The sequence below is a fragment of the Cryptomeria japonica genome, chromosome 5 (assembly GCF_030272615.1).
Source record: "Cryptomeria japonica chromosome 5, Sugi_1.0, whole genome shotgun sequence".
Classification (NCBI taxonomy): Eukaryota; Viridiplantae; Streptophyta; class Pinopsida; order Cupressales; family Cupressaceae; genus Cryptomeria; species Cryptomeria japonica.
Window position 1 is genome coordinate 304,053,583 of NC_081409.1, and position 144,179 is coordinate 304,197,761.

At 35.0% G+C, this 144,179-nt stretch overlaps 1 protein-coding gene across 4 annotated transcripts; it reads right to left on the minus strand.

Moving 5' to 3' along the window:
* Positions 1-11,568: 11,568 nt before the first annotated feature.
* LOC131066554 (indole-3-pyruvate monooxygenase YUCCA2) lies at positions 11,569-67,850 on the minus strand. Of its 4 annotated transcripts, none has more exons than XR_009111688.2 (5): positions 66,633-67,848; positions 65,730-65,978; positions 65,438-65,560; positions 64,370-64,777; positions 11,569-11,700 (listed from the first exon to the last, which is right to left on the minus strand). XR_009111688.2 is itself a non-coding variant. In XM_058001344.2 (5 exons), the coding sequence occupies exons 1-4, from the start codon at positions 67,308-67,310 to the stop codon at positions 64,565-64,567; spliced, it is 1,263 nt and encodes a 420-aa protein (XP_057857327.1). In that variant the 5' UTR covers positions 67,311-67,848; the 3' UTR covers positions 64,282-64,441; positions 64,559-64,564. The 4 variants fall into 4 exon arrangements, 3 of the variants coding, with proteins under 3 accessions (XP_057857327.1, XP_057857325.1, XP_057857328.2); XM_058001344.2 differs by lacking the exon at positions 11,569-11,700 and having other exon boundaries at positions 64,282-64,441; positions 64,559-64,777; XM_058001345.2 differs by lacking the exon at positions 11,569-11,700 and adding an exon at positions 64,939-65,002 and having other exon boundaries at positions 64,691-64,777; positions 66,633-67,850.
* Between the last annotated feature and the right edge of the window lie 76,329 nt (positions 67,851-144,179).

Consider the following 144,179-nt stretch of genomic DNA (forward strand, 5'->3'; position numbering starts at 1 on the left):
TTATCTCCAATTATCTATTCAGGACTATGATTCAGTCTCACATATCTAGGAATAACATGATCATTCTTCAGGTTCAGCTTCATCATTATCATCTTATTCTGAATTTGTTTGTTTCAGTTAAATAAGTATATGAGGATTTGCTTTACCAGTTTCTAATTTAACAGTTTCAGGTTCCAAAAGCAAAATGCAAGGATCTTCATCCTTCTTCTCAGAACTAGTTCCATCTGGAACTTCAGGACATTCATATACACAAACATCAACACTCTCAACAATTTTCTGTGTCTAGTTGTTGAAGCATTTATAGGCCTTACTCTTGGTGGAATAGCCTAGAAATATGCCTTCATCACTCTTAGCTTCAAACTTTCTTATGTATTCACCTCTTTTAATAAAACATTTGCTTCGAAATATCTTAAAATAGCTAACATTAGGTGATCTCCCATACCAGTATTCATATGGGGTCTTGTCCTTACCTCTTTTCACCAAAACTCGGTTCATTGTATAGACAATTGTACTCACAATTTCTTTCTAAAATATTTTTGCTACACCTCCTTGTACCAACATAGTCCTAGTAGAACCACTGACCGGTTGTTTCTCTCTTCTATACCATTCTATTGTGGTGTCCTTGGTGCAGAAAGTTGTTGCTTGATACCATTATCATCACAATACTTAGTGAACTCCACAGAAGTGAATTCACCACCTTGATCTGTTCTTAGACATTTTATCTTTTTGCCACTCTCTTTCTCAGCTAAGGCTCTAAATGCCTTGAATTTACCAAAAGCTTCATTCTTATCCTTCAAGAATGTGACCCACATCATCCTTGAACAATCATTAGTGAAGATCATGAAATATCTGTCACCTTGAATGCTTCTTGTTCTTATTGGTCCACATAGATTTGTATGAACCAAATCTAGCAAGTACTCTATTGAGAAGGACTTGCTCTTGAAAGTTGAAGAAGTCATCTTTCCTAGCTGACATTCTTTACAAAGAGCATTAACCAGTTTGTCTATCTGAGGCATACCTCTTACTATCTTAGACTTGCTTACTTTAACAATATTGTCAAAATTTATATGATAAAATCTCCTATGCCAAAGCCAGCTATCATCTAATTTTCCAATCAAACAAATGCTAACTTTAGGATTGAGATGAAATAGATTACCTCTAGTTTGTTTCCTGGTTGCAATCAATTCACCTTTGTTGTCAAAGATTTTGCACATTCCATTTCTAAACTCCAGTGGGTATCCTCTGTCATTAAGTTGTGCCACACTTAAAAGATTGTTCTTTAGGCCTTCAACCCAATAGACATCGTCAGCATTTCTCTTTCCATTAAGAGAAATAAGTCCCTTACCTTTAACCATACACGGTGAGTCATTGCCAAATCTGACAACACTGCCATCAAATTCCTTCAAGGAAAGAAATTTGCTCCGATCATCGGTCAAGTGATGTGAACAACCACTATCAATGCTCCAATCATCAGAGTTATCTATTCTAGATACTAGTGCCTTTTGATCTAATATTTCTTCCTTAATAGCTAGAAACACAATATCTTCACTAGCATCATCATCAGATTCTTCATCAGTAATACCAGTATCAATAACTACAAGACAATCTCTCTTTCCTTTACCCTTATACTTCTTAAATTTGTCTCTCTTGTATTCATTTTCATCATTAGGGCAATTAGCTGCTATATGACCAATCTTGTTGCATGCAAAACATTTTAAAGGTTGCTTACCTCTATATTTATCAGTGCCTATAGGGAGTCATTTTGCCAACAATGCTTCAAGTTCCACTAAGGTATCTTCATCATCAACATCTCTACTAGATCTAGATTCATAGCTATGGTTGGTATCTCTACTTCTTCTCATAGATGGGTTAGAGATAGAAGCTCTGAATGCAAATTCTAATTTTTGTACACTACCATCATAGTCATTTAGTTCAAAAGTAGTAAGTTTGCCAATAATAGAGTCAAGAGTTAGCTTTGTCTTGTCAATGGATTTCAGCTCTTGAATAGCTACAACTTGGATAGCATAGACTAGTAGTAGGGTTCTCAGTGCCTTATAGATTACTGTGGCATCTTCCACTTTCCTTCCTGCACTCTTTATCTCGCCAAATGTCTCTTTAATCCTTTGACCATACTACTGGATATTCTCACCTTTAGAAATTATCATGTCATCAAACTTTCCTCTTAAACTCTCCTCTTTGGCAATCCTAACATGTTCATCACCGCTATAAATCTCTTCAATTTTTTGCCCATGTGCACTTTCAAGACCATGAACATCTACATATTCAAAGTCGGACAGAGAACTGATAATAGCCTCTAATCCTTGGTGATTTTATTTTTGTTTTTCTTTTGATCATCAGTCAGGATTCCAGTAGGTGTAATATACTTAGTTCCTCTATGATCCCAATACTGACTACCAAGACTCTTAATGTAAATCTTCATTCTGTCACTCCATATTCTATAGTTATCTTTGTTGAACTTCAGACCTTCTTTCTTCATCATGATCCACAAGATATTTTCCTCAAGCTGTTTGGCTTTTAGATTAAGAGGACCTAAGATGCTCTGATACCAATCGATGGTATGATGACAAAATAAGTATCTAGTAGAATACTAAGAGGGGGGGTGAATTAGTAAATTGAAAAATTGATACAAAGTTCCCAAACTCAAATTTAATCACACAAAGTAAACATATCTCAGTCAAGATCAATATTCATACGAATACTTGACATCAATCGGTTTGATTGTTATGACAACTTAACAGTAAACAACTTTAATCTTGTAAACATCAACAATGCTTAATCATAACTCAACATATTCATCTCTCAATGCTTCTAGTTATCATACCTTATCAAGAGTTAACCGAATCAACAAATAAGATCATAACCACAAAAAAATTCACCACTTGACACAAATGTTTATATGTGGAAAAAGCAAATAGGTAAAAACCATGGTGAGATGAGAATCACAAGGATAGCTATCTAAACTCTTTTGAAGTTCACCCTTTTAGGAGACAAGCCTATTAAAGCTTTACAATAAGTCCTATTAGGAACTAATTCTAGTTAGGAATCACCTGGTTAAGGGATTTACAAATATGCCTTGATGAAAAGCACAATACCCTGTTAGGAGTAACCTCGATGGAGGATTTAAGAATCCAAGCTAATGGACCACCTTGTTAGAGGGTTTAATGAGTAACCAAGCTTTTTAGAGCTTACCTGGTTAAGGGATTTCACTTCTGTTGTAATTGTTAGAAAACAACATGTTTTCTTGATCTGTTTGACTAGCACTACATTTGTTTGATCAGATCCTTTTAAGCTTCAATTTGCCTTCACTCAAAGTGTAGATCCATTCACTAGTTAGGAAACTACACACTCAACAGGTTTCTATCAATCTTGCCAATAACCTTTACAAACAACTTCATCGACCTTAAATACAAATCAATTAGGTCAGTAACACAACAAAAACCTAATTCTCATCATTGATATTACAAACAAGTCGGTACAATCTTGACCGTTAGAAATCATGACAATCTCTTCACATTCTTCAAGAAAATTCCAACCGCTCCATGATCACCGCTTCATTAGACTTTGTAACTCATCACGCATTGTGCATTAGATGTAATCCACTTTTCTCCTTCCCTAGACAAAACAAATGCACCAAAATAATTTGAACTTATCCTCATACAATGATCACACGCGTCTCCATCAATACTGCTCATCAGAGAATAAACCAACAAACTTGATCGGTTAGGATTTACGAGTTACATTGCATAGAAAGTTTTAACCCTTTACACCAGTTCAACTTAAAAACTTTACATAACGGTTTAAAACATCTTCCACAAAGCTCTACTTACTGGTTACTAGCCAATATCAAAAACAACAATAACAACAATAACATGAATACCATTACCGGTTCAATTGACATCAATGACAACATATCATCCATCAAGAAAAGAACCTTGAAGTTCTTTAAGGAAGGTGTTAGTTCATCGAACAATAACACCTTTAACAATGAAAATAATAACAACTCAAACAAGTCCATATTTTAGAGAAGGAACAAAAACATTGTTAATGATGGGGTAATCGATGCCAACAATGTAAAGTCTAAACAACCGGTGTTGACTTTATTAGGCAAACCACCATCCAATAATGATCAAAGAAGTGGTAACGAAGGCACTAAAACTTATCAACGAAATACCAACCAAGGATCTTCAACATCAAACAACAACAAAAGTCACCAAGGTAACAATAACAACAACAATCAGGGGAACAACACAAACCAAAAAGGCAACACTAATACTTTCCTATATCGACAAATATACACACCATTAAGACAAACCTTGGATTAAGCATTTCAAGAATTATTGGCAAATAAGATCATCACATAATATTTAAAAAATTCTCTTCCCAATTATAACAAGGAGAATCAATGCCAAACAAACCAAAGGGGCTCGTATTAATCACATATACGAAAACACTATCAATCACATATCGACATATGACAATAAAGTGAATGTCATAAAAATCAAAGACAAACAAGAACATGCATCGATAAATGTAACAACAACAATGTAAAAGTATGTCTTGAAGGGGATCACATCAACATCAACAACTCTCCCAAGACTCAATATAACTTGGTCGACCAAGTACGGAGAACACCCGCTCAGATATCTATACTTGAGTTGCTCAAACTTTCACCAAATAATAAGGATATCTTGCTCTTATCAAAACAGCTATCCCAAATGATCGAGATATTGATTGATTCCAAGCCATGGTGGCCCATCTGACGGTTCCACATAACATATCTTTTTTCAGAATATGATGATGTCTCCTTGAATCATCCGCATAACACCCCACTACATATTGAGGTCTTAGTCTATAAACATTGGGTAAAAATAGTATTAATAGATGGAGGAGCTGGTCTCAATATATATACTCTAAACCTTATCTATGCATTGGGTTTCTCTAAGCAATCTATTGATCCCAAAAACAAAATCATTGTCAAAGCCTATGATGATGAAGAGATCATTCGAAGGAACTGTGGTACTACCCATTCAGGTAGGTCCTATACAAAGAGACACCATGTGCCAAGTATTGGACATAGAACTGGCATACAATATACTATTGGGTCATCCATGGATCCATGAAAAGCAAGCAATACCTTCCACGTACCATCAATGTATCAAGTTCCCCTACAATGGATAAGAAATTTCAATATCTGCAGATACTAACCCTTTTCAGTACTGCAATGCTATGGGGGCAGCTCAAGATAGTCTGGTTCCACACAATAGGGTGGCCCAAGCTTCCTCATCATCTAACCATCAAGAAGAACTCAAGTGACTATCCATGAACTTCAAGAAAAAGATGAAAATAACAGACCAAGGCATGGGGGAGTACTCTTTTGAACCCTTGTTGCCAACTACACCAAGGTCTTATGGACAACCTTCCACATCAAGACATCAAGAAGAACAACCCATCAAAAATTTTGATGGTAAGTTTATCCAAATGGGCACACTAGTTGAAGAATCAAAAGATAAAGACATCCTTAGCTAGCTATACACGAATGAAGAAGAAATCAGAGCTGCTACCCTAGAAGTAGCCATACCAGCAAAAACGTATGGCAGTGGGTTCCATATCATGCAATGAATGAGATACAAAGGAAAAGGACCTATTGGCAAGTGCCAAGAAGGCATCATAGAACCCATACAAACTCATTCAAAATTTCCAAAAGACAAAACAAGACTTGGGTATGGCCTACATGTTCTGCTTGTACCAAAGAGAGATCATCAACAAAAAACTCAATGGAAAGAAAAGAAAAAACATAATGAAGACTCATGGCAAGAAGCACTGAACCAAGCAACAAAAAAGACAAGGAAGAATAAAAAGCATGAAGAAAATGAGACAATAAGAAGAACTCACTATTCAAAGGGAGGAAGCTTCTTATAAGAAAGTGCATTATGTACAAGAACCCGATCAAACCAAGGCTGGGCCACAACCTAAGGAAATTATTTCTCACAGAAAGGAAATGGTGTATGAACAAATTCAAAAAGTATAAGCAAGCACTGATCCTGAATCAGAACAAGCTACTAAACTTGTGTCAATTATCAGTGATCTTTTCTCACCATACAATATACCTATCAGATTCAGCGATGTAACCTGGGACAGTATTTCTGAAACCGATTCCAATGAGTATGAGTGGGATAGTTATTTTGATATTACTAAAGATATTGAGGTGGATACAATCCACATATACACACCCATTTCTCATGAGGAACAAGACTCAAGATCTCGACCGTTTGAATTTGGACCACAACATATCTATGAGGCTAGTGAGAACGAGCAGCGACAATAAAAACAAGGCAATGTTGAGGAGAGCAACATCGAAAACCTTGAGAATATCATAGACATCACCAATATCCCAAACAACTATGATGATGTCTCCATCATGACACTTACAACAACTGATCTTAACCCACCAAATGACTCCTTACCACTCATATATCCTAACCTCATAGACTAGGAAGAACCCGAATATCATGATATACCAATATTCCCAAACAATGAATCAATTGTCCAATACCTATGCTCAGTCAACCCAAAAATATGCTCCACTAGTGAAAAACATAACGATATCTACAATCAGGGGAGTGCCAAGTCTCTCAGTCACAAAAATAAAATAAACAATGGATCTAATGGTGAAAACCATTTAATGGCACTATTAGATCCCAAAAACAAAAAAAATAAAAAATAAAGGACGTATCTGAAGGTGAAAACCTTTTTGAGGCACCTAAAGATGGGAGACTTGAAACTCTTCCTGAACACTACCAGGAGAGGTCACCAATATTGGTTGAGCCAAGTCTATCAATAAATATCGACACTGAAGTAGCGGTCAAAACCATACATTTGGCAGAATCACTCACAGAAAAAGAACAACCAAATTTTGTCAAATTCTTCAAAGAGAAGAAAATCAATTTTGCTTGGTCTTATGCTAACATGCCAGGAGTGGATCTGAATCTAATCATGCATCACTTGTCCATTTCTCCTGGAGCTAAACCTATCAAAAAAAATTAAGAAATATGAATCCACATGTGGCATTATTAGTCAAAGAAGAACTGAAGAAGTTATTAGATGTCAGATTCATCTGACCTATAGAATATGCCAAATGGATCTCAAAAATTGTACCAGTGTCCAAACTAGGTAAAAGCATAAGGATTTGCATAGACTTAAGAGACCTAAATAAGGCATGTCCAAAGGATGACTTTCCTTTGCCAAGAATCGACACCGTTGTTGTTCTAACATCAAGACATGCAATGCTATCTCTCATGGAAGGTTTTTCAGGATACAACCAAATTAAGATAGCTCTAGAGGATCAAGATAAAACTACATTCACATAACCATGGGGAACATATTGCTGGAACGTCATGCCTTTTGCCTTGAAAAATGTTGGTGCAACTTATCAACGAGCCATGACAACAATCTTCTATGACATGATGCATACTTTCATGGAGGATTACATGGATGATTTTCTAGCTAAATCATTCACAAGAGCTGAACACCTAGACATCCTCGATAAAATCTTTCAATGATTGGAGTAATTCAATGTCAGATGAAACCCTAAGAAGTGTTTCTTTGGTGTCACATCTGACAAACTTATAAGCTACATTGTATTAGAAAAAGGCATCGAAGTGGATCCAACAAAGGTACATGTTATCATGGAGATGCCACCTCCTAAAAACATCAGCCAACTACGATATCTATAGGGAAGGCTACAATCCATTAGATGATTCATTACTCAGTTAGTAGATAAATGTCTTCCATTCAATCATCTGCTTCATAGGAATATACCTTTTAGGTGGGAAGACAAATGTGCAGAATCATTGTACCAGCTCAAACAATATCTAATGTATCCACCAGTTTTGGTACCGCCAATAGTAGGCAAGCCACTCATCCTCTATATATCAACAACACAAGTATCATTGGGGGCACTTCTAGCACAAGAAAATCCAGCAGGCAAAGAAAGGGATATCTATTACATCAACATGACTTTGAATGGATATGAACTCAATTATACATTCATCAAAAAGGCTTTCATAGTAGTGGTGTTTGCTTCTCAAAAATTCTGCCACTATATGTTAGCCCACACAATCAATTTAGTAGCAAAGATTGATCCTCTCAAGTATCTACTTAACAAGGTCGCTCTCACAGGGAGATTAGCTAAATGGGTCATGATCCTAAATGGTTTTGATATTCAATACATAGAACAACAAGCTATCAAAGGATAGACAATTGCAGGTCAACTAGTAGAAGCACCACTACTAGAACAACACCCACTACAGGTGGAATTTCTAGATATGGATGTACTCACTATCACACCCAAGTGATGGACCCTATACTTTGATGGATGCTATACACAACATGGATTGGGTATCAACATCTTGTTTGTGACTCTAGAGGAGCACACAATTCCAAGATCTTACAAACTAATGTTTCCATACACCAACAACATTGTTGAATATGAAGCCTTGGTAACCAAAATCAAAGTAGCTATAGAATAGAGTATCACAAAATTAAGAGTCTATGGGGATTCTCAATCAGTTATCAATCAAGTCAATGATGACTATCAAATAAAATATGATAAGCTAATGCCTTACAAGAGAATGGTGGATGACTTCAAAAAGTACTTTGTGCACATCACCTTTGACTAGATCCCAAGATTGGAAAATAGAACTGTCGATGCAATGGCCACTATGGCCTCACTTCTAGAAATTCCAGATAAATAGAATCGTTACGAATTTCTAGTGGAGCAATTGTTTTTCCCATCCTATGACAATTCCACATCCCAAGTAATTTGTGCCCTGACTAGTTCCGATTCCCCTCTATATGGGAAGATCAATGACTATCTCAAAAACAATAATCTCCCACCTGACCTATCTCGCAACCAAAAATGAAGCTTCATTCGACAAACCACCCACTATACCTTAACTGTTGACACACTTTACTGTTGAGGTCTAGATGGTACTCTTCTTCAATGCCTCGATTGTAATGAATCTGACTCTACCTTATAGGAGCTTCACAAAGGTATTTTTGGTATGCATTCAAGTGGTCCTACTCTCGCCAAGAAACTTCTGAGAATGGGGTATTACTGGCTGACAATGGAAAGAGAATCCTATCAATTTTCTAGGAAATATCCTAAATGTCAAATTCATGGTAACCTCATACATGCATCAACATAGGAGCTGCAACCATTCACCACATCTTAGCCTTTCTGTCAATGGGGACTTGATCTAGTAGGAAAGATTCATCCTTCCTCTTAAAAAGGACATAAGTTCATTATCATCGCCACAAAGTGCTTCACCAAGTGGATCGAAGTAGTCCCAATGACCACCATGACTGGAAAGCAGATCTCATCATTCATCCTCAACTATCTCATTTACAAATATGGCATTCCTAGTTCCATCATCATAGATAACAAATGTCCTTTCAAGAATCAAGATCCAACATCACTTTTCCACACCATACTACCCACAAGAGAATGGCCAAGCAGAAGCATCAAACAAAACAATCTTAAAAATCCTCCAAAAAAACAATGAATGATGCTGGCAAGGATTGGAATGTACAACTCAATTCGGTGCTTTGGGCCTACAGAATGAGCATCCACACATCTACAGGAGCTACACTATGTTCATTGGTATATGGTTAAGAAGAAATTCTACCTCTTGAGGTAGAAATCCCATCTCTCCGAGTATCTTTGAAGGGCCTCAGACCAGATGAGGAATATCGAGTGAACAGGTTGCAGGAAATAGAGCTTCTTAATGAAAAATGATAAAGTTCCTATGATCATCTCAAGGCATATCAGAACGAATGTGAAGAAGCCATAATCACAAATTTTTCCCAAGGGCTTTCAAAATTGGTGATGTCCTAAAATAAAATCCCAAAAATCAGCAAGATCAAGAAAAGAAGGGAAAATTTGGGCCCAATTGGTTGGGACCATTTGCCATCATATCATCCTATGGATCAGGAGCGCATCAATTGTGAACTTTAGAAGGGGACGTGCTCGACAAACCAACCAACAACATCCATCTGAAGAAGCTCTACACTTGATTCGTCCAATGCACAAATCAAGCAAAAAAATAAAAAAATGAAAAAAAGTATCAAAAATCGTCACTAAGGTGAAAAATTGGAAAACAGGCACCTTGTGAAATAAAAACAAAATTAAAAAATTATAAAAATACCCAAAAAATGAAAAACAAATCAAAAAGTGCAATAAAAACAAGTGGTGAAAACTTGGCAACAAATGCCACTTGTGAGAGATCGACTCCTCCATCTAACAATACTTATATCATATATTTTAATCCATCTAATCTAAGCCCATGGTCACCCCCAAACACTTATACACACCACATCATCCTTGACATACTTATTATAGTCACTATCCTTGATTAATCTGAATCATATCCCACCATGGCTTGGTGGTCAATGTACATATCCATATCGAATACTGTCTAGAGTAGGAACAAAATCCTGACCTCACTGGGGGCATTTCACCTTGAAGGTTTTAGACATTAGACCAAACATGTAGCAAGACAAAAAGTATCAGAACAACTAACAATGACAACAACGATACAAGAAGACTAGACATCATGGAATTGAACTAATTGGAACTGAACAAAAGATCTATTTGCAAGATGTTTTATTTGACAAGAATAAATTTCCAATAGCATGCATGCTTACTTATGGTTGTTAATTTTTGCTTATCATATCTCCTAAGTGACTCAAGGATGTCTCAAGGACTAGAGGAGCAAGGAAGGAATGTGATGTTTTTTTGGTCTATTGTATGGGAGTGAAGCCTTCTATTATGCAAATTTGTCTTATGACGTGATCGAGTAACATATTACTAAAGACATTTTGGATTTGTATAGGACAAAGGTTAACTCTTGTTTGTTTTATGCAAGCAACACTCAAGTTGTCTTGGTTCAATTATACCTCGACACTTGTGCTATCTTGCAATATCAAAATCCATGTAAGTTATACTCAGGTCATTATGGTTCAATTATACTATGATGCTTGTATCAACTTTCAACAAATCAAGGCTCCATGATGAAAACAACAAAAGCACTGACACTTTGATCAAAATAGATGACAATGTTGAGAAGAAAAAAATGCATATTAAGCTTTGTATTAGTTTCATATCATTTCATTAGTATCACATCATTATCATTTTAATATTGCATTAGTTGCATATCATTTCATTAGTATTATATCATTATCAGCTTAATCTTTCATTAGCTTGCATATCATTCTAAGATCATTAATAGCATAATATGTTAATCTTGCATTAGATTGCATATCATCATTATTTTTCATTTTTCATATGGTTCCATATAAATCATTAGGTGCATTCTCATAATCATATTAGGTTTACATTATCATTATCATTTAGACCATGTTAGAATCTTGCATATAGTTACATTCATTGCATTAGTTAACATTATCATTTCATACATCTCATTTTTAGGATAGATCTCACATTATCATTATCATTTCATTCATCTCATTTTCAAGATAGATATCACATTATCATTTTCATTTCATACATCTCATTTTCAAGATACATTCACAAATCAAAATCTTATCATTATTGCAATGCATCCCATACATGAGCATCATCATATCAAGCATATGTACCATTCTAGATTGCATTATTCCCTGCACACAAAAGCACAAAACAAGTTAGCAACATTTGCACAAATCTTAAGCATCTACAATCATTAAATCCAATCATCATTTGCATATCACCTTCCAACCATATAGCACATTACAATCATCATCTAAAGCATATAAATCACCCACAACACACACATCACATCATCTGCATCAGCATTTGCAAAAATCATCTAGATCAAAATCATATCATATAGCTCATCAAAATCTAAGTAGTTGCATCCATAACATATCATCATATATATGTGTGACCACATGTTGATCCAAAGGAAAAACAAAGGATATCTGTCAAAAATATATCACCAGTGAGGTAATCAAATGACCAAAGTCTCTAGATATATATCAATAACAAATGTTCATCACATCACGTAACATTAGTATCAAGGTAATAAATGAAGATCATTAAAACATCATATGAGAACATCGCTGACTAGCATATCAATAAGATCAAAGTACAACAAAGTATCATATCAGGAGGTCATCAAAATATGAAGATATATGTACATCAAGGTACAAATACAGAATCTATGATCATGATCACGATGCAGGATCAGCCTGACAACCACCAAGACCTACCTGCCAAGAGATCAAGCTATCTGCACTTGTGCTACTACTAGGAGCATCCCTCCTGGGACCCACAACTCCCTCTCTACCCCTCTGTCTTTGAGAACCTTCATGCCAAGAACTAGCAGCATAGGTAGGAGCACGTCGGTCTGATGGCACAACCTAGAAGTATAGAGTATTGTAATACTCTGCCTGCCCTGTCTGCTCAAAGAGACTCTAGATGGTGTCCCCTATCACACCTTGTGTGGCTGCCTACTACAATGATTGCATTGTCTCCTCTGCCTAGTTGCATCACTCTATCTCTATGTCCCGCTCTAGAAACATTGTCACTACTTGTCTCTACTCTATCTCTGTGTTCCTGAGACTGTGTAAGATGACCCTATACCCTATGCAGTAAGGACTGCAATGCTGCTACCTATGCCTGCTGTTGATGAGGAGGCACTCTAATCTGCAAACCTTGTGGCTACAAAGGCTATGGATCCTATATACCAACCTATCAAGAGGTAGGAGGGGGAATATCAATCCTCCTTCATTAGGCCAATGGTTGCACATCCTCCTCCTCGGATTCCTCCTCTATTGCTATGCTTGCCAATCCCATCAAACCTACTCCTCCACTAACTACCTCAAAATCTGTATCCTTATTAGAAGAGTCACCACTCTCCTCCTCAGATCTGTCACTGTTTGATCACTCTTTAGCCTCCACAGAAGCAACATCCTTCGCCTTAGATTACTATAACCACCTTGAACCACAAAAAGATTCTTGCTAAGAGGTTGAGAATTTGAAAAAGGACTAGCACCTTGAACTATGAAGATGGATTTGTTAGGTGTTTCATTCCCATGTATCATATTGATTGAAGATGGTTTGGGAACATGTCAGGAAGGTCTAGTGGAGTTGAAAGCATTAGGTGGCTCATAAAGAGGATTATCAACCTTAAATGTTTCTTCATGAGTAGGAATTTCTTTGGATTGAGTGAAAGGGATATCCTCATAGAGGGGATTATTAATGATAGTAAATCCTTGTAATCAAAGAAAATTCTCTTGTTCCAAAGTATCCTTACAAGGTGTATGCATTTTAGGAGAATGATCAACATCATTCATATGATAAGAATTATTGAAAGAAGTGTTGATAGTCTCTTCTTACACAAAAATGTTATCATGAATAAGTTTAATGTTGGGAGAGGGATTACCATAGTCATTAATGTTCCATCACTAGAAGGAAGAGTATTCAAAGAAGGTGCAGTATTGGTAGGAAAGATCATATCATCCTCTATCACCAAAGGATCTACATGGGAGAGGTACTCTCTAGGAGAAGGATCAACATCACTATTCAAAGCTTCATCCTTGGGAGGGAGATCTTTAGAAGAAATATTAGGAGTCTTTTCTTGAACTAGGGTATCCTCATGGGTAGAGACAATTTTGGGAGAGGGAATACCATTATTCTTTAATGCTTCATCTTTGGAAGGGAGAGCATTAATAGTTGTGTTATTGAAATCATCCTCTTACCTCAAAATTTCCTTAGTAGGATCTTTAGGAGAGGAGTGAAGACTCATAAGAAGGTCTAAGAAACTATCATGGTGCAAAGACAAGTCGGTCGAAGGCCGATGTAGGTAAAATGGGGTCCGGGGAAGCAGACCAAAAAAAAAATTTGGCATGAAAATATTTGAAAATATCCTTTTGTTTTACAAAACATAATGAAAGAAACAATGCAAGAAAAGAAAGTAAATTAACTGTCTAAGCAATTAAGTAGTTATGTGATTAACTATGTGAAAAACATAAAAGTGCATGAGCTATATGCTTAAAAAATAAACACATAATGCATATACCAATATTATTTGAGTTTTTTATGTTTTTTATAGAAAAGAAAAATTAAATAACAAGATCTAATTAGAAAATGCAGATCTAAGAAGGTTGGATTCACTTTGGGTTTACAAAAATGTGGTGTCAAAAAAGGGGATCGTGTAGTTTAGGACCTAACCCCACTTTCCTCCACACATTGGAATATGAAAGAACCTAAGAGATAATTCACTTTGAGTACTCCTTGTAAGAGAGATAGAGGGTCAGGGAATGTTTTAGGGTTTCTATTACTTTTATTCTATGAAGAGGATATGTGCAAAATGTGATGCAATGATTAACTATGCTAGGAGATGAACAAAGGTGCAAATATGAACTGAAAATATAGAAACTTGCAGATCTAAAACTACAGGACTGAGTACAGAACTAGAAAAAGAACTCATATGTGCACTTGCCACTAGAATTTGATGTCGACTGTGCATGACTAAGATTCCATGCCTTGGTCCTTGATACCAAAAGAAGCTGAACATTTAGAATCCAGGTCTTGAGAGTCTGAAATGTTGAACTACCAAAAAGTGTTGCAAATAAAAAAGGACCGGGGTGCCATGCCTTGGTCCTAGAAAATTGAGATCTAGATTTGAGATTGAGTCTATACCTATGTGTTCCACTAGTTTTGAATGTCGTGCGCTTGTCAGATTCCTATACTTACACTTGCAACTTGAAAAATGGCGTCTAGGTGGCTATATAGGGTTTTGCCTTAGTCAAACCCCTTGTTTTGGTGATTTCCACCTCCACTAATATCTGATGATGTATTTAAAATGTGTGTGCAAGAATATTGTATGCATGTAAGATCCTAAATGAGCAAGAAAGTAGATCTAGAGTTCTACTCTATACTTTGGAGAGTAAAACCTAATTGATTGTAAATGTAAATGTAAATGCTTCAAATCACATATGAAATAATGGATCCAAAGCATGAATGTTATGAAGCTCATACAAAGACATGAAAATAACATGAAATCATACCAAACCCTAAGGGAGAGGTACAAGCCAATCAACAATCGATGATCTCCTATTATTCTTTAATGTCTTCAAAGCTCCTAATTGATGTTGAATATGATTGATAAAGGATTGATAAATGCTTGATGAATACTTGATTTGCTGATTATAGATTCCACATAACCTACACTTTCACTTCATAAGAGGCTCCTTGAATTGCTTGTAAATTGATCCTTCAAATGAGGAAAGAGAAGGCTATATGTATGAAACCCTATCTTTGTTTTTGATCATAGGATGTCCTAGAATCAATTAAAATTTCACAATTCTCTGGATTCAAATATTAAAACACTACCAAAACATGCTCCCAAAATTCAGGGAGAAAATGTCAGGACCAAGAGGCTGCCTCTTGGTCCGACCAAATTTTTGCCAAATTTTTTGGGAAGCAAGATATTGTGATTCTAAAATCAATTCTAGGAGTATGTGGAGATTTGAGGTGTGTAGATATGCGAAATCGGGACTTGAAGATCAAAATAGGACATAAATAGGGTTTTTGATTAAATAATTAATTCCAAGAGTAAAATAAAAAGGGCAACACTTAGGGTTAAGGGCCCAATTCTATGATATGTAGAGTGATGAAAGATGACTTTAGATTTAATTAAATTAATTAATTAAATTCTTAAAGGGAAATTGAAATACAAGATTCAAACACACTAAGGTGGGTGCTAACCTAAGCATGGAATTGTACCACCCAATTAAGGGTGTACAAATTACGATGCTACATAAAATAATAATAATAATAATAATAATAATGTTAAAATGAATAAGAATTTGTATACATTTAATAGAACCTATGCTTATCATTTTTTTGGCCAATCTAATTTATGTATCTAATTTATGTTTGCAATGAAGAAGATGGTATGTATAGAAGATCAATATGGAGTTGTGATGTGAGTGTATAAATCAAAATATGCGCGAGTGTGCTTTCATGATCATATGATTTGCAGAAATTTGTGATGCAAAGATAGTGAAAGTGTGGTGATGATTGTTGTTAGAGTTGGCTACTTGGGACATTGGTTCAAGGGCGGATTCATATTTGGAGAAGACTTAATCTTGTTGATTCAAATTTTGGGATATTGTATCTTCCCTAAAGAAGTGATCTTCATTCTACAAGTCTTTGTATATTATCCTAGAGCAATGAGATTCAACCTACAAGTCCTTATGTATTTTTCTTTTGAGTAGTGAGCTTCAGCCTGCAAGTTTTGATGTACCTTTCCCTTAAATAGTGCATCTTAGCCTACAAGTCATTTTAGGTGGTAGTGTTCTTCCTTGGCAACGAGATTAAAATAGATTTCCAATCATTTCATATATTATGAGTTGACACTCACTATTATTTTTTCTTGTTTGGATTTTCCACATAAATCTAATCTTCTCATGTGTATGATATTTTATCTTTCATTATTGTTGATAAGGTTAAGATTAATCTAACAATGTTTTGGTAAAATAAAGTTTAAGTGTTTAATGTTTGGACTAATTCACCTGCCCCTCTCATTATGAAGTTGTGTTCAACAATTGGTATCAGAGAATAGTTCCTTTAGAAGAAGCTTAACCACTTGAGGTAGATTATGGATGTTGCAAGAAAAATCTTACAATATTCCCAAGTTTGATGGCACAAATTATTCTTTTTGGAAAATGATGATGGAATTATATAGGGACTCTATGGATTTTGGAATTTGGAAGTCAATTGTAGATTTTTTACACTTCTTCCTCTACTCTTCTCACTACTTCAAATGAGATCAGGGTACATGTGAAAAATGGAAAGGAAAGGAATGTAATTATAAGTGGATAGTCTAATAATGAACACTTGAAGGTGATGGGCTATAAATATTCCAAGGATGTATGGGAGAAACTTAGAAACATTTATGAAGGAGACAAGAAGATAAAGCAAGTCAAGTTGTGAAATATCAAGAATAGATTTGATAGCTTAAGAATGTTAGATTTTGAAAGTATTGATAGCTCTATACATTCAATAACAAAAGTTGTGTCTAGATTCACTCATGTTGGAGGAGAAATGAAAGAATATGAAGTTGTGAGGAAGTCACTTAGGAATATTACTAAATATTTAGTTCCTAAGGTGTTTGTCATTGTTCATAAAGTAGATATTTGGATACTTATACTATAGATCAACTATATGGATCCCACGTTGCCTTACAGATGAGAAACATTGAACTGAATAAACTAAAAAGGGAAGCTACATTTAAAGAAAGTAAGAAAGAAGAAGATGATGCTAACCTGAATAACAACCTTGATGATGCAAAAGTAAACTTTGTGAGAAGACTAAAGAAGGGGTTCAATAAATACAAATGTAAGTTATGTCTAATGTTTTTCAATCATGGAAGGGTTGGTCATTTTGTAGCTAGATGTCCTTATAGAGAAAAAAAAAAATAGAAGAAGGAATGATAAAAACATGAGGATAGATGATAGAGACAAAGGAGGAAAGCCTAAAAGAACTTTTTACTCCAAAGCAAGTAGCAAGATGAGGATTATGATGATTCCAGTGTTGAAACTTTTTTTATGGTTGTGAAAGTTGATGATGATGAGGAAATCAATATCTGATAGTTTAATGAGAACAATGAAAGATCATTAATTGTGTGTTCTACGCATGCAAAAGAGGAGTTCAATGTAAGGGTGATTGATAATGGTTTCTCAACCCACATGACATGTGATAGAAGATAATTTATTAGTTTTGAAAAGATAAATGGTCAATCAATCAAGTATGATGGTGTAGAATTTTCTCAAGTTTTTTCGTAAAGGGACAATATCCATTGATGGGAAGATCAAGACAAAGGGTGTTTTATATGTTAAGGGTTTCAGGTACAATCTTCTCAATGTTAGTTAGATGTGCAGTAAAGGATATAGGCTTGCATTTCATGATAAGGGTTATGAGATCTGAAAAGATAACTCTAGAAGACTGGTTGCAAAAGCAACATGAACTGATAGAAATATGTATTACTTGAAGGAAGCTATAAATGGCAATTGTTTAATTTATCAGAGTAGTGAGTGTTGTATTTGTCACAAGAGGATGGGACACACAAACTTTGATAACTTGGTGAAGATTAGTTCTACACATGTTGTTAGAGACATGCCAAATATTACCAAGCTTGCAAACACATTATACAAGGAATGCCAAATGGTAAAATGGACAAAGATAAAATTTAAGAACAATGATTTTTCTACTTCAAAACCTTTGGAGCTAATACATACCAATCTATGTAGACCTACTATGAAAAGGGCACTTAATGGTGAAAGGTACTTTGTGATATTTGATGATTATTATAAAATGACATGGGTTACTTTAATAAAAGAGAAATCAAAATATTTAGATATATTTAAGATTTTAAAATCTATGGTTGAAAATGAAATTCATTCTAAGACCAAATGCTTAAGCTCAGATAGAGCAGATGAATTTACATCAAATGAGTTTGAAAGGTTTTGTGAAGAGCATGGTATTACGAGACATGTGTTTTCTCCTAGGACACCACAACAAAATGGAATTTTGAAAGGGTAAATAGGATTGTTCATGAGATCACTATAACAATATTGAAAGATGTTAATCTATTGGGTGTTTATTGGAAGGAAGATGTGCATACTATAGTATATATTATTAATAGATTGAAGGTGAGAGTTAATAATTCCAAGACCCCTTGTGAGATTAGGTATAACATACCTACTACTATCAAGAATTTCAAAATATTTAGAAACAAATGTTCTATCAGAAGATATGGAGATGATCTTAGGAAGTTTGATTCAAGAGTTGATGAAGAATATTTCTTGGTTACTGAGAAACAAAAAGAAAGGTATACAAATGTTTTAACAAAAGACTCAAGAAGATAGTTGAAAATGTTGGCATTAGACTATCATTGATGTCAATGGTTTAGAAGATGTAGTGGATAGAGATGTAGAGATAATAAGTGCCATAGAGAGCTAGTGCAACTTGACAAGGAATATGCAAAGTGATAGCTTCACACCCACTAGTTAGAGATGCAAAGGCATTTAATCACAAGCCACAGAGAAGAAAAAGAACACAATTGGAAGTTTGCTTGGTCTTGTAATTGCAAAAAGAAGACATAGGCCATTGATTTGATAAGACATCGAGAAAACTGGTTTGACTCAAAAAGTGCAGTTGTAGTTATGCTAACACACTATGTTAGTAGCATGTAGTTATAGGGAGTGTCAGTCGCACATTGTTATAGGAAGCACATAACACATCATGTTATCACTATCACTATTTTGTGGTCAACTCTCTATGTTGACCAAAGGCGGCTAGGAAACTATGACAGGGAATGTCAATAACACGATGGGTTTGTTGCCCCATCATCCCGCAACAAGGAAGACTTGAGATAAAAATCTACTTGGGGTAGTTTCTAGGGATATCAATAAAATGATGGACTTATTGCCCCTCCATCCCACAATAAGGTAGGATGAAGACAAAAATCTTTGCGGGGTAGTTTCTACTATAAAGAAATGGTAGCGCCACCATCCCGCAACAAGAAGGAATGGGAAAAAATGTAATGCTTGCCAAAATACCCTAGAGAAAATAACCAAACTAAATAACAAATATATATATATATATATACATTTAACGCAAGCAGAATTATCATCTTAATTATTAACATATGTAAATATCCATTGATTCTTTCCCTAGGGTATCTCAACGTCACTACTTACTAGAAACATCTCAATAACATATCTTCATCATGAAATCAATAACAATCAATGCATTTAAATTCTACTCATTTCTTCTTATGATGAGATTATGAATTATCAATATATCTCCATAACCCCATAGTTATCCATGTTCATTTTAAGGCACCAACTCAAATGTTCCTAATCCCTATAATTTCATATCATGAAACTTAATACATCTTTCTCCTAATGGAACTAGATTATTCCTTACTCAATGCATCAAGATTACTATCCATACACATGTATAAGATCATGTCAGAAACAACTAGTCTACTTTCCAATTAGAAATTCATGTTTATAAACCAAATAAGAAGCAGACGTTATAACAAGAATGCCCCAAGTCTAATTATCTGATTCTCTAAACCATCATAAGATCACATACCTAATGTAACAAACATTTCTACAACATGAACCATTTGATAAAACATCATCTTATTTCATTACAAGATCATATTTTTTACATCAATATCATATCCTATTACAAAGAGTACATGATACAAGTACATAGTCTTCTTTACATTTACAATACCATCATGAGTACATTATTCAATCTCAATACATAGAAATCAGTTGCACATCTGCTACATAATGAATCATCATATAATCCATAACCACACACATTAGCATCAATGAGGAACATCCCAATGCAAGAAGGCATCAAATCACTCGACCATGTGGAACCAAATAGGAACCACCCCCTATGCTAGGAGATGACATGGGGTTCCAAATCACACTCAAGACCTAGGATGACACCTAACAATCAAGGGACTCAACATGACAACCACAAGATAACAACCAATACCAATGAAACCAATCATATCATAAAGCTAATCATAAATCAATAAACTCCCAGAGGCTTAATCAACAACAAAAGGGAATAAGGATAATGGACACATGTAGGGAAGAGTGTTATCACATGCTAGCCTCATGCAGAATCTGCCTCAACCCTTGGAGCCAAATTACAAGGAAGGTCGGTCTATCGCACCAATGGTCTTCCCAATCATAGATTCCAAAACCATCTCCCTGGAATCTGCCATCCCAAAATATCTTGTTGGGACCCATAATTGGGGCACACAACTCAAATTCATTATCTTGATTATGTGAATTCCTATTTGTAGTACCCCTACTCGTTTAAACTCATTGGACTCATATTTTATTGGTTTTTTTCAGTGGATACATTACCATGATTTGTTATTCAGACTTATATGACATTATTTCATGCTTTATATGGATATGAGATGCATAATTTATTTGCAGTATTTCAGTACTTGTGATTTATGGCATTTTATGGATCATTGCTATGTATTGACACTTTACTTTATCTATGCAATGTGGAATTATATCTTGTGTGTTTGCCAGTGTATTGGATGCAAGGGGAGGATTTTCCTTCACTCATTTCAGTGAGACAGAAAAAGTCGCGAATCTCCTTCATCGGTGTGTATATCGTGTTTTCTATATTGTATATATGCATGTGTGGTTCGGTGATGCAGGATAATTGTAGGTACAAGTACCGGGTAGGTATGGGGTATCATCTCCACCTGGCTTCACAGGTCTGAGCATGCCTTATATTTTTTGATGGAAGTGGAGGAGATAGTAGTTGACCCTATTTTATTTAGTTACACTCATGTGAGTGTTGTTGGTTGGTCGTCCTGTCAGTTTGTTTGGCCTTCGTATTTTGTTGTTTGATCTTTTATGAGTATTTTCTTGAGGTTTGCTTAGTTTGTGTGTTTAGTGATTTTAATTATTGCATGTTACATTTTATTTGTCTTGGAAGGGTCAAAAATTGTTAATAATGTGAATTAAATGGTGACTCTATGATTTAACATCCTTCATGTAGAAGTAGGTGAATTATCGAAACTATATTCTATGTTTGGTTTTCAAAATTATACTATATTTGTACGTATTTTAAATATTAGGAATCGATTATAAACTTATATATATTCGAAGGTGAATATAGTTTATGACTAATTATATTGATTATTTACTATGATTTATGATAAGTTGAAATATTTTAATTCTACGACCTAGCATATAGAATGATTAATCGTTTGTTATATAGATGTAAGTTAAATGGTAGACAACTTGATTTTATCAATCACACATAATCACATATATATAAATTAGTATTATTTATTATTATTTATACATTTAAAGTTTATTATTTACATTGCAAATTACTATATAGTTGCATGTACTTACATTTTGAGAAAGGTGGCGGGTTAGTATAAGCGACTATGTCGTATGGCAGATTGGGAGGTTGATTAGTCTTCCATTTAACTCAGAGCTAAGAACAATGACCACTATAAGTTGACATGTGGCATAGGACCAACACGTAGGCATAGACCATTAGTTAGATGTAGAAATCTAGAGGTTTTATCGTAGATACGTGTGTAATTATTGAATATGTAAATAGATTTGCAGAATTTAATTACTTTATGAAAATCCATAATATATTTAAATATATATTTATGAAAAATGGTTATTAAAGAATTTGTTGACAAGTTTAATGTTTAATATATATATTAATGAAAAATCATTAAATATATATATAAATATAAATAAATTAAAAACTAAAAATTTGAAATAATGATAAGGTGGTGGGTTAAAGAAAGTTATTAAAACAATAACTAGGGTGGCCGATAGTAATATCGACCACCCCCCTTAATTAAAGGGAGGGGTCGGTATTACCAATGACCACCCCTCCTCCCATTTAAATAAAAACTATGCCACATGGAGTTAAACACCGACCACTTCTTTTTCTACGTACACCAACCACATTGCAACTTAGGAATCGTGGAGTTTAATGCTAAGTAAGCCACATTTCAAGACACATAAACCACATGCAGCCACTTAAACTTTATGGTTGGAAAGTTAACGTGGAAAGTATAGTAATGGAGGGAGTCAACACCACCGATTACCCCCCAAACCACGGTGAAATGGCAGAGAAGTTGATTAAATCACTAGACTGGTATCCCACGATTGCAGTGAACAACGAGTTAAGAGAAGGATGTTGTTAGGTTGGTATCAAGTATACATGCAAACAAACACATAGAGTTTAAAGATAATCGGACCTCGCAACCACGTCTTTCATGTTATATGATCAAAGGGATTAATGTAGGGATTAATTTGGGAAGTAGCATGGTTCACCAGCTCACGTAAACCACTGATATCCACCGTGATCAACATGTTTAAGATAGTTATTTAACTTGCATGTTTTTAGGAAGTTATTTTTAGTAAAGACAACTTATTATTGGATTTAAAATCCACATGGATAATCTATAATTATGGACTTAACAACTATGGTGGTTGGTGTCACATAAGAAGTTAATGGATAACTTTGCATGTGAACACATAAGAATTCAAAACCATTTAGGACTATTATGTTGCAATAAAACCTTGAGTGGTGTCATTTAGAATCAATCCACCACTAAGAGAGATATCCCAAAAGTAGGAAAGAGGGTAGATGACAACACTATATATAGACCATTGAGTTGGAAGAGAAGGGGGAGGTGAGATGCAATGAAGGATTAGAGAATAGAATGAAGAAGAGAAGGTAGGAAAAGATATAGAGGAAGATAGCAAATAGCAAGTTGGAGCAGAGAGAAAATAAGAAAAAGAGAGCAAGATAGAGGAGAGAAAGAACGTACAAGAGTGACAAGAGATTAGGGAGAATGGAATAGTGGAGATTTTGATGTGTTTATGATCAAGTTGTAAAAGATCAACGATGATCATCTCTGATTTAGTGTCGAACTTAGGGGTTATGCTCTTGAATGAGTGTTAATTACTTTATTATTATCAGAGAAATTCTTAAAATATAGAAAGGGTAAGGACTCAAAATAGAGATCTCGTGAGATAGAAGAGCGCTGAGGTGGAAAGTATTGGAACCCAGATGTATTGCAGACAATTTGAAGTTATCAAGGATCATAATAGCCATGGATCGCGTTTCTTAAGGTAGGCTCAAATCTAGTATGTTTTGTTTAAAGGATTTAATAGATTAAGAATGATCTAGATTTATATTTATGAAATAGTTAGAGTCACAATATCAATCAATTTATTACAATCATGCAAGTATAGATGCATTAATGATATATTTTATAAAAGTTGGTAGATTAAACTTAGTGAAACTCTTAGAAAATTAGATCACCCAACCCTTTAGAAAATAGAGCTAGAGGATAGAGAGAGAACCTCTGAAATTGAACTACGAAAAAGATGAAACATTAGGTTTATGACTTATTAAATAGTGTATTAATATAGTTGTAATTATTATTTTCTGGAAGTTTTAATTTGAAATATATTTATGCATTTTGTTGTTTTAAGAAAAGATTACCTATATTAGGATCTTGTGTAAATGGTGTTTTCAGTCAAGTTTAAATTTCGTTGCAATTCTGGTTGAGTTGTCATTGTGTCCTATGTTATTATATTTCCTTGGTTAGGTGTTGATGTGTAACCTTATTGATGTGAGCCATTGTATGTTTTGTCCAAATGGTCAATCTTTGGTTAGTGATTGTGTATCCTTCACTTGTGGTTTGTCAGGATTAGGTATGGTTGTCTATTTCGCCATAGAGTTCTCATAGAGAGACCTTTCCTATAGTGTCCTATGAGAGAGAGTGGTTTTCGAGTGGGGGTCGTGCCTGAAGTGGATGATAGGATAACCCATCGGAAGTCAGATAAAAAGTGATAACCTAATAATTGATTAGGGGGTGGTTAGAATAAATATTAATTAAGATAATGTGCCTCATGCATAGGTGTAGTGCTTGTACAGGGCTCATAATGTTACGAGAAGGCCTGGAATGGAAAACTTACCACCTTGTCTTCATGAAAGGATTGGTAGGGTCCGCATGAGACTTAGTTGGAGCCAGAAGCTGGGAGAGGTTACCAAGACAGAGAGCCGAGACCTAGGAGGTTGTACCATGGTATCCATCTTAAGCTATGTGATGACACTCTCTCCTTAGAGTCACTAGTGTTTGGGTGTTGAGTCACATGGATGTTGCGGAGTCTTGTAGTTCTTTTGTACTTGTCTTACTTTGCTTGCTTGAGGGTTTTCTACTATATCCTAGCACAGTGGGGTGGTTCCATTTCGGGATCACATGGTCAAGTGGTAGTGCCACTTCCCATTCGATGTTCTGGAATGTATCTTCAGGTGAGGAAGGGCTTTGCTAGTGTTATTGGTTCGTGGTTCATGTACCAACTCATGTCTGTGGTCATGGTATCAAACTTTTATGTAACCTTGATATTGTCACTTTGTAATCCGCGATATTTGTGGTAACCATATATTTATGGATATTGTAAAAGGGAATCATTGAAATGTTTTTTATTTTAGTTGCCTTAATCTTTTATATATATGATCTATTAGAAATGAATGCATTGGAGTACTTTGATTCTTTCATTGTGGAATATGAATGTATGTGTGGTTTTTGTCTTAAGCATTTGATTTTCCTATTTAGATGAATAGTTGGATTAACCATGGTGTTAACATAATTTGCGAATTAATCTTCGTTGGTAACCCTTAGGAAATCATGTGTTAGTCTTCCGCTATGTTATTAGACATGGAATGGTTATAATTAGTGCACTTGTTCTTTAAAAAAAAATTATTATACCCTTTTAGTTTCCTAGTTGTATTGTTTTCCTTTAGGATTTTTGGCGGGGCATTACACTATTACCCAAACCCACTAATCAATTAATTATGGTATCACTTGCAATTATCCATAAACTCTTCATGTGGTTCCATGATAGGTCTAGACCCTTTCTTAGCAGTCTATTGCTCATGACCCTAGTCCTACAGATGCAATAGTCCACTCTCCCAACCATGGACCATAACCTTAGGGAAAATACTCATCAAAATAACATCAAAATAATGCCATGAAAGCTCACAAATGACATAAACATAGTCACAATCTCATTGATACAATCTGAAGTATAAAATAGTTTATAAAGCCAAATTGCAAACAAGAGCCTCCACTATAAAAAACATAACAATAAGCAAGAGTAAGACACATATACATGTTACTCAACCATAAAAAAATACAATCCTCAATAGCAGATCACATGCCTCACGTTGGAGCATACATAAATCATCCTCAACAACAAGGTGTTCTCCTTCTTGCTAGAGATATGACAACATATATGCACAATCGTCAATGATGAGGCAATATCCCTCTTACTAGAGCCCAAATAAAAATGAAACATTCAAATCTGGGAAATACACAAAGCCAAGAACCTCAAGGACATCACAACATGCCTCTAGTAAAAATCCAAAATCATAAAAAAATGATCACAACTGACAAAATTATCAAAAACCTACTAAAAAGGCAGAATCGCGCATTTGACCAATTTTTTAATGCATATGAAAAATCTTTTAGCGTATTTGCAAAATCTTTTAGGGAATTTGTTAAATATATTAGAGCATTCGTTAAATCTCTTAGAGCATCTGTTAAATCTTTTAGAGCATTCCTATTATGTGTGATAATACTAGTGCAATAAATATTTCAAAGAATCTGGTGATGCATTCAAGAACCAAACACATTTCTATTTGGCATCACTTCTTAAGGGATAATTGCAGAGAAGTGTAGACACCTAAAAATGTCTCATTGATCATGCATTGATTATTCGTCTTAATAATTAAATAATTTTTTAATTATTTAATTAAACTGATTAAATTCTTCTAAATTAATTTTAATCATCATTTTAATGTTACCAATTATTCTATTTCTATCTCCTTAATCAATTAATTATTTAACCCTTTCTATACAATAAATTAAATATTTATTATTTAATTAATTTTGATTTGATCCTTTAATTAAATAATCTTTATTATTTAATTAAATTAAATTTAAAATAATAAAATAATTTATTTAGATTGTTTAATTAACTAATTTATTCTTCAACTTCAAAATTCAAATCCCAAAATTCTAATTACATGAAATTTCAATTAATTTCATGTGCATTTCACATTTTGAAAATCCAAATTAAAATTAAAATGAAAATGAAATGTGAATTTCATCTCAAATTGCTACATCACATGTTGAAATTCTAACTCCCACTCACTTTCAATCTGACTAGACAATCAATTCAGTCAACTAAGTTCCTACATCACATGTTGAAATTCTAACTCCCACTCACTTTCAGTCTGACTATGCAATCAATTCAGTCAACTACGTAATCTATTCAGTCATCTCCTCAGTTAACTCATCAATCACCTTGTTTAACTCAAATAAGCTTTTCAGAACAAAGTAATCAAATGAATTAACAAACCAATAAACTTAGTTCACTAATCAATCTAATCAGTTCACTAACCAATCAATTCCAGTTGACTCATCAATCAAATGAGTTGAACTCCCAATTAGTTTTGTCTCAATCAATCTCCATTATTGATTGATTCTATTCCAGAATGAATGCCAACCGTCCATTCTCACCCTTCAGAATCTATAAATTCAACCTATTTCTCCTCAATTTTCTTAATCACAAACTTCAAATATTTGTTCCATTTTGTAAGTTAATCATAACAACACTGAGAGTCAACATTATGCAGAGAAGAGAAGAGAAATGTAAGCAAATCTTCCATAAAGGGGTTTCTTCTTATTTAGTTTAATGTCCTTATTTCGCAGTATTTTCATTGATTTGCATTAAATCTAGTTAATTAGTTGGGTTTCGTGTTTTGCCTTAGCCTATAGCTTAATTTCTCATGATATTTGATGTGAAAACAATGGTGAACTCAATGTGAAGTAACAACAAATGATATTTTTGCATGATTTGGTGTTTTTTCAGGTTCTGTGTATGGATTCTCATAGGCACAAATATCTTTTTGCATTAGTCTATATAGAATTTTATATTTGTTCACTTAACAGTTGGCATTTCACATTCATTGGTTGGGAATTTAACATACGTCTAGGATGAGAACACAAACAAGCAATTGAGTCATTTTTGTTCGCGGCCTTTCTTTATCTCTAATTATAATTAATCTTCTTGATTCTGAAAATTTTCTATTTTTTACTTTCATACTGATATGGAGGATCTCACAAAAGAGTTGGACTTTGATTAGTAGGTTGGTAAAAGATGTTATAGTGGGTCTCCATACTTTTTTACACCCTACTCTTCATCCATGAACCAATTCCAACACCTAAACTCTTTTGGGAAACTCTCTATCAACTAGTTTTCTCAATTACTCAAGACCTAGGCTAGAACTCACTAGAGTAAGTTCAACCATCAAGATATCAAATTCTTTAACCTTCACTTGTACAGGAATAGGAGGTTGCTGAGATGGTGTAACAAATCCCATCATGTGGTTTTGTGACTTGTTTCACTCTATTTCCGCGTCGCTTTCACAAGTTCCTATTTTCTAGTAGCCCTAAGAGCCCCTTTTAGCCCTACCTCCACAGTTTTTGCTTAATTTCTCAGACAAAATCCAAAAGACCCCCTAAAATATTTAGAGATCAAGATACCCTTTTGGACATTCTTTGATATTCGGGAGGTTAGGTTGGCTGACACGTCCGTATAGGTACGGACCCCAAAATGGCTCTTTTTGAGGGTTTAAGGGTTAAGAGCCTTCTCCAATAGGGTTTTTTGATTCCCACACTCTATCACAAATCCATAATTCTATTGAGGATCTATTAGGATTCCTTCTTCCATGCCAAACACTTGTCACAACCATATTTGTTCATCCTTGCAAGCAAAAGTGGACATGATAGTCAAGTTCCTTAGCCGGGCTATGACAAAGCTCGCCTAGGACTTGATATCAAATTGTTTCAAAAAAATATCCAAGGAACCAAAATGGATATACACATTTTACATAGGCTCCATGACTTTAATCCCAAGGTCCATTCAGAAAACACAGTGGGATTTCTAGTTGGAGCCATTGCTAGGGTATTAATCCTTTACTCAGACCGAGAGTAGTGTAGTTCAAGAAAATTTACAAACAAAGCACTAAACCTGAACTATGAAAGAGTATAAACACTTCCTAAGCACCACAAAAAATTATGCTAAACCACCATTAAAGTACATTACCAAGATCAATCCATCTGGTATGGACCGCTATAACCAAAATTACAAGTTTTATGAAAAAATCTAAAAAATTGCCTTCAAATGTTATTCAAAATTTTCTCTTGAATCTTCCAAACCATTTACAATGATTTAAAAAGAATTATATATGTCTCCTTTCTCATAACCAACAACCCATTGGTTTCTTAACCACCAATTTGATCAATTTTTGAAAAGTTGCTCCTAAAGTTGCAAAAAGTTGTCAAGCAACAATGACAACTTTTGCTCCAATTTGCATTTTTGAAACTTATGCATCTTTACTCACTCCAAACTCCCTAGGATGGTTCCCTAACACTAAAATAACATGTCCAAAAGCCTTATGAGGCCTTGCAAAGAGTTTTACACTATTTTGCAAAATGATGACATTTTTGGCTTACAAAGGCACTTTGGCCAAAACTGAGCAAATAAGCTAAAACACGAGACAACAAAACTAGAAATAACCTTAAACCACACACTTGGAATTTTAAATAGTCATTTGTTCACCCATTGACCCCAAACATGATCAATCACTCCAAAATTTTGAAAAATGCAATAAAACTAGGTGCTACTGCACCACATACATTTGTCTAACAAGAACCTAATCCATGGCATGCAAAGTAAGGTTCAAGATCTCAAGATCCAGGAGAAAGGATGAACAGAGAGGATAACAACAATATTTTTAGAAGATCTTGTAGGTAGAAAGAAAATTCAACGAACCTGAACTCCAAATCGCTTATTTCAGATACCAAAATGAGTTGAGGCCTACATAGCGAAATACAACATGATAGAAGGAACCACATTGTTTATTTGATAACAATCTTCTATTTTGCAAATTTTCTCTTCTTTTTTTTTTTCTTATCAGTACTCTAGTTGTCGTATCATATTCATTCTGACATAATTTCACATCCATTGTATCAGAATTTCACATTACCTATAGCATAATTTCACACATTAGTTTAGTTTTTGTTTCACATTTGTTTAGATATTATTTCACATTGGTTTGATAAAATAGATGACATTTTTTTCTTGTCATTTCTTTTATGTTCTAGTTTTTTTATTTTGCTTATGCTCTGTTTGCAGTATGTAGAGAGGAAATAGAGAAGGATCGATTAGTCAAAGCCTTTTGTGAAACTACTAACTTGTGGATTGCAGGGTTTCTTTTATTAATTTCTATTTTTATTCACACTTCAGTTTGGTGCTTTAAAATAAACTTGTGTATGCAATTCACACTTTGATTTGGGCTAAAAAATAGACATGGATTTGTTTTATGTTTAGGACATCTCACACATTGCAATGATTTAAGTTTAATGAACTCTTGTTTTCCATTTTTGGTGCACTTTCACATTTTGTAGAATGGACCATAGTTGTATGAAGTACCTTTCCACCCACCTTCGAGGTCTTGGGAGATAGGGAAAAGTGATAGTGATACCCAATTTTTATTTTAGTAGTGAGGGCTATCTTTGATTGGGAATTTAATCACCCCACAAAGGTATCTCAAATTGGAACATGTTGGGGATATCGACTCTCCCAACATGATCTCGAGTGGGTTTTGCGAGCCACCATATAAATATGTTGGTCAGGCTGCTAGAGTGCTGAGTAAATTTGGCATATGTGGATGCCCCCTCTGCATTGATAAGCTCAGTTCAAGCCTCAAGCGGCTTGCTTGAAGAATCCCTCATTGGACTAGTGATTCCTTAGAACTATACTACATGCCAATTTTTTTAGTTGACAAAAATCCCACATTTGATGGTTTAGGGAGTGCAAATCGTACCTCATAGATACCCCTCATGTACCTTTCAAGAATGAGATAGGAATACCATTGTTACAATATCTCTAGATATTTGGGGTAAGAGAATTTGGTATGCCTGAGAAGTGAGTGTTGTGGTGGGGGAGCCAGTGCTACCAGTTATCTATTTGTCTATCTTTCTTGGGTATTTTGTTCCAGGGGCCCCATCGGATGGTTTCCTCTTTCCAGCCCAAGTTGTAAATGCTTTCCTTATGTCTCTAATTTGTTCGATGTTTTAAACCAATCAAAGGTAGTTCTTATTGGGCCAATCTAGGCCTTTCTCATGTAACTCTGAATATCAGAGTTGTCAAAACAAATCCAATTGGCCATACTATCTTTGATCTATATATGTAGTGTTTTCAAAAACCCTCCAAACACATAATTGTTCTCAAATAAGGTCACTCAAAAAACCAACCCAATCAATACCAAAACTATCAAAAAAGGTCTCAAAATCCCAAAACAAAGTTTCTTATTCACATATTTTGTGATCATATGTTGGTTCAAAGTCCTTAGTCCTCATATTGCATAGTCCATCCAAATAGGTCCTCATATAGTCCTTGCATAATCTATATTACATAGTCTATATTGCATATGTCCTTGCCTAGTCTATCTTGCATAATGCTTGCATTTGCCTTTGCCCAGTCCATCCTTATTCCTCATATTTTATGTATAATCCTTTCATAGTCCTCACTTTGCATCTGTTAGATTATGTGAGAAGAAATAATTGAGCTAGGATTTGATGTCGGTCGTAGATCACATGCAACTCCAAGCAACAAATGATCAAAAAACAAAATAGTTGAATGAAGATAAATCTAATATGAGAGAAAAAATAGAGACATAAGAGAATTTGGAGAAGACTCTCACCAAGCTATCACTGAACTAGTGAAGGTGAGAGTATAGTGCTTATTATATAAAAAAATAATAGCATGTACATTGAAGGAGTGTTTTAACTCCTATTCCCCATAAAAGTGGGAGGTTTTACCTTGATAAATTACAAATCATGTGGCATAACCTCCTTACATGAAGACATGAAAGGAGTTGAGAAAGTTGGTAGTACCCATGTGAGGTGGAGAGTTACACATGTAGCTAAATTATTTCACCATGTGTCCTCATATTAACCACTCCTAATAATGTAAGAAAGCTTAAATAATGTGTAGGAAAAATAAATACCCCCTAACATAAGGAAAATAAAAAACCTACACTAACACCCCCCCTTAAGCATAGCTTAGGTGGGTGAAATTATGGGTCCCAACAAATTAGGACTTGTTAGGTACCCACGTACACATATATCACCCCCTAAATAATCCCCCCATAAGAGGAATAGCCCCCCCCACCCCCCCCCCCCCACATAAATAGAGAGAGAGAAATAATGAAGAACTAAGAAGCCCCTCCTTAAGTAGACACTTGTCACATCCCAAGCAAAGCTTGCAAATGAAGGAACTTCCTTTCGGTGAAGGGTTGGGTGAAGAAGTTTGCATTTTATTCCAATGTAGAACAATACTTAAGATCAATGATGCCTTCTTGAATTAACTCCTGAATATAGTGCATATGTATCTCAATGTGTTTCATCCTCTGGTGATGAACTGGATTTCTTGAGATATGTATAGCACTTTGATTATCATAAAAGATGATGGTAAGCTTTCTGATTGGAATACCTAACTTTGTGAGAATTATATGAAGCCAAATAGCCTCAATGGTGGCATTGACTTCCCCTCGATACTCAACCTTTGTCGATGAAAGAGAAATTACAAACTACTTCTTTCTCAACCAACAAACTAGACTAGAACCAAGTGAGAAGCAATACTTTGAAGTAGACTTGAGATCTTCATAATCACCCGCCCAATTGAAATGTGTATATCCCTGAGTCAATATCCATGCATGTTGCATACTGAATTCCATAATTATGAGTACCTTGAATGTAGTGGAGGATCCGCTTAGCTTCTTTCCAATGCAAGTCATGTGGCTCCTGCATGAATCTAGAGACCATGCCCACAACATATGAAATATAAGGTCTCATATGAGTCAAGTAGATATGGCTCCCAACAAGGCATCAGTATAAAGTTCCATCAACCAAGGGTGAAGATCACTTAGGCTCAAGTTTGATCCCTGACAAAAATGGAGTAGGTGTAGGCTTATAGTTAGCCATAAAAAATCTAGAGAGCATATCAAGTGCATACTTGGGTTGTCCAAGGAAGATACCTAAAGATGATTGAGTGATCTCAATCTCCAAGAAGTAATGTAGAAGACCCAAGTTTGACATCAAAAATCTATCATGTAGAACAATTTTTCATTTCCTTGATGGTGGATGAGTGACTCCCCGTGATCAACAAGTCATCAACATAGAGAACTAGAAATATGAGAGTATCATCTTGCTGCAAAATATATATGTTCGGATCAGAATAGCATCAAGTGAAACCAATTGTTAGAAGGAATGGGTCCATCTTGGCATATCAAGCTTGAGGAGCCTATTTGAGGCCATAGAGAGACTTTCGAAGTTGACCCCTATGGTTGGTTCATGTAGATTTCCTCCCGAAGGTCACCATGAAGAAATGTACTCTTCACATCCATCTGATGAACTTCCCAACAATGGGCTGCACCTATAGCAAGGACAAGTCAGATGGAATAGATTCTAGCAACTAAAGCAAAAGTCTTAGAGTAATCAACCCCTGGAACTTGGGAAAATCCTTTTTCTACCAAGTGAGATTTATACTTATCAACTGACCCATCTACTACAAGTTTTGTTTGATAGATCCACTTGCATCAAAAAAGTTTTCTTCCCTTAGAAAGAGGAACTTAATCCCATGTGTGATTTATTTCCAAGGAATTAAACTCTTCTTGCATTGTAACATCCCACTCAGAAACACCTAAAGCTTCTCAAAAACACTATGGATCAGAACTGAAGCAATGAAGAGATGTGGAGCTTGCTGAAATTATGATCTTGTTCTTCTAGTATCTGATGGATCAGCAAGCCAATCTCCTGCTGACTCAAATGTTTGTCAAGCCCAAAGAGGCACTGAGGCTAGAGAGTCTAGGGGAGAATCATCAACCTCTGAATGATGACTATGAGAGGAATGTGAATCCTCATCATTACTGTCACCATTTGAAGTGGAGGAAGAATATTCCTCATCAAGATTAGGAGGATTAACATCCTATGAATAACTGTCATCATGATGCAATGTCTCCAATGTGATAGTGGATGGAGAAGTGGTATGAGAAGAACTAGAAGAACTCTCCTCAAAATACACTCCTCTCAATGAATAACTCATACCCTTTGACATTGTAAAATATGCAAGGCTTGCTCTACAGATCAATAGCCTTATGTTTCATTTCTAAAATGTGGGCCCAGGCAAGAGAACCAAACACTCCAAAGTGCTTAACTATAGGTTTCCGACCAATCCATGCTTGAAAAGGAGATACCCCCTTCACAACTTTGTGAGGAACTTGGTTTTGGATGTAATATGCAGAGTTCACAGCCTATGCTCAATATAAAGGTGCCAAACACTTGGAGTGAATCATAATTCACTCCATCTCCTTTGAGGACATATTCTAATTCACTCCATCTCCTTCAAGGACCTATTATTGCATTCTATGAAACCATTCAGCTAAGGAATATATGGAACAATGTGTTGTATATTGATACCTTCTAAAGCACAAAATTATTCAAATTGATTGTTAACCATCTCCTTCGAGGACCTATTCTTGCATTTTGTAACACAATTATCCTAAGGACTCTATGGAACTATGTGCGACATGTTGATACCTTCTGAAGCACAAAATTGTTCAAACTAATTATTAACATATTCACCCCCATTATCTATATGCAGAATCTTGATGAACTTCCTAGATTGTTTCTTTGCAAAAGCTTTGAAATCTAGAAAATTCTCAAGGACTTCAGACTTTTGTTTTAGAAAGTAAACCCATATATATCTAGAAAAGTCATTCAAGAATGTCAAGACATATCTAGCCCTACTAAAAGATGGTTGTGGAAATGGTCATGCCAAGTCACTGTGTACCAACTCCAATAATTATGTAGCTCTCCATGCTTTGACTTTATCATACTTCTCCTTAGGATGCTTACCACGAATGCATCGCTGACAAACTCCATTAGAAAATTGAATAGAAGGCATCCCTGAAACAATGTCCTATTGACTGAGTTGTTGCAAGTAACGATAGTTCAAGTGGTGAAATCGTTGATGCCACAAACAACTCACCTCATCTGCATGAGTGAGTAAAACTATCAAAGGAGAGTTAGGAACAAAGTGAGAAAATGGATATAATCTGATTTTCCCACAACAACAATAGACCCATTATGAATTTCACTAATTACCATTATATCTAGTGTGAATTCAACTCATTTTCTAGAACTAGTGTGAGTGATCTGATAAATAGATAAGAGATTAGTTGATAAATTTGGAACACAAAGGACATCCTCAAATGTTCCTTCACCCATATCAACAGACCCTCTCCCATGCACTTCAATAGGAGTGTCATCACCCATTAGTGTGGTAGGAATAGAATATGGCTCTAAAGAGGTGACATCATCTTTTGAAGAAGCCATGTGGTGAGAAGTACCCAAGTCAATTATTCAAGATCTAGTTTGTGAAGAAACAACAACTAGGGCCTTACCCTTTCCTTTCCCGTTACTCTTATCTATTTCCTTTGAAGATCCTTCTGATGAACTTTGTTTGACTAAATTACACACCTTGATATTATTCTTTTCAAGAAGACATGAGAGGTGATCAATTTGTTTCTTTAAACACTTATGTTCATCATGACTAGGATTCTTACAATAAGAACACATGAACTTCTCCTTATTAGGTTGTTCACCTTTTGATGAAGACGTCTAATTATTTGCTTTTGAGGTAGCATATTTTTTTATCTTTCTTTTTCTCTCATTGGTTATTTTGTTTCTTATCTTGCTTATTAGACTTTTGTACCTTGATTTACAACTAAGAAATTCAACTTAAAGGGTTTTATTATACCCATTTGAACCAATTTCTGCTACTCCCTAGTGATTTCTACAACAAATTCATCTAGAGAAGGTATTTTAAATGTGGTAACTAGGGCACATTTTGTAGCATATAATGTTGAAATAAACACTGAATAGTTAGGACCAAACTTAGAAAGAATACTAAAGATTAGTTGCTTATCATATTTCTTAGTTCCACACTATTCCAAATGTAATTTTACAGGCTTAAGTTTTGTGAAGAAGTCTTTTATAGTGTCAAAATTGGTTGGATTCAACCCTATGAGTTCATTCTCCAACCGATGACCTCTTAGTTCATTCTGCTTGCCAAAGAGGTTTTCCAAAGTGCTCCACACTCTATTTGGTCTATTGGCATATTCAATATGAAAAAGAAGGTCAGGAGAGACTGACATACATAGAGTACCAAAATCTTCATCATATTTATTAAACCATTTAATCTTTTATGCATCATCCTGAGGTTTATTTTCAAGTCCCATTGTAACACGATGATACCCATGCCTTTTCAGATATATTATCATCTTATATTTCTGATGCCCTCCTAAATGGCACAAGGTTAGTCAATGATAAAATAACACAAAACACGCAAAACCATTAGTGTCAGTCAATCAAAAACTAATCTAAAAAGGCATACCAAAAGAGAGACTACAAAACTCTTAGTTCCTTCTCCCTTGTTCCTCTCCTCTCCAAGTTCCAAAATAGTGTAGCTCTGAGCAGCTTTTTGCACTATGGATGCTTATGGAGGATTGAGATTGTAGTATAGCTTCAAATATGAAATGAAAAGCTAATACTAATCTATTGATGCTAAAATGATTGATTTTATCTAAAATAACAAGATATTAGATAATTATGCTAAATGATCTCTAAAAATGCCTATAGCTTAAATGCATACAAGTTTTCAGGATCTAGATTATGAAGGAATGGGCTCTATTTATAGGAAAAATGGAGCAATGGATGGCCAGGATTGAAAGGTTTAATCAAGGGTCAAGCTTGAAAGTTGGGGATCCATGTGCACAATTTGCACCAATAAAATGGTGACAAGTGTCAACATAGGATTGGGTTGAAAGAAAGGGGTTGGAGGCATTGAATGCCTGAGAAGACCTTATGGTTATCTAGAAGGTAAGGGTCAAGTCTAATTTAAGATTACCCACTGGATTAGGAGTTAATCCAAGGATAAACCTTTGTGCAAATGATTAAGAGATAATCATGGTCAAAGCATTAAAGGCTTGATGAGACCCTTGGGTTGGGTGGAGGTTGAGTCAAAACAAATGTTTTAACCATGTGGAAGGGTTTGGGTTAACCATTAATGGTTATTGGAGACTTTGGGGGATTAAGTGGTTGAAAGTTGGAAGCCTTTAATGGCTATCAAAGACTTTGAGGAATTAAGTGGTTGAAGGTTGAAAGCCTTTAATGGTTATCAAAGACTTTGGGGTCTTTGAGAAGTGACTCCATTTTGCTTAGGAATGTGACAATAATTAGGGGATGGATTAGGCTAATCAAGAAGGGGTTAGAAGAATCTAGAAGGGGATTAGATTTTTGCAAGTGGATTTGGTGGGTGAGGGAAAATAGGATTTTATAAAAATAAAAATTCATTTATTTCAATAAATGTGTGCAAGTTGTATTTGTAGGAAAATGCAAGTGGGGTGGGGATAATGATTTAAATAAATGTTTTATTTAATTTATTTAAAAGAGGAATAGGGGGATATAATTAAATAAATAGATTTTATTTATTTAATTGATTGAAATTTGATTTAATGAATTAATTAAAATAAATTGAATAATTTATTTAATTAATAGAAGAATGTTTGGGGATGAATTAATTAAATATTAATTTAATTAATTGATGGCTAGTGGATTTTTAATCAAATAAATATGAAATATTCATTTAATTAAAATGGACAGATTTATGTGACTACAATTTCCATTCAAAATAATTATATGGTGTTAAAAGAGGAACTATAGATGCATCCATGATAGCAAAAAAGAAGATTGCAAAGAATTAGAAAAAGTGCAAGAAAGAAGACACTCAAGACACCCCCCATTTCCACTAGTCTCAAAAATCACCCCCCCCCAAATATTATAAGGGTGGTACTTTATAATTAGTGTGTTTACAAGTCCTTTTATCAGATTACAATGCTTTTAAGGCATTAATGACCAAAAATAGAAATTTCCAATACAAATAATTTTGATACAAGATTTGAAAAAGTTAGCCTTATAGCTTCTCAATGCATCTTAATACCTTTCCAACAACTATTTAGTTTTAAAAAACAAAGTTGTGAGGTGAAAGATATGACCCATTCAAGGAAAAAAAGGCAGCTAATTCAACTTGCAATATCTGATAAAAAAGTCATAATATTTCAATGAGATTTGCAAGAATGGAAAGCGCTCATTTCTAGATTTCCATCAAATACTCATTTGCAAAAAATTGACACTTGAGGCAAAAGTTATGCAACTTTTAAGAGAGGTTGATGAATTTGCCATCTAGAAAAATGACTCATGCCATGTTCAAACACAATTTATGCAAAAAGTAATAATTTTCTGGGAACACCATCAAAAAACACAAATTTTTTTCAATGCTAGCGAGAAAACCCAGAAATTGTTTTTCCTGCAAATGAGAGAAAGATATAATTCTAAAGCAGAAATAAAAATAGCTCCAATAAAAGGATTTCACTGTGGTTTTTTTAACTATGTCTTCCAAACTCTGATTTGGTGAAATAAAAGTCACTTTTGACTTTCTCAAGCCTTTTAGACACTCTGGAAATGTTGAATAAGCTTCCAATATTACCAAAAAAACTACAATCACCTAGATCTTTAAGGAACACATACATAATAAATGAGATTAGTCTAGAAGCTTATTTTCCTTTATATTGTTCTGATTCTCTAGGTCACACAAGAATGCAGGAGAAGAGCATACTTCATTTTTAAGGAAAGTATTAGATATCTAATAGTCTCAAATCTCTCAAATAAATAAAAAAAGAAATAATATATACTAGACAACACGTCTCTAATACCATGCTAGATTTTGCATGAAACAAAAACCGAGCCAAGATCTGATGTCAATCGTAGATCACTTGCAACTTCAAGCAACAGATGATTGAAGATCAAAATAGCTGAATGAAGATAAATCTAATATTAGAGAAAGAAAATAGAGACATAAGAGAATTTTGGAGAAGACTCTCACCAAGCTATCACTGAACTAATGAGGGTGAGAGTATAGTGCTTATTATATAGAAAAATAATAGCATATACATCCAAGGGCTGCATTAACTCCTATTCCCCATAAAAAGTGGGAGGTTTTATCTTCTTGGTAAATGACAAAACATGTGGCATAACCTCCTTACATGAAGACATGAAAGGAGTTGAGAAATTTGGTGCATAACGCCAAAAGAGGGTGAGAAACCCAACTACCCCATAACCCACTTAGGAAATGACAAAATAGTGGTTATGAGAAGTGGTACGACAAGCCAAAAGAGGGTGTGTAACTCAACTACCCATGTGAGGTGGAGAGTTACACATGTAGCTAAAGTATTTTACTAGGTGTCCTCATATTAACCATTCCTAATAACCCGATCAAGCTTAAATAATATGTGTAGGAAAAATAAATACCCCCTAACATAAGGAAAATGAAAAACCTACACTAAAAACATGAAGTCCGAGTTTGTCATTTTCACTTAGTTCTTGCATAGTCTTGATCTACATCAAGTCCAAACATTCTCTGAAAGGTCATTAGGTCTAAAAGACCCCCAACTTTCAATAAATTATCATATCAATCTAGGCTCCCTTGCTCATCAGTCTAGCATAGAGAATCTCTTTCCAAATTCCAACTTGGGTCACCAAAAAACTCTTAATATCTTTAAGTGGTGTCAACTACTTGTTCAATAGATTGAGACTTCTTTAGTTGCATGTTCCCTTTAGAAAGTCACCTCCATTATTTGCATGTTCATAGTATGTGTCATAATGGTTTTTTGTGGTGACAGTTTCTTTTCATTTCTACAACCTGATTTGGGACCAAATGATGATTAGGAAGAAATCATTGAAAATCTTGATAACCTTGCATAGAGGATAAGAACAAGTGTTCCCTAGTATATGGGAGTTGAATTTTTCATAGATGAGGAAATACAAAAAGTAGTTTGAATCCAAAGAGTAGTTGAAAGAGAAATTGATCAGCAAAGACTTGAATGACTTAGACTGCAATGACAATAACAACCTCCTTGTCCCAATCCTCAGCAACCTCCTCATCCCAATCTCCAATAGAGTGTTAGAATAGTTTGCATACATAACAATCCTTCAATCCAAGAGTCTAGCATTGTCATCCTAAGTGCATCATAACTGGTCATAGGTCTTGGTATTGGCCATATAATGGAATTGATTGTGTTACATTGATGTTTTGTCATTGATGTCAACACTTGTTGTTTTGGTTGGTTACCGGCTTCTGGTAGGTAGATTGGATTGGGAAGATAATTAGTTGATTATCATCGGTATGATCTGGTTGGTGGGATATGTTTATATGGATGTTTCATATGATTTTGAAGTATGTTTCTGTTAGTTGGTATTGACTTGATGATCGGATGCTATCTTATGTTCTAGTAAGCTTGCTTTATTGATCCGGTAAGGGTTTCATCAACAAAGATTCATTGAAGATCTTTGATGTTACCCATAAGTGATGTTGGTGCAGCTTCTAGAAGGTATTCAGGATGATGATGTTGATAGTGTCCGTGCCTCATCTGATTGGTGCTATTTCTTTGGCATGTGGGGATCTAATTTAGGTCTAGTGCTATCTAGGTTATGATCGGTTTACATGTAACATGTTGGTGGAGCCTCAAATGCACTTTCAAGATGTTTTATTGATTGGATGATATTTGTTTGGCCTTAGGCCTACATGTGTTATGATCTTATTTCAAGATTATGTAATGGATCTATTGTATTATCATTTGTGTGGCCAACCTAATTGGGTAGGTCTTGGGTTGGTATAAATATATATAAGATCTCATTGTAGATCAGGTATCATGGCAAGGAGTGAATAATGTAATAATAATTTGTGTAGAGGATTTGGTCAATCATAGGTGATCGAGTTGGGTTTATGTAAGAGGTTTTAGACCTCTGGTATTGAGCTTAACCGGAACTGTAATCTGACATGTTTGATGCTATTACTGACAGTTCTTCTCTCTAGACTATAGTCCAAACTTCTTGAGGTGGTTGACATCTCTATAGTCAGTGAGACTCCATTGTGATGAGCAGTGCACTCTAGGCAGTGTGTCTTCCTGCATGTATAGGCCCCTATTGTAATCATATACTTGTTGTAGAAGTATCATTTGACTGTGAATAGGGTTTCCCACCTTGTTTTTTCCTCATTGATGTTTTCCACATACAAATCATGGTGTTATATGTTATGGTTGCATGGTATTGATTCTCTAGTTTTCATTTATACTTTAATGCTTAATCAGTTATACCCGTATAAGGTTTTAATTGCTTTAATTCACATAATTTGTTAACAACTAATTCACCCCCCCCCCTCTCAGTTGTTCACCACTTATCCTAACAATTGATATGAGAGCCTAGCCCTCTTTTTGTAGAAGCTTAATCGCTTGAGGAAGATCCTATGGCCACTAATAGTTCAACTCCAATTTTTTGGATGGACAACCCTAGGCTTGATGGAACAAACTATGGACTATGGAAGATTCAGATAGAGACTCATTTAAGATGTATTGGAAAGGAAATTTGGGAAATAACTCAAAATGGTTATACTCCTCATAATCTGCCATCTAGCCTTTTTGCACCGACAGACTTGGATAAGAACATTGAGAATGATTATAGAGATAGAGAAGCCCTCTTCATGGGACTATCAGACAAATCATCGGCAAAAGCTATGTGGGACAAGTTGGAGACTCTGAATGAAGGTGATCTTATTGTTAAAATTGCAAAACTTGAATGTTACCAGGTAAGATATGAAAGCTTGAAGATGGAAGAAGATGAAAGAATTTCTGCATTCGTGGAAAGGGTTAATGGAATTGTATTGGGAATTCAGTGTTGTGGTGGATTACTGAGTGAGGAAGAGATTGTTTCAAAAGTATTAAGGGTTTTTTCACTGGCATGTAAGATGAAGGTAATTTCTATTAATGAGCTAAGAACCATGCCTAATTCTTCTATCAATAGAGATACTCTTGTTGGGAAGATATCTGCTTTTGAGCTTGAATACTTTGGCCCTCTTGGATCTACAAAGGTTGATACTGCATTTAAGGCATCTACATCATCAACTCAAAAGCAAGATTGGAAAGTGTTGTATGCAAAGGAATTGGAAGAGATCATAAAAGAAGATGAAGATCTTAAGCAACTTGAAGCCCTATTTGCTAGAATGATATTGTTGATGTGTTTTTTATGCACATGCAAACACAGAATAAAATACCAAGGTATCTTATCCTCTCTTGAACAAAGTTATTCGAATGATAAATATTTTCCTAAGGATCAATAAAAATAATTCCAAGGTTCTTATATGTAGGGTCTCTACATGTAGATAATATCTGTTGGTGTGATGTGATTTTGCTAGGATTCACAAGGGGACTTACATTTGTATGTCTGATTGCTAGATTTGCTGGAACTCGAGTTCTATCTACTCACCTGGGAGAATAGAAAAATAGAAAAAGATGTAGGGTTTAGAGAGTATAATCTAAGACCTAGAATGTCAGAAGATAGATGAATGACTAGGTCAAGTTCTACTGGGTTGGGTTTCACCATCAAGCTAAACAATCTGACACCAACTCAGTGCAATCTTCTAAGGGATGCTTTGAATATGTTCAAATCATTACACCATCAAACATTGATCACCATTCAAGTTATGCATAATGATTTGAGATTAAACTCATTCAATGTCAGTTGACCATGTAGGGCACACTTACAATCAGTAAGATGCTAGTGGTTTGGACTAGGTGGATTCCATGCAAGTGCATTCAACAACTACCTTCATTCAATCTAATCATTTACCATCTAAAACAAAGATTCAACAAGAAACCATGCATATTGCAAAGAGACAATACACTTCACCATAACTTCAATGAAAATGGAGTTCATTTACAATCAAGGCAACAATTTCTTGCCTTTCCATCCTACTCTATTCTAATTGCTACTTTATTCACTATTCTTCTGACTATTCATTAACTATTAACCCTTTAGAAATGAAGATCCAAAGCTTTATATAGAGAGCTCTTTACATTTCAATGGCTAGGATTACAAGATGAAAACCCTAATTAGGGTTTATTACAACAAACTCTCTTAGCCAATGAGAAAATTACATTTCATGAGGGTGGACCAATAGACACCAAGAGTAGGTGCCTCAAAGTTTGTGCCATCACTGGTGAGTCGGGTACATTGAATCTGGACATGGTGATTGTCATTAATTCCTCTTTTGGCAGTAGGCATGGATATTGACTTAGTGGGATATATAAATTCAGATTGGTAAAGGAAACCATGAATCCATTGTCCATCATCAAATTAAACAAAAATAGTTAGTTCATCATATAAACTTTTTAGAAGTAATACAGAATCAATAGAGGAAAAAATAATGGAGTGATTATATCATGCATTGGTGAAAATGAATGAAGGTGTGAAATGAGTGTATGAAATGGTATGTATAGATGTACGGAGGATGGTTGACTGGAGGTAGACTTTAAATAGGGAAAATGAATGAAGGTGTGAAATGAGTGGATGAAATGGTATGTATGGATGATGGAAATAAATATGAGTGAAAATGAAAAGATTTTGTGAAGATCGTCTTCAAGAAAATGGGAAGAAATTTCAACATGTAATCTGGTTCTAAAAACTTGATTTTGAAAGAATGGGTATTTTTCATCTTTGCAATTTGGAATTTCAACCAGAGATGGTTAAATTCTTTTAACCGTAAGGGAAGAAAAATTATTGGGTGTTTTCTAGATTAATGGAGTGAGTGTCCATGTATGATCCTAGCTTCTTGTCAAACAATGTATCATTTGAAGTAACATCCACTATATGATGCATTGGTGTAGCCACGATGTACATCATATTGAGTGACTCTGTGATAAGCTCTTTTAACAAATGGGTGCATCCATTTTGGGTGTCATGTTGAGAAACTTCATGACATTGGGTATATAGAAGGATTCCTCCCTAGCTAAGAGGGAGTGTTGATGACATAACTTTGGGCGTCATTCTTAATTATTAAATATTATTAAATGAACAATAGTTAATAATTATTGAATTTAATTGATTAACGTCAAGAACTGTTGCACTGGGTATGCACTTCTTCGAGTAGACACGACCCAGGTCGAATGACGTGAGTGAGAAAATAAGTCATGTTTCTTCTAAAGAGATGTGTCCATCAACCGATCACCAGCTGAGATTGTCATTAATTCCTCTTTTGGTAGCAAGCATGGATAGTGACTTAGTGGGATATATAAATTCAGATTGGTAAAGGAAACCATGAATCCATTATCCATCATCAAATTAAACAAAAACAGTTAGTTCATCATATAAACTTTTCAGAAGCAATACACAATCAACAGAGGCAAAAATAATGGAGTGAGTGTATGATGCATTGGTGAAAATGAATGAATTCTGAAATACCTTCTTTGGATGTTTGCAAGATTAAAGTTGAAACTTAATTCAAAATCTGCATAGCTAAGATGTATTAGTATGTTTAAAATTCTATCACTTTTGAAAGAACTATACAGGAAACCTATCAAGTCGGTAACTACAGGAAGCCCTGTCTAGTCAGTAAATGAAGGAAATCTGGCTACTTGATTAAAGTAGAAAAAGGAGAGTAAATCAGTTTAGTGGAATTGGGTGCATTTAATGTTTTAACCTAGCCAAATAAAAAATAGAAATTTGATCGATAAACAAGCTTAACAGTGCATTTAATGTTTTAACCTAACCAAATAATCTTTTTCTGCTTTAACTGAGTAGCCAAATTTCCTTCATTTACTGACTAGACAGGCTTCCTGTAGTTACCGACTTGACAGGTTTCCTGTATAGTGCTTTCAAAAGACTTTGATAGAATTTCAAACTTACTAATACATCTTAGCTATGTAGATTTTGAATTAAGTACATAATAAAATAGGAACTGTTAAGATTTGACCTTGAGAGAATGCAGTCCCTTCATACCTTTATCGATTAATTTGGAATAGGTGCACCTAACTCATTAGGTAAGGTGCTTTCTTCATTTGACACAATTTCCTTCTTTTTCCAAATCATCTGTAATTTGCCTTTTATTTCTTCAGTGTCTCCTCTAGGTTGATCTTTGCAATCTCCAGCCAAGTGTCCAACTTTGTGACAATGAAAACATGTGATACCAGGATTTCAGAATTCATTCATTTTCACCAATGCATCATACATTCACTCCATTATTTTTGAATTATAATAATGCTTGGTCGAGGAGGAAACCAAATGCGAGTCATCTTAAGGTCTTCAGTTCTATTACATATGTCTAGAATTTAGATTCAAAGAGAACCAAGTTAGATCTTAAGATAAGAAGTTCATGCTTATAGGGTAAAATGAAAATCATAAGGCCTATAGATTGATTGATGTTGACAATGACTGCTTGACTTTAGCAAAGATGTTGTGATCAGTAGTCATAATTTTAAAAGGACATTTCAATTTGATGTTTTTAATCTTTGGACTTCAATTGCATATAGGAGGATCACAAGTCTGGCATACACGTCTATAAAAGGAAATGCCAAATATTGTAAATGCAAATGCTTGAACACATCCAACATTGCCATAATTGTTGATTTCAAGAAAAGAAAGCATAGAAAGGTCAAACTGAGGCAACTTCAACCTTATATTAGAAATCCCTGTGCTGCAAAATAAACTCAAACAGTTACAATTGATGAGAAAGATCTATATTGTAAAATTCCCTACTAGAGACTGTTTGCAAAATACTAGTTTATACAGAGATATAGTTGTACTTAACTATTTGACAGGTGAAAGGCCAATGAATTTAATTAAACAATGTAACCCATATTTAAGGGACTACTAGCTGAGATTGTCATTAATTCCTCTTTTGGCAGCAGGCATGGATATTGACTTAGTGGGATATATAAATTCAAATTGGTAAAGGAAACCATGAATCCACTGTCCATCATCAAATTAAACAAAAATAGTTAGTTCATCCAATAAACTTTTCAGAAGCAATACAGAATCAACAGAGGCAAAAATAATGGAGTGAGTGTATGATGCATTGGTCAAAATGAATGAAGGTGTGAAATGAGTGTATGAAATGGTATGTATGGATGTACGGAGGATGGCTGGCCGGAGGTAGACTTTAAATAGGTAAAATGAATGAAGGTGTGAAATGAGTGGATGAAATGGTATGTACGAATGATGGAAATAAATATGAGTGAAAATGAAAAGATTTTAAGAAGATCGTCTTCAAGAAAATGGGAAGAACTTTCAACATGTAATCCGGTTCTAAAAACCCGATTTTGAAAGAATGGGTATTTTTCATCTTTGCAATTTGGAATTTCAACCAAAGATGGTTAAATTCTTTTAACCGTAAGGGAAGAACAATTATTTTCATCCAACTTGCAATCGGGATTTAAAACAATCCTCTCTCAATCTTACATGTCTGTCAGGACATCTAGATGCCATATGACCAACTTTATTGCAATTAAAACATTTAAATGGTGCTTTACCTTCATACTTACTTCCAACTGGACCTTTAGGAAATTTTCTTGCAAATAGTGCTTCAAGTTCTTCATTTTCCCTTATGATATCTTTGAGTTCTCTTGCATAAAGTGCTTTCCAATAAGATTTGTCAGATTATAATGATGATGTTGCAGATGATGAAGCTCTTAAGGATAAATCTATCTTAATTGTAGCAACATGACCAAATTCCTCAAGCTCAAATGCTGAAAGTTTTCCAACCAAGGTATCTCTAGATACTAATGTATTGGGAATTGTTCTCAACTCATTAATAGCAGTTACTTTCATTTTGTATGTCAATGGCAATGCTCTTAAAAATTTTGGTAGCAAGCATGGATATTGACTTAGTGGGATATATAAATTTAGGTGGGCAAGGAAATCATGAATCCACTATCCATCATCAAATTAATCAAAAATAGTTAGTTCATCATATAAACTTTTCAGAAGCAATACAGAATCAACAGAGGCAAAAATAATGCTTTGACAAGTACCATCCGACTCTTCACTTGCCACACAAATTCTTGCCATTCTTTGCTTACACTCATAGGATCTATGACAAGTTTCTCCACACTTGAAACATTTATGAAGAAGACCATTCAATGCCAACATAACAAGGTCTTTATCAATCCATTGTCCATCATCAAATTAAACAAAAACAATTAGTTCATCATATAAACTTTTCATACCATTTCATCTACTCATTAATTCTGATGGTACTTTGGGAGTTAGAGAGTATTTTAGTGAGGGATTTTCAACATTCTTAACAACAACAGGTTCTTGGATCTTCGGTGCCATTGTAGATTTCAGATAGAAATTATCAAAAAATCCTTAGGGTTTGAAAACTTTCAAATGATAGTTGCTTTTCCTCTTAACAAATATGAAATAGAAATCTTCAACAGATATGATCGGTAAACCAGCTTAACAATGCATTGAGATTGATGTAAATACCTTGAATTTCACTTCAGAGGAGGTTTGATCACCTTGGAATCACTTTGCTTTGCTCTCTTGAAAGCTTGGTAAGTGAAAAAATGACCGCGCAAATGCTTTAAGTACACAATATACCTTATCGGGCTCCATGCAAGTTAGGTTAAAATATTAAATGCACTCGGTTCCACTAAACTGATTTACTATCCTTTTTCTGCTTTAACTGAGTAGCCAGATTTCCTTCATTTATCGACTAGACAATGACTTGACAGGTTTCCTGTATAGTGCTTTCAAAAGACTTTGATAGAATTTCAAACTTACTAATACATCTTAGCTATGCAGATTTTGAATTAAGTACATAATAAAATAGGAACTGTTAAGATTTGACCTTGAGAGAATGCAGTCCCTTCATACCTTTACCGATTAATTTGGAATAGGTGCACCTAACTCGTTAGGTAAGGTGCTTTCTTCATTTGACACAATTTCCTTCTTTTTCCAAATCATCTGTAATTTGCCTTTTATTTCTTCAGTGTCTCCTCTAGGTTGATCTTTGCAATCTTCAACCAAGTGTCCAACTTTGTGACAATGAAAACATGCCATACCAGGATTTCTCTATGATCTTCGGTTGTTCATTCCAAACCTTATAAAGTAGTTGGCACTTATATGTCCATATCTTCCACAACATTCACACCATATCCTTGTATTTTAATCTCATGGTACTGCAGCATATGGTCGGTTAAGTTCTCTGTGAGTTTGGTAGCTTCCATTATTTGCTTGATGTGTAAACCACATATAGTTCTTTTGCTTAAACCAACACTTCTTGGTACTGTGTCCATATCTATTGCAGTTTTTACAAAACCCTTTGAATTTTGCCTTCTTATAATTGCTAGTAGACTTTGTCCTAGATTGGTTAAATGTGTGACCATATTTATTGCAATTGTAACAATAATCGTTGGACTTAGTGACATTTGGTTGCTTACCTTTTCTGATTTTGCACATGTTGGTAGTATGACCTTGATTTCTACAGTAGTTGCAAATAGGCTTCTTTCTTTTGATGTTCTTCTTGATTCCAGCTTGCTTTGATGATTCTTCTCTCTTGGTAGTATGAATTCCCTTCTTGGTAGAGTCTTTTCCTTTGTAACCGAGTCCTACATCTTTGTTTGGTCTTCTTGTATTCAGTTGCTCATCCAACATCTTTGATGCTTCATAACTCTTCTTTAGTGTTTCTTTGGATTTCTTCTCTATTTCAAGTTCATCAGTCAACCTTGATACTTCAAGTTTCAATGCTTGATTCTCATCATCTTTTAGATTTGCTTCATGATGTGCATAACCTAGTTGATTTGACAGATTTTGTTGAATCCCAGTCAATCTTATGATTTCATCATTCTTTTCAGATACTAATGCTTCAAGTTGTTTTTTCTCTCTTTCTAGATCTCTTACTTTATCCTTGGTTGTCCTCAATGCATCAAGATTTTCAATCATCTATGTGCTGAAATGCTCATGTTCTCTTTTCATTGCTTTTAGATCAACCAATGCTTTGTTCTTTTCTTTCAACACTTCAATCATTTTTTTAGTCTCTTCAGGCATACTGTTCTCAGATGATGTCTCAATTTATTCCACCAGCTCTTGAGAGTCCTGCAAATCATCAGATAACCTTCTTCTAACTTTCAGAGACTTTTGCATTTGTCTTTGCATGTCTGCAATCACTTGATTAGCATGATCCAACTCTTCTTGTAGATATACAATTCTCTAAGATTGTTTATACCCTTCCATTGATAAGATCTTTCTCTTTAGGCAGTTAAACCCTTTTCCAAGATTGAAGCTCTGATACCAATTGTTAGGCCCAATATGGAAAGCTAATGTACTGATAGGGGAGGGGTGAATCAATACTTCAAAACTTTTCTTCAACAATAACTTTACTATTAAGCATAAACTGAATAGTGTAGTAACATAATATAATGCTAAAACAAATAAATAACAATCATACATGAATCACTCCATAACACATATATTTTGGTTACGCAGAAACTCTTGGTTAGAGAGAAAAACTGTGGTGGGGATGACACCCACAACTTCACTACTACAATAATAAAGGTTGCTCGGTTAGAGCTACATGTTTAGCTATTTCTGATAGCTTACCTTGTTAGGAGTATCAAGATCTGTTAGATCTACCTTGCTAAAAGGATTTTACAACACTTATTCTAAATGCTGCACTTAGTTAGAGGCTTTACAATTTATAGACTTAGTTAGAGTCTTTTACCTTGTTAGAGGTTTTTCTTACAACTCAAAATATTACAATCAAATCTTTACAAATTATCTGCAACTTTACATCTGAAATGTTATAGCAGATTTTATGTGCTCAAAATGATATTACCTTTCTTATAGCATACCTCGGTAATCCATATATTAACTCAGTAAACCCTTTTTTTTACTCTATTCTTTGACTGTTCTTTGAAATCCTTCTCGGTGACCTTTGTGTTTCTCTGTCAACTATAACAGTCATAACACTCTGTGATATCTCATGATTTTCCTTTTTGTATATGCCTGCTTCATACATACATGCAAATATATACTTGCATATATATATAATCCTGAATTCATGCTATATAAATAAATCTCTTATGTCGGTGATCTAGTCCATGCTTCGATCTTACAAACATGATTTCTTGAATGAATAACCATGCAAAATATTTTATTGGTTAGATGACCTCAAAATCATACACAATCTTTAAGTGCAATTTCCAATGTGCTAACGGTTACTTGTTCCTCGATCTTTGTAACACATTTCTCATATATGTCCAGGTTCAGTGAATCTGGTAACACGTTTCACTCAGAGTGTGTTCACTCAGTATATCATTCTTGTTGTGCAGTAGACATAGAGTGTTACTCGGTAGAGTGTTCGGTGTATACTACGCTCTGAGACTACTTTCTTCTATAACCGACTGCACTGTGCTTACCAACTGAAAGATTCGGTAGAAGTAACCGACTAGAATATATATAATAACTTTGAACATAAGACTAATGGCAATCTTAGTAAGTAGTAACAACACACACACACACATCTATGTGTACAAAAATATATGTACATATATGTATGTTTGTACATACGTATATAATATATGCATATATACACATATGTACATATACATACATACATACAACATACATACATGCATACATACATACATACATGCATGCATATATTGCTGCTTGTTCATCATGTACATATGCTCATAGGCATTTATCATTTTTATAATTCCTTCTTCTTCTTCTTCTTCTATATTTCTTTACATATCCTATTTACATTTGTCCATTGCATTGCATCTTTCCCTATACAAATATCTACTTTATGGGACATGTACATTTCATCCTACTACTATCCTTGAGGGTATCACTTTAGTTAGAAACTCCACAACCTTTTTTAATGGTTTTTTGTAGGATCCATGTGACTATTATGACTCTAGTTGATTCCCTACTAACATAATCACCCCCTTTCAAAAAATTGTCTTGTCCTTAAGACATCAAGATAACTCTATTCCCTCTATGGTACAAGAATGGATTTGTATATTTCTATGAGATTAGAAAAAGTGTTATCTTGTTGTTCTTAGGTATGCTACAAGAGTTGATTTTGTATATTGATATGTGTTAGGAGGCATTGTGCTTTTGGAAGTGAGGTGGGGATTTGGATCAATTGTGCCAATTTTTGTGGATCCTTGAGGAGCTCAATGATGTGTGGAGATCTAAAAATACATCATGACGTCCTAGATACCACCGATGATGTTCTATGATAGTCAAGATTAAGTTTCACCATTTGATTTTTCCTTCTTTTTATTTTTATTTTTTTATCTTAGGTCGATGACCCTATATTTAATTTAATTTAATTTATTAGATAACTTGCAATAACAAGACACCCTCATCTTATGTTGACATTAATTACAAAATATGTAAATATTTTTAGAAAAATATTGAAAACTTTGACTATCATGGATATTTATGATCATGATAACTTTAATCTTCATTATAAATCCTCCTTATTAATATTTAGTCTCCTCCACAACTCCATTTAAGATCTTCTAACATCCTTAGAAAACATCTTTTTTTCATATAGATATCATGGTTTGTAGAAACATGGGAAAACCAATGCCTCTTATAATTAGCATAACAACAAAATTATTTACTTTGCAAGAGGTTAAGGAAGGTATTAAGAATATGAGTATAGGAAATACTTGTTGCATGTTTGAATTATAGTAGAATACTTGAAATGGGGAAATAATATCCTCATCCCACACATCATGAAATCTTTCAATAAAATCATATTTAAATGTGCTTCCAAATGCTTGGACCAATAATTTAGTGATAACTCTTTCTAAGAGATGATGTAAACAATCCATCCAATTATTAGATGGTCTTTTTTAATCCATTGTTTGAAAATGTATTAAGAGGCACGAGTGAGCATATGATTAGCAAGTGGCTAGAAGAAAAATATAAAAGGGTAAGAAAATTTCAAACCAAAACACTCAATTATTGCTCATGGCCTTAGTTTGAGACATAAATTTGAAAAATTTTAAATAGAAAAGAGGAAGCTTTTTTTTGTCAACTTCAAGAGTTTTTAACATGATTCCCATGAATAAACTATGGTATAGAATGAAGGATCCAGGTATTCCATAGAAATTTAAATTGGTTGTTCATAGGATTTAAGAGAAGGTTTGTGTAAAATTTAGAATTCAAGAATCCCTTTTTGAAAGTTTTATGACTAGCATAGGTGTCAAACAAGAGTTTCCTCTATGACCTACTTTTTTGGGTCTATTTATCAATAAATTAAAAGAATATCTAAATTTACAAGGTAGCGATGGTATTCTTTGGGATAGTATGTTGTGAGGTTTCTTTTGTATGCCAAGAATATCATCTCATTTTGATTGTTAGATCCACTCAAGGTTTATAAGAGCATTTATATGCCTTAGAACCAGGAAAAAATATAAGAAACTCCCCCCTTGAACAAGGTGTAAAAACCTAGTGAAAGGCGTATAATTGCCAAGGAAAATATCAATTTTACTGGTGAAATTTTGTAGTTTACGAAGAAAAAATAATAATCTCCATTGGTGAATCATTCATGATTGCTCAAAGTTTGTGAAAAATCTTGGCGAATTGTAATGTTTTTAAAACCAAAAAAAATATTTGCATGGTTGAATTGTAATGTTTTTAAATCCAGAAAAAATATTTGCATTGGCAATTTCAACTCATTTTCAAACCCTAAAAAAAAAGTAATTAGCGATTTTAACCTTTTTTCAAACCCTAAAAAACAATATTGGCGATTTCAACCTATTTTCAAACCATAAAAAATATATATTGGCGATTTCAACCTTTTTCCAAACTGTAAAAAAAAAATATTGGCACCTCAGCAGTCCTCGTCAAGTCATTAAAACACATGGCACACAGTCGTCAACCCTCTGCCTGAAAGACTGCCCATTAGAAAATCTCACGACCTAGCGACAAGCCCTTGCGACTCTATCTTCAGCTCGCAAGATGGAAATTCTAAGCCTTCATAACCTCGAGAGTTAGCGACTGAGGGCAACTGAACCGCCACTCGCCAATTCTCAACCTCAAAATGTTAAGTCCTCGTCACTGTAGTGACCTGGAGATAGTGGTAATTTTAACCCTTATCGCATACTCGCCAACATAAGACTCTAAATTTCTTAAACTAGAACTAAAATATATAGTAATAGTCAACATGCAGTTACAAACAACTATCAGAAACTAAATTTTAATTGTTTATTAATAATTCAAATTCACAATTAAAAATATGAATACAATATAAAAAATCATCAACAACAACTATAGAATTGTAATAACTAATATGACTCAAGAAGTGCAGTATAAATACCCAAAAATGACTGCTAATTCACTTCAATGACTCAGTCTGGAATGAGGGAGATTGTTTTACATTTCTCCTTGCCTGAATTTAAATTAAAAATATGAAATAAGTATCCGTTCTGATTGGCAATTTCAAGGAATACAATATAAAAAATCATCAACAACAACTATAGTTTTCTTACTTGTAAATTGTAATAACTAATATGACTCAAGAAGTGCACTATAAATACCTAAAAACTGACTACTAATTCACTTTGGTGACTCAGTTTGGAATGAGGGACTCTGAGGCTTCTACATCCCAAATGGACTCAAGATTCTGAACCTGACTAGTACTAACAAGTTCATCTTCATTCTAAGTTGGGTATTCAAAAATTTCTTCGTCTTCAATTTCATGTTGACTTTGAGATCCATCATTTGTCTCAACACTAGAAGTAGTAGCACCAGCTTTTGAAGTGTTGCACAACACTTGTCTTTCGCGCATGGAATTCCAGATTGCCAGTGCCCTATCATAAGGAAAATCTTTGACATTATACTAAGTTACAAACAACCTCAAGCAACTTTCCAAATTTTTGTCTAGTATGTTTCTGATCTTTGATTTCAAAAGCCCTAATGCACTGAAAAACTCTTTCATCTTCCACCGACCCCAATATCATTGTTTGACAGAAATCACCAAGTTTGAAATATTTTGGTATTGAAGTATGCAATACTTCATGCCGATCTATCCTTTTCCAAAGCCTTGTTATTGATTCAGGTTCAAATGGATTCTCGAAGTTTTCCAACTATTATTTCATACACAATGCAAAGCGTTTACATTGTTTTTTAAGATGATCTAAATTTAAAATTCCTTCTATTGGCTATCCATTGCAATATACATCTTTTGAAAATGTCAATATCAATTCCTCTAGTTTTTTATGAAATACCTTTGCATCATTTAGATTATCTCCAAATGAATGCCAAAATTGAGGATACACACAACCCATAGCTTCAAGTATTTCTTCTCGAGGGAATCTTTCACAAATCTCAGTTGAAAGTTCGTATGCAATAGACTTCAAATTATCACTAACAGATTTAACAATCCTATCAAAATCTTCCTTTTTAACTGGTAGTGCTCTGGCTCACTTGCCCATCTTAGATTGGTGCATTGGTATCTGAAATCATTTTACAAAGACACATTACTCATTTTTTGCATTGAAATGTAAAAAAATTTCAGCATGATTCAAATCTATAGTTATCTGCCACCTAAAAAAATTTGGGCTTCGCCCTGTTAGATCTTAATATACACCATACAGGGCCAAGCATGTCATTTTACGTAGAGTGCTATACACATTGATATACATAGTTCTATCTTGGGCTTTCTTAACAAGTTTGTTCATTGAATTGAGCATGGGGAGAAGAATAGATAAAGTTAATAGAGTCTCTATATCACTTAACTTATGTAAGAGATCGGGAGCTTTGTCTACTGTGAGGTGTTGCTCATACATTAGTCTGATCAAGGATTGATATTCTATTAGAACTCGTTCCGCTGGTCCATGCAAGGAGAACCATCTGGTCTCAACATCCTTGAGAAGCTTGTTTCCTGTTGTTACTCCCTCATCAAAAATCTAAAATTCTTCAAAATGTTTAGGACTTTAGAAGAAGTATGAGTGGAGCTCATGAACCAAATCTTTAACTTTTGACACTGTAGGGAAATTGCTTACAATTCTATATGCTAAATTCATCTGATGGGTCATGCAGTGAATTCCAAGCATGTATGGTGCAATACTAGTTTGTAATCTTGCACAAAGACCGATCCTTTGACCTTTCATTACTACACCTCCATCAGCTCCAACACACACCAACTTCTTGGCAATTGTCAAGTCATCCATACTAGCAATTTCATTCAAATCTTTCTTAACTTCCAAATATAAATTTTCCGTTGTTGAATTGCCCCTCATTTTATAAACACAAAGTAGATGAGCTCGGCGAACGTGTTCTTTTACGATATATACATGCATACAGACCCTAGCAGTGTTATCTACCATAGTAACTTCATTTATGGATAATGGAATGAATTTTGACTCTTTTACACTCTCTTGTAAATTTTGCTTTTCCACCTCAGCGAGACACTTTGTCATTTCCCATCTAGCGTTTATTGTGTGAGATTTTGCCAAGATCTAGAGGTAATGGAATGCACAAATAAGAGAGAACAAAATATTGATAGGAATAAACTATATTCTATCAAGAGAAAATACTGATCAACTGGATCATCAAGTGATGCATATAATGAATATGAGCCTACTTATATAGACAAGTCTATATGGATATGTGAGCACACAAACATGACATGTGGCTCAATAAGAAATAAGGGAAGGTAGGAAATAGGTGTGGGTAGGTAGGAGAAATAATATAATATTCCACATGAGGTGAATCACCCACTGAATGTGGAATGTAACAACAAGATAAGTCCACAAAAGGTGGAAATTCTCCTACACACACTATCCCAATGTGGCACAAACACCCAAGTGTCTCATACCCAAACTACTATGAAATGCATGTACCTAAGTAAACTTAAGTAAGGTGTAATAAATCCATGATGAATAATTATTTACACCAACACCCCCCCTTAAGTGCAACTTAGGGGAATGCACTTAAGTCTATAATGCAACTAAGCAATGCAAGATGGGTCCCGGCTACGAGGCCATGTTAGGTACCCATGTACAAATGCAAATGCATGAAAACCAATGCAAGAAAATCTCTCACAAAGTGGGGAAAGAGAGAAAAACCCAATGGGAAAAAACCCTCCCCCAAAAGAGAGATGAAAACTAGATACAAAGAACTCTCATAGAAGTATGTGAAGGACAAAACCCCATGTGAGGAAAAAGTCCCCCCCATATGAGAGAAGAAGAAGAGAGACTAGGAAGTCCCCCCTCAATCTGGAATCTGCACCAATGATAGAAGCTTGAAGATGAATGAAGAAACTACTCCATGAACGTCAAACCACATTCCTCCCCTTAGGAAGAAACAAAACTAAAGGTGTATCCAAAAAGTCTCCCCAATCATGAAGGGAAGATGTATGAAAAAAACTCATGATGAAAGGAATCTCTGAAAATTGCTCAAGTGTCCCCATGTCGATGCTGAAAGATACCCCCTCCAAAGGTGGTAAACTATGCTACACTGCTAAAAAAGGCACTCCAAGATCTAGTGGAGATGGATGTAGAACATGTCCCAAAGACTCACATGTCTCCTCAAAAGATAAAGAGACCTCCTCCAAGTGTTGTACAAAAGTATCCACAATCATGTCAACCTCTAAAGATTGATCATGTAGAGAATGCACAAGAGGGTTAGAGTGATCACTCACAACAATCAAAGAAGGATCATCTTCATCAAAGAGAAGATGAATGTCATCAATGATGTCTCCCAAATCTGCGATGTAAAATTCCATAAACAAACCTGCAATGTTTGTCAAGTAATCATCCCATGAAGCTGAAGCTGGAATATAATGAATATCCTATTGCACTGAATCACATGAAGGCAAAAATGTCACACTATCTGCATCATCAGGTGCAATAGGTGATGTGATATCAAGAGAAGGAGATGAAATGCAAGGCTCAAGAATGGGGTCACATGTGAGAATCCCCAAGTTCAAATGCCCAAATTTTTTCTCAAAATCTGAATCATCAACATAGGAAGAACCAACCTTATCAATAGGACCAAAATCTGAAAAAGAGTACAACTGAGATGCATGATCAACCACCCCAGTCGCAATGATAGCTCCACTCTCCAAGTGTCTAATGATAACTAAATCAGGTGTGAACTCCATAGTTTTCCTAGTTGCCCCATGTGTGATTTGGTAGATGGAAAGAAGATTATTTGTCAAGTGGGGTACACACAACACATCATTGAAGGAGTTATCCCCAATGGAAATAGATCCTTTCCCAATCACATCCATGTATGTATGATTGCCCATCAAAATTCGCGACATGTGGTAAGGCTCAAATGTAGGAAACATAGACTGTGAAGATGCCATATGATGAGAAGCCCCTGAATCTAGAAGCCATCTCCTTGAATCATGACTTGTAGTAGCACAAAGAGCTTGTCCCTTTCCTTTATCTGTCCCAAAAGAGTGATCCTTTCCCTTATCCCTGGAAGAAGAAGCCGATGTAGACATTCTAGAAGGTAGGTTGATTCTATTCTTCTTAAGAAGATTCTTCAACTCATCAATATCCTTCTTATAACAATGATGTTCATCATGTCCTGACTTCTTGCAATATCCACAAAAATGATTGTCCTTATATGATTTCCTCTTAGGTGAGAATGGTGAATCACCTTGTTGTGGAGAGGAAGATTGTGCTCCATCTTGTTGTGGTTTAGACTTAGGTTGCTTTTGATTCTTGTCTTTTCCTTGATTACTTTGATTCCCTTTGTTAGCCACCAAAGCTTGTGACTTTGAAGATTTGAGAATCCCCATCGTGGTCAACTTAGATTGCTCAAGTATCAACATCTCCGTGAATGAATCAAATGAGGGAGAAGTGTATGAGGAACCTTGAGCTAACCTATGGGTGTGAAAGCTAGATACAAAGGCTGCATACTCTGAAGGAAGCTTGTCCAACAAGTTATAAACTAATTGAGCATCCTTTTTGTCAATTCCACAATCCTTTAGCTTTGCTCTTAGCTTAGTTGATTTTGTGACATGATCTTGGATTGTATCAAAATCCTTGGGATCCAAAGTTGTGAGTTCACTATCAAGCTTGTAGCCCTTAATCTCATCAACTTGACCATACAATTTCTTAAAAATATCCCAAGTCTCTTTAATTGTTGTACACTTATCAATGTGAAAAATGAGGTCATCTGATACATAATTTCTAAGAGTTCCAAGTGTCATAGCATTTTTAGTAAGCCATTCAATTTGAGCATTAGGATCAGCGTTAGGATCAGGTGGTGTTGTAATAGTTTCATTTACATAATGAATGAGTCCTTTTTCCATTAGTTTACTCCATGCCTTAATTTTCTATGATGCATAATTATGAGGAGTTAAAAGTGGAAATTTAGGAGAACCCATAGCATCAAAATGAAAAAACACAAGATAGAGAGAGGCACAATCACACAAGACACCCCCTCAAAATACTCAATCAAGAAATCCCCCCAAAATGGTGATTTTGGCACTTTATACTTAGTGCGTATACATTGGGCCACTTGCAAAACAAGGTAAATTGGACTTCTGATTTCAATTTACAACTTCTCAAAATGAGATCTAAGAGACTTCAACAAATACTGCTAGTGATCTAAACTGAGATCCAAGCAAAATGCAAGTACCAAATATGCCAAAAATGCCCAAATACTGAAAGTACAATTTCTACTTAAAATCACTGCAAATAGATGGCAGATTATGAAAGTAGACAAAAAAATATGCACTTTAAAAAAAAATGAGACCTAAAAAAGAGTCCATATGAGCCCAAACGAAGCCTCCAAAGTTGTAAAAATTGGGATTTCATGATTTCTAAAAAACCTGTATCCGAAAATCAGAAAAATCCTACACCACTATACAAAACACGAAATTCTTCCTCAAAACAAAAAAAAATGCTCAAAAAACCGAGTCCGGATGAGTGAGATATCGCTATTTGAAAATTGCCTGCAAAATTATAATTTCTGGAAAATTTCCACCGCAGCGTCCAACTTCAAATGCCTCTAGATTTGGCCTCCAAAGTCCGATTTGGATGAAACAAAAGTCAAAACTAACTTTCTTGGACCTCCTTAATCTAATGGTGACCTCAAATTTGACTCATCAAGCTTCAATAATAACCTGCAATAGAAAACTCCAAAATACACAACCCCAAATAGCATCAAATTTCTCTCAATTAGCAAACCAATGACACTCTAATGGCTCTGATACCATGTGAGATTTTGCCAAGATCTAGAGGCAATGGAATGCACAAATAAGAGAGAACAAAATATTGATAAGAATAAACTGCATTCTATCAAGAGAAAATACTGATCAATTGGATCATCAAGCGATGCATACAATGAATATGAGCCTACTTATATAGACAAGTCTATATGGATATGTGAGCACACAAACATGACATGTGGCTCAATAAGAAACAAGGGTAGGTAGGAAATAGGTCTGGGTAGGTAGGAGAAACAATATAATATTCCACATGAGGTGGATCACCCACTGAATGTGGAATGTAACAACAAGATAAGTCCACAAAAGGTGGAAATTCTCCTACACACACTATCCCAATGTGGCACAAACACCCAAGTGTCTCATACCCAAACTACTATGAAATGCATGTACCTAAGTAAACTTAAGTAAGGTGTAATAATATCCATGATGAATAATTATTTACACCAACATATTGACCAATGTGACATAGGATAGTGAGGAACATTCAAAAAAGATAATAAATTACTATATTCTGGGAAATCTTTCATAGGATGCCCTCTCAAAAGAATATGAAAAATAACACTCATCTGAATAGTCTTTGCCAAGTTTGCATCTTTCGCTGCATGTTCAAACCCAGCCTTGATTGTATTTCCACTATTACCAATCAGTGTCATTTTGTGGTTACGCTCTTCATATTTCGCGACATACTTAACATGAATACATTCTTCCTTTGATTTTCATCTTACTACTAGTGTTTCCTTTCCGTTTATGATTTGTTATTCATAAACCTTACCAATATGTTTTTCTATGGTTTCAAGCTTTAGCTGAAACTTCTTCTCTCTTTTGGTTTTCCAGCTACAAATCTTACACCTGCATTCTGTTGGTTGTTCATCATTGTTTGGGACTGGTTCAATGAATGGGTACTTTGCTACCCAATCAAGCTTAAAGCTCCTTGTCATTTCCCACTCCCGCCCTATTTTTACTTTTCTTTTTCTTTTGTTCCTACCAACATCATCTTCAGTGCTAGCATTTTCATCCAAGTGAATTATCTCATTTTGGGTATCCCTTACAACATCTTCTCCTGTGCCGGTATTGTCATCCTCATTTGATGCATTTAACTCAATGACAATCCCACCTTGTGGTGGTGGTGAGCTACTATGAATGGCTTTTGCAACTGCAGAAGTTGATGGACCAGAAACTTTGCCAATTCCAAAGTAAGACTTTATGGTAGTATCTCTAAGTTTTGGCGTTTTGATGGCCTCCCAATCCCTTCACCACCTTGAGGAGTCTTACCCTTGTCTGGCCCCCCAATCCCTTCACCACCCTGAGGAGTCTTACCCTTGTCTAGCCTCCCAATCTCTTCACCACCCTGAGGAGTCTCACCCTTGTCTGACATCTCAATCCCTTCACCACCTTGAGGAGTCTCACCATTGTTTGACATCTTGACCTCTCACTATGAATTAAAACTAATACTATGAAGTATGAAGAAATGATTAGTTTACTCACCTTTACGCTTTCTCAATTCTATGAATCTAGAATCAGGAATGCCTGGGCCTGTGTTGCAGGATTGCAACTCTAGCCCTCTGCCCTACAATCAACTTCAAGGTTCCAACTCATGCGCAATGTGAATCGAAAGCTCCCAAATTTACTAATCAGACACGAACAAATTGTAAGGAAGAATGTTTCAAACTTTCAGTTGTATTTATATCAATCCATGATTCCATTTTTGGCAAATTCCATGGGCTTTTCAAAATGCATCTTATTGGCCCTCCGATTTGTATGTAGGTGTCATACTCTATATGCATTGGAAATTTGGAATTTGGCGAAATGGGTCCTCAAATGCTTATAATGTTTTATTGGCCCTCCGATTTGTATGTAGGTATCATACTCTATATGCATTGGAATTTGGCGAAATGGGTCCTCAAATGCTTATAATGTTTTAATTGTTATTGGCGAATTGGATCTCATTAGGCTTTACATAAAATTTAACAATTGGCGAAATGGGCTGGCGCGTGCAATGAAGATTTAATTAACCATTGGCGAAATAGGTCCTAGGTACAATGTTGTGTTACTATTTCTGGTGAATAAGGGAGGTGATCTAATACCCACGTCCAAGTGATTCCAGACGAATATAATGGGCATCCACGTGAAATGGTATGTGGTCAATGACAAATTTGAAATACACTGGATCGTTAACCCGAAATTCTGGGCGATTTGGCCACTGTGTTGTCCAATACTATTCGCCAATTCTAGGAAAATGGAATCGCAGAATTCGCCAAAAGGCGAAGATTCACCACTAAAAAACACTCTGCTTAGAACACTTTCATGATGAATAGGGCATGCAAGTAAACACCAACAAGACTGCAATCATGATCTTCTCTAATAGAAAGAAAACTAGCTCAACTTTTATTTTGAGAGGACTATTCTAGAAAAAATATTATAACACAAATATTTTGAGATTGACTTTAACAATAAGATTAGTTGAAATACTTGTAGAAATTTTTTTATGAAATTGGAAAGAACTTAATACAATAGGAAGGTGGAGTTATGATTGAAAAACTATTTGGATATACTCCAAATAGTAACCATTTCATTTGATTAGGAGTTCGCCCTTTTAATCCGTAAACGTCCCTTCCATGTCCAAATACACGAGATGTTGCTACGTGTCCCATCTCTTAGATAAGTTACCAACGAGAAATACGTCTGAATTCTCGCACATTTGAATGCATATGCAACTACGGGATACTATTTCGATCCCACGTGGATTTCAACGTTAACATCGTGTTAATAATTTATCTGGGCATTAAATCTCAAACTAATCCGATGCTTACAGATATTCATCTGGTACTTGAGTAGCCTGTAATAGCAAATGGAACACCAGCTTTTAAGAACGAGAGGACGAAGATGCAGGCATTTATGGTTGAAGCCAATTCGATTTCAAGTGGAAGAAATGAAGACTCACCTTGTAAAAATATCTAAGCATCAATATTTATTTTCCGCTAATTTCCGATACCCGGATTTCTTCGTCTGACAAAAACATTCAAAGTGATACGGTACAGAGAGTAATTTAGATTCAGCGAGATCGAGCTTCTGAGGAAGAAAAATATTCTCCCAGATCATCATAACGTTTCTTCCAGATCATCGTAACGTCATATGGCAGAGATTCCCATCTCGTGGGGTAAATCAGAAACTCGACATTGATGCCTCTAGAGTTCTATAAAAATGATTCCATTTTCTAAATTTAGTTTAGTCTGGATTAAGGGGCTTGGTCAAATTTTGAGTCTCAATGCTCTAAATTATAAAAGAAAGTTTCAAATTTAGCTGTTAGCAAATTGTGTAGTCCAAGGGTAGGAGCCAATCGTTCTGGGGCTTTCAAGCGTTGCACTCAACAAGACTTGATCTTTGGTGGGCTCATTTGGAACCATTCAACTTCCCCAGGAGATCAATTGTCCATTGACAAATGATCATATTTTTTAATTTAAATTAAGTTGAAATTTGTAGTTTTATGTAAGACTCGGTTTCATGAGGTCTTCAAACATCTATTTTAAAAGATCTTAAAATCTTTTTCAATAATAACAATCTTTATTTTTTATTTTGAAGATTTGGGTGGGACTAGAAATTGCTTCATCAATTTAGGTTTTCTTTTTTGTCAATTGTCAATCATCTAGAGTTTTTAAATTTCTACCAGTTGTATTTTTATAATTCTATACTTAATTACTTTGTTGAATTGAATATGTAAACTAATAATATTCATGAGAACACAAGCTTCCATAAATTTTAGGAACTTTCCTAATAACTTTCAATAACACTTATTCTAATTATTTTCAAGAAAATCCATTCATAAGTTCTCGCCCTAAATACTATAATAATTTTTATTATATAAAGAAAAATCAATTTTATAAATTGATCTAACAAATAAATTCCCTCTAATGAATCACTTTTGAAACCATGATCTCCTTTCTTCGTCTAGTTGGCCAAAAATCAAGGTTGAAAACCTATACCTCTTCATTGGGGCCTAATTTTTCGTCTTTACAATTTCTACCTTGCCCTATGTCCTCCAAAACAATTGACCTTAACGGTTTCCCCTAAAGTCTTGAGCTTTGACTCGCTCCTTGCGGCTACCATTCTTGATTCCCTAGGGTTTGAAAAAAAAGAAACACCTAGAATTGCCTAGCAGTGCCAAAACCCCTTCTTGCTCTGGCTCCCCTATGACCCCTAACCCTATCACATTGGTGAATAAACAACAAGCCACTACCTTTGAGGTGGAGAAAATTAGAAAGACCGAAGGAGCCTCTCTTGCTGCCAAAAAACAAAGGATTGAAGTTGACAATGAGGTAGAAATGGAGGTCGGGGAGGATGTGAGCAAGAGTGGAAGTGCCAACCGTAGATGCTCCAACAGGCTGGTTGGGTGCTGGGTGGGTAAAATTGGTGATCAAAACTTGGTGGTCTATGAGAAAGAATCTAAGGAGGAGGACACTAGTGAAAGTGAGGAAGCGATGGACAATGAGGAAGATGTGGAGGATGGCACATGGAAGGATGAAAGTTCAGCTAAATCTACCATCGAGGGTTTTGAATAGAGTTGTAAAAATGAAGCTTTGGACTTGACCCAAGAAGCGATGCCAAAGGAGGTGGACTTTAGAGGTGCACATAATTGTGTCATTTGCAAGACCAAGTCAAAGGAGTTGGAAGCTCTTAAAAAGGAGGTATTACAAAAAATGGTTAGTATCTCCAAATTCAACTTGTGTCATGCACAGCTCGACTACCTCCATGTGTTATGCAAAAAAAGGTTCTAGGCAAGGATGCTAACAATGAAAGAAATTATAAGGAACCTTTTAAGTTCCTTACTGAAGACTAGAGCAATGTGCTCAAGTAGTTGTGACTTGGCTAGTTCTAGTTCAAACTTTTTATTTTTCTTTGCTATTTCTAAGATTGTGTCGTTTTATTACTACTCTAAGACTTTTTAAGTTGTTTTGATTTACTATAAATATGTCATTGTTAGTATGTTGATAAAATGTTTTTAAGGTTAATGCTACTAATGGATTGTTTGTATAAAAGACTAGCACCCTAATTTTACTACTTTTTAATATAAAAAACAAATAAAACTATTTAATCGTATTTTTATTTTACACTAATTAAATATTTAATATACCTAATTTTAAATATACAATCAAATTTAATCCAATATATTAAAATTTTAACCATATGTTTTACATTTTTTATATATTCGTATATTGCCCAATTAATCATACAATAAAATACCTATCTAAAATGTTACTAAAGATAGCATAATTTTGTAAAAGACATCTTACAATTTAGGCAAGCCTAGATTTTAAGATCTTTATCAAAAGCTTAACGAGATAAATACACCACTAATTGTTTAAAGAAACAAAAACATTCCGTTACTTAAACATGCATAATTAGCTACAAGAGATATCTAAGCCCTTCCAAGAAGTACCTGATATTCGGTGGGCCAAGAAGCCGCAATATGGAATTTTCGCTTTCGCATTTCATATCATAAAACCACGCGCTGAAAAAGGAGTTGTTTACCAAACCACGCTAATTAACGTGCAGGTGAAATATTTTGGTAAAAGTTACATAAGGGATAAAACTGCTTAAGTTATTCATAAACTAAAAGACGCTTTACATCAAATCATATGCACAAACTAGACCGGAGAGCATAATTAGCGGGTGAAGATGAAGTAATGCAAGCCTTTATATCTTCAGCGATGAGCCGAGCATCCATCGAAGTTCCGATCAATCCTCTTCTCCCCAAACCCACCGTATAAAGACCATTTTTTTCCTTCCAATTGTTTGGAAACGCTTTCCTTGGAAATCCATCGTCACCAAAAAAATCACCCTCAATCTGTTGATTAATGTAATTGTTAGTAAGCATTTTATAAAACTTCGAATTCGCTGCATAGATTTATTTTAAAACCTTTCAAACAAAATCAAGTATATATCTTTCAGAAATATGTTGAATGCATTAGTGAAAAACGCTGTTGAGGCAATATCTTTTATACACACTGATTTTCGTCAAATCTATTTAGAAGACATGAAAAAGTGTATACTTTGAGCTACTTGAAAAGACCTGAAAAATGTACCAAAATTTAACTTATCTTAGAGAACTTCACAAATAAACAATGCACCATAATAGGAGTAGCTTTCAAGAAATATGATGTGAAAAAGATTTAGAGGAAAAAAAAACAGAGGAGGAAGGTACAAGCGATGGTGACATATAAGACTAAATGGTAAGAACTAAAAACGTGCATGGACAAAAATTGCAGAAATTTATGCTTTGAAAGCAAAGGGAGATTGTTTAGAGTAAAAAAATCTTTACTTATGTTTGCAAAGTACGCCGAAAAAATATTGTTGTCGCGTATAAAAGGTATGAAAACACATTTTGACGGTTACATATACCGTGCGCAAGAATTACAGATCGTCAATGTTATGATGAATGCTGACTGTTCATATGAAGTTAAGGAAGAAAGTAGCAATATGTACAGTTCACAGGTATTCAACGTACCTTGAGCCAACGCAATATACCGCTTCTATAGCCAGTCGCGAAGATAATGGCGTTGAAACTTTCTACGCGGTGATCTTCAAATTCAACTTGTAAGGCCATCACGCGCTTAATTTTTGGAAAAGTCTGCGATTAAATTAACGGAGAATACATATTTACGCCTTTGAAAAGGCAAGTATTTTAAGAAAAGATCGAGATTGGGTTAAATGAAGTGGAAGCAACGAAGAAATGCGGTTAAGAATTCGAAAATTCGAGCATCTTGAATTAAATGATGCAAACATTGTTCAAATTTTACCTTGATGTCTCCGCTGCGTATTTTAGCCATGGTTCCGACGTCCAGGACAGGGGTTTTACCTATTTTGCGCTTGAGTTCTAAAGGTCCTTGCTTAGGTCGAGCTATTCCACATGCTGTGGTGTCTCCCAGGGTTAATCTGCTGTATAGAAGGAGCAGACGATCCACGATCCGCAGAGGAAAAATTTTCAGTAAAAATGTGAACACAAAAAATGTTGATAGACCGAAGATTTCTCGCGGTAAAACGTGCAACTGTACATGCAAAAGAATATACAAAACAAAAATCAAAGACGGAATAAGCTACAAAACCTGCATGAATTGGAATAGATAGCTACTTTAATCTCATAATTAACATTCACTTGGATATTTTTGTCTGCATTGTCTGCAACAAGACGACCTGTGAAGGACAAAGTTAGAGAAACTTTCAAGAGATCTTTGGAAACAATTTTCTTTCAGCGCTATCGGGGTAAGAAATAATAAAAATCGATAATGTTTAGGAAACATTCGCATTCTGACAAACAAAGTCACGGAAAGTTTGTCAGGTCTGAAATCTCCGAGAAGTAATATTTATGACAGAGATATTTAAAGATTTAAAGAATCGGAGATTCACGCGACCTTTTTTTGAGAAATTGTCAATCAGCAAAATCAGCCAGGGAAAAACAAAATCGGTCAGATACATTTTATGCATTTACTTTGCTCTGTGGTTATGAGCCTGGATTTTGGCGGAAACTACTTTTCTAGAAGAAGTCTTCAAAAGATTCGACAAGATTAACGTCAAACTTCAAATTGATGTTCAAATTCTTCAAATCTTAAATTCTGACATAAACACTTCACCTAAGATTTCTTGCAAGAAATATGCATTTAGGAATCAGAAATAATCTTGGAAAAAAGTATGTAAGCCCTTACCGGACTGCGAACAACAATTGAGGGACTTGCATCCTTATCCAGGAGATCCAGCGCTATTTCCATTCCAGAATTCCCGCATCCGACAACCAAAACCTTTTTACCGTTAAATTCCTCACCGCTTTTATACTCACTCGAATGAACAACAATTCCCTCAAAGCGTTCGATCCCAGGAAGATCAGGTACGAATTTCTCACTATTTTCGCCTGTAGCAACCACTAAAAACCTTCCGCTATAAATCTTTGTACGCCTCTCCATAGAACAGTAAGCAACAACACGCCATTTTCCCGTCTCCTCACAGAAGTTCGCAGACTCAACTGTCTGACAGAAAAGTGGCTGGATACTAAATCTTTTAGCATATTCTTCCAAATACTCAACAAACTGACTTCTACTGACAAAAGTAGGAAACTGCGACGGAAACGACATGAACGGCAACTCGCAGAACTTCTTATCAATGTGCAATTTGAGCCTATCGTAAGTTCTTTGCTGCCAAAGAGACGCCACGCAGGATTCTCTTTCTAAAACAGTACTGCGAACACCAAGCTTCCAAAGGCACGCTGCAACAGCCATTCCAGAGGGCCCCGCACCGACAATTAGAGCTTCACCTCTCTCAATTTTACTCAAACTTACATCCTGCTCTATTTTTGCAGACCGCTCCAAAAATTCTCCGCAATTTGCCATTAAAATCAGAATTACTTACCCAATCTTTGTCAATTAGATCAACACAATTAGGGTTTAGACATTCTTTTTCTTTTTCTTCTGCTTCTTCATGGATTTATAGATTTCTGCTTGAAAGAAATCATTATATACTGCCGGATCCTTTCTCTTCACATTTTACTTCTATCCCTTCTCTCACTGAATAACTTCTGGAGAGGAAAGTCCCCTGGTTTCACTTCAAGCTCTCCTGCATCATTCTTTAAGAGGAAAGATTAGATTCTTCTGCTGCATTGGAAAATATCTTCATAAAAAATCTGCACTACAAATTTAGTAACAATAAATAAATGCTTGCGCTTCCAGCTTGGTTTCTGACAAATTTAGGGTTGAATCTGTCTGAACATTATTTGCTTTTGGACATGAAATAGAGTGGATAAATATCTGTCTGAAATTATTTCCGTTTTGGATAGCATAGATACATTTACAAGTGGAAGTTCTTCAAACAAGATTTTCGGCATGTATCTTGCATTTCTTAGAACTAGCCAAGTTGACGACTAGTTGAAACAGCCTCTAAATTAGCCAAACTAACAAGATAAGTTTACTCATATTCGTATGAAATACCTGTGGGAAAAAGTAACGATTAAAGACCATTATACACAATGAAAGTTTATGGCCTAGGATAATTGGGGGCGATGCTAATTATTAGCGGGTCGTCTTTAAATCTAACGTTATTATTCTAAGTTTTTACATATAAAGTTGCACATGGATATTATTGAAAAGAAAATAACATTTTTTATAAAGATTATTATTTCAATAATAATATAATATTAAAATAAAGAATTTTAATTATTTGGATTAAATTTATTTAGTTTAAATAAATAAAATGTCATATCTAGTTGGATTTTGAAAAGTAGAATACATTTTTGAAGATTTTAGAATTTAATGTATGATGTATTTAAAATTAAGGTATTGTCTAGATGAATTTCTCATAATTTGTATAATTTAAACCTATTTTGATGAAAAGAATTTAGAGAATAGAATTGAACTTAAATCTATATAAGTAAATTGTTAGAAGATTGGCAAGTTGGGGACCCTAACAAATGTGTCTAAAATCACTACATCTTTGTCTAAAGTATGGTAATCTCAAGAGAGACCATTTGTGAACTTGTTAGGAAAATATTTATTCTATTTTTGAAAGCCCTTAGATAGATCAATTTAGCAACAATTAACTAAGAGTGAAGACAAACATGCAAGCATATAGTATGGCTAGGATGATGATTGAAGTTGAATAATGTAATTAGGATGTTTTATTATGCTCTTATATGAATTCTCTTGGATCTACATCTCTCATGACAATGATGAACTAGGGAATGTACTTAAATACACCATTTAACATGCTCTTTAGAATAGTTTACAATTTACTTAACTCATAATAAATAGTATGAAAGAAGTAACATGGCCCAATTTTAAAATTCAAATTTGAACAATTGATTTTCAAAACTATGTACACAAATGAGATCTGGGTTGATTTGGAACTCACATATCTAAATCAAGTTAATGAATAGCGGAGATGTAAATTTAGCTCTAAATCTTGAGAAAAAAGTGATGATGGAATATATTGAAATAAAATTATTTATATTCACATTAACAAAAAAAATATATCAAATTACACACTAATCAAAATAAACCTAAAAAACCTAATTATAGGTAGGTGAGATTGTGTGAGGAAGGACTAGATGGGACTAGTTGGATTGTCCCGGTCCTTAACATAGAGAACATCCTCTACCTTGTGCTTTCCATCAATGGTTAAGGTTCCTTTACCATAAATTTGAGCAACCTCTTCACCACCAAACTTAATTGATCCATCATTCCAACTTTCAAGATTAATAAACTTTCTTCTATCACCAGTCATGTGGTTAGGACATCCACTATCATTCAACCATGCATTTGGTTCTTCTTTTGCATGAAAAATAGTCCATACAATTAATGATCTTTCATTGTTTTCATTATCAGACAGAGTACCAGATTCCTTACATTTAACAAAATTACCAACTTTTGTAGCCATGAACAGTATTTTATCATTTGAATCATCTCATTCTTTTTCTTCAAATTAATAACTACTTTCTTTAGAATAAAAACTTCTTTTACGCTTCTCCCATTTGTTTTTATCATCTCCTCTTTTATTGTTATCTTTTTATAAAGTACATTTAGATGCATAGTGATCAATTCTTCCACAACTAAAGTATTTGAAGGGTAACTTACCTTTATATCTGTTGGTTCCTTTCTTTAATCTTCTTACAAAGTTTGCTTCCACATTTTCAAATTCATCATCAAGATCAACATTGTCTTCCACTCCCCTACTAGATTTGAATGCAACTTCCTTCTTAGGATTATCCAAGTCAAATTCTCTCATCTCAAAATACATGAGTGCACCATAGAGTTGATCCATTGTATATTTGTCCATATCCCTAGTTTCCTAAATAGAAGACACCTTATGAGTATAGCATTTAGGAAGCATTCTGAGTAACTTCTTCACTACTTCATGTTGGTGTAATTAAGGTGTTGTACCTAGTGATAACCTTACCTAGGTCCTTGTTACACATATCACTTAAGTTTACTTAGAGATCACTTTTTAGGAGCATCTCCACTTAAGGTGGTTATATCATGTTAGATTCACTTATCCACCTTAAGTGGATCTTCCACCTTTAGTGGTCTTATCACACTGTCACTTTTCCAATTTATGTAATGATGACACGTGTTGAGAGGTTGTGCATTGCATAGTAATGATGACACGTGTTAGCATCTTGTTTATTTATCTTGCCTATACATGCAAGGTTCACTATGTACATTTTATGTCTATTAGTTATATCATCATCTTGCATTGTGATGCAATCTTCTTGTCATTCTCTTGTGAAAGTTATTTTGGTCTTTCTTTAATCATAGGGGTGTTGTAGAGTCACCTAAAACTCTAACATGGTATCAAAGTAAGAAGATGAAGAAGAATGTCCTACTATGGCGAAACTATCATCAAAGAGAAGAGCATGTCTCCCAAATCTACAATATGAGACTCCACAAACACATCTTAAACACCATCCAACTACTCATCACACACCGCAAGATCTGAAATACTATGACCATTATGTAATGTCCCCTTTTTAGTGTGACCATGACTGTGGATGGTTTAGCCTATTCCTGACCCTCGTAGGCTAGAGAAGATGGTTAGGGGGTCTTATTTGGCAATATTCGGTATGGCTTCACCTCCAGTGATTAGTGAGAATTCAGATCTGACCTTCATTGGACTCATCTTGGCACACTTACTATTTATAGTAAGCGACTATTCCAAGATAGATGGGGTTTCTATCTATAGTTGGGCACCTGAACATGCTTCATTTGCAGTGCCAATCCTTTACACCATTGGTTTGATCAAATAATGAGGGAACTATTTATAGTAAATTAGTGGTTGATAGAGAGGGATCCTTACTATTTTTAGTAAGGTAGTTGGATGCATAGTGGATGCAGTGGTTAACTCCTTGTTTCAGATAGAATCGAGAAATAATGTATATTTATGGAGTTATGTTATTTTAATTATTAATAAAGTAATAATTAAATAATGGTGCAATTATAATGAGGAATGGGGCCATGACCCTCATTTAAGTGTTTTTCAAAGTGAACAAGGAATAATTAAAATATTTAAATGTTATTATAAAGTTATAATGTAACTTTATAATAATAAGGTCACTTTAATTTTATAAAGTGCATTAAAGTGAAAATTAAAAGTAGGAATATATCTTTTATCCCACATGGGCCAGGAAAGTGTTTGAACTCTCACAAGAAAAGAATAAAAGAGACTTAAGAGCTCATTCTAAAAAATCCAGGAATTGATAATTGTTTGATGTGATTATTTGGTGAAGGAGCCAGCTAGGGTTTCTAGCATTCTTGAGATCTTTGGGAACGATCACTCCCATTGATTTGCAATGAGGCTGTGAAATATCAACTGAATTATTGCTTGACTGTGGGATTCATATAAGGGTCTAATTTGTGCTTAAAGTGAAGATTAAACTAAGGGTTTGAGGAGTTTGAAGGTTTACCAGTGCAGACAAAAATATTAAAGAGTTGATCATTGCATATCAAAAATTGTATGGACTGCTACAGTGGCGTGAATAGTAAATGTTGCAGTATACTGCATCTTAGTTGAGTCTACTCAAGGGTTCTTCAAGGGTTTTAATTGCTTCTCATTTCCAGATTAGCTACTACGGTCATGAAATTGAAATCTGGGCAGAATTTATAGTTGTTGGAAGCCATACTACAGCAGTAGCAACCACCCGTGTTGCTTCACAATTTACTTGGTATTTGAGTTGCTACATTACCCACAACATAGGCACTTCATTGGATTAGGTTCTATTGCATTTAATTTCAGTATTTAATAGACATTCGAAGTTGGTTGTATCCTACCATTGTACTCAGACCTGGGTATTTTTTTTCATATCATATTCAGCTATAAGCCAAGAGTCTTGGCCCTTTCATATATGCATGGTAATTGGGACGTCAATAAAAAGGAGTTGCATATGATATATTTGTAATATTTATTTCAATTTGCAAGATAATTGTTTGTCTTAATGTCCCTAGCTGAAATTCAACATTTCATAATAGGAATTGCATGGCAAATGTTCGATAAAATGCTTATGGTTATAACTCCCATTCACATACTCTAGTTTGCATGCCAATTGTATGACGAAATGTCACTTGGTTGTAGGTGATTAGTTTGCATATAGAAGTCATATATGTGCATTGTAAAAGTTCAAGATGAGTCACTCTTGCATTCATATTATAGTTTAGTCATTGCAGCATTGATTTATAAGTGTTTGGAGCATTTTATCATCATCTTCAAGCCAATATACTAGACTTAAACCACAAACCAGTAAGTTAAAAGTTTACATCAGAAGTGTTTGACAATATTCCTGGAGTTCTTAATCAAAAATTTGAGGGCAGAACTAGGAAGGCTCCCCACACATCATGTTGAATAGTAGAACTCAATTCCAAAGAAGTAGGAGGAGGAGTAGGAAGCTCAACACTCATCTCAAGAACACAATGATTCAAGTGTCCAAACTTCTCCTCATAAACATGATTCACCCTTGATGAAAGGGTGTGAACATTAGTCAAAGGAAAATCATCATCATCATGAGAAAAATGAGATAAGGAATACAATCAAGAAGAATGATCCACAACACTTGTAATTATGCAATCTCTAGTCTCCATGTCCTTAATGTTGAAATAATCAAGAGTAAACTCCACAATCTTACCTTGTGCCCCATGAGTAATTTGATAAACTGAAAGGAGGTTAGTGATGTAGATGGTAGGAGGAAAACCACAACCCTCCTCAATCACTCAGCTAAATTCAACTACAGTTTGTTCACAACTCATTCCTTTGGGCATTCTTGGCTTATCTTGCAATAACACATTTTGATAAACCATCAACAAAATTACTTTGGAAAAATTTGGTAGAACTTATATCGATTTTCCATGTCAAACACCAACACCCAAAACCTGCAAATAACTTCAAAACCTCAACCGAATGTTATTCCTTGTAGCCCTTCCAAACTGGACTATCATTATTATATTTTGATGAAGAGCTTTATTCAATACTTTAAAAGGATTTTTGGATAGCCTTTTCAAAGATATATAACATGTCAACAATTTGGCATAGGTTTATTTGGACCAAATCTTCCAAAATTGGACTATTCTGTTGCATTTAGCCCTAATTAGCCCTTCAAATTGACTCAAATGACCATACATTTTCTTGGACTCTTCAACTCTATAATAAAATTACATTTCCATATACCCATTTGGCCCATTAACAACATATATTTATTTTAGGTACACTTGTTTTGGAACATCTTGTCTTAAAATAGAATGATATCCTATAGTAGAGGCCTAATTAAGGCTTCACCAAGAGGGTTCATTTGGATATATGGTTTCCAAACACAAAATTACTTCAAAAAAGGATCAACCACATTAAATTATACTTTTATAATATTTTTAAATTGAAATAGCCATGCATTTCCATGAGTATTTTGATAAACCCTTGTACCCAACTCACAAAATTGCATAAAAACCCTATAATAGTCACCTAGGGCTTCCTCAAAACTCATCTAAATATTATCCAAAATAAATGAAACAAATGAGATAATTATTTACCATAAAAAAGTCATTCATGCAATTTTTTACCTATTTCTAATTCTTAAAATGAAAGATATGCAATTTGTATTGCTTGCTTCCCTGTGTAAATCTGAATATACCCGCTCGGAGAAAAATTGTCATAAATTCTTCATACCTGCATGGTTTTCAGTGAAACCATTTGTAATTTGAATTATACTCATTAATTTGACAACCAGTCACTTTTGCATCATTATCTGTCTGTATAGATCCATACAAGGCATGAAAATTGAAAAGAAACATTCAGAAATTGTAAAGGATCATGGTGAAATAAATGTTTTACATTCAAATTATTAAGACCACCCATACAATGATGGAAATGACCTTTATTAAAATTCCTTTCAACTTCCTCAACCACCTACAACTGAATTTTAACCTCCTTGACTCTCATCTTCCCCTTTTGCAATTTTTAACCTCCTTGACTCTCATCTTCCCCTTTTGCAATTTGTAAAGGATCATGGTGAAATAAATGTTTTACATTCAAATTATTAAGACCACCCATACAATGATGGAAATGACCTTTCTTAAAATTCCTTTCAACTTCCTCAACCACCTACAACTGAATTTTAACCTCCTTGACTCTCATCTTCCCCTTTTGCATTTTTACACATTTGACAATTTTTGCAATTTTACACATTTGACAATTTTTGCAATTTTACACATTTGACAATTTTTGCAATATTGGACAACTTTTAACAATATTTCACAAAATAACTTAGATATGCCTAAAATGGTCTAATGGACCTTATTAAATCATTAAAACACCTAACCTAATAAATTTGTACAATATGGCCTCATGGGGGCATGAAATAAAAAAGGTGCTCCTGCACCAGTTAGTGGTCAAGGATGGTACACAAAGAACATCATTAAATTCCACCTCTCTCACATCATTAGAAACTTCCTCACAAACCTTCATGTATTTTTTGTTATCCATCAATATGTTAGGAGAATTACAAGGCTCGATAGAAGAGAACATATCCATAGAAGATGTCATATGATGAGAGATACCTGAATCAAGAAGCCATATTCGATTTTATGGATGTGTAGAAGCCATGAGTGCTTTACCTTTCATCTTATCAATGCCATGTGAAAGTCTTGCAATTCCTAGTTGTGCAGATGTAAAAGTTGCTAATTGTGATGAAGAAGGAGGAGACACTGGTGGGTAGCTCGATGTTGTTCTTTCGAAGAATGTGTGTAAGATCATCAATCTTCTTATTGTAACACATATGCTCATCATGTCCAAGTATTTTGAAATAAGAACATTTAATCTTCTTCTTTTGTGATGATTACTCTTTACAAGAGGTCTTGGACTTAGGAGTATGCCTGGAAGGAGAATCCTTGGGTGAACCCAAAATAGTAGGTTACACTTTTTTGGACAAAGAAATTGCACTCATTTGTACAAAACATAATTTTTATCACTTTCGATTGAATGCCATGTTCGATTGGACCCAAAAAATGATTCGATTGAACGTATTATTTTAAATATGTTCGATCGAATATAAAATTATTAAAAAAGGGGGTTTGATCGAACCTAGGTTCAATCAAACGGTCCCCTTTTTTAATGGTTTTTAAAGAGGAACATGGCTAGTTAAAAATATATATCAAAGGGGTTCAATAGAACATGGGTTCAATTGAACCCGCTTGCTAGAGATCTCCCCCCCAAACTCTCCTGGTTTTTGTAAATTTTTGGCCTTCAAAGCTCAAATTGGGGGCTCAAATGGATGAATTTTGACAAACCCAAAAGCATGATAGTAGTACTCGAAGTGAGCTTTCCAATAATTATTATTTTAATATATATTAATTTTATTAAGATTTCTTTTTAGGTTAACTAAACATAGGTTTCACACCAAACATCAACTTCTGAGTTCAACGCTTATGGAAAAATAGTTAAAAATTGAAAAAAAATTCTGAAAAAATATTTATGCACTAGGTATTGAAGTCCTCTTTCCAACAAAAAAAAAATGACTTTTGTTACATATACAAGTTATGTAATATCAAATGGACATATGTCAAAATTACTATTAACTCGACTTCAAATCTTAATAAAATATGAAATATTGAAGATAATTTTACAAAAGCAACTGCAAACACTAGATATGGATGTTATAAAACCAAATTCGAAAGAATAACATTCATATCTATTATTAAAAAAAAATATGTTATATAGAGTGAGTATCACTTTTTAAAAATGTTATTTTTTGAAAAAAACTAGTTTTTGAGGGAGATAGAAAATGGAAGCAAATGTATTACAAAAAATATCAAAAAAATATTTTTAGAATCTACATATAAAATGAAACAAAACACTGGTTAACATCATCTACAAACTCATTACGATTTAGCTATAATAGGTGTCTGAAACTGAAGTTTTTTTTGTTTTGTTTTGTTTTGTTTTGTTTTTCCTAAAAATGAATATTGCAGTGTCAAAGTTGGCAAAAAAGTGTAAGCCTCTATTGTGGGTTCACTCCCTTGTATTTATCATTAGACTTAGGATCCTTATGTTGATTCTTTCCTTTACCACTTGAAGCCTTTAGAGTGAAGTCATTTGCAGGAAGTGCTTGATTCTTTGAAGGCTTCAATGTACCCATGTGTGCCAACTTTGCTTGTTCCCTTGTGACATGAGTTGCAAATCCATCAAGAGAAGGCATTTTGTGTGCACTATAAAGAGAATCCATAGTAGCATAGAATGTAGAAACAAAAACTGAATAATCAGGTCCAAGCTTAGAAAGAATGGAGAGAATCAATTGTTCATCCTCTTTTGTCACCCCACAATTAGATAACTCCAATGTAAGAGAATTGATCTTAGAGAAGAAGTCTTGGATATTGTCAAAATCACTAGGATTTAGACTCATTAGTTCATTCTCTAGCTTGAATTTCCTCATCTTATTTGACTTACCAAAGAGACCCTCTAAGATAGTCCAAATTTCATTAGGATGTTTACAAGATGTAATACGATATCTGAAATCAAGAGAGATAGACATATAATGAGTATGCCAAGAGCTTTGTCCCTATGATCAAATCATTTTCTCTTTTTTGTAGCACATGTGGGTTTTATATCATGGCCAAAACTGTGATGGATTCTTTGAGCTTGAAGATTCCTATTCAATTTTCAGCAATTCAAATTTGAAGACTTCCTTCCTTCCTCCTTTTAGTTGGACATGGAGTGGCTTATTCATCATTTGATGGACCTATTTCTTTCTAAGGGGAGATGTGTTGCTTGTAGATATTGGATCGTCTTTTTTTCCCAACCATACTTCATTGATACTGGAGCCTATTCATTATAGGGGGGATATTATGTCTCTCTTCTTCCTTCCCATGGGGGAATACTTGATTGTATACACATCACGTTTGTAGTGCTTGGGGGGTTTGATTCATTCATGCATCATGATTTTCTTGTTTATTTTCTCTCTTTTGGGGAGGAGGTTTTTCCCTTGTGTTTTTCTCCTTTTCTCTTCTTGTAAGATTGCATTTGCATTGTACATGGGTACCCAACATGGCCTAGTAGTTGGAACCCATATTGCATCTTTGTATAATAAGTGTACTTCCTATGTTGCATTGAAGGGGGTGTTGGTGTAATTAAGGTTTTATCCCTATTGATAACCTCACCTAGGTCCTTATTACACATATCACTTAAGTTTACTTAGTGATCACTTTACACTTTAGGAGCATCTCCACTTTCGGTAGTTATATCATGTTGGATTTACTTATCAAACTTAAGTGGATCTTCCACCTTTAGTGGTCTTATCACACTATCACATTTCCACCTTATGTGGGTTGTAATGCCCACATTTGAGCAGACTCTTATTCCATTTTGATAGACTCGATTAGACATTTATTTTGTGTGATGGATTTGGTAGAATTATTGGATTCATATGATGCAGAGATGTTTTCTATCTTTTAGATGTGCTTCATTGATGATCATCGATACATATTGTATGCTTCATGGTTTTGGATATTATGGATTTGTGCTCAAGCTTTGTTACAATTTTATGTGATTAGATATCATGATGATGTTTAATTGCTATGTGTATTTATGTCTTATTGATGTGTGGATAGATAGATTTTATTGATTATTACTTATGATGAGATGGGCATACTAACCCCAATTTTGATTTATGTAAGATGTAATTGTTTATTGAATGACTATTGTTGGACTGTATGTGTGGGGGAATCAACATCACATCACTCATTGTGAGTAGGATGTGTCATTGTGACATTCCTCCACTTTCTTGATATATATATATATATATATATATATATATATATATATATATATATATGCACATGTACCATTTTGTGGTTGCAGGGTTGCAGGTACTAAGGCATTCATTCCTCGCGGACAACCAGGTGCGAGTGTGCCTCTTCCCAATGGCAATATGTGGTTCAGAGATGTCGTTGGTTCCCTTCCTGCACTCTAGGTCTAGGTTTGGCATCGAGCCCTTGTTATCAGTCTTGGCAAGTTTGCCATGTTGCCATCATCATCATGACTTGTGAGTATGTGTGGCATGGTTGGTTGATCATTCAGTTATTTTATTTGAGTTGCTTGAGTAGTGACTGATTTATTATTATTTAGTGTATTTAAATTTTGACATTTGTTTGATTGTGTTGAGTGTTTGCTTGATACTAGATACGACCTCATTAGTAATTTTCTGATCCTAAAATTAATAAAATTTAAGGATTTAAAATTATTTGTTATTTTTTGCGTTATTGACTTTATGGTCATTTAGTGAATTTAATTTTTAATTATTCGCTTGCCTTGATTACTTAATTTCATTATTTATTTAATATTGGATTTGACTTTATGCAGTTGGAAATTGAGAAGTCAATTATTTAATTAAACTAGTTGTTTGATTTTAAATCAATATATGGATATATATAAAATAACGTAATTGGAAGGACAAAAGAAAAAGAGGAATAGTTTATAATATTTTGCTTGTTATATTTTTCTAGATTTTAAATATCCAGTCTTTTATTTTGAAAGTTATATAAAATACATTCACGAGAGAATAAAGGATTTAAAAAATAAAAAATAAAAATCCCCTCTAATGAGATTTGAGAATTTAAATATTTTATTGTCCATTTTTTTCCTCTCTCTCTCTATTGAGAAAAAGGGAGCTAGGGTTTTTATTCTGGGGATTTTCTTCATTCTCTAAACTTGTCTTTGGAAATTTTGGGGGTTTTGGAAAAGAAGAAGATTGCTGGAAAATTGGAGGAGATTTGGAGAGTTGCAGAAATTTGTGTGGTGAATTGTTGCTGCCCAACTTCTCTTCTCACCAATTGTCTCCAATAAGAGGTAGGGTTTTATTTCTCCCTTGTTCTCTCTTTTACTTATGAGCTAAAGATGAGATTTAGGGAGAAAAATATCTGCTTCTTCCCCTTTAAATGTCCAATTTTGATTGCAATCAATGGGTTAAAAATCTAATTTTATTTTCCATAGGATTGGTTGCAAGATTTATTGTTGATTATCTTTTATTTGTTGGGTATTACTTTCATTTAAATTTTCAGTTTGGGTAAAGAAATTTCTTGTTGATATGGAAAGAAAACAACAATAAACTTTCTGATTTTAAAACTAAAATTTACCAAACCCTTGCTGCTCCTCCCAGCTGAGAAAATTTTGGAATTGGGACTGCATTTATCCATTTTGGGTTGATGTTGAAACCCCATTTCTTTTCCCAATTCTGCTGTTATGCAGGCTCTAAGATTGTATGACATAAAATATATTTTTAATCAAAAGTATGGATTAGAAAAAAAAATTGAAATAAACTTGCAAACTTGCTGTCCACACTGTTTTGTTTTTCGTAGATCAACACTATGTTGCTAATAAATTTCACACCAAAAACTATTACAAAACTCTCTTTGGTGAGAATTTAGATAATTGGGTTAACAACAACATATCCAAATTTCACAATGATCCAACAGTTTAATTACAAGTTATGCCCTTTCTTCCGGGATGATATTTGACTGTCATAAAAGAATAAGAAAACAAAATGCATGTTAGATACATAAAAAAAAAAAAAAATTGTTTTATTTTAATTTAAATAAATTTATTTAGTTTTGGTTAAATCTAAATTGTTAATTTTTAGTTATATTTTATTTAATTGTTAAATGTGTTTTATTTAAAATGTAAATTATCTTATTTAATTTGGTTTTAGGAAAAAATAGAAATATAATAATCTATCTATATATATATATATATATATCATACAACTTATACTTATGCACGTGTGTATGACATTGTAATTGTGGATTGACCATTGAGTCCACCTTTGCCAATTAGAATATTTTAAGTTTGTGTTTTGCATCCGGAGGCCATTCGTGTCATTTTCTTTTTGACCAATGGTTAATGTGAGTTTTTCTTTTACTTGTGTATCCTAAGATTTATTTGCACATTTCTACTTGGCCTCGTGATGATTTTTCCATGAGGAGGAAATGACCATACCATTGGTTTTATGGCAGTGAGTGTGAAGACCTCGTGATATTGATATATTTTAGTGCAATGGTATCATGAGTTCATTATATTTCTTTGGGTTGCTCCTTCTTCTGCATGTGTTTTTGTCAATCTTTTGGGTACATGTATGTGTCGTGGTTTGGCATGGTTGGTATTGTGACTAACTCCTTTTACTTGTGTAAGAGCCTCTTGTTTTATTGTTTCAAATCCATGTAGAGGGAGTGGGCTCCTTTATGACACCTGGGGGTCATGAGAGATAGACTTTCACGAGGTTCCTTGTAAGGACGCATGAAGTCTAGACCTTTTGGGCATAAGGGAGTTTACCATATTATAAACAAGTGATAACTAATTAATGAATAGGTATGGGTAGTTAGATAATTTAAAAAGATAAAAACTCATCAGTGCCTCATGACTTAGTCCTAGGGAGGTTATTTTGTGTTGAGCATGGGAAGACCGTGGAGACGGTAAGCTAATCTCACTTGGTCTCTCTCTCAAGATTGAGATGGCTCCGCATGCCATAGGCTAGTGCCTAGTTCTTGACTGGCATGTGATGACACTCCCTCGTACATGTGAGTCCTCTTCTTATTTTTGTATTCTTGTCATGATGTTTTATCAGCCTCTGGTAATTTCTTGTTATCTTTTGTTGCTTGATACATGGTTATATGTATGGAAATTATTTAGTGTCAGTCCCTTTGGTAAAGCGTTAACATTGATTAGTGTGTGTGTTGGGACCTAGCGACATCTCCTAGCTTGGGGGTGGTTCCTTGTAGGTTCCACATTGGTCGGATGGTTGGAGATTTTTGCCATTGGGGTTTTTCCCTCTTCTTTGGTGTCATCTTCGTACGTGGACTTGGAGCCTTTCTCCGTGTTGACTTGAACCTTGGAGTAGATTCATGTTTTGTACATCTTATGGTGAATAAACTTAAAACATGTATTAATTATAAGAAGTGAGTAATACTCATGATTGTAATACTATGTAAAGCAGCCTATTAGTATTCATGAGTTACTTTAGATGGTACGAGTTTATCTAATGTAAGCAGAAAGAAATAAGAAAATGATATACCTTTGCTAGCAATGTCTTATTAATTTTTAATCATGCATATTTCTTTAATTTAAATTTATAGAACATTAATGAATTGTCATGCTTAACTTATGTGATAGGTTAGAAATTGGGATTGAAATGTGTCTTGTCAATTAGTTAAATCAGCAATATGATTCTTTATGTGGTAGTTAAATGCTAAATAGTAGATATGTGGATATGAAGGAAAATGGATGTTATTACTCCTTTCATGATATTTCTTAGCAATAGATTGAATTAATGCTTGCACTTCCAATATTTTCATATGAATATGGATGAAAACTAAGTAGATGATTGCACATATTTTTGAGATCAATGACATGAACAATAACATTAAATGAAGAATTTATACTATCATTGGTAAAGCATGTGAAATAGAAGATTCTTGTAGATGTAAATAGATGCTTGAAAACTATTATGGAACTTAGTAAATAAACCTCATTATATGCTATATGAGAATTTATACAATTGTGTTATGGCTGTCATAAAACTAATGTTGCATAAATGGCATTTTGAGCATGAAGAATTGCATATGTAGGTTAATGAGCATGCCTTGGTAGATGCATTTAATAATGGACAATAATAGTAGTATATTATGTAAAGCATATGTTATAGGTTAAATTGAATACATGCATTGAATTTGTACTCCATGGTATGGTTAAATCATTAGTATCATAGAAGTGGACCAATATGATGATGGTAAATTAAGTATCGATCATAAGCCAAATGATGTAGGAATTAGTAGTGACGTCAATACCCTGGGGAAATGTTGAAACCTTGTAATGTCTTCACTCGTGTCAGTGATATTATATAGGGAGAAATAGATAAACACTTAACGTTGTAGTAAAACCATTGAACTAAAACATTAACTTAGTGTCTAGTTTAAGTTAGATGTAACCTTATGAGAAAACGAAAAAAAAAATATTCCACTCTTTTGGACCTAGATGTAGTAAGTTTCCTTGGGGTTTTTTGGCAGGCGCTACATATTAGTATCAGAGCATAGCTTATGAGTTCCGAGTTCTACACTGGGTACTCTGGTTATGCATGAGCCCATTATGCTAGCTAGACGATAGTTAGTGACCTTGTCTTTGTTGCTTACCTATTGTAACTCCTAGTTTAGTGGCTTATAGTCTCCCTTTCTTTTCCAATTAGGATGCCTTCTAGGCATAAAGGACGTGGACCGAGACGTGGTCGTGGTCCTGGAGGTCACATGGGGGCTCATGAGAATCCTCGCCCCGAGATTTTCAAGAGGTCACATCATAATGAGATGCACCAGGAGCAACCTAGGGGCAATGCATTACCTCAATTCATTGCAACATTACAAGAGCTTCTTGGTCACTTGGGGCCAAGGCAAAATGAGGTTAGAGAGGGTGAGGTTAGGAAGGAGGAGTCTCACCAGTCATGACACTAGGAGAGAGAGCGCTTGTGCTCCCCTCCAAGGAGGAGACTTGAGATTGATTAGGAGGAGGTCATAGCTAGCCACATGAGGGATTTACTGAGAGCTCGTCCTCCCACTTTTGATGGTCTAGGCACAAGGATGGAGGTTGAGACATGGTTATTGGATCTAAGTTGATGTTTTTCTATGCACCCGTATAGAAACAATTCTAAGGCTAGGTGTTCCATCATGAACTCACATGATTTCTCTTCCACTTGGTGGCTTACAGAGGAGAGGAAGCTAGGGCTAGACATTACCACAGTTACTTGGGAGTTGTTCCTAGAGAGATTTTGAGCTAGATTTATGTCAGAGCACTGGAGATAGCATAAGGCAAATGAGTTCCATAATCTAAGACAGGGCAGGATGTCAGTTGATGAGTATGAGCAAAGATTCTTTGAGCTCAGACAATATGCATAGATAGTGTCAGATGAGACTATGCTTGTGCAATACTTTGTGTGTGGTCTCAAGGATTATATTTGTAGAGAGATTTGCATGCATGAACCTAAGACTTTACATGCCACCACAGAGAAGGTGAGGATCACTGAGGAGAATCACTCCTTGAGTGTAGGGTGTACTATAGGAGGATAGGTAGTCAGTGCCCCAGTTACAGGTGCAATCTACAGATGTGACCAGAAGCCACCCTTCCTCTTTCTGCAATAGCCAGCAGTTCAAGAGAAAGCAGACATAGGGTCAGAGTTTTGCAAGAGAGACTAGATTCCCGGCTGATAGGAGTCGCAGTCATTAGCAACATTATAGGACACCCGCTCCTACACAACAAGCTCAGAGTTCACAACAACCTCTAGTAGAGGTAGTGTCCAACAGCCGATTGCTACTTTTAGGAGTAGAGTTTAGGATAGGAGAGGATGTTTTTCTTGTGGACAACAAGGCCATATAGCCATTCATTTCCCTCAGTGCACATCTTAGACTTTGGGTCAGCAGAGAGTAGCTCCAGTAGAGCCCATTGTGGGAGATTTAGGCAGGACTCACAGGGTGTTCGTGGCAGTTGATAACCATCAGGTCGAGAACCAGGCCACCGTGGTTGAGACATCAGGTGTGATAGGTGGTATTCCTTGCTCTATCTTATTTGATTTAGGAGCTTCAAACTCTTTTATTACCCCTTATTTGGTAGAGACATATGGGATTGCTATGGAAAAGCAAGATGATAGATGGTAGGTAGAGCTAGCTACGGGGTCCAAGGTAGTGGTGGATTCCCTTGTGCTTAGTTGTCCTCTAGTTTTGGGAGACCTTCATACCTTAGTAGGTTTGCGTATCATGCCCTTGGGATCTTATGACGTAGTTCTTGGTATGGATTGGTTGGGATTGCATCAAGCACATATATATTGTATGAGTAAGAGGGTGCAGTGTGTAGATGATAGCAGAAGGAGTGTGGAGATTGTAGGCATTCAGAGACCTATTTCTCTTCTCATGATTTCCGCCATGCAGATGAAGAGGTGTGCACAGAAGGTTTGTTAGTTATTTGCAGTCAAGTTGAGGGATGCAGATGAGGAGGTTAGTACAGAGGAGTTGTTACAACAACATCCTATCCTTGAGGAGTTTCCAGATGTTTTCCCTAGTGAGATTACAGGTATTCCCCCATAGTGAGATAGATTTCAGAATTGATCTAGTGCTAGGAGATGAGCCCATCTCTAAGGCTTCTTACAGGATGACCACTCAGGAGTTGACTAAGTTTAGAGTACAGCTTGAGGAGTTGTTGGAAAAGGGGTTATCTGTCCTAGTGTATCCCCATGCGGTGCGCCAGTGTTGTTTGTGAAGAAGAAGGATGATTCTCTTAGATTGTGCATTGACTATAGACAACTGAATAAGGTAATGGTGAAGAACCAATATCATTGTATGAGTAAGAGGGTGTAGTGTGTAGATGATAGCAGAAGGAGTATGGAGATTGTAGGCATTCAGAGACCTATTTCTCTTCGCATGATTTTTGCCATGCAGATGAAGAGGTGTGCACAGAAGGTTTGTTAGTTATTTGCAGTCAAGTTGAGGGATGCAGATGAGGAGGTTAGTACAAAGGAGTTGTTACAATAACATCCTATCCTTGAGGAGTTTGCAGATGTTTTCCCTAGTGAGATTACAGGTATTCCCCCATAGTGAGATAGATTTCAGAATTGATCTAGTGCCAGGAGATGAGCCCATCTCTAAGGCTTCTTACAGGATGACCACCTAGGAGTTGACTAAGTTTAGAGTATAGCTTGAGGAGTTGTTGGAAAAGGGGTTTATCTATCCTAGTGTATCCCCATGGGGTGCGCTAGTCTTGTTTATGAAGAAGAAGGATGATTCTCTTAGATTGTGTATTGACTATAGACAACTGAATAAGGTAATGGTGAAGAACCAATATCATTTGCCTTAGATAGATGATCTATTTGATCAGATTAAGGATGTAAAGGTCTTTTCCAAAATTGACCTCAAGTCCGGATACCACCAGTTGAGGATCCATGAGGCAGATATACATTGTACAACATTTCGTACTAGATATGGACATTATGAGTTTACAGTTGTGCCATTCAGTCTTACGAATGCACCATCAGTTTTTATGAGCTTGATGAATGGTGTGTTCAGGACCTATTTGGATAGGTTTGTACTGGTCTTCTTGGATGATATTTTGATTTATTCCAAATCAGTGGAGGAGCATGAGGATCATATTAGACAAGGCTTGTAGTGTCCTAGGGAGAATCAACTATATGCCGATTTGGTGAAGTATGACTTTTTCCAGAAAGAGGTCAGATACTTAGGCCATGTTATTTTAGAAGATGGTATTGTTGTTGATCCCTCAAAGATTCAGGTGATAGTAGATTGGCTAGCATCCAGTAATGTGAGTGAGGTGCACATCTTTATGAGATTGGTTGGTTATTACCACATATTTGTGAAAGAGTTTTCACAGATTTCTCACCCTATTACTTCCCTTCAGAGGAAAGGGAAGAAGTTTATTTGGTCAGATCGCTGTGAGATAGATTTCAAGACTCTCGAGGAGAAGTTGACTAGTGCACCAATACTTGTAGTTCTAGATCCTTTGGGTGATTTTGTGGTTTGTACCAATGCTTTACTAGAGGGATTAGGAGCAGTATTGATGCAAAATGGTAGCGTGATAGCTTATGAGTCACAGAAACTCAAGGATCATGAGTTGAACTACCCCACTCACGATCTTGAGTTAGCGGTAGTAGTTCATGCATTGGTTCATTGGAGACATTTTCTGTTATGGCATTGGTTCGAGCTACACACGGATCACCATAGTTTGCAGTGCATATTCACGTAGCTAAATTTGAATGCCAGACAAAGATGTTGGATGGAGTTCTTATGTGAGTATGAATTTGAAGTGAAGTTCATATAGGGTAAGGAGAATGTAGTGGCAGATGCACTGAGTAGTAGGAGACATGAGATATCAACGGTGACTTTGGAGGTGGATTTGAGGAGTCACATACTTAGAGCATTACTCGCAGATGCATGGTACTAGGAGGTTAGTTTAGAGTTAGCATCAGGTAGAGCCTTCGAGAGCAAGTACATAGGTTATTCAGTGGATTCAGATGGTATTTTGAGGTATTTGGGATGCATCTATGTTCCACCATCCAATGGACTTCAGAAGTTGATCATGATAAAGGCCCAACATGCACCTTACTCGGTACATCCTGGTGTCAAGAAGATGCACACAGACTTGAGACAACTTTATTTTTGGGCAAGCATGAGGAGAGATATAGCGGATTTTGTTGCATGTTACCTTGAGTGTTAGTGGGTTAACGAAGAGCATCGACATCCGACAAGATTTTTATAGTCTCATGCAGTTCCAGAGTGGAAATGGGACATTATTTCCATGGATTTTGTGGTCAGATTGCCTATTTTCTCTCATAGACACAATGCCATTATGGTCACCGCTAATCGATTGACCAAGGTTGCACAAATTTTTGTCAGAGATGTAGTCAAGCTACATGGTATCCCACGTAAGATTATATCAGATAGGGATCTTGTTTTCACTCCAGCCTTTTGGACAGCTTTGTAGCATGACATGGGGACTCGGTTGAATTATAGTACATCATATCACCCATAGATGGATGGTCAGATAGAGTAGGTGAATCATGTTTTAGAGGATATGTTGAGGATGTATGTTATGGATCGACAGTCTAGATGGGAGGATTACCTATACTTAGTAGAGTTTTCTTATAATAATGGGTACCATAGCTCCATTAGCATGTCCCCCTACAAGGATTTATATGGGAGACCATGTCGCACTCCCCTTAGTTGGGACATATTAGAGGACATGGTGCATATTGGTTCAGAGATGTTATAGGATATGGAGGAGTAGGTTTCTCGTATTAGAGAGCATATGATAGCTGCACAGGACAACCAGAAGAAATATGCAGATGCTCATAGGGTAGATAGGCAGTTCTTAGTTGGTGATAGGGTATTCTTGCGAGTTCGCCCATGGAAGAGCCCGATCTGTTATGAAAAAGGCTCTAAGTTGGCATCTCGATTTGTGGGACCATTTGAGGTTTTGGAGAGGATTGGTCTTGTAGCTTATCACCTTGCATTTTTGCCTAGCTTGTCTCGCATCCACGATGTATTTCATGTATCAGTTTTGAGATTATACCATCTTGACATTTCTCATGTTCTTGATTGGAATGCCTTACAAGTCAAGGACGAGCAACTTTCTTTAGAGCCCGTGCGCATTCTTCAGCGCTAAGAGATGTCCCTCAGAGGATGGGCGATAGAGAAGGTAAGGGTCCAATGGGACCCGAATGATGAGACATCAGCCACTTGGGAGGATGCAAGTCAGATGAGAGAGTTGTACCCCTACTTGTTCTTAGGCTTCCAAGAGTAAGCCTAGGCAAACGGGGGAAGGATGTAATGCCCAAACTTGAGCAGAATCTTATTCCATTTTGATAGACTCGATTAGACATTTATTTTATGCGATGGATTTGGTAGACTTGTTGGATTCATATGATGTATAGATGTATTTTGACTTTTAGATGTGCTTCATTGATGATCATCGATAGATATTGTATGTTTCATGATTTTAGATATTATGGATTTGTGCTCATTCTTCGTTACGATTTTATGTGATTAGATATCATGATGATGTTTCATTGCTATGTGTATTTATGTCTTGTCAATATGTGGATATATAGATTTTATTGATTATTTCTTATGATGAGATGGACATACTAACCCTAGTTTTGATTTATGTAAGATGTAATTGTTCATTGTATGCCTATTGTTGGACTGTATGCGTGGGGGAATCAACATCACATCACTTATTCCAAGAAAGATGTGTCATTGTGACATTCCTCCACTTGCTTGTTATGTATGTACATATATAGATGCACATGTATCATTTTGTGCTTGCAAGGTTGTAGGTACTAAGGCATTCATTCCTCCCGAGCAACCGGGTGCGAGCTCCCCTGGCTTGACAGGTGCGAGCGTGCCTCTTACTAATGGTAATATGTGGTTCGAAGATGTCATTGGTACCCTTCCTGCACTCTAGGTCTAGGTTTGGCATCAAGCCCTTGTTATCAGTCTTGGCAAGTTCGCCATGTTGTCATCATCGTCATGACTTGTGAGTATATGTGGCATGGTTGGTTGATCATTTAGTTATTTTATTTGAGTTTCTTGAGTAGTGACTAATTTATTATTATTTAGTGCATTTAAATTTTGGCTTTTGTTTGACTGTGTTGAGTGTTTGCTTGATACTAGATACGGCCTCATTAGTAATTTTGTGATCCTAAAATTAATAAAATTTAATGATTTATAATTATTTTCTATTTTTGCATTATAGACTTTATGGTCATTTAGTGAATTTAATTTTTAATTATTTGCTTGCCTTGATTACTTATATTTATTATTTATTTAATATTGGATTTGACTTTATGCAGTTGGAAATTGAGAAGTCAATTATTTAATAAAACTAGTTGTTTGATTTTAAATCAGTATATATATATATATATATAAGGTAATTGAAGGGACAAAAGAAAAAGAGGAATAGTTTATAATATTTTGCTTGTTATACTTTTCTAGATTTTAAATATCCAGTCTTTTATTTTGAAAGTTATATAAAATAAATTCATGAGAGAATAGAGGATTTTTTAAAAAAAAAAAAAAAAAAATCCCATATAATGAGATTTGAGAATTTAAATATTTTATTCTCCATTCTCTCTCTCTCTCTCTCTCTCTCTCTCTCTCTCTCTCTCTCTCTCTCTCTCTCTCTCTCTCTCTCTCTCTCTCTCTCTCTCTCTCTCTCTCTCTCTCTCTCTCTCACACACACACAAAAGGGATCTAGGGTTTTTATTTTGGGGATTTTCTTCATTCTCTACACTTGTCTTTGAAAATGTTGGGGGTTATGGAAAAGAAGAAGATTGCTCGAAAATTGGAGGAGATTTGGAGAGCTATAGAATTTTGTGTGGTGAATTGTTGCTACCCAACTGCTCTTCTCACTAATTGTCTCCAATAAGAGGTAGGGTTTTATTTCTCCCTTGTTCTCTCTTTTACTTATGAGCTGAAGATGAAATTTAGGGAGAAAAATCTATGCTTCTTCCTCTTTAAATGTCCAATTTTGATTGCAATCAATGGGTTAAAAATCTGATTTTGTTTTCCATAGGATTGGTTGCAAGATTTGTTGTTGTTTATCTTTTATTTGCTCGGTATTACTTTCATTTAAATTCTTAGTTTGGGAAAAGAAATTTCTTGTTGATTTGGAAAGAAAACAACAATAAACTTTGTGATTTTAAAACTAAAATTTACCAAACCCTTGCTGCTCCTCCCAGCTGAGAAAATTTTGGAATTGGGACTCTATTTCTCCATTTTGGATTGATGTTGAAACCTTATTTATTTTCCTAGTTCTTCTATTATGTGGGCTCTAAGATGGAATGACATAAAATATATTTTTAATCAAAAGTATGGATTATTAAAAAAATTGAATCAAACTTGCAAACTTGTTGTCCACACTGTTTTGTTTTTCCTAGATCAATGCTCTATTGCTAATAACTTTTACACCAGACAATATTATACAAATCACTCTAGTGAGAATGTAGATAATTAGGTTAACAACAATATATCCAAATTTGATAACGATCCAATGGTTAAATTACAAGTTGTTCCCTTTCTTCCGGGATGGCATTTGACTATCATAAAAGAATAAGAAAAAAAATGCATGTTAGATACATAAAATATATATATATATATATATTGTTTTATTTTAATTTAAATAAATTTATTTAGTTTTGATTAAATCTAAATTGTTTTTTTTCAATAAAAGTGGACATGCCACTAAACTAATTTTAATTAATATAATCAATTTTTGTTTTACAATGGGTTCAAAAGGGCATACTGGCAGGAAAGAACCCGCAAGAAAACCTCCAGTCGTGGCCCTAAAAAGCAGAAACTAAAATAACCTGAATACCCCATATACAAGATCAGTCTAAACCCACCCGTTACATAGCTTTAGAGATGTATATATCATGTGTCTGGATTCCTTCCAAAAATTGGAGATATACAAACAACCCCATAGGACAAGATACCACAAAATTTGAAACTATAGATGAGCAACCTCCTAATGAATAACTAGGTCATACCAATTCTTCTCAAGATCCCAAAAAATTTGAATAGTTCATGAGCTGTAATCTGCATCAAAAAGAGAGATGAAACCAAAAATATCTGCATTATATAATCAAGTCAAAAACTAAGAGCTTGAGCTCTCATTTGGAGGTTCCCTATTCTCTCTTAAAGGAGGGACAATCTGTAAGGGGAATTCCAATCTTGGAGGTGCTGAAACCAAAAAACAAAGTGAGAGTAGCAAATGTAAAGCCATAAATGAATCCAAAGCCTTATCCACAATCTAAGGTGAAACCCAATCTAGCAAGCTTTTGAATGATTTCAAGGTATCTCCCATTCTATCACAGATTAAACCCATTCTCATTTCAAACAATAACTCCCCACACCACCCATTACCTAGTAGGTCAGAACAAGGAAGAAAGCCACCATAGTAAAAAGACCCCATCTCAAAATAATAGTTATCTAGTGTAGGCCTAACAAGCTCCCAAGTGCATATCGAAGGAAGTATGAACGTGGAAACCAAGAATTGGAGAAAATCCTCATCATACAAAATGTCATAACAAACTGTAAGAAATCGAGACAAAATCTTAGAGCCAGAAAAATTAGAACTAGTCTGCAACCCAAGACTTCCCACCAACATACGTACCTCATAGTCCACTTGAGGAGAAAACAAATTAAAAACTTTACCAAGCATCTCAGAATTATCTCCCATATCCTCATTTGAGATAGCGGCTCGACAATCTACTATAACCCTGTATCTTAATAGAGAATAAACATTTGACATTTGCGCACCTAAGAAAGAACCAATAAAAACCTTATGCAAAATACAATATTGTTGTCACCTTTTAAAGACATCTTCAGAAAAATAAAAAAATGTGACTAAAAAGTGCCAACACAATTTATGATTACAATCAAAGCCAACATCAGTTTAAAAGCTCATAAGAAATATCTTCATAATTAAGACAATAATAGCATAATACCTTCCACGGTACTGGTGGCAGAAGAAACATTACTTGAAACACCTCATCAGGTGCAAAGAAAAGATACTTACCCAATCATGATCAAAACACAAGTAACTTGATAGATAACTTCAGATAGATCACAATAGATATGTCATATCACGACACCACGCACACCAAGAAATGATAATCAAGAAATGAGATGAAATAAATGTTTACCCTACACTGTATACCTCAAACACAAGGAAAAGCACCAAAACAAATCTCTTTCTCTTATGCAAGAGATATAAGGTACCTACCTAGAGAATGAATAAGCACGCACCCCAGTGAAGAGATTACTCATCTGAGCATACTATCAAAAGAAGGCAACTCCTCCTTATTAACATTTAAATGATTAACATTAACATCAATAGCAAGATTAGCCAAAAAATCCGCCACCTTATTGATTTCTCTAAAACAATGAGAAAGCAGATAATAATCAAAGAACTCCAATTGTTTGAAAATATGATCCAAAACATATTGTAAATGCCAACAATGTGATTTTTGCTTCGAGACACATTGGAAAGTAACCATTGAATCCCCCTCAATGATTAAATGCTTGATGCCCAGGCTAATAGCCATATCCAAGCCAAAGGATAATGCATGCAACTCAGCATAATTGTTAGTTTTCAAACCCAAAGCATGACTTTGTGCAAGGATTAGATTAGCATCATGATCAAAAATTGCCATGCCAGTTCTAGTTGGACTAGGATTTCCTCTTGAAGCACCATCATAATTAAGTTAAAAAAGGCCACAAGGAGGGAGTTTCAAAATAGCCACTCTTCTCTTGTTTGCAATAGAATATTTTTGAGAGACACAACCCTAAGAAGGTATTACTGACAAACCCTTCCAAAACTTAGAGATTTTACTATCCCAGTTAGAGAAGCAAATAAGATTATCCAAATTCTTAAAAATATATGACAAGGCTACCTCAGTCATAGAACACTCAATCCTCTCCACTATTTGCAACCAAGAAGAAAACTCCTTCCAAAAAATTGGCCTATTTCTTTCTAACCATATGTTCCAAATAACAATCGATGGGGCAATAACCCAAAGGCAACAAATAAGGATGAAGAGAAAAGGAGAGGCCAGGAGTTGAATTGAGAACTCAAGTCTTTACATAGAACCAAGGATATGCCCAACATACCAAATAACCAATACCAACAATCTGATGCAAAAACACAATGAAAAAAAAGATGGGATGATGACTCAAGGTGATTATTGCAAAAGATACAAGGAAAAACCACAGTTTTCCCCAATCTATTTATCCTTAACCCTGTGAGAACCCTATCCTATATAGCTAGCCAAGCAAAAGTCCTAGCTTTGGGAAGACAAGAAACATTCCAAAATAGTTTATATGGCCAAGAGGGGGCAAAAATAGTAGACCAAAGTGAATTATATACCACCCAGAGGAATTCTTAGTCCAAATTAGCTCATCCTCTAGATCTAAGAAAATTACAACCCTGTCTTTCAAAGAAAGCTCATACTCCCTCTTAATAACTTGGTCAATATCCAAAAAATCAATAGACTTCCATTTAGCAGTCTTGAGGGGCCCATTTGACATAATTTCAAAATAATCAGCTACATGCACACCCCAGAGAGAAACAAGGAGAGATCTCTGAGGTGACCAACCCTTATATCAATCATAGGGATATAACCATTCCACATCTCCTCCCAAAATCTCACTTTCTGGCCATTATGAACCACCCAAGCAAGGTGAGGCAAAATGACACTCCTACATTTACAAAGAAAATTTCAAATAGAGAAGCCCGAGGGAAAATTTGAAATAGTAAAAATACATTCCCTAGGCCCATTATTCAAATATTTTGCAAACATAATTCTGGCCCATAGAGAATTTGACTTATCATATAGCTTCCAAACCAGCTTAGCCCCTAGAGCTAAATTCTGATGCTCAAGATTTTGAATCCCTGCAAGTTCTGTAGGTTGACACACATTCTCCCATGCCAAGAGAGGAATCTTCTTTCTCCCATATTTGTTACTGTCCTAGAGAAAAGCTCTAAGGGTGGACTGGAGATCAACAATTGTTGCCCTGGGATTTTTTAGGACCGACAAGATATATAGGAACAACATTCAATACTAATTTAATGAGAAGGATTTTACCTACCAAAGTCAACCATTTATGGTTCCAAGACATAATTCTTTTTGAAACTGTACATACAACTTTGTCCCGAAAACCCGATTTTGCCTGGCCCACAAAAAAAGGAACCCTAAGATAACTACAAGGACGAGCCCCCACTTGAAAGCCCCCAAAAATCTATAAACTTTGTTGAACCAAGAGGGAGGTATTCAAAAAGAAAATTTTAGACTTAGCCCCATTCAATTTCTGACCAGGAAAGGTTGAATAATTATCGATAATTTTCTTAATTAACTTAGCTTCTGCTAATGAAGCATGACCAAAGAGAAAAGTGTCATCCGCAAAAAGATAATGCGAGAAAGGGTGAGGCACATTGGGAATCCTAACCCCTCTCCAAGACCCATTTAAAGAAGTAGCCCTTATGGCCCAACTAAATGCTTCAGCCAACAAGAAGAAAAGAAAAGGAGACAAGGAGTCCCCTTGCCTTAAACCCCTGGAAGAAGAGAAGAAACCACAAGGAGAACCATTTATTAAGATAGAGAATCATGCAGAGGAAACACATGCATAAATCCACTTAACCCATGCACTAGAGAAACCCGGTTTGATTAAAACACTCTTTAATGCACCCCATTCTACTCTATCATATGCTTTCATCATATCTAGCTTAAGTACCATAGTAGGTATCACTTGGGAGGAAATTGAGTGCAAAACCTCATGGGCCATAATTGCTCCCTCAACAGTCTCCTTCTCGAGGACAAAACCTCCTTGTTCTAATGAAATTATTTTAGGTAAAAGTTTGGCCAATCTCATAGAAATTGCTTTGGTAAAAAATTTGTATAGAGTACTACAAAGGGAGAAAGGTCAAAAATCTGCAAAAGTCTTAGTAACCTCTATTTTAGGAATAATGGCAATCATAGTATTATTTAACTCTTTGAGAATTGTTCTATTCCTTTTTGCTTCTTCCAGGGCCAATAGAACATCCTTACCAACAAACTCTCAACATTTCTAAAAAAAATAGTGGAGTAAATCCATCTGGCCCGAGAGCCTTATCCGGATCCATAGCAAAAATGACAACCTTGACTTCCTCAAGTGAAAACAGAGACATGAGCATCTTATTATCCATCTCAGAAAATAAAGGAGGAATATGGGAAATAAAGTCATCCTCAAAATCCTCTTTTTTCTGAAGATAGCAATGATTTAAAAAACCCCATAGCTTCTAAAGATATCTCTTCTACCTCTTTAAGAAGATCCCCATTAGATTTATAAATACAAGAAATCCTATTATGCTACCTTTTTATCTTGGTAGAGGTATGAATTTTTTTTGTGTTCCTATCCCCATCATAGAGCCAAAGTTCTCTAGTTTTCTATCACCACTAGACCTCTTCGCTAGCAAGAACCTCTTCAAGTTGTGATTTCAGCTACTTAAGCTCATCAAATACTGAAGGAATCATACCACATTGAAGCACCTAATTGTTCAAAACTTCAATCAAACCTTGGATTCTTGCCTTTTCAAGGAAGATATTCTTAAAATGTGAAGCATTCCAAACTCTAATATTTTGTTTGAGAAACAGTAATTTTTTAACAATCTAAAATATGTGGGAACCAGGATAGAAGGGGGCAGAACACCACCATTTTCTTAGAAGAGGCAAAAAAGAAGGGTCCCTAAACCACATGGGTTCAAATTTAAAAGAAGTCATCTGTGGGGCTTTGTCTTCCAGAATAGTCAATGAAATTGGAAAATGATCCAACCCCGGATTGGGAAGCACCAAAGAAAAGAAATCAGTATTTGATTCAACCCAATTTTTAGAAATCAAGAACCAATCAAGTCTATCCACAATCTGAGAGAAATCCCTTCTCATATTGGTCCAGGTAAAAGGCCCATTTTGAGTTTTACAGTCATAAAGGTTCATATTATCAACAAAATCTCCAAAATCCTTCATAAATCTTTTATTAGGGCATATACCCCCACTCTTTTCATCCATATCCCCTATGGCATTAAAATCACCTCCAAAGATTAAGAAGGAATCCTTTCTTAAGGGAGTTGAAACCCTCATGAGCTCACTCCACAACACACACTTATCCTGAATACCTAAGGGCCCATAAATGTTGAAAAGCCAAAGCTTAACCCTAGAGGACCTACTATGTATCAAAACCAACATCCAATTCAACAAGGAGGCAACAAGATACAAATCAATATTGTATTCATTCCATAAAATCGTAAGACCACTTGAAGCACCTACAACAAGAGAAGACACAAACTTCCACCTTTACCAAGAACTAAAAATTGAACATGCCACATCCAAAAACAACTTTGTTTCTTGAAGCATAAAGATACCACCCTTGATTAAATCCATCTGGGATCTAATCAAGCATTGCTTGTTAGGGGCATTTAAACCCCTAACATTCCAGGATATAACCCTCATTATCCTCGAGGGGAAACTGAAGCTCCCCTCTTCGCTTGGGATGGAGAAACTTTCTTTTCTCCAAAAGACTATTGCAAATTTCTCTTAACTGCTACTGACCTTGTAACCCACGAACTAGTCAGTAGGGATCTTTTTTTCTTAACTAAGCCTGAAGCAACTTGAAACTTCCCCTGAGCCTTCCCTTGAGAAGATATAGGAGTTCCCTTTTTACAATTGGGTGACAACGTCCTCTAAATCCCTGCATCAATCTCTTGTTGGGTTTTCACACTACTAGGTGGTCTTCCCCTCCTCTTAGGCAAAATAACTGATGGGGTCAAGGTAGACTTAACTTGGAAAATTTGTAACCCACTGGAAGATTTTGGGGCACCCATAGAAGGTGACACAAATGACTTAGATTGGGCTTTGAAAGAGTCTATATTTGACTTAGGAGAAGCCAAAACTCCTGTCATCTCATCTAATCCAAGTTCCTCTATAGCCAGGATTTCAAAAGGATTCTTAGAGGCAAAGATTGGAAGGGTTTTCTGAATACCACTCAGATCATTCTCAATTCAACACATGACTCATTTAGTAATCCCCTCATCTAGCTAACATGATTTATCATTAAGTAAATTATTAACTTGTTGGACCACATTGACCTTAGGTATGATGATAGGAAACTCTTGATTAAAGACACTCCTCTTTAAAGAAAAATATTTGTCATCCATGTTGTTATACAGTAGGCCCCTAACTTGTCGAAATAGAGAATCCTCTATCGAAACACTATCCAAATTATAATAAGAAACCCCTCTATTACCCTCTGAGGCAACATGAATCAGATGACAATTGTTCACAATGTTATCCTCTGAAACAATAGTGTTTGTTTTTTCAACCACATTATGTCCAATAGACATTTTAGGATTATTACCATCAAAACGTGGTTTCATATTATCAGACATAACATGATCCTCTCACCTCCCATCGATCCTCTTAACCTGGTTAACCTTAGAAATAGTGGGATCTTTTACCATGGACCCAGGCACTATCATAGGCACCGTTATAGCAGATAAGGGATTATCCTTGCTACCTAAATGAGGTTTCGACCCATCTAAAACAAGATGTTTCAAAAAATCCATAAGAAAAGGAGCATCCAAAAGAAAAGAAGTTTTGACAAGGTCATTTTGTAACTTATCAATTGGTTGCCTCCAAATACCCTCATGGGATTTGATATTACAAGAATGTGGACAAACTTTATTAGGGTTAATCAAAACACATATTTTTACCAGAACCTCCCCCTCCACAAAATCAAATGTAGATGTTAAGTAAGACCCACAAGTATTACCAATTTGTTCTAAAACCTCTGGATCTATAAATTCAAATGGTAATTTAGGTAAACCGAACTAGAAAGGAACCAATTCTGTCTTTGACCAAGAAGGAACAAAAAATGGCTTCCATGCCGAAATAGACACCAAATTTTTAGCAAACTAGTGATGCAAAGATTTTAAAACTTCATCCCTAACAAAAGAAGAATCAAAGACAATAATAAATGCATTCGTAGAAAGCAATTGAAAATAATGCATATTCGGTCATCTGTTCTGCAGTTTATGATGAAATTTAGACAAGCTAGTTGACTCCCCCATATTTCCCCAATAATGGCATTTTTATTTAAGCAACGTGCCTTCATATCCACATAGGAGCCAAGTATATCAATACAGGGAATAGGAGCCCATACCTAAGATGAAGAACCACCTGCCAAAATAGAACCAATGGGATTTTCACTTACCTTATCCCCCTCCTGTTGTGATAAAGGTGGTTTTGCCAAGCTACCCTTCTTTGGTTGCTCCGTCAATTTGTCTCCAGTGTGTTGCATAGGTACTGACTCCTTAACCCCCTCCATCTCCATCACACTCAAAGCTTTCACAACTTTAGCAAACGACCCTTGCCTCCCATATTTGCAGATCGTTGTCCCTAAAACTCCTAGGGCCGATTGTGAAAAAACCCTAATGTGGACCCTGCCTGAGATGCCTATGATAAAAAATTTCTCTCTGACCCGCTCCATTTTTATCCAACGTCCTCCAATTTCCCTTATCCATGCCTTTAAAAAAACCACGAAAATACTTTGAAACTAGCCTTAAACCCCTTACATTCTCCTTCCTTGTGTTATGCATCGCCATATCCACTCATTTACCATTCACATAGACTAGTTGTGGCACATGTGGTGGGTCTTCCCAACCCACATCTTCCCATGCCCCCAAAACCCTCCTTTCGTCCATAACGAGTGAAAAATTGCTAATTATTAAATCTAAATTGTTAATTTTTAATTATATTTTATTTAATTGTTAAATGTGTTTTATTTAAAATGTAAATTATCTTATTTAATTTGGTTTTAGGGAAAAATAGATATATAATAAATATATATATATATATATATATATATATATATATATATCATACATCTTATACTTATACACGTGTGTATGGCATTGTAATTGCGGATTGACCATTGAGTCCACCTTTGAAAATTAGAATATTTTAAGTTTGTGTTTTCCATTCGGAGGTCATTCATGTCATTTTCTTTTTGACCAATGGTTAATGTGAGTTTTTCTTTTACTTGTGTATCCTGAGATTTATGTGCACATTTTGACTTGGCCTCATGATGATTTTGCCATGAGGAGGAAATGACCATACCACTGATTTTGTGGTAGTGAGTGTGAAGAACTTGGGATATTGATATATTTTAGTGCAGTGGTATCATGAGTTCATTATATTTCTTTGGTTGAGAGGCTCGTTCTTCTGCATGTGTTGTTGCTAGTATTTTGGGTGCATGTATGTCTCATGGTTTGGCATGGTTGGCATTGTGACCGACTCCTTTTACTTGTGTAAGAGCCTCTTGCTTTATTGTTTTAGATCCATGTAGAGGGAGTGGGCTCCTTTATGTCACCTGGGAGTCATGAGAGATACACTTTCACGAGGTTCCTTGTAAGGATGCATGAAGTCTAGACCTTTTGGGCATAAGGGAGTTTACCATATTATAAACAAGTGATAACTAATTAATCAATGGGTATGGGTAGTTAGATAATTTAAAAAGATAAAAACTCATCAATGCCTCATGACTCGGTCCTAGGGAGGTTATTTTACACTGAGCATGGGAAGAGTGTGGAGATGGTAAGCTAATCTCGCTTGGTATCTCTCTCAAGGTTGAGATGGCTCCGCATGCCATAGGCTAGTGCCTAGTTCTTGACTGGCATGTGATGACACTCCCTCATACATGTGAGTCATTTGCTTATTTTTGTATTCTTGTCATGATGTTTTATCGACCTTTGGTAATTTATTATTCTCTTTTGTTGCTTGATGCATGGTTATATGTATGGAAATTGTTTAGTGTCAGTCCCTTTGGTAAAGCATTAACATTGATTAGTGTGTGTGTTGGGACCTAGTGACATCTCCTAGCTTGGGGGTGGTTCCTTGTAGGTTCCACATTGGTTGGATGGTTGGAGATTTTTACCATTGGGGTTATTCCCTCTTCTTTTGTGTTGTCTTCATACATGGAATTGGAGCCTTTCTCCGTGTTGACTTGAACCTTGGAGCAGATTCATGTTTTGTACATCTTATAGTGAATAAACTTAAAACATGTATTAATTATAAGAAGTGAGTAATACTAAATATTGTAATACTATGTAAAGCAACCTATTAGTATTCATGAGTTACTTTAGATGGTACATTCAAATAGAGGTAATGTTATGAGTTAATCTAATGTAAGTAGAAAGAAAGAAGAAAATGATATACCTTTGCTAGAAGTGTCTTATTAATTGTTAATCATGCATATTTCTTTAATTTAAACTTATAGAACATGAATGAATTGTCTTCTTAACTTATGTGACAGGTTAGAAATTGGGATTGAAATGTGTCTTGTCAATTAGTTAAATAAGCAATATGATTCTTTATGTGGTAGTTAAATGATAAATAATAGATATATGGATATGAAGGAAAATGGATGTTATTACTCCTTTCATGATATTTCTTAGCAATAGATTGAATTAATGCTTGCACTTCCAATATTCTCATATGAATATGGATGAAAACTAAGTAGAAGATTGCACATATTTTTGAGATCAATGACATTAACAATAATATTAAACGAAGAACTTATACTATCATTGGTAAAGCATGTGAAATAGAAGATTCTTGTGGATGTAGATAGATGCTTGAAAACTATTATGGAACTTAGTAAATAAACCTCTTTAGATGCTAAATAAGATTTCATACAATTGTGTTATGGCTGTCATAAAACTAATGTTGCATAAATGGCATTGTGAACATGTAGAATTGCATATGTAGGTTAATGAGTATGCCCTTGTAGATGCATTTAATAATGGACAACAATAGTAGTATATTATGTAAAGCATATGTTATAGGTTAAATTGAATACATGCATTGACGTTGTGCTCCATGGTATGGTTAAATCATTAGTATCATATAAGTGGACCAATCTGATGATGGTAAATTAAGTATCAATCATAAACCAAATGACATAGGAATTAGTAGTGACATCAATACCCTGGGGAAATGTTAAAACCTTGTAATGTCTTCACCCATTTGAGTGATATTATATAGGGAGAAATAGATAAACAATTAGTGTTGTATTCAGACCATTGAACTAAAACATTAAATTAGTGCCTAGTTTGAGTTAGATGTAACCTTATGAGAAAAAAAATTAAAAAAATAAAAAAAAATTTATTCCACTCTTTTGGACCTAGATGTAGTAAGTTTCCTTGGGGTTTGTTGGCAGGTGCTAGATGGGTGATTGTTTTTGAATTGCATAGTATGATGACACTTATTGGCATCTTGTTTATTTACCTTGCCTATATATGCAAGGTTCATTCTATACATTTAATGTTCATTAGTTATATCATCATCTTACATTGTGATGCAATCTTCTTTCTATTCTCTTGTGGAAGTTATTTTGATCTTTCTTTGATATTGGGGGTGTTGTAGAGTCACCTAAAAATCTAACACTTCAAATTCATCCAATTTATCACCAATGTCGCTAATTCTATTTTCATTTAATTTACTCGATATATGTGGCTATCAATATTTTCTTCTTCTGACATCCTTAGACTCACAAATTTTCTTTTGAATTTTTGCAACTTCACTTGTTTTATTTTCTGATCTCCTTCATATATAGTACAAATTTTATCTTGTACATCTTTAGTAGACTTGCAAGTCATCACCTTCAAGAGTTGTTTAGAATCATCCAAACAACTTATGGTTGAATTCCTTTCTTTTCGGTGTTCTTACACATTTTGATTTCATCTGGAGTAGATGGAGGAGTAGATGTGCAATGGAGGTACAGATACCAAACCTCATAAAAATCAAATATGTTTCCATCCTTATCTTCCAAACAGAGTATTTTATATCATCAAACTTGGATATCTTGTATGATCCTTCATGTGCCATCCTAGACCTTCCTCGAGCAATTAAGTGTCTTCTAGAGGAACTTGGCTTTGATACCAATTATTAAACATAATCCAAGACTCAGAGGGGGGGTGAATCAATCTTGATCAAGTACTTAAACTTTATTCCATAAATCAATGTCAACTTATCTTTAATCTTATCAATAGTAATGAAAGATAAATCAATGAAACAAGAGAACACCAAATTTACGTGAAAAACCCAAACTAGGAAAAACCATGGTGAGAGTCAATTCACAATATATGAATAAGATTATAATATTTTTTGAGGGACATTGCCAAGTAAGCTCATTGCTTCTTGAAAGACTTGCAGGCTGAGACCTGTACACTACCCCAAGGAAAGATACATAGGACTTATAAGTTGAAACACATTGCCTCGGGGAAAGATACAAAACTTGCTTAGGAGACTACTATGTCCAAGTAAGGTATATGAACATATGAATCAATATGAATATGCCTTCAATAACACTGCTCTAGCAATCTCCAAGTATGAACTTGGCCTTGAATCTCTCTCTCAAGTGACCAATATTTTTGGCATGTATCTTACATTTCTTGGAACTAGCCAATTTGATGAGTAGTGAAAATAGCCTCTAAATTAGCCAAATTAATAGGATAGATTTACTCATATTTGTATATACCTCATGAGAAAATTAACAAAATTAAGGACCGTTATACCCTATGAAAGTTTATGGCCTAGGATATTTGGGCATGATACTAATTAGTAGTGAGTCCTCTTAAAATCTAACAATATTATTCTAAGTTTTTATATATAAAGTTGCACATGGATATTATTGAAAAGAAAATAAAATCTTTTATAAAGATTATTATTTTAATAATAAAAAAATTATATTAATATAAAGAATTCTAATTATTTCTAGATTCATTTTTATTTATTTTAAATAAATTAAATATCATATTTGGTTGGATTATGAAAGGTAAAATATATTTTTGAAGATTCTAGAATTTGATGTATGATATATTTAAAATTAAGGTATTGTCTAAATGAATATTCATACTTTGTAAAATTTAAACCTATTTTGATGAAATGAATCTAGATCATCATAAACATATATAAGTAAATTGGTAAAGGATTGGGGAGTTGGGGACTCAAAAAAATGTGTCTCGAATCAATATACCTTTGTCTAAAGTAGGGTAATGTCAAGAGAAATTATTTGGTTTTATACTAAAATTGAAGGCAACATTCAAGCATATATTATGTCTAGGATGAAGTTGAATAATGTAATTAGGATGTTTTTATTATGCTCTTACATGAATTCTCTTGGATCTAGATCTCTCATAACAATAATGAACTAGGGAATGTCCTTAAATACACCATCTAACATGCCTTTTAGAATAGTTTACAATTTACTTAACTTATAATAACTAATATGAAAGAAGGAACATGGGCCCAACTTTAAAATTTAAATTTGAATAATTGATGTTCAAATATATGCATGCAAATGAGACTTGGGCTGATTTGGCACTCTCATATCTAAATAAAGTTAATGAATAGTGAAGGAAAAAGTTGATGAGGAAATGTGTTGGAATAAAATTATTTATCTTCACTTGAACACAAAATTAAACCTAAAGCACTAGTAGGTGAAATTGTGTAAGAAGGATTGGATGGGAATAGTTGGATGTAGGGATGAAAAAAATTTATTTAATCTATTAATTTGATTAATGCTAACTAGAATGTTAATTATATTTGGTTACAACATACCTCTTTAAATAATACTCTCATTTGTTGGTGTGGTGGTGTAGATAGATGAGACATTTTAGGAGTCATAGATGTGGGAAAGGAGAGAACTTGATTATCAAAAGGTCAAACGATTATTAGATGGGAGAGAGAAACACAAAAAGGATATATGTTTTAGGTGAGGAGGTGATAGTCAATTTCATGTCTTTCATGACTTGAGAGAGATAAAAATCTAGATCTTCACCATTGGGTGGTTTGGATATGTGAGCTTGTTAAGGATATAGATTGCACACAATCTGTTTGAATTTAATCTACCATGTATAGCCTTTTACTCAACCTTGGTCAAATAAGAGGTATAAAAGAAGTGTTTCATGTTGGATGCAAACATTGAAAGTTGTACCTCAATGCTCTTAAATATATTTTAGATTTTCTACACACTTCAAAAAAGAGGCAACAATATTTGTATAGATTCATAAAAGAAATTGTAAAGGGTTTAATTATTTTGATGTTGAGGATCCAAATGAGGTTGAAGAGGTGCCAATACAGAATAAAATTTTGTCTTGTCCAAAATGTAAGAATATTAATTATATGAGGGCCATGTGGATTCAAAATTTGCCTTGACCGTTTTGAATATTGATTTCTCTATCAAATAATGTTTAGTTATGAATAACAATTTGGGTAGTTGCAATACTATGGCAAGATAGCTAGTTCAAGAGGGTAGGATGATACTATTGTTTCTATTTCAAGTTATTTTGCTCTTTTTTTAATGGTAGTGGTTGGCTTCTCATTGGTCTTAAACTAACTATTTGTATTTGTCAATATTTGTAGACCTAGTAGCCTCCTTAGCATTAACATCCTAGGTTTTCTACTCCTATTTATGTCATGGTTCCTAGGCCTTACTACATATAATTGAGAAAAAGTAAAACTTAAAGATAGATGGATGCATCATTTTACTATTACAATTTATTTACATTGAAGAAATTTAATAGGAATTTCTTAAATTTTGACACTTATGTAATATTTTTCATAATATTTAATCTTATAATTAAATATAAAAATTAACTTTCTTTAAAACTTTGACTTATTTAGGCAACCTATAAAGGGTGCACTAGAAAAAAAATGCATATATTGACACTATACGTTAAAAAAAATTGTATGCAAGTCGCATATTTAAGCAATTATTAGATAAGTAGTTATTAAATTAAAGTTACAGTCAAACATTTAATATATCATAATATATATTCAAAAATTTACTTCTTATAATTAAATTATTTAAAAATTATAAATTTTTTGAAAATAAATAAATTATTGATAGATAAATTGTCTCTCTTAAACCTTATAAATTCATTTAGACTAAAAAAACAAATTATTTTTTCAAAAATAAATTAATATATAAAACATACTAAATATAAATTATAAAATATAATATTATACATTAACAATTTATACTCATGAAATTTATATATATACAATATATAAATTTTAAAATTTAAAATTTCTTAAATAAATTATTATAAAACTTAAATTTATAATTAAATATTTAATATGTCGTTTAGTGTTCAATCACAGTCAAAGCGGTATTCACTTTTGACTGGAGCTATGAACCAATGAGACCATGTTTTTTAGGGGCCCAGGCACCCTCGAACCCAAGACCTCCCATGTAGGAGGCTTGCAACTAACTGTTACGTTGTGGGGTCATCCCCATTTAATATACACTAATTTATTTACTTTCTTTTAAATTAAACTATTAAAAAAAAATTTATTATAAATTAATTGTCTTGGTAAATAATTTTTGTTTTTAAATCTCATGCTTCATTTTTAATTTTCCAACAACACTTGCGTTGGGGCTCCATGAGGGGGGCTTGGGGATCTATTCTCAAGGAGTGGGAGGTCCCATGAAGTCAACAAAAACTTGTTATAGGATTAATTGGAATCATCTTCTATAAAACAACAACTCCTACTATTTAGGGCTGCAACTTTGAACAAGTGGAAAAGATGGGGGGCTAGAAATTACCCCACCAACTTAGGCTTTTTTCTGCCACTTGTCAATCATCTAACATTTCCAATTTTTATTTATTAATTTTTGATTTTTAATATTTATTTACTACAAGAAATTGAATATGCTAAATAAAAAAATTCATGAGACCACCACCTTCCATAAATTTTAGAGCTCAAACTTTTAAGACTGAACTACACTATAAAATTCAAGAGACCGCCCACTTTAAAATAATCTTTAAAAATCCCAACACCATCCACTGGAATGTTTTAGGAATCCCCCCTCCATGGAACCCCACCCTTAGTGTGGTATTGCCACAATAGGTTTTTAATTAATATCGCCTCACAATTCTTATTAAACTCTTCACATAGTATTTTTGATATCTAATAAAGAAACAACATCTATATATATGATAATATAAACCGTTCAACTTCTTGAATTAATTGTAAATTGTGAGTAGACATATATAGTGCAAACTTAAACTAGTGTAATAATTTATTTTATTTTAATTTAATTTATTTTATTTTATTTTATTTTATTTGGCAAGGTGGCAATGCCACTTGATATATTTTATTAATAATATATAATTTTTACAATATATTTAAAAACTGGTTCAAACTGAGCTCCCAGAGAAAAGAACTAGCAAGAAAAACTCTGGTCATTGCTCATCAACATGACTATAGAAGAGAAGTAGTGAACAATCCTCTAGCCGGAGCTAGTCACAAAATAGAGATCAACAAAGGAGCATGCATGCTCATTTACAAATAGGAGCATGCAAGCTCATTTTATAGAGTAGGAGCATGCAAGCTTATTTACAAAATAAGGACATGAAAAAGAAATAACATAGGCTACCTAGTGAATGAAGAAGAGAGCTCCAAAAAGCAAGAGGACTAAACCAACATTGAAGGACAGATCTATCTTCATGGGATATCTTGAAGGCCTTGCAACAAAGAACTCCTGCAACCAAAATTGACATGCCCCTGCACCAAAAAACACCCACAACCAAAATATATATATACTATAGAATGCAGAAAATTTACAAGAAACACAAGGGTCCAAAACATAACTGACACCAATGACATGAGATCTCCGATCCGCCATTATAGACAACTACCAAAGGAGAAGAGGTGAATGCGGAAATGCTAGAGAGAAATGAAGCCCAAAATTTTTATGTTGTAAATGAAAAGAAAGAGGAGATATATCATAAAAAATCTGACAAACCAAAAGAAGTGGTGTACAGAGATAATCATGAAAACAATGTCACACCAAACTTTAAATGGCATATGAAGGATAGATTCCCAATGTGAAAATAAATATCTCTAGATTTTGCTCCAGGAGAGAGTACCAAACACATGAACAACATCAATAACAACCAACTCATCATTAATGAATGCCAAGTGATGATCGAGTAAAGAAAAGTACCTCAAATCAAAACCAAATTGAATTATGAAAAGGAATACCTCACCAAGAGGAGAGAATATCAACTCGTATAAATGATCAATCATATAATAAGAAAGATTAAATACTCGACTCTCTACAGGCTATACTTAATAGGTTTGGGAAGCTCATCAAATCACACCCCAATCGAGAGGAATCAATAACAGTTTTGTCACAACCCATATTAGTGAGGTAATCAGCCAATGCATTACCTTCATGATAAATATGTGAGATGATGAGGTGCTCAAATGTATCAAGAGAGTCCATATTTGTTCAAGAATATACCAGAAATGTGAATTATCAACTTTTCTTGCCTTGCAAGCATTAATGAAAATAGTCGAATCACCTTCAATATGAAAGTATTTGAAATTCAAATCCTTAGCCATAACAAGACCTTCTAAAAGAGCACAAGCCTCGGCCATATTATTTGTGCTAGAAGAAATTGGCATAGCTTTTAATACTAATAAAGAACTCAAATGATCACGAAAAAACCATCCCTATTCCTGAATCACCGAGATTTCCACGAGAGGATCCATCAAAATTCAATTTGCAAAAACGGGCATTAGGAGGATGCTATTTTATAGAATTTCTCTCTATAGATGTTTTCTGAATCCTTGGAAAGGCGAGTGATACAGGAATAATGATACTTTTCCAAGAAGAAATCATAAAATTATCCTAGGAAGAGAACTCGGAATTCATATTAAAATATTTATGAACATGAGCATTAAATTGCTCAATAATACTTCTTTCCAAAATCCCAAGAATAACAGATAAATCCAATGAGTCACTTCTAAAAATGTGCTTGTTTCTTTCCCACCAAATGGCCCATATGATTGAAGCGGGAATTATAAACCACAAACAAGAAAATAGAGAAGATGAATGCAAAACTAGCCAAGACTGTTCAGCATGTCCCATAAAGATAAAGGCAAAGGGAATGAAAGAGATAACTTTTGGAAGACAAAATGCCAACAAATACTCACAAACTCACAATGAAGAAAAATACTATTGACATCTTCAAGAGCTTTACCACATAAGACACAAGAAAAGGAGGTTGCAATATTAAATTTGACTAAACGATCACTAGTCAAAATTCTATTTTGTAGCGTGAGCTAGGAAAAAATACCAGCTTTAGGTAATACTGAATTATTCCAACAGAACAAAAGGGCACAATGAGGAGCATTTTGATTGGCCATTTGTTGAACAACAAAATATCCTTCTTTAATAGAGTAGTTTCCTGATTTAGAAGGGAACCAAATAAGCCGATCTTTGATGTTAGAAAGGAAAGCCACTCAGTCTTGCAAAATAGATTTAAAATTTTGAATTTCTTGCAAGGACAATGGAAGAGTAGAGGGATCCTTCCATGAAACCTTGTGAAAAAACAGATCAACACTATCTACATAATCAACCAATCTAACTCCCCATGATTGAGAAAGAACAACTGAAATAGAAGCAAGAGAATTATGCTGCAAAAGAGGGGGAAAGCCATTCTAGGAGTCTTTCCAAAAAAGAATATCCTCCCCCGAATGGACTTGCCAAGAGAGAAAATTAGAGACCACTTCCCTACATAAGATCATAAAGTTCTAAATAGCAGACCCATGTGGAGGATTAGAAATAGTGAAGATCCTAGCAAGATTATGGGAATCCAAATACTTAGCCTGCATAATTTGGCACCACAAAGATTGGGGCTTAGTATACATAGACCAAACTAGTTTGTCCCAAAAAGCCCTATTTCTTTTAGATAAGTCCTGAATCCCAGCACCACCAACTTTCTTGGAAAGAGATATCTTGGTCAAAGAAATCAGTGGAATCTTTTTATCTTTTGTCATGTTATTTTTCCAAAGAAAAGATTAGATAATCTTTTCAATTTGGGAGATGACTGATTTGGGAGCTTGAAGAACTGAGATATAGTAATTAGGAATGACAGATAGGACCATTTTAATGAGAAGTATCCTACCTGAAAGAGACAACCACCTAGCCTTCCAAGTAGAAATATGAGATTTAAGTCTCTCAATAACTGAATTCCAAAAAGAAGACTTAGCAGATTCCATAAGGAAATGAATCCCCAAATAGGTAGGAGGAAGAGAGTCTACTGGGAAGCCTAAGATATTCACAAGTCTATCAGCCACCAACTGAGTATTAAAAATAAAGATCTTGGATTTATGGGGGCTAATCTGTTGGCCAAATCTAGTAGTATAAGTATCCAGAATAAATTTAATATGAGTAGCCTCTTGAATAGAAGAAGACCCAAATAAAAGTGTATCATCAGCAAAAAGGTTATGAGTGACTAAAATATCAGAATTAGGAATTAACAGCCCTTGCTAAAAGCTCAGATCCCTTTGCTTAATAACCAATCGACTAAAATATTCTACCATAATGATAAATAATAAAGGAGATAAAGGATCTCCTTGTCTAACACCCTGGGTTGAAAAAAAGTATCCAGAGGGAGCTCCATTAATGATGACAGAAAATGAAGTAGTAGAAATACAACTCTTGATCCATTTACACTAGCTTTTAGAGAAACTAATTTTTCTCAAAACTTTGAGTAGAAAAGCCCAACAAACTTTATCATAAGCCTTCATCATATCAAGTTTGACCACCAAAGCTGGGACATTGGACAAATTTATAGAATGTAAAGTTTCATGAGCAACAATTTCTCCCTCATGAGTTTCTTGACCTGGAACAAAACCTCCTTGTTGAGGAGAGATGATACGAGGAAGGAGAATTTTAAGTCTTAAATAAATAGCCTTGGTGAAGATTTTGTAAATAGAGTTGCACAAAGAAATGGGTCTAAATTCAGTAAAAGTTTGGGGATTCTTAGATTTCAAGATAAGGGCAATATAAGTGATGTTAAAATTTTTAAGGATATACCCAACCCTCCTAGACTCTTCCAAAGCCATTAATAAGTCAAAACCAATAAAATCCCAATATTTTTGAAAGAACAATATAGTAAACCCATTAGGACCCGGAGCTTTGTCAAGGGCCATGGAAAAAACAATAGAATGAAGGTCATCTAAAGAAAAAAGTCATTATCTTAATGAGAAACGAGGGAGGGGATAGAATCTAAAAGTAAATCCACATGATGATCCACAGAGGAAGAAGAAAAAGAATGAGATAACAATTCCTTAAAAAAAGATATCCCCTCCTCTCTAATTTGCTGATCTGAATTAAGGACACAACCAGACTTAGAATCCTTAATACTAAAAATTGTAGAAGCAACTTGTTTAAGCTTGGCTGTAGCTTGAAAGAAGTGTTGTCACTAGGATTTGCACCTGATGCAAGTTTGAAATTCCTTCAATCCAGTGACACATTGGACTACTCTCAAGCTGTGGGTATCCTATTATGAGAGAAAACCTCCAAATTATAGGTTGGCTTCCTATTTGATCACCTAAAAAACTAAATTGAATTTCTAAGAAAAGGAAAGAAGGATATGCATAAAAACTAAAATTTAACTACTACTAGGTGATCCACCAATGATAAAAGACCTGCAAACTGCTTACAAATCCACCAGATAATCAACTAATGAAGTTGCTTAAACTCACAACTCAAACATACATGTTTGCATAAATGATTCTCTTGAAATGATAGCTTACTGATGTTCACAAAAAGGAGAATAATAATGTTCTCACAATTTTGATGCAACAGAATCACACATACAATCAGAAACATGGACTATAACGTGTACCTTAGCTCTAAGCATCTGAAAAAACTAAGATAAAATGAAGGATTCTACAAAGAATCACAAAATTTTAACCAAAATGCTCACAATAATAACACTTAGAGAAAAGTATTTAAGGAGGAATTCAACTTCTTTATTGAAAACTAGGAACTTTCTACGTTACAAATTTAAAAAGAAAACTCCAAGAAATGAGTTACAAGAGCATGAAAATTGTTGCTACACAAGTATGTCAAACTCTAGAAATTTTTAATTCTTAGAACTCTCTCCCATTTTTTTTCCCAGAGTGACAAAAAGAAAACTTATACAAAAGCTTCTAGAAATTCAAATTTTGAATTCTTTCTGGCTCCAAGATGGATCAGTTGTCATCAATTCTAAGCTTCTCCTCAAAACTAACTGAGAGAAAAACTCTTTCAAAACTACAACTCACTACCCGATGACTTCTCCTTTCCTTTCTGCTGATTCCACTTGGACGCTACTAGACTTGGCCCACTTATGATTCATTCATCTACAAAGAGTTCACAATTGGCACACCTTCTTATTCGGCTATCAAGTGTAGCTTCTAAACATTTTGTACTAACAGCCGATGGTGCACTCGCATAACAACATGATTTTCTATTGGGTCATTAGAGTAGCATCAAAATACTTACTTTGATGTCTGATGGCATTTTTCTTACTGTGCACTCCCTCAATGGTTTCCATTGGGTCATCGGGCTAGCAATGCAACACTTATTCTAATGGACGATGGTGTGCTTCCAACCGCATGCTTCCTTAGTGGGCCCCACCATTTAGTCACCAAGTCACAGCGAATAAAAACCACGCATCTTCTGATCGTGGCATAATGATCACTGTCCAATGAACTCGCCCGACCATAGGATCTTTCTTGAACTGTTTGGCCCTTAACTCCTCTGAGCGGCTCACCTTTCTTCTGCCATGGTATCACCACATGTCAGCCACTTGTCTACCAGCTTGATTATCACTGAACTACCACCTCATCAGTCAACAAATCACGGGGAATATAGGTCGTGCACCTTCTCATTGTGGTATAGAGATAGCTATTAGATCTACCCCTATCATCATTGATCTGTGTGAACTTTCTTGACCTTTAGCCCCGCTGAGCGACTCTCTCTCCTACCACAGTGTCACCATGTGTCAGCCATCAGTTTTCTCATGAGAATCATCTATCTCGCCACTTGGACCTGGGTCCGCGTCGGTTCATTTTTGACCAAACTTCATCCCTCGGTGAATTGCTTATATGTCTCATTGAAGCCTCAGTTTCACTAATACGTTATATCTATGGAGCTAAGATTTTGATGAAACAATTTAGAGATCCATTGTGGCCAAGCTTTGCTCGACATTATCCTTTCGATGACATGCCACTTTTTCTGACGCATCATCCCCATGTGGCACCTTGTGATTTTCTCTTTGGAATTCACCTTGGCGCCACCTATCGTGAGGGTATTCATTCCGAGCACTTTACAACCGCGGTACAACAACAGTCATGGATAGCCCCAAAATATCCATCCACTATCCAATCTTTCTTGATCTACCATTGGATCTCAACAATCTTCTAGTTCTCTACCTTTCCTAGGCTGCTCACTTATGCTATCGGGCCCACTACTGTCTAACTTGCAATGTTGTCTTGCCATCTCATAAGTTACCAAGTTGTAGGGATAACCAGCGTGTATCTTTGCATCGTGACATAGAAACTAACATTTGATCCTTTGCACCACCGTTCGATCTTCTTGAACCTGCTCATCAGTTAATTTATCCTTTTACTACAAAATTTGGCTGCTTTGAGATGTGCGTGCATGTGGGGAACCCACCAATGCTGATCTATGCTTGGTCAAAATCCCGAATGCTTTGACACTTAGGATATATGCAACCTTGATTTTAAAAAACTACAATGCTCCTCCCCATGGCCAATGTGGGACAAATGGTTCTAACTGGGTCTTTCCATCGGGTCATCAGGACAACATAAAAACTTTCCTTCTGATGGCCGATGACTCACATCGGGTCATTGGAGTAGAATGAAAAATATTGTGCCAATACCCGATTACTCTCATTTCACACCTATGCTCATCGGGGTATATCTTGTCGATTAGGCAGAATTCAAAATTCCAAAGAAACCCATCTCCATCAACATGTTGGCCCCAACCCTTGTGGGAGCCACATTTTAACCCACATGATGAATCTACCCTTCCTATATCTACACATGAAGCAAACAAGTAAGACAAAAACATGTATTCTTTCCATACTTAGAACTTGCTTCTCCTTCTGAGGCATATTGGTTTGATATCTCCTACATCTTTCTGCCATGAAATTGATTATAGTAGTCTTTTGTCTTTCTTTTCAAATAATCATGGATGTAATCTACCTAATTGAGCTAGTAGTGAAAATAGGTAACATTTTTGGTGACATCTACTATATCATTGCTTGCTAAACATCCTAGCTAGCTGCCTAACTCTATCTATTGGGCACAGAGTCACTGAGACTTATAGAAACTTGAAAATACAAGTGACATAGTAGGAACTTTGAAGACTCCTCAAAACTTGTCCAATAAACATATTCCTTGTTTCATATAATGGGCATCACTCTTTTATAGATTTTATGGATTGTAGCAGAATAACTCCTATTACTCCTTCAGAACTGTGCACTAGGCACTTAGGGAAAACAAAAACACAAATTGACCTACTATGCGAAGCACTTATTACCACTAGAAAAACTAAAATATGTACAAATTTTTAGGTATACCTCAAAAGCAATGCTTGAGGTGAATCCCATTGACTGGGATTGGTTCAACTTTACCATCCAACTTAGACATCTGGAAGGCATTGTGTTGCTTGCACCTAGAAATCATATAAGGCCCACTCCAAAAGCATTAAACTTTGTAGGCTTGCTTGGCTTGCTTTTGAATTCATCCCATTTTAGGACAATGTCACCTTCCTTGAACACTCTAGGAGAAGCCCTCTTATCAAAATATCTTTTCATTTGAGCTTGGTTATGCTCAATTTGCCTCATTGCCTTATTTCTCACTTCCTCTAGCTCAATCAGTTGAGCCAATCTTGTTGTCATAGGCTCTTCATCAATCATATCCAGCTGGTTATCTAGATCAAGGGATGGAAATTCGAGTGAAATAGGCAATCTTGCTTCTTTCCCATACACAAGCATGTATGGATACATTCCAGTGGACCTCATTGGTGTGATTCTATCAGCCCATAAGGCTGATTTGAGCTTGGTGTGCCAAGCTCGCTGATTTCCTTTCATGGTCCTTTTGATGATTCTGAGCAGATTCTTATTTGTGGACTCAGCTTGTCCATTTCCCTGTGGGTAATAGTTAGATGAGGTGTTGAGATAAACACCATTCTTTACTGCCCAGTCAGATATTCAGCTCCCTACAAAAGAAAGAGCATTATCTGAAACTATAGATTCAAGGACACCAAATCTAGTTATCAGTTCATCATAAAAATTCAAAACTAATGTCTCATTTTCTTCCTTTAGTGCTACAGCCTCAGTCCACTTAGTAAAATAATCAGTAGCTGTGAGCAACCACTTGTGACTAGCACTTGAAGGTGGATTTATGACTCCAATGAAATCCAAACCCCACTTCATAAAGGGTTGTTCTACCTGAATAGGTTGCAATGGAAGCACTACCAACCTCTCTTTTCTTGCAAATATGGCACCTTATTTACACTTTCTAACCCAGGAATGTGCATCTCTAAACAAATTAGGTCAATAATAGCCCCCTTTCATAACTTTTAGAGTTGTAGCTCTTGCTGAAAAGTGTCCTCTTGTTAATCCTTCATGAAACTCATGCAATACCTTATCAACTTGATCAACATCTATACATCTCAATAATACACCATGAAAATCCTTTCTAAATAGAAAAACATTCAAGACTACACAGGGAATGGGCTGAAGTCTATAATACGTTCTTCTTGACTTACTCAATCCATGAGGACACTCACCAGTCAACAAGAAATGAGTCATTTCTTGTACCTAGCTAGTAGGAGGGATAGGAACAACTACTTGTTCTTTGTCTTGGAGGGCTAAAACTACCTTCTCCTCATGCTCTTTACTGTTGTTTGTGTGATCAACAAGCTGCTCACATAGTCCCTTACCTCTAACTAGCTTGGTGACCTTAATATCAACATCAAATTCCATCAACTTAGTCACCCAACCAGCTCTCTTATCATTTGTCTTTGCTGAGAAAAAACTCTTTAACTAAGGGGTGAGAAACCATCAACTTAATCCTATTGTTAGACAACATATGCTTAAACTTTTTCAAACTTCTAACAATAACAAGAACATGTTTTTCAACAAAAGAATATTTCTCCTCATAATCCTTAAGGCCTTGACTGAAAAAGGCCAAAGGTTGCTCCAAACCATGTTCATTTTCTTGAACCAACATAGTTGAGATGTTGTCGATACTGCCATAAGAATACAAAATAAAATCTTTTGAGAAATTTGGGTTCAACAAAGTAGGAGCAGCTACAAGTGCCTCTTTTATAATCTCAAAACTCCTCTTCCCATCCTTAGACCAGCTAAAAGGAATATCCTTTTTCAACATAGAAGTTAGAGGTTTTAATAATTTTGTAATATCTGGAATAAACCTCCTAACAAAATTAATCCTACCCAAGAATCTTTTCAAGTCTTTCCTGTGTGCTGGTAGAGGTAAGGAAAGAATAGCACTTACTCTCTCTAGATCAATAGTAATACCTTCTTTTGACACCACATATCTCAGAAGTTTATCCTCATGAATAGAAAGCACACATTTCTTTGGGTTAAGAGATATACCATACTCTCTATACCTCTCAAAAAAATTATTTAGGTGAGCTAGGTATTCAAATAAATTTTTGGAATAAACAATGATATCATCCAAATAAACAAGTACAAATTTATACATCAAACCATGAAATGCCATATCCATAGCACGTTGAAAAGTGGCACTAGCATTTGACAAACCAAATGGCATATTTTTATATGTCATAGTGCCCCACTTAGTTGTAAATGTTGTCTTAAATTGGTCTTCCTCCTTCACTAAAACTTGGTTATAACTTGAGAATCCATCTAGCAAGGAAAAACTCTCAAAACCTACAACAACTTGCAGAATCTGCTCCATAGAGGGCAGTAGATATCTCTCCTTCAATGAAGCTTTGTTGAGATCTCAAAAATTAACACAAAGTCTGATTTCACCATTCTTTTTCCTAATTGGGACAAGGTTTGACACCCAAGATGTGTGTTTAATAGGGAAAATGATGTTGCTCCCAATGAGTTTATTAAGTTCTTTGACCATAAGGGGCTCAAGCTTTGGGTTAAGAGGCCTCTATTTTTGCCTCACAGGTTTAGCATTTAGCTCAAGCTCTATGGTATGTTGGGCAATACTAGGGTCAAAGCCTTTTAAATCAAAATATTTCCAAGTAAAAATGTCACTAAACTCTTGGCACAGTAAAACAAATGCATGCCTTTCCTCTAAAGTACACACCTTTCCAAGCTTTAGCAGCTTATCTTTGAAAATCTCAACATTTTCATAATGTTCCTCCTTGATTTCCAAGCTGGATTTTTCTTTTCTCACTTGATCATCCTCATTGAAAATTGACTCCAATGTGACCAAACCCTTAGGTAGCTTGTTTGTTTTCAGTTGTATGACCTAATCATCACACTGTTGCTTAAGCTTTTCTTGGTTGGTGTTAGAAAACTCTACCTCTTCCCTCAAAAAATTAATAATCTATTAATCACTATCAAAAATTTGCCAATGATCAGCATTGTTAGTGTAAAGCGAAAAATCATGAGCGAACCCTAAGTGTTCCCCCCACCACTCTGAGGGGAGGGGAAGGAGGTCACTAGGGTTGACGGTTTTCACTTAGGGGAGACTTTACATTCAAAAGAGGGGTTGAAACCCACAAGATCCAATCCCACACAATGCAAGATTGGATTCTAAATGAGTTTCAAGGGTTAAGACAGCAAGGCTACCCTCTTTTGTAAAGAATGTAGATAGAAGGATTAAGCTAGGAACACATGAAAAGTGAGAAAGATTCACTTATAAACAGAGATAGGAATATAGGATGAAGCTTTGGACCTAGAATTAGCAGTAAAATGTCGAGACAACACTGTCCTGCAAATTTGAGCGAAAGTTGACAAGACGATGGCACCCGGCGTGCGCACGGTCCTCCGAAAAATCCGCGAAATGAAGGGGGATCTGTTCGTCTCTGCACAAGGATTCCAGATCTTCAATTACAGCCGTGTACATGCAACCTACACATAGAAAAGTGAGGATGATTGGGGGGTTGGGGATTAGGGGTTTGCCCTTAGGTCAAACCCCGGTTTTGGAATTAACCAAGAAATGAGAAATGTTGTAAATGTAAATGATTGTAATGTAAAACAAGTACTAGTACCTTGTTGTAAGAATGTTTGTATTCTTACATGTGAAGGTATAGATGTTGTTGTATGTTGTATGTTGTATGTGATCTCCTCTTCAATGGTTTAATCCTTGTCTTGAATGCAACACCTAGCCTTGAATGGAGACTTAGAATGATCAATTGCTTGAAGGAATGCTTGAATGCTTGAATGTTTGAATGTCGCTTCCGCCTTTTTTCCATCTTACCAAAATGGGAGAGGAAATGTAGTTTATATACTTGCCAATTAGGGTTGATAGACTGATTTTTCTGACCTTAGGCCAACCAGGAAACAATATTTCCCAAATTGCAAACATGAAGACCCGAGGCCCCAAAAGAGACCGGGCCCAAAAATAGGGCCAGGGACTAGGGTGCTGGGCACCATGGTCCCACCTCCAGGGACAGCAGGGTGCAAGGAGGATCAGGCCAGGGTGCTGAAAAATGTAGTTTTTGATGCCATGAACAAGTTTCAGGGTCTCCATTCAGGTTCAGTGTTGTGTTGTCATCGTGAAGACCCAAACGCAGTCGAAATTGCAAGTGTCATAATTTTAGGACGCTACATTTAGCCCCCACTTTAGTGGGAGTATAAGCGTACGCTCATACTTCCGGTAAAGTACAAGGAAACAACATTGAAAGACTTTCACCATATCAAGGAGGCAGGATACACCAAGCCCCCAGTGGACTAAGGATCTTACGACTTCGATTGACAAAGTAAAAGGGAAGATCACGAGGGAGAACCATGACTGTCAGTAGTAAGGTTCCCTCACTATGAGTCATGCAAGAAGAATACCAAAAATTTTTAAGGCAAAGCTAAGTTCACCAAGAAATTTTCAAGTATCCTGAAGGGATAGATGGGGTGTATGCCCCCCTACGTTAAAGCGATCGCACACGCCTCAACGGGGGTGATTGCTTTAAGGTAGTGATACATATAGAAAATGAGAAGGAAAGGAGCACGTTATCACAAAGATTTAGCCCCCAAGTGTGAGATAAACCCAAGGATAATAGACACAAAAAACAAAGCACAAGGTGACTTCGCTTTCCTCGGGGTCAGTATGCTGTATGATAATTCATGTATATCATATGTATGTATGCATAATTGTTCTTCATTCCCTAATCAAGGAAGGTCACCTAGAAGAAGGGAACACATGTGTCTTTTGAGTCAACATGAGAGAGACCAAAAGAGATCTCAATGCTTTGCATCGTCCTCAAGTAGACAACACTAAGGACAACAAATAGAAGAATGAGAATAACACATAGAAGAAGTAACAAAAGAGAGGAGGAGAAAGTCTGCTATGCTAATGAAACTAGTCTAGCACGTCATCTACCCCCCGATCTTGCTGAAAAATGTTTCGGGAAGGCAGGGAACACGCTAGAGGAGGAACATTCAACACAGCAGATGGAGCTATCACAAGATCCAAACAAGGGCTATGTTCATGTTCCAAGCCACATTGTTCTTGTCTAGGAGCTAGGATAAGTGCTTTAGAAAATTCGTTAGATAAATGGTTATCAATATCAACAAGTTCATATTCACTATCAGAAGCAAGAGAAGTAACATTTTCATCATGAATAACATTTTCATCTATATCATCATCAAGATTTATAAAAATAGGATCTTTAACTCACACAGGATCAAGACCATCATGCATCTTATGTTTAGGAGATTTTGGAGAAAATGGAATAATGCTTGTTGAAGGTGTTTTTGGGGATTGCAAAGTTTGAAAAGCAATTGCTTGAGCTCTAAGATGATGCTTTCATCGGTGTTCACGTGCAGAACGATTTCATCTAGTCTTAGTAGGAAGTGGAGAAGATTGAGGAGGAGGAATGTTCTCATCCTTATCCCTTAGGTGTTTAGGTTGTGGTCTCTTAGGCTAGATAATAGGAGAAGAGGAAGGTCTCTTCTCTCTATAAAAAGAAGGAGGAGGAACTGCTCTGTATAAAGGAGGAATATTTGGTTTAGGAAGGAGACCAAGTCCATCATGACGATGAGGTATAGGTCTACTTTTAGGAAGTTTATTAGGCGTAGAAATAGTCACATCCATAGGAATGGGTTGGGAATCTTCTTGAGGAAATACATTAGTTTTATCTTTCAAAGGAAGAACTTCCTTCTCAAGAATGATAGGAATATCAAGTTTGGGTGTTCTAGGTTCACTTAGAGATAGGATCATATCTTTTTCCACTTTTGATAAGATTTGAAAAGATGATCACTTCGCGGTGGAAGAGATTGGAATTGTTTAGGCCAAAAATAATCAATAGGAACGCTAGAAGTTCTTTCAGCTGGTTTAAAGAGACTATGATTGACAGTAACAACTTCACCATTATGGGGAAATTTCAAACACTTATGAATAGGAGAAGCAATAGCTTTCATGGAAGATAGCCAAGTATAGCCAAGCTTCACATGAAATTGTTCGGATGAAGGAATAATAGCAAAGTTCACATCAAGGGATTTGTTATGAACTTCAATAGTTAATGTAATAGAACCAATTGCAGGGGAAGAAAATGCATCAAATAATTTCACAATCACATCTGTTTTGTCATAAATCACTTGATTCAATTGCAAAGTAAAAAGAAATTCTTCAGTAATAACATTAACCATGCACGAAGGATCAATAAGCACTCCACGACAAGGTGTATTCTTGAATTTTGCAACTATGTATAAAGGACCATCAGGTGCCCTGATAGTTTCATTAGAATCAAATGTGATGGAAGGTTCTTTAGGGTTTTCTTGCTGCTCTACAAAGTTAATCACATTCAGAGTCATAGACACAAGACCATCAGATGAGAAAGAGGAATCATTAGTCTCAATCGCATTAGAGGTATGAGAAGGTAATGGATCAGTAAAAATATTAAGATTTTGATTAGGAGGAGCTATAGATGTGTTGCCTTTATCATTCACTCCTGAAATAGAGATAGTATTATTATCAATCAAATCTTGAATTTTCCCCTTTAAAGCAAAACATTTTTCAGTATCATGCCCAGGTTGATGATGAAATTGACAAAAAGATTTGTTATCAAAATAGGGTGAATTAATCTTTGCAGGATCTATTTTCCTTATAGGAGGAAGAGTAAGCACATTTTGTTCCAATAACTTATTCATAATACTATGCAATGATTCATTCAAAGGAGTAAACTTTCTTTCTTTCTCGAAAAACTTAGAAATAGGAGGCACACTTGATGCTACATTCACATTGTTGTTGATGATGTTTTCATTGAATTTGATGGACTCTCTGTTTGGTTTAAACTTCCCAAATGGTTGTTGACTACTATCACCCTTATCACTCGGAGCCATAGGATGTGATTGTTCCATTTGACTCACAGTCAGTTGATAATTGTGAAGAGTTGCACACAACTGTTGGAAAGAAGTAAACTCAGAAAACAGAAGTTTATCTCGAATATCTTTTTGTAAATTAGAAATAAAGATTCTTTGAATATCATTGTCAGGCACTGGAAAAGAAATTTGAGCATACAAATGCTTATATCTACCAATGAAATCAGTCACTTTTTCTTTAACACCTTGTTTACAATGTATTAAATCAATCAAAGTAACTTTAGGACTTATATTGTTTTGAAATTGTTGAATGAAAGCATTTGCAAGTTGTTCGAAAGAAGTAATAGAATAAGAAGGCAACGAGAAATACCATTGTAGGGCTTTATCTCTTAATGTCCTAGTAAACAGTTTCGCAAGCAACCTTTGGTCATAAGCAAAATCGGTACATATTGTTTGAAAAGTCTTAACATGTGTTAGAGGATCACCTTTACCATTATAAAGCTCCAAATGCGAGATTTCAACATGTTTAGGTGGGATAGCTCGAACAATGTCATGAGAAAGTGGGCTCGCAACATCAAATGTGGGCACACTAAACTTAGATTGATTCATAGAGGCAATTTGTTGCTGTAAAGAAGAGACAATTTGTGCAAGATTGTTAATGGTCGCTTCAGTCAAAGAATTCATATTAGACGTGTTAGATTGATATTGAGGTATTATGTTATTGAAAGAAGGTAGAGAGTAAGGTGGTGGGACACTATGATAGTTAGTCATAGGAGATGATTGGAAAGGAGGAACACTACAAGGAGGAATGGAATGGTTAAATGAATTGCCCCCTTGTGTCATGTTCATTTGTGGAGATGTAATAGGAACACTCGTTGAAGGAATGAATGAAGAATTTTGATTGAATGAAGGAAGAGGGTTTATTGAAGAGGAAGGATTGCCCCCATGACTGGTGATCATAGGGGGAATGTCTTGTATAGAAGTAGTCATTATGTTTGATGTAAAGGTAGGTATGCTAGCAATAGAAGTTGTCAGAGGACTAGAATGATTGACTTGAGTGGAAGGTTGTGTATAACCCAAAGTTTCAGCACAACTCTTCATAGGCATCACATTCGAATCCACAATGTGTGCAATACCATGCAAAATATCAATTCCATTCTTATCACTTTGAACCATACGTTTTAGACCCTCAATTAATGAAAGAGCTTGACTATCGGGATACTCTTGAGACATCCATTGTCGAAAATCATCAAATTGGTTATCCAATTTTGAAAGTTGTTCTACAGAAACCTCATGGAGAGATTCTTCATCATTAAGAGGATTAGAGGAATTACCCATGTCCTCGTTAAAAAGGCCATTCAAATTAGGTTCCATCTCCTTGGTAATTAAACCTTGGAAAGACTTAATTCTAAGGCTTCGTCTAACGGGAATAGTGTAAGTAGGGCTTATTGTTGTAAAACTCATGCATTAGAGAGAGAGAAGATTTTGAATTTAGAGGTAGCAAATTTCAATAAAATCAGCCAATCTCCTAGATTTAAGCTGTTAAATGCAATCACGACAATCTCCTGAAATTTCAAAAAAAATGTCAGGGACCGTGGCGCTTGGGGTGCACATGGTCCTTGCAACTTTTTTCAAAATTTGCAGGGATGAATGTTATGATGATTTTAAAGCTAATCTGAAAAAATTGAGTGATTTTACAATCGGTAGATAGGCCAAATTAAAGTTGCAATCTCAAAATTGAACCCTACCCAGATTGTTGAAAAATGTAAAATTTGAATTTTGAAAAAAGAGAGGGAAACTGAAATTTTGAATTTTATGATTTTAGAAGGAATACAAAAAGCAATGCAAGCTTTGAAATTTGAAAATTGACTCAATTTCATGCAAAATTCAATTTTGAAAGCGGAAATCAAAGTTGTTGTAATTAAACACTTAATTTCAAAAGTCACAAATTGCAAGAATTTGAATAAAGCACTGAAATTTCGAATGAATGCCAACACACTTTTCAGATTTAGGATAGTAAGAAGCACAATTTTGACACAAAATTTCAATTTCAACAATTTTTGAATGATTAGAAGCCTTAATCCAAGCAATCACTAGACCAACTTTGACCTTAATTTTGAAAGTGTTGGAATTGATAAAATCAGCCAAAATTCTGGATTTTAGCAAAAAAATACAGTAAGATCTAGCTCCCGAAATTTCAGAAAAAATGTCGGGGACGATGGTGCTTGGGGTGCACACGGTCCTCGCAACTTTTTTCCAAATTTTCAGGGATGAAAGATATTATGATTTTATTGTGGAATCCAAAGTTATAGCTGATTTGGAGATGTTTTGATCAGTGAAATCATCAGTCAAAGGCTGAATCAAGAGGGTTTTAAAAATTAGGGTTTTGACACTTAACCACTTAATTTTTAGAATTAAAGCACAAATATGAATTGACAATTTGTAATAGAAGGGTAGATCTGAAACAAGCATTAACAATTAAACATTTCACAAGCTCAATTACTGAAAAGAAAATTTAGGGTTTTTATGCAATTAACCTCTAAACTTTGCAAAATATCAAACATGGAAATATAATTAAGGAAGCAAATTTTTCAGATCTAACCATGAATAATCAGAAAGGATGTTCACGTTGGGTTCACCAAAATGTAAAGCGGAAAATCGTGAGCGAACCCTAAGTGTTCCCCCCACCACTCTGAGGAGAGCGGAAGGAGGTCACTAGGGTTGACGGTTTTCACTTAGGGGAGACTTTACATTCAAAAGAGGGGTTGAAACCCACAAGATCCAATCCCACACAGTGCAAGATTGGATTCTAAATGAGTTTCAAGGGTTAAGACAACAAGGCTACCCTCTTTTGTAAGGAATGTAGATAGAAGGATTAAGCTAGGAACGCATGAAAAGTGAGAAAGATTCACTTATAAACAGAGATAGGAATATAGGATGAAGCTGCGGACCTAGAATTAGTAGTAAAATGTTGAGACGGCACTGTCCTGCAAATTTGAGCGAAATTTGACAGGACAATGGCGCCCGACATGCACACGGTCCTCCGAAAAAGCCGCAAAATGAAGGGGGATCTGTTCGTCTCTGCATAAGGATTCCAGATCTTCAATTATAGCTGCGTACCTGCAACCTACACACAGAAAAGCAAGGACAATTGGGGGTTTAGGGATTAGGGGTTTGCCCTTAGGTCAAACCCCGGTTTTGGAATTAACCAAGAAATGAGAAATGTTGTAAATGTAAATGATTGTAATGTAAAACAAGTACTAGTACCTTGTTGTAAGAATGTTTGTATTCTTACATGCGAAGGTGTAGATGTTGTTGTATGTTGTATGTTGTATGTGATCTCCTCTTCAATGGTTGAATCCTTGTCTTGAATGCAACACCTAGCCTTGAATGGAGACTTAGAATGATCAATTGCTTGAAGGAATGCTTGAATGCTTGAATGTTTGAATGTCGCTTCTGCCTTTTTTCCATCTTACCAAAATGGGAGAGGAAATGTAGTTTATATACTTGCCAATTAGGGTTGATAGACTGATTTTTCCGACCTTAGGCCGACCAAGAAACAATATTTCCCGAATTGCAAACATAAAGACCCGAGGCCCCAAAAGAGACCGGGCCCAAAAATAGGGCTAGGGACCAGGGCGCTGGGTGCCATGGTCCTGGGGGACCAGGGCACTGGGCACCATGGTCCCACCTCCAAGGATAGCAAGGTGCAAGGAGGATCAGGCCAGGGTGCTGAAAAATGTAGTTTTTGATGCCATGAACAAGTTTCGGGGTCTCCATTCAGGTTCAGTGTTGCGTCGCCATCGTGAAGACCCAAATGCAGTCAAAATTGCAAGTGTCACAATTTTAGGACGCTACAGTTAGGAATGGAAGAACTAACAATCACTTTTACATATTGATGTTCATTAACATTGCTAATATCATTTGGAATATCATACTATGCTCTTATTGCAACAAGTCTATCAGCATGTTTATTAAAATTTCTAGGAATAGACAACAAATTGAAAGCTTGGAAATCTTCAATAAGATCCCATACTCTATGTTTCTAAGACTTCAAAAGATCATTCTTAGTGGTATGGAGACCTCTTACTTGGTTGATAACCAAATCACTGTCACCATAAACCTGCAAACAGTTGATCCCTCTCTTATTTTCCCATTGTAGACCATGAATTAAGGCCTCATATTCTATTGTATTATTGGTACAACTAAAAGAAAACCTAAAAGCTACATAATATTTATCATTAGTAGGGGAAACCAACATTTTAACCACCACCACCACCATTCTTACTTTTTGACCCATCAAAATAGAGCTTCCAAAGATCATCTTGATGTTGATTATCTTGTTTTCCAACATCCTTAATCAAATTTGGGACAACAGAACCTTGTTCATGAAACATATAGACTCCAAGGCCTACCTCATCCATATTTTTAAAAGGGTCTTCCTCAAGATTCTCAGCTACCCTTTCATCCAAAATAATATCAGGAATGTCATCAATAAGGGTGCTTGGATCATGTGGAATGGGTTGATCATCTTTCTCATGAATGGTTAAATTGGCATTGACAACACTAGGGACATAGGGTTGTATGTGATCATTAGCTAAAGCTTTTGATTTAATAGTAACTTTAGTTCCATACCTAGTCCTAAAAAACATATGTGACCAGTCGGATGACAAATAACCTCCTAATTTGGCTGTAAAGTCTCTTGATAAGAAAATTCCAAAGTAGGGTGGCAGATCTATCACATAAACATCTTGCGGAATAGAAAAATTGGGACAAGCATGGAGTGTTAGACTCAAATTTTTAATGACTCCTACAGTATTTAGAACAATCCCATCTAACTGCACTACACCCTTTTTCAATGGCTCATAAGTTAGTCCTAATTAGTCAACCAACTGCTTGGGCATGACTGAGCTACTTGCACCTGAATCTATCATGCAGTTGTGCACTAGGTGCTGGCCAATGATTAGAGTGACACAAAAGGGAGGTGGTTTATTTACCTTGGATTGATGACACTGTTGTTCACTCTTTTGTTGAGGCTTATTGGTAAGAACAACTTTTGAAGTTTGTTGATCAAATGATTGGGCAGTCAAAGAATGGTTAGACAAAGCATCATGTAACAAATCTTTTTGCCTAGGTAGGGCTAGTGAATCCCACATTGACATGCTAACATGAGTTTTCTTCAACTGATCCAAAATATTAAAATTAGTCATACTAACCTTTTGTTGTCCCTTAGTAGCAACAATGTTCTTTTGGATTTGTGTTGGCTGAGGTTGGATTTTTGGTTGAACTTTGGTCACCATAGGTTGTGATCTCTGAAGAATCTATATATTTTGAGTAGAAAGAGACCCTGCCTAAGCTTGGGTACTTGAGAAAGGCTGATTATTATTCTTATTAGTCTACTGCCCCATATCAACAACCCTTTTCTTGGATCTTGTGTTGGTTGCTATAGGGATGTATGACTGATTTTGAGGTTGATTAACCCCACAGAACTCCTCACCTTGCCAATTCATCAAAGTAACATCAGAACTATCATGTTCCATGGGTGCAGATTGTTGTTCATTAACCTCCTACAACTGATTTCTTGGAACAAAAACACTATTTTGCACCATTAATGCATGATTTAACACACCATTGAAGGATGAAGATTGGTTATGTGTCTGGTTACAAGGAAAGCACCACTCATAGTTAGCTACCAAGTTGTTCTGGACTGGAACAATCTCCCTTAAGGAACTAGGTGTATTAGGATTATACTATTGAAAGGGAATTTGGTTAAAATTCCTCCTTTGACCTTAAGAGTTTGGCTAGTATGAGGCCTGGTAGGGAGCTTGGAAAGGAATTTGGTAAGGCGGTTGAGTTTGGGCTTTCTTGATATTAACCAACTCATTACTAAAATTTTGCAAAGTATTTTGTAAATTAATATTTTGCTCCTTGATACTAATTATCTCTTGCAAATGACTAGGGAAAACATGCTCTTGAGCTGCAACTTGAGCATTATAAGATGGAAATGAAGGTATGACAACCATAATAGGTGGAACTATAGGGATAATGGGTTGTAAATCAGCAAAAAATGGCATGGGAGGCCTAGGTATTATCTTCCTTGCTTGAATCAAATTATTTTTAGCCCTAACAACAACATCAAATGATATCGGTAAAGTATTTCCCCCCATAGATTGTATCATAAGTGCAATATCACTATTCAAAGCCTTAAGGTAAAACAAAAAAGCATAGTCATTAGAAGGTTTTACTGATGCTGGAATCCAATTCCAAGTCCTTTGAAACTGGTAGTTGAAATCTATCATATGCTCATGTGGAGCTCTTTTGATAGTAGTGAGTTTCTCCACTGATGAAAAATGATTTGAATTGTCTTCAAAATGTTGATTTAACAATTGTCCCAGTTCATCCCAAGTAGCTATTGAGTTCACAGGAAGACCCCTGAACCACTGAAGGGATTTCCCTTTGAAAGAGGCTGCCAAAAGTCTTAATGCAACATTCTCTGCAATGATATGATGCACTCCACACAAGGAAGCCACATCTCTAATGTGTTCATCAACCGTTGTTTGATCCTCTCCAGTGAAAAATGGCAAGCTCTTAAGTGTTGTTGTTGGTATATCATCATGTTGAACCAGATTTAAAGGACTACCCTGATTAAAAGGCACAAATTGATGTACCCTAGGGAGAGCCATGCTTGGTGTATTTTGATTAGAATAACTTGCAAAAAGTGGATTACTATAAGCTGTAACAGCAGGGTAAGAAATAGAACTAACAGGCAGCACACCAACTGCTAGATTTGGAACTTTATTAACTACCCTAGCTCTCCTTTTTGGGGGTGATAGCTGGGTATGATTGACTGAGGTTGAACTTTGCCTAGTCTGTTATTTTCTCATATACTAGGAAGGTTGGATTGCTAAAATACCAAAGATTTGTGAGTCACCGGGTGTGAAAAATCATTTACTATTGCACACACCAAGACATCATATAGTGGCTTTCTATGAACAATAAAGTCCAACGGTCCCACCAGGCGTGCCAAAAACTATTGTCACGAGGATTTGCACCTGATGCAAGCTTGAAATTCCTGCAATCCTGTGACACATTGGACTACTCTTAGGCTATGGGTATCTTATTATGAGAGCAGACCTCTGGATTATAGGTCAGCTTCCTATTTGATCACCTAAAAAACTTAATTGAATTTCTCATAAAAGGGAAGACGGATATGCATAAAAACTAAAATTTAACTACTAATAGGTGATCCACCAATGATAAAAGACCTGCAAACTGCTTACAAATCCACCAGATAATCAACTAATGAAGTTGCTTAAACTCACAACTCAAACATACATGTTTGCATAAACGATTCTCTTGAAAGGATAACTTACTGATGTTCACAAAAAGGAGAATAATAATGTTCTCACAATTTTGATACAACAAAATCACATACACAATCAGAGACCTGCACTATAACATGTACCTTAGCCCTAAGCATCTAAAGAAACTAAGATAAAATGAAGGATTCTACAAAAGGATCACAAAATTTTAACCAAAATGCTCACAATCATAACACTTAGAGGTTAGTATTTAAGGAGGAATTCAACTTCTTTATTGAAAACTGGGAACTTTCTACGTTACAAATTTAAAAAAAAAAACTCCAAGAAATGAGCTACAGGAGCATGAAAACTGTTGCTACACGAGTATATGTCAAACTCCATAACTTTTTAATTCCTAGATTTCTCTCCCTTTTTTTTCCCAAAGTGACAGAAAATAAACTTATACAAAAGCTTCCAGAAATTCAAATTCTGAATTATTTCTAGCTCCAAGATGGATCGACTATCATCAATTCTAAGCTTCTCCTCAAAACTAACTGAGAGAGAAACTCTTTCAAAACTACAACTCACTACCCGATGACTTCTCCTTTCCTTGCTGCTAATTCCACCTGGACGCTACCGGACTTGGCCCATTTTTTAGTCATTCATCTACAAAGAGTTCATAATTGGTGCACCTTCTTATTCAGCTATTAGGCATAGCTTCTAAACATTTTGTATTGACAGTCAATGGTACGCTCACATATCAACATGCTTTTCTATCAGGTCATTAGAGTAGCATCAAAATACTTACTCTGATGTCTGATGGCATTTTCCTTACTGTGCACTCCCTCGATGGTTTCCATCAGGTCATCAAGCTAGTAATGCAACATTTATTCTAATGGTCGATGGTGTGCTTCCAATTGCATGCTTCCTTAGCGGGCCCAACCATTTGGTCACCAAGTCATGATGAATAAACACCATGCATCTTTCGATTGTGACATAGCGACCACCATCTGATGAACTCGCCTGACTGTAGGATCTTTCTTGAACTGTTCGGCCCTTAACTCCTCTGAGTAGCTCACCTTTCTTCTACCATGGTGTCACCACATGTCAACCACTTGTCTGCCAGCTCGATTATCACTCAATTGCCACCTCATTAGTCGCCAAATCATGGGGAATATAGGTAGTGCACCTTCTCATCATAGCATAGCGATGATCGTTAGATCTACCCCAATCATCATTGATCTGCGTGAACTTGGTCGACCTTTAGCCCCATTGAGCGGCTCTCTCTCTTGCCACGGTGTCACCAGTGTCTGCCATCAGTTTTCTCATGAGATTCGTCTATCTTGCCACTTGAACCTGGGTTCACCTTGGTTCATTTTCGGCCAAAATTCCTCTCTCAATGAATTTCTTATACGTCTCATCGAAGCCTCAATTTCATTGATATGTTGTATTGATGGAACTGAGCTTTTAGTGAAATGATTTAGAGATCCATCATGGCCAAGGTTTTCTCAACATTATCCTTTCGATGACATGCCACTTCTTGTGTCGCATCATCCCCACGTGGCACCTTGTGATTTTCTCTTTGGAATCCACCTTGGCACCACCTATCGCAAGGGTATTCATTCCAGGCACTTTACAACTGTGGTACAACAATAGTCATGGATAGCCCCGAAATGTTCCTCCACCATCCAATCTTTCTTGATCTGTCAATGGATCTCAGCAATCTGCTCGATCTCTACCTTTCTTGGGCTGCTCACTTATGTTACCGGGCCTACCACCATTTGACTTTCCATGTCATCTTGCCATGTCATCAGTCACCAAGTCATAGGAATAAACCAATGTGCATCTTTGCATCACAACATAGCAATTGTCATTTGATCCTTTGCACCATCATCTGATCTTCTTGAACCTGCTCTTCAGTTAATTTGTCCTTTTACTACAAAATTTGGCCGCTCTGAGATGCACGTGCATGCAAGGAACCCACCAATGCTGATTTGTGCTTTGTCAAAAGCCTGAAAGCTTTGACACTTAGGATATATGTGGCCTTGCTTTTAAAAAGCTACAATGCTCCTCCCCGCAGCCAATGTGGGACAAATGGTTCTAACTGGGTATTTCCATCGAGTCATCGAGACAACATAAAAACTTTCCTTTCGATGGCCAATGACTCGCATCGGGTCATCGGAGTAGCATGAAAAATCTTTTGCCGATATCAATTACTCTCATTTTATGCCTATGCTCATCGATGTAAGTCTTGCCGATCAGGTAGAATTCAAAATTGCAAAGAAACCCATCTCCATCAGCATGTTGGGTTCAACCCTCGTGGGAGCTACATTTTAACCCACATGCTGAATTTACCCTTCTTGTATCTACACATCAAGCAAACAAGTTAGACAAAAACATGTATTCTTTCCATACTTAGCACTTTCTTCTCCTTCTGAGGCATATTGGTCTGATATCTCTTGCATCTTTCTACCATGAAATTGATTATAGCAATATTTTGTCTTTCTTTTCAAATAATCATGGATGCAATGTACCTAATTGAGCTAGTAACGAAAATAGGTAACAAGAAGGTAGTATTCCTATCACCTTCTTTAAGCCAAACCTCACAAGACTTTTGTTGCCAATAGATTTCAACCCGAGAGAAAAGGATCTCCCAGTTAGCTTACAATTTCTTTTGAACATCAATAGTGGAGGAATTAGTGCCATGTCTAATAATCTCCTCATTAACAACCTTCAAATCATTGGCAACTACCTCTTTTTCATGAAAAATATTCTTAAAGACCAATTTATTCCAAGCCATAATTTGAGATTTCACAAATTTTAGTTTGGAATAAAATTGAAACATCTTAGTACCTCTACAAAATGGAGCACTTATCCACCATTCCTTTAATAAAGAAAGAAAATGAGAATGAGTGAACCACATTTTCTCAAACTTAAAAGAAGGTCTAACAGAGGAAACATGATCCAATTTATCAAAATTGAGAAAAATTGGGAAATGGTCAGAATCTGAGGAGGTAAGAATCTCAGAAGAAAAGGAAAAGTTGCTCAAACATAGGTTTAGGGAAATAAGAAATTTGTCAAGGCGAGAGGAAATTTGGCATTTAGATCTCCTATTATTCCAAGTGAAAGAACCATTAGAAGGGAAAATATTGAATAACGCATTGTCTTGTACAAAGGAAGAAAAGTCATCAATAACCTTCTAAGTTGTAGGATTACCCCCTCTTTTTTCATCTGAGGAAAGAAGAGCATTAAAATCACCCCCAAACACAATAAAAAAATCATCATATCGTAAAAACAATTGAGATAAGGAATCTCATAAGTTGGTTTTATCTGAAGGAGAAGTCAGACCATAAATATTAAATAGAACAAAAGAGACTTCAAACCAGTCAACCTTTAACAACTGCCAATGAGAAGCAAAAGATAACATCTCAACTTTGACTGATTTAGGATTCTATAAAGTTATAAGACCACTAGAAGCACCCAAAGAAGGAACATGAACAACTTTCCAAAGGGACTGTTTGGAAATTATGTTATCAAAAGAATATTGAGAAAGTTTAGACTCTTGCAATAAGATGATATCCACTTTTTAAGAATCAATAAATTTCTTGATCCTTCCCCTTTTGTCAGGGGCATTTAAGCCCCTGACATTCCAAGATTAAATCCTCATTTATCACAAGGAGAGCAACATGCCCTTCTTGTTTTGACTTGGGAAGAAAATTTTCTACAATAGTGGATTGAATATTAGCCACAATTTCCTCCTTGATTTTAGCCAATTTTGGTTTCCAATCCCTCTTCTTAGGAGTTTTAACAATAGGGGGAAACAAAAGGAGATTGCTCCAAGGATAACTTCTGAGAGAAATCAAATCCATACAAATTAGAAATAGTTGAAGAAGGACTATCAATAAGATCTGCATCCACACCTTCAACTGAATTTGGCTGAGAAGAGGAAACATGACAACCATCATGGATAGCCCCCAGAAGAGGCAGATGTAGAAGAAAAAGAAAATTTGGGAAATTCCTTTGCAACAATCTCATCAAATAGATAAGAAGAAACTGAATAAAATATCTGAAGCAATAAGCTAAATCTTCTCTTCAAAAATAGAAAGAGAAGAAAGAGACCTTGGAATGGGCAAAAAAGAATCACTATCAAAAATCAAACTATGAACAATTTTGGTATCATCCACTAGACCCACAAAAGAAGAATGAGGAGAAGAATTAAAATAGCAATGATTTGTGCAACTATTAGAAGGTAACAACAATTTTGGAAACGAAACCGAAGGACAAGAAATTTGGAAAAAATTCACAGAGGAAAATAGAAAAGGTTCAAAATGAAATTCAGAAGACCAATAATCCTTGAAAGGACTAGGAAGAAACTTAACTGAGTTTGAAGAAACAAAACAAAACCAATGAATGGCAGACAGAACAAAGAAGAACATGACCAGAGAGTAGAGAAAAGTAAAATCAGTCAAAGGCACATCACATACAATATATCCAGAAAAAGGAACAAGAGATGTAACAAAAAGAGGTAAAGGAGCAGAATCCTAACATTATGATCCTTGAAAGACTGGTGATCCTTACTTTTAAAAAAGGAGCATTGGTGAAAATCAGATGAAAAATCAGAACAAACTTGTAAAGGTGCATCAGAATCTCCACAACATTGAGAGGTGAAATGTCCAAGTAACGAAGCACAAGAATGAATAGTGATTGAATCTTGAATTACCACAGGCTGAATCCATGCACCATATTTAGATAAAATAGTAATCTTAGAGGGAATGGGTTTAGACAGTTATTTTATATATTCCTAAATATCATGATAAGTTTAAAACTTATCTATCTTCTTTTAAAATAAAATTAAAAATTATTTTTTTAATTAGTATGACATATTGTTTTATCTTAGTTATCATTATTGTTGTTTCAAAATAAAATTTGTTTGGTCAGATAGTCTTCCAAGCATGTGGTTTGGGGAATTAATTTTTTCATCAATATTTTTTCTATATTTTGGGGAAGAAAAGTATAATTTTAGGGTTAATGGTGTTGCACCTCCCTAGGCAATAGTATTGGTTTACCCTAGCTACAATGTCACATGAATTTGAACACAATTCTAATCTTCCTCTATTCAATGATATTTTAATAACACATAATGGAATCAATGTGGGGTCTTGAAGATCATTTATTACCTCTCCAAATACTATGTCTAAGCAAGGGGTCATAGTAAAAAAGAGCATTCAGATTTGATGCAATGCCTCTCCCATTTACAGTTAAAGGTGTGGATATATCGTTATGTTTCAACCTTAATCTTGGAGATATTAAGCTATGTATATGCTATATTCTTGAGTGCTTGTTGTATGATATATTTTAATGTGTATTTGGTGTTGTTTTTTTACTTATGATGTGTTTGGATCATTGGTCATCACTATGATTGTATTGTATTGTATTGTATTGTGTGAATGTATTCTTTTGTGCCTAATTCTTTGAGATGGATGAATATATTTTTTGTGTATGCTATTCCATGTGATGTTGATATGATTTATGTTAATCATTTTGAGATGTTGTTTAATATTGATTAAAATGTTTTGATTAATTAAAAATAGGTTTTTGGAAGGAACCCAGAACCTTGATTGCATAGCAGGAGAAAGATAAAGCATTAAAGTTGCAAGAAATAATAGTGCCTAGACACCCATACAAAGATCAGATCCCAAAAAAATAAAAAGGGATCACAAGACAAAGAGAACAACACAAGATAGCCTAAGGACAACACAAAAACAACACTGAGACAACACAAAGACAAGGACAACTAGATGTTTCTTATGAGTTCTTCCGCATGAACCACCATCTGCTTCATATTGACCACAAAGTTCTTCATATCATTGAGCTCTTTTTCCTTGATGCCCACCTATTTTTGGGTGTTGGCCCTTGTTCTTTTGTGATGATTTGTCTTCTCTATCTGATCCTTCTCATCTTCCTTGCCTTTAATCTATTCAAATTTATTTATCAGCATGTTAACATGGTCAACAGTGGCCTTAAGGATTTGGAAATTTTGCTAAGCAATCCTCTTCATAGTAAGCTCCATCTTATCCACTCTATTCACTAGGTTGTTCAGGTTAATTTCCAAACCTTTATCATCTCTTGTTCCTTCAAGCTCCTTCACCTTCTTTTCCATTTCCAGAATTCTACTAACCATTGCCTCAATATCTTCAACCTTGTTAATAGCAACCATTAATTCTTTGACACTCACAGAGAGAGGTTTCTCACCCATGGTTGCCCTTTGATCATATTGAGATCAGTCTTCAAGTTACCAATCTCTTTCGCCATTTTACTTATGACCTCATAGAAACCCTTGATGCTATCATTACCTATGACACCTTGGCTAACATTTTGATTTCCCATGTTGTTCTCTTGACCCTCATTATGCATTCTCTATGTGTTCAGGTTCTCCCCTTGGTCAGCCTCCAACATTTCATCTTCCTCCTTACCATTGTTCTTGTCCATTTTTTCAACCTCAGAATCCTTATCAGAAGAAATAATAATCTTCCTTTTCACCTTATTTATCCCTTTACTAATCTTCTTGATCCTTTGGGTTTTCTTACCCATTCCCTTTCTCTTCTTACTTTTAATGATTTAATCATCAAAAGAATCCTCCTAAGAGTCTGAAAGATCAAAATCCATAGCAGTCTCCTTGCTCCTTCCCTTGGTATTCCCCTTGTTGCTAAAAATCTTCAGACTCACCCTCAATTTCAGAATAGAGATTTAACCTACTATCCTCACTTTCAGTATCATCATCCCTAATTTGTTTTCCTTTACTAATAGGTTTATCAATAATTTTCCCTTTCAACATCTTATAAACTAAAACTATTAAACCCTGGTAAAGGGCATGATCTCTTTGAGAATCTTTCTGCATTTCACAAATAGTATGATCCATAGAGCAAGCAAGATAGTAAGGCAGACTAACCTTATCACGATAGTGAAAGTGGTTGAGCAACACAAAGTGATGCCCATAAGCCCTTTTGAATCTCCCATCCAGAGTAATGTAGTTGATGGTGGCAAATAGCACAAACCTCCACGACTTGCAAATACGTTTAGGGGAATAGTAGGGATTATCCGCCTTCACCAATTTCCTCTTTTCACCATCCGTGATAGGAAACCTATCTGCAGCCTTATCAGACACACTTCAATCTTTGTAAAATTCCATTCCTTCTTTAACCATACTCGTAGCTTCTGTAATGACATCCTCGTCTACTTGCATCATCTGGGTGCCAACAAGAATCTTACCACTCTTCTAGTTTTTTATGAAATTCTTAGTGACAGTTGGGTCTTTGCCACAAAGCCTTTCCATAAAAAAATTCAAACCTCCTTCTTGAAGAATCTCCCATACTTCATTGTTTTTCTTCCAATCCGAGTAAGAAGCCGGTTCAAACCTCTTTTTATTGTCCCCCATTTTATCCTTAAATTCCCAATTCTTCCTTATCGTAGTTCTATTATTTTCTCTGTGAGCTCTGTGAAAAAACCTGACAATTTTATTGTTGTTATGCAGAGCCACCCAGAATTCGTGTCAAATAAATATGATATGGCAAATAAAAAAAGTGTCACCGCCATTGTGATCAATCGACATAGACAAATGAGGAAAATGCATTAGAGATTATGATTATCTAAGACACGATGCTTCATCTGGATCCGATCCAGTTCAATCAAAAAATTTGCCTCACACTTGATATTACTCTCACCATTAAGGGTAATAATTTTGTCAGAGTGGCAAGCCAGGTTGGCAGCCCAGTCAACACATTTGTTGGCTTCTCTATATGTATGTGTGAAAATACGTATTTCAAAGGTTTTACTTATATCCTTCGCAGTTTTGATGGCATTGTGTATAGACCAAGAGAGAGGGAAAACATTATTCAAGTAGTTAATAATGTTCAAAGAATCACCTTCAACCCACACTTTAGTGCAATTTGAGTCTTTAGCTATAACCAACCCCTGATAAGCAGCAATGGCCTCTACAACATGATTGGTTTGATTAAAATGTTAATTTAATATGATGTTGACATTCAAATGCATTTGATGTGGAATAATGATGTAATTTGATTGTTTAGTTTGATACATTAACATTGATGTTAATGTTAAATAATTATGTGTTTAAATTAGTTAAATGAGATCAATTAATATTATGTGATTCTTACCCTAGGAAATTATATGTGCTTCGGCTATTATATATGTATGCACAAATACCCTTGTTTCTAGGTGGTTGTAGGTACTAGGCATCGAATTCACTTGGCTCCATAGGTCTAAGTGTACCCTTCTCTGACAGTGGTTAAATCTAAGATAACACAATGACCAATTGATCATTGAACCTTATTCTTCATACTATATTAAGTGGGATTACCCATGTGAATACTAGTAAAGAGTGTATTCTTTTTGGTGTAATTGCAAGATTGTCGCCAATTTTAATACAAAATTGGATTTTAATGAATTTATTGGTAATTTAATTGTTGTGTATTTAATTAGGCTTTATGAGTATTCATTTTAATTATAATTTGACCAATTGGGAGTATTGGTGATTTTCAGGGTTAAATATAGAATTTTGGGGAATTTAAGTTTTAATTATTAATTTAATTGATGTTAATATGACTTTTAGTGGTTTAAGGGTTATTTAATGTTTTGGGAATATTTTTATGGGGCTTATTTATGTTCATTATATTGCACATTTCATTGGGGCAAGTTTATGAATGTGGGAATTAAAGTTTTATTTACTAATTTTATTCTCTAAAAGCCAATTTGGTTTTGTATGGGAAAAGTGAGTTGATTTTTATAAGTAGTTTTATTTTTGCATTTTGGGAGCTCAAAAACCCTCTCTACACTTGACTTTTGAAATGGATATTTGAGGATGATTTATTGAGAGAAATTTTGTGGTTATTTCTTCACTAAGATTGGAATGGGACCAATTTATTTTTGCACTTTGGATTTGACAGATTTCATAGAGTTTTTGAAGTTTATTGTCCTTTTCAATTTGGTGCAAAGTGGAGGTAAAACCTCATAACTTTCTATTTGCTATATCTATTTTATTCTAGGTTCTTCAAAATGAATCAATTGATTATTTAGATTATTTTCCCTTTTAAAACCAATTCATTACATTACATATTTAATTTGTTGTGAAAATTTTGAGAAAACTTCATTTTGACTCGTTACCATGCCAAAACTTTAGTAGAATGCATCATTTGTGTATGTGAGTGTGAAAGTGTGTAGTCGAGTGGTTTTAGACCAAAAGGGTGATCTTTAGAGTTTTGAAATTTGAACTTTAATTTTTTAGGTTCTTGATAGTATTTTAATGGCAGTTTGACTATTCGCTAGTTTTTGGAGATTTTTTAGTTGTGCGTTAATAGTGGAATTTTATGATTTTAGTATGAAATTATTTTGTGGAGGGATGGAAAATGTACATGAAATTTTGATTTGGGATTGATTTGGATCCATTTTCATGTTGATTTAGTCAATTGATGAATTGTGCATGCATCATGTGAATAGTAGTGTTTTATGTGAATTCTTGCAATATTTTGAAGTTGGATTTTTTGGTGAAAATTGTGAATTGGAAAGTTGATATCATTAGATTTTGATTTTAATTTTCAATTTATTGAGCCTAGGATAGATATGAGGGACAATGATGGGAGTTCCATCCAATGGAGACTGAGGCACAAAGGGGCGACTAGGGTAATTCATTAGGATATTTTATAATCAAGTGAAAACTAATGACACATTAATAAAATGAACCAAAATAAAATGGATGTCCCTCTTATGCCTTGAGTGATCGTATAGACTAAAGATGAGTCAGGAAGGCTTGACCATCCATGGGGCATTGATCTAACATGACCGAGTCTCCTTGTCTGTATGAGAGGACCTCTTGATTCTACGTGAACCATCCCTTTGATCTATGTGATAAAACTTCGCTCTCTTTCTCTCTAACATCTATCCATGTAAATTTGAGTTTAACCTAGAAGATATTCTAGATTCCTTGTTGGTGTTGATTCTTTAATGATCATGCATTTGGCATGTGTAGTGGCCCATGATGTTATATTCCTCCTTCTAGTTATATGATAAATAGTATTCCTACTTCATATTCCATGTGATACATGTTTTTATTGGTGTTTGTATTGTACTTTTTCTCATTGGGTTGCAACTAAGATGTATGGTATTTATCCCAATTAAAATTATTTTTCTTGATGATGTTGAAGTGTACATTTTATATGTGGTGTTTGTGAAGCATATATCCTTGTGTACATGCTTGTTATCATGTTTGAGTCATGTGTCTATCTCCATGAGCACAATGGGGTGGACCTACAAGTTTCACATGGTTGGGTGGTGTTTCTAACCACCATTAGGGAATTGAGATCATGGATAATTTGAGGAGGCGATCAAGTTCCTCCTACTCTCCTTACTTTTTATTCTAAATATATGTATATGTATGTTTGAATCTAATTTATCTAATGATGTATATATGTGTATTAGACACTCCTCGTGGATGATGATTCAGTCATGTGGCTATGTAATGGATTAGAGTATTTTTGCATGTGTTAGTGTTGGTATTCAACGCGAGATTATATGCTTTCATTCTTTATGTTTCAAGTGGTATCATGAATACATATTAGGAATATTTCAATTTGGTTTAAATGAACCTAGTGGTGTCATATGTCATCTTGGAGGGTGTTGTGGTCCCATCACAACATAGTCTAGTGATCTTGAGTAAACTTGACTATATTTAAGTCAACTTGAGTCTATTTAGGACTCATTGGATCTACGTAATGAAGGTTATTGAAGAATCCAAGTGGTTTTTTCATGGTTCTTATTATCTTTAGGATTAAGAAAGGATTTTAGGATGTTTTGGAGGTGACTGTCACCCTCTTCATCCTATCCTTGTACATGTTCTAGGTACCTAATATTTGAGGGACTAGTTTGTCTACTATGTCCTATAATATTTTTGGTATTTTTTTGTTCCTAAGGCATAATCAATATATTTAGTCTACTCCAATGCATCTATGATGTATGGGTTATTTTACGCTAGTTTGGGTTTTCTCACTAGTCTAGATAGATGAGCATCTAGAGGATGACAATGCAAGTTGATGACAACAAAGGTCAACAACACAAAAAATGGATAAATATGTGAGTTAAGGATTGATGTGCATTTAGAATACAAATGCACATTGTGATATTGTCCTTATAGTGTGAAATTGTTCTAACATGTGGTCTTGGTCTCTTGTGGACACCCATGTCTAATCAAGTTGATTGACACAGTTTTTAAAGACTTAGAGGGTAAATTTGACCTCACCAATTTTGCCAGTTAGATGTTGTTACTTCTAGGGAACCTCAGAGGTTTCCTAGTTTTGTATTGAGTGAGTTGAGATGGCATTCATGTGCAAGTGATACTTGTTGGATCTCATCCATAACACCTAGGACTTAAGAGAAGGTCTTGTTTGTTGAGTAGAGTCTTGTCACTTCTTGGAGGGCCTTGTGTGATTCTAATCATTTTGTAGAGCTTTCCTAATGTGTTTTGATACCTTTCCCCATTCTCGGTAGATATATCATTGTTTAAGTTTTTTGCTAGTGCAATGTTGCATGTTGACAAGATGTCATAAGTTCAAGGATGGGTTATTGTTATTTTGTGAGATGCATATGTTATACTTAAATGTTCAAAAAAATATTATTTTGAATACATTCTTGTGTCACTTTAGCTCATATCCTTGGGGGTTCCTTGGCAAGGAATTACATTAGATGTTCACCAAATCAAATTAAAAATAATTTAGCAATAAAAATATTAACATTATAGAGCTAAGAATCCAAGGCAACCCTAGTTGTTAAGATATCTAGACATGTAAATGTCCAATACAAATTTAAATTTAAATACAAAAATATCCTATATCGATATGCTACAACCTTGATGTATATAAATGCTTATATTATTAGAGAAATTTTAAGATATGGTTGTATCCATCCTTCGTAATAAATAGTTAAGAGAAAAAAGACTTTATATGAAATCAACAACCACCAACGTACATCAAGATACTCTTATTTGCTACCATATCATTTACAAAAAGATAATATGGCTATACCAAAGGAGAGGAAAATTACCATGGTCTCAACCTTCATGTATGAATAATTATAAGTTGTACAAGAGACATAGGGATGAGGAAAAAAATGCAAACCTCATAACACCTCCACTAACCTTTTTACATTAATTGAAACTTTTTTATAATTATACTAAAATTATATAATATTTTTTATTATAATTGATAATGTAAGAGGTGCATAAATCATATGATAATTGATGAACGTATTAAGTGATTTTATAAGACAATATAGGAAGGTACTTTAAAATAACTCTTGAGTAATTATATTATTTTTATATTTTTATAATACTTCACATTATATATAATTATAATAGATTTATATTAAATTATATGCCTGGTAATGGTAGATATCATTAAACTATTTGAAGTCAAGGATGGTGACAAGAAGAGAATTCAGTGTTGGTTATATATTTATACTAGTACCAAGTTGGCATTGTGATATGCAAATGTCATTATAGCTATGTGATGGTATGATTATAAATTTTGTCCTAGTGGTAAGTATTTTATCAATAATAGATAAATTCTAGTGGTGATGATAGATGTGCGAGAGAATGCATCACTCTTACAATTTGAAGGAGAAAAGACACATTTTAGGGAGTGGAAAGAAGCCAAGGAAATGTAGGGTTTTCCAAGGACGAAATGGTGGTCAATATCATGGCATTCAAGGATAGAAAAATAAAAAATTTATATTAAATTTTTTATTGTAGATTGTGAAGAATTGAGCTCACCAAAGAACTAGATGGATTTTCATGCTTTGGTGTCTAGGGGTATATGTCAAATTGTTTAATGAACCTAATTCATTCTTGCATGTGGAGTCTAGTATGTTTGATATCACTCAAATTCTTATTTTTTCCTCTTGATTTCTAAATAGTCTAGTTCATATATAACTCATGTGACATGGTCCACTAGGTAGAGGTATAGTTCAATTGTATCTTAGAAAATATTCATGTGGCTAAGAAGGGGGAAATTTGTGTAATGGATAGTAACTTAATAATTGAAGGTGATTTTGCATACAAACATTATAGCATTTCTCTTGGGTTTCTATGAGGATAAAAAATTGGATGACATGTTCCTACTTCAGACAATGCTTGTAATGAATTTGATTATAATTTAATGTGGGGTTAATGTGGAACATGTAAATTTCTCTATCCTTTTTCATTAGGTGTGTTCACATGAATGTTTATATATAGCATTATATTTCTTTTGATTTAAGATTTAGACAATTTCAAATTTTGGATTTTGTGGCCCCCTTGACATCACCATTTAGTTCATTAGTTTGGATTCAAATTTTGAGTCTTACTATATTTATAATAAAATATAAATTCATATGTTATAAGATTTTATTTTAATATTATCTATTGTACTTGATAGCATATAAGACAAAAGTTATAATATTGAAAAAGGTGACTGAGATTAAGGAATACTTTTGTACTAGAAGATAATATAGAAATGTGCTTTGAAATAAATTTTAAGTAAAAATAAATAAATTCATATTAAATAGCTCTTAAGTAAATAAAATAAATTTACATTATTATAATATATCTTATTATATATTCAAAATAAATTTATAGTGTTAAATAAACTATCATACTCTATTATAATATTATATATTATAATTGATAGTATAAGAGGTAGATAAACTATATAGAAATACATTTTTAAATAAAAATTATAACTTTTAAATAAATAAATTTTAAAATCAATTGATAATATATGTATTTATTTATTTTTAATATTTTAAGTGGTGACCCCATTAATATGAGTAGATGCAATGACATTTATGGAAGGGTGAATTACCAGATACTTAATAAAATAATTAAGATGTACAAAAGCTTGGAGGGCTTAAGTAACATTTTACTTATCTTAAAATAAAATAATTTATATGTTAAAGATTAGGTGAGATTAGTAGTTTGATATTGCATTATCAATTGATATATTTTGATATTAAACTAAAATAATAGTTAATTAGTAAAAAATTATAGTGTCATTGTTATCATTTTGCGATTTGTAAACTCAATAGTTGAAAGATAAACTCAATTTTAGAAAATTATAACTAATAGAAAGTTGAACCTACTTAAATAAAATTAATCTATATTAAAAATGTTAATGCTAATTTATTAACTCTTACATTAAAACTTACAAATAAAATCAAATTTAAAAAGTTAAAAATAAAATAAAACCTATTAAAAACGTAAAAAAGTAAATTCTCAATTCTTTTGAAATTTGAAATTTATTAAAAATAAACTAATATTTATATTTATCAAATTTTTATTTTCTATTTTGATGATAATTAAGCCGAGAGGCTTCTACAATGGCAGCAAATTTATGCGTTAACATTTGGGGGTTTTCAATAATTTTGACGGTCATTTGGTTTTCAATTATTTAAGGCGTAAAATAATAATTAATTAATATAGAATGTAAATTAATTGATATATTAATAGATTTGGTTTTCAAAATAGTTACAAGATAGTTTCACTCCATTCGATAATTAAAAGTTGGAAAAACGGTAATGCACCATTCTTCGAATTGCAAGCAAAAGTAATTTCCAGATAGAGAAGTGATCAATTGTGCAGTTTCAACGTGAGATAGAGGTATTTGATATTGTTTTATAGATTTCATACTATTTTCATATTGTAGGTTTGTTGAAATGATTTAATATATATATATATATATATATATATATATATATATAGGAGGATCTAGAAGACTTGACCTCCCCCTCTCTACTTTTTCTCTGCATCGCTAAGAGCAAGCGGATTCCTTGGACATGATAGGGGCTAAGTTTCTATTGAAAGTAATGAAGCCTATATTAAGGAGGTGGCAGTTCAAACCACCAACCCCCCGCTTACTGTTCATGCCTCACAGCTGGTGCTTTCGCATAGCCTTAAAATAAATTTTGTTTGGAAACAAAGGCAGTCCATGGAGGTAGGGCCCAAGCCCCTTCATTTACACAAGATCAAAACAATAATTAAACCATACAAACCCAAAATTAAGGAGAGACCATGTTATAATATTTTAAGCCATTATTAAAAGATTATAAGGCTCGAATTAGGGTGTATGGAATATTTGTAAAATATTATTGTTTTAACCCCATTTTAGCATATGAAATTGTATATAACTGGGAGTGTTTGTCTTGTAAAGGCAATCAATTTTTCATTGTGAGAAGAATTTATAATTTCTCTTGAAAAGAAATTGGAGAACAAGAGTCTTCCTGATTTTTGTAAGCACAAAAACATTTGTTAAATTGTAATACTCTCCAGTGCAATTGGGTTAAGAGGCAATTGAAGCCTAGCCTGTGAAGAAGAGTATGCGAGTGTCTTTAGGTGCGTGTGGAGACTATGAGAGATGTTGCAAGTTTGAAGCTTGGATGATGTAATAAGGTGGTTTATGCTTGGCATCATCAATAAAGCAGTCCTACATTGAGAAGCGGACCCGAAGACGTAGCTCATATTGAGTGAACTCCGTTATCAAGCTCATGATCTCTCTTCTATCTACTAATTCTCTTTTATTCAATTGATTTTCAATTTCTTCTTTATGTTATTGTTTAACATTATTAGGTTGTGCAAAGGATTAATTGAACTTAGCTTTTGTAATTTCAACAATTAAAAAACATAACCACGTAATTCTGTTTGCGATTGGGAAAAATTTGTAATTCAAATTAAGCACAATTTTATTTGTAAGCCTTAATTTCAGATCAATATATATATATATATATATATATATATATATATATATATATTGTAGCATCCTAAAATTGCAACACTTGCAATTTTGACAGCATTTGGGTCTTCACGATGGCGACGCAACACCGAACCTGAATGGAGACCTCGAAACTTGTTCATGACATCAAAAACTGCATTTTTCAGCACCCTGGCCTGATCCTCCTTGCACCCTGCTATCCCTGGAGGTGGGACCATGGAGCCAAGCGCCCTGGTCCCCTAGGACCATGGCACCTAGCGCCCTGGTCCCTGGCCCTATTTTTGGGCCCAGTCTCTTTTGGGTCTCGGGTCTTTATGTTTGCAAATTGGAAAATAATCTTCCCAGGTCGGCCCAAGGTCAGAAAAATCAGTCTTTTAACCCTAATTGACAAGTATATAAACTACATTCCCTCTCCCATTTTGAGGAGGAAGGACATATGTGGGCAAGACGTGGAAGCGATATTCAAACATTCAAGCATTCAAGCATTCCTTCAAGCAATTGATCATTCTAAGTCTCCATTCAAGGCTAAGTGTTGCATTCAAGACAAGGATTCAATCATTGAAGAGGAGATCACATACCACATACAACATACAACAACATCTACACCTTCGCATGTAAGAATACAAACATTCTTACAACAAGGTACTAGTACTTGTTTTACATTACAATCATTTACATTTACAACATTTCTCATTTCTTGGTTAATTCCAAAACTGGGGTTTGACCTAAGGGCAAACCCCTAATCCCTAACCCCCCAATTGTCCTCGCTTTTCTGTGTGTAGGTTGCAGGTAGGTGGCTGTAATTGGAGATTTGGAATCCTTGTGCAGAGACGAACAAATCCCCCTTCGTTTCGCGGATTTTTCAGAGGACGGTGTGCACACCGGGCGCCATCGTCCTGTCAACTTTTTCTCAAATTTGCAGGACAGCACCATCTCGACATTTTACTGCTAATTCCAGGTCCGTATCTTCATCCTATGTTCCTATCTCTATTTATAAGCGAATCTTTCTCACTTTACATGCATTTCTAGCTCAATCCTTCTATCTACATTCTTTACAAAAGAGGGTAGCCTTATTGTCATAACCCTTGAAACTCATTTAGAATCCAATCTTGCATTGTGTGGGATTGGATCTTGTGGGTTTCAACCCCTCTTTTGAATGTAAAGTCTCTCCTAAGTGAAAACCGTCAGCCCTAGTGACCTCCTTCCCCTCTCCTCGGAGTGGTGGGGGGAACACTTAGGGTTCGCTCGCGATTTTCCGCTTTACATTTTGGTGAACCCGACGTGAACATCCTTTCTGATTATTCATGGTTAGATCTGAAAATTGGATGCCTTGATTACATTTCCATTTTTGATCTTTTGCAAATTTTAGAGGTTAATTGCATAAAATCCCTAAATTTTCTTTTTAGTAATTGAGCTTGTGAAATGTTTAATTATTAATGCTTGTTTCAGATCTACCCTTCTACTGCAAATTATCAAATCATATCTATGCTTTAATTTTGAAAATTAAGTGGTTAAGTGTCAAAACCCTAATTTTTAAAAGCCTCTTGATTCAACCTTTGACTGATAATTTCACTGATCAAAACATCTCCAAATCAGCTGTAACTTTGGATTCCGCAATAAAATCACAATATCTTTCATCCCT

Coding starts and splice junctions, on each gene's coding strand:
- LOC131066554 (XM_058001344.2), bottom strand. CDS start 67,310: ATGGCAAATTGCGGAGAATTTTTGGAGCGGTCTGCAAAAATAGAGCAG. Junction 65,979..66,632: donor CAATTGTTGTTCGCAGTCCG/GTAAGGGCTTAC, acceptor TTGCATGTACAG/TTGCACGTTTTACCGCGAGA. Junction 64,778..65,437: donor GTATATTGCGTTGGCTCAAG/GTACGTTGAATA, acceptor ATTAATCAACAG/ATTGAGGGTGATTTTTTTGG.